The following is a 130,358-nucleotide window of genomic DNA, read 5'->3' as shown; positions in this document are numbered from 1 at the left end:
TTAATTGCAACTTCTTGTCATTTTACTGTCCATTTCATTACATGATTAATGGACTGTAGAAAAGAAGTCAGTATATGTCACTTGGCTTTCATGTGGAGTTGGCTGTTGGCCTCCTATGACTGTACTCTGAGGGGTATCCTACAGTTGCGAACTTTATAAGCAAACAAGAAGCTGATGCTGTTATGTTAATGCTATGTGCTGGTAAACTTGCCTCTTACATGCTTACTTCTAATACAATTCAGGTTCCATTTCAGAGCATATAGTAGCATTGGTTTGTTTGATTTTGATATGAGCGCTTAACCAGGAAAGGTAATACGTCCAGTTATGAGTTTGCCTGAAGGTCGTGTAGAGGAAACAGAGTGTTAGTTCAGCCTCTCACTAAGCAGTGTGTTAAAATTACGAAAAAATAAAAATGAGTTCTGTGGTGTTTTGACTTTGGCGGCTGGCTACACTGATTCATCGACCCCTCTCCCCCCCCATTCTTTTAATTCAAAGATCGCTTTGTCTTGAGTCCCCACCCAGTGTATCCAGCATGGTATGAGCTTGTATCAAATGACTTTTGCGGTAACAACTTTGAAAAGTTAACTCACTGCACGAAAGAGGCTCTTTCGAGAGTAAGGAAACTCTTGTGGAGACTCAAAGGAGGTAGTCACCATCTTAAAAAAAATCCTCTCAGTGTGCAGACAAAGCTCCAGTATCCTATCATTCCAAGGTGTTTGATTTTACTAATGATGGTTATCAAAGAAAAGGCAGACATTGGTTGTTTTCAGGTATCTTTCAAGTGGCCATGGGCTCCTAAGGGATCTTAGTGTCCTTGAGTCTATGGGTTTGGCTGCTGCCTTTTCTATGACGTGGACAATGCTTTTTAAAGAGGAATAATGAGGAATTTCTTTAGCAGTGACTAAGCCATGGATTGGTGAAGTAGTCAGGCTGGGGACAGTGAGAGCCCAGCCAACACGTATTGTTTTCAGTAATGTTGTGAGATGCGTCTCTATGAGCATGAAGTCATGAATGCCATACCAGTCTAACAGATTCTCTGACAGGAGCAGGGTTGTGCATGCTGCTTTCTAACCATGTGCCTGCATAGCCAGCTGTGATCCTTAGGTTGTGCATTTGGAATCTATCTTTGTCTGCAGAGATTGGATGCTCCAGGCTATTAGAGCTCTGCCACACTCGACAGAGTTCCATTACAGCAGGGAACAGCTTGTGAACAGACTTAAATTATCAAACCAGGGTCCTGTGACTGGGAAGGGGGGATGGGATTGGTTGTGGAGGTGGAGGGGTGATACAGTTATGTTAGATCCCCACTGTGGTTTACGTCTGGCTCTAAAGGAAATGTTGAGTCATTATTGCTATCAGTCCAGAGGCAATGTTGAATTTATCCTTGGATCATTATCATTAGGTCAGTCGCATTCACTACCTGCTCCATGGGCAACGCATTTCGCTTCAGTGTGTTCAATGTTATTACTGTTCATAATTTTACATACTGCTGTGCATAGATTTGAGGTCCCCTCCTCTGACCATTTGCATCAGGCTTTTACAGTGTGTTGCTTGTGGGAGAACAACAGTTATTTGGGAGACATGGCATGTTTGATACTATGTTCTGTAACTGAGAATCAAAAGGCAACTGAATGCCTTTCAGTTTCTCTTGGCACCACTATCACCCACACAAGCCATAGGCTGATCATTTATTTTCCATGTATGATGTGTATATATGTTATTCTATTGTCTCGCGGAAGTTCTGGTCAAGGGGCTAAGGGAGAGGAAAGCCTTAAAATGTGGATCCACCGGACACTCTTGATCAAAGTGGGAGGCATCACCTCTCCACGTTTCCGCTGCAATCCTTCTTCAGGGCAAGGGTCACTTCTGTACTGGTGGAGGCCCATTCTTGGCCTCTGAGAAGTGGATGTCTGCTCCACAAAGATAACAGAAGCCTGATATTCCACAAAGACCACAACTCTCATGCAGCTCTTTCATAGTCCCCCTCCCTCTCTTGACTCAGCGCCAGGAATGGAAATGTTCAGGTAAGAATAGAAAAGTGGAAAAAGGAGTGTCATAAAGAGGATGTACAGCTGATTTGTCCGCATTTGATCACTGTGTGAAATAACAGCTAAAGTTGTCCTCACTGCAGAAGTCACACAGTACAAAACTGCTAAACAGCTGAGGCTCCATAATCAGCATTGCCTGTAGTGGGAGGCTGAGAAAAAGAAGCTGACAAGAACAATTGGATGATGAACCTCTTCATCTCATACCTCAACTGCCAATTATCTGCACATAGGCCCGCAAGTCCTCAGACAGAGCACAGTCGCTCTACTTATCTGCCGGGGCTCCTTGCCTGTTGCTACGGGGATCTTGTTACAAGAAAAAAGGATTAATTACAGCAGCCCCTCTCTTACTCTCACTCTGTCTGTCTGTCTGTCTGTCTCTTGCTCTTTCTCTCCGCTTACAAAACTCCTGGCAGGGTCTCCTTTGACACCAGCCAATGGTGTGCACTGAGAAACATGCCTATCATTGGGAAGCAGAAGGCGGGAAACTTTTCACCACACACAGAAAATTGGCAAAGAGTTGACAACCTGCACGTGCCTTGGCACTGTTGCCCCCTTCAATGTGCTGTTACGTTCAATACAGTCTTTTCTCTCTCTCAATCCCTCTCACTGTCTTCCTGAGTAGTATTCCTTGCTTGCTTAAGTTTTTATTAATGAAATGCTCAATATCTAAACATACCATTTTTTGCTTCCCTTCAAGACAGAAGTTATTCAAAATCTGAGCACAAGTTAAAGACAAATTACAAACTGTGCAAATGTGGCTTGGATTTCTAATCAAGAGTTTGACAAGACAGTGAAAACAAAAAAGCCGAACTGGCTGAAAAATGAGCTGGCTGAAACACGGTATATAGTGATTTTTTATTTGGAAATTACCATCAGTTCTGTACCTAGATGGAGTGAAATAGGGTAATGTAACTTTGGGGTTACATAGAATAATTTATTCTGTTTTGTGGAAATGTCTACTACGGACTGACACCCTCATCCAGAGTACATGGGACCTACTCTGCGTGCACTACCATTGTCCTGCAATGCAGTAGGGACCAGAGAAACAAGAGAATGTATTTATCAATATAACAGCTGGGGATAAATTCCATTAAACTCATTATGTAATGGGACTTTTGTGTTGTTTCTTCCTGGAATTGAACTTCCAGGGAGTATCTGCTGAGCTTTGATAATGGCAGGAAGCCTATATTTTTCTGCCTCAAGCTGGAACACCGGCCCTGCTGTTTGTTTGGAAAAATGACATCACTTAATGATGTTGGAGTGGCCACTTGCTTGAGTTGTTTGAGAGTTCATGGTAGCTCTCAGGTGACTCTACATGTGACATGCCACTTCACCAACACCACACTGAAGCTATACACAATCCTTTTGACCCACTCTTAAACACTCACACCTCATGCCTGCCTTTCTCATGAACAGCCATCACATGGTTTCTGGTGGGATTCAGGTTTTCTTGGGTCACATGTGCACACACATTTGGCACTATGGTAAATTTATGTGACTCTACCTTTATCTACCTGTTTAAAGTACACCATGTGATCAGTGGGGAGGGACAACTGGGAAGCGAATGGCTGAGCTCCATGAGTCAGACACTCAGCACATTATTAATGTGTAACTAGGCAGCATAAAGCTAATGGCCTATCATTTCCATGCTAGGTACATCTATACCTACAGACCTAACACAGCCCGACAGCACCACTGTGGGATCTATCCATGACAACATAACAATTCCCTAATGCAACTGATGGTAGTAAGTAGCCCCTTGTCATTCATCAGAAAAGATCTGGATTTCTGATCTGACACAATCAGAATCTCCAGAAAGCTCCACAATCAAGGCGGCATGGATAACATTTTAACCAAAACAATAATATCCTGTTAAAACACTTTTTGTCAGCATAACTGATAACTGGTAGTGCCTTATTGAATTCCAAGTTATAGTGAAGCACAATTCTGACATGTGAAAGACTATGGCTCCCACATAGTTTCCCCCCAGTGAACACCAAATGCTTCTGTGAGGTGGCTACCCATCAGTGTCTCCTCTGCCGTTCTAAAGCAATTGGCTTATTTGTGATAATACCCTGACACCACACAAATAGGTACTTAATCATGTTGCCCAACAGCGTCACTCGTGGTAGAACTCCTGTAATCAAGTGCATTGGATATTTTTCTTGTATGTATTTGTTTAATTATTTTACAGTATAATATTCCTTCTAAATGTTGAATCTACTTGAAGCACCCTACATACTGTGCCTGTGACTAACATTAAGAGGCTTCAGCAGCCATCACGTGGTTGTGCAAGTATCTGTGAGGGTATGTACTGAACTTGTGAAAATGGTGTGTACACTGATGTGGAAACCATTTTTGGTGTGCCTGCTGGTGGTATTCTCTGAAGGCATAGCCCTGGACTTTATTTCCCATCAGCAGGATTGTGAAACACACATGTGTAACATCTGTTTGCAAATATTTGTGTGTCTGAACACACCATGGTTGCATACTGGGAGCAACAAAATTTAAACCATAACTTAATTACATCCTTATACAGCTCATGGGTCTCTCATCAAGTTTCCACTCCTGCTTTATCCAAACTGTTTTATTGTATTGTTTTATTTTACTGATGCCTGTTTCACATTATTATGGGCAACACAGCCAACGTACCCCACTCCAATGTGCTCCCACTGGCAGGCTCAGAAAGCAGCTGGAAAGCATAGTACATTGTGACCCTCCTAAGACCAGATCACGTATTTTGCCAGGGCAAATTTCATGTTTGTCTTTTGTGATAAATTGTAGCATCTATTCTGGGTGCATACTCCTGGAGTTCCTTTGTGGAAATAAAATATACCGTACGCTAATACACTGTAAAACATGAAATTTAAATGCTAAGCACAAAAGTTGATGTTTTTGGTTTTTATATTGTCTTTATTGTTGTTGCTATGATTCTTCTGTTTGTGGTTATTGTTGTTGTTGTTAGTAGTAGTAGCAGTGGCAGTAGTAGCAGCATCAGTGGCAATGGTAATGATAGTGATTTTCGGTAGGATAGTGTTTCAAGGGGGATGGCATGGTCCTAGACTAACAGTTACTTAGTCAACAAATACACCAATAGGTTCACCTTGAGCGTCTGTGCAAACATTTAAGATGAGATGCCAGTTAGAAAATTCTTGAAGAGAACCAAGTTAAGATGGAGGAAAGCTTTCAGCATTAACTGCATAACAACAATGAGAACATGAGAGTCTATAAGGGGCTATGGTGATATATTTTGAATTGAACAAAGTCATGAACTAAGGACTGTGGTACATCTATAGATATCCAGTGTGAAGATGGTGCCTCTACAAGACGAAATCATTGGGACAACCTACAGTGGGGGGGATGGGGGATGGGGGAGCAAAAATGGCAGAAATAGCAGAGCGATTAAGATCACAGGGGAGACACAGTATCACCGAGAGTCAATGAAAGGAGGACTAGAAACACTACTCAGTAGTGGAAAGTAGCCACTGTGAAAGTTGACACAGAAATACTGCATATGAAAAAGGAAGCAAAATTATCTCCAGTGAGCACTGACAGAAAAATGAAGAAGGTGCAATGAACAGATTCTGAACTGATTAATTACTTTCAGCCTGAGTCCAAGAAGAACGTATTATATATAGTTTATAACTTTTAGCAAAATGTAACATATAACGACATGTTCTATGATACATGGAAGTTTATAATACTAAAATATATACATTCAATGGCTTATACTCAAGTAGTAATAAATGATGAATATGCTACTGCATACATGTTTACAGGTCGTTCCATATGTTTTGGATTTTTTTTTTGATTTAACATACAGTGTATTAATTTGTCATGAAGGTTTCCTTACTGAAATGTTTTTAGATAATGCTTATGTTTGCCTATACACTGCAAACAAGGCTCATTAGCATGTTCCTTTCCATAAGAGCATTAAGAATTATCAACAGGATTTTCAGAATTGATAACTTCAGGTCTGCCCGTGTCTACCAGCATGAATACAAGGTTTAATTAACTTCTATCTCCTGTTATCAAAGGACCCTTAGTTTAAGGGCATCAGTGTAACTGTTATAAAGTTGAGAACTGTGGATGACTGGAGTTACATTTAGGCCAATGAAAGGCAGATGTTATTTATACCTGATTGGGCAATGATTAGCAAAATGTATTCCGTCAGCATATTCATACCTCTTTATTGCAGTGAGCAGACATGTCAGCAAATTCATACAGCAACTACACGCTCTTGGACTTCTTAAACAGGACAAGGTCAAATACAATCACATCCTCAAACTATAAGATCATGTCATCATCAGCCGCCTTACAGAACTCTCCCACAGTGTTGTGTAGTCTTAGGTGCATCTGGAAAATGTTCAGCAGAGCTAGTTTTCAGCAGTCACTGTCCTGCAGGAGTGCAGTCCAACTGCTCTTCACAGTCCCCTTAAAGGGTCCTACAGCTCATCTCTGAACATTGTTCTGTAGAATACCTTAAAATTCGTGTTTAATCTGTATGTTTGATTAGAACTATAGCTACTGTTACATTTTCTGGAATGAAAAATCAAAAAGCGTTTCCAAATGGCATCCGGAGAAGGCATTCAGTTGGGCATAGCAAGCGCAGACCATTTCTCCTATTACGCTTAGTGACTGCTAAGCTCAACCAACCATTTTCCTTATCTGTTCATTTTCTCCAAGAGCTGCTGCAGCTGCCCTCTGAACAGTAAACAGAATTAAGAATTCTTTTTCATATAACCATGCAGAAATTACATATAGTCATTGAGCACTAAGAATGAAGCAGATTTTGATGTTATGAATAAAGTAAGCAGGTTTTTTGTTGTCATTGTAATCACAAGTTAATGAACACACCAGTGTGTCTACATTGCTTTCACAGCTGTTAGTTATTTAAAGATGATGTTTCAGTGTGAGGTCACTCTTGGGTATGAAGCTAAGAATTTTTATGTGAAATCCATCAGGAGGGGGGAAACTGTATTCCAGTTCTAGTCATGTGGTTGATCTGGTGAATATGATATTATCATTCGGAAACCAAATATCCTCCTATAAAACATATTCCTTTTTGCTGAGTATTGCTCTTAGTGCTGTCACTGATATTGACACTTCAACCAGTCTTATCTTATTATTCTTATTAAAATGAAGATCTGAATGAATTTCAACAAACACTAAGAGCAGAAGCAGGGATTCTTCTCCTGATTATATTCACCTTCCCTTTAAGGCCATTTTATTTATTTAAGTGTAGTGGCAAGTTGTCTGATTACTGTGCTTTCACAGTCTTTTAAATTTGTTCCTTTTGTGGAACATGTATTGCAGAATCATATGAAGTGCATGCTATATAAATACTTATAAATTGGGTTACAGTATTTTTCCATGCAGGGAGAACAGCCAGGAAATGGGTAACAGGGTTAGCTTGGGGAGTGTCTGGCCCCTCTGGCCCCTGATGACTTCCTCCCATGGTTTGCTTGTCTGTTCATGTCTAAACAGGGCTGCCCAGTAAACCTAAAAAGTGTGACCTCAGCTCCACAGAACAGTAGCCTAATATTGAGTGTACCCAGACTTCCTTTACACAACAAGGTAGTCAATAAAGGTTGTCACTGTTGAGTCACTGACTGTCTTCCACCACAGTCTGTAAACTCAGCTCTTCAGACTGTATCTTCCCTGAACCCACACTCTGTTCTTGCCCAACAAAACCATCCATAACTCTACAGGTTGTTAGTCACTGATGCACTCTGCTGTTTTGACACTTTTAGTTTATGCTTGTTTTATGTCCTCCCCCTCACTGTGACACATGTACGTAGTGTGTTTACTGAAGCATTGTTTTATACCACGAGACCTTGTTTCATTTGCATTACAGACAATTTTTGTGTTTATGCTACTGTTCATCTAGTCATATCGTGTGCATTAATCTAAACAGTAAATCATTCAGGGTAAGAATGCCTGCCAAATGAAAAAAGTAAATCGACAGCAGGTTCTGGTGCTGCTCAGTGTAAGCTCAACAAATTGTTTGAATTTAACTGTCATCGCATCCACAGGGAGCTCAAGATTCTTCAGGAATGGTTCTCAGAAGCCCTGAGCAGGTAATACCTGAAATGTGCTACTTTTATTTACTTAGTCCCTTTTATTCAACTCCTCTGAATCTTTTCTCTCACACATGTACAGCTCCTCTCCTCTCTCTTACAGTCTCCCTTCTCTCTCAGTCTCTTTCTCATCTTGTCGAGCCCAGAGAGGACTGAAAGCGTTGTGCGTGGAGTGGCTGTCAGACCCTGAGCGAGTAATTGAAGATCCAGCCCCTGCCGGCAATGGTGTGCACAGCTTATCTCCGAGCTGCAACAGTAACAGTTGAGGCTCTGGGCAAGGGAGCGATCCTTCATTTGCCATTCTGATTGTCCCTATCTCTGGAAAACTGGTGAGCAGCGAGGAGACAGGAAGGTACAGTGGGAAGGAGGGAAGGACAGAAAGAGGGAGAGATACCATAAGGGATCGTGCTGCTGGGAACTTGCAAGGGGAAGGCTGCAGAAAGTGTGGGTTGGGTTAAACTGGCACTTAAAAAGGAGCTGGCTGTGGCGGATCAGCATTTGTGTGTGTGTGTAAGAGAGAGAGAGAGAGAGGCAGGAGGGACAGGCAGTTCAGCAGAGGGCCCACAGATCAAACAGCCCAGAGGAGGAGTACGCACCACAGCAGCTCTTTTTTCACTCTTCACTTTTCTCTTTTTTCACAGTTTTCCTTTTTCTTGCCATCCCAGTTGGACAGAGGAGGAAGAACATGCTTTGGGCAGTGGTGTTTTTGCCCTTCCTGGTAGTTTCCCATGCCATACCTTCCCACTGGTTGCCTGGGGATTTCAGCTCAAATGAGGATGGGGCAGAACTGTTTGTAAGCCAATACAACACCACTGCTGAAGAGGTCTTCTTTGCCAGCACCAGTGCCAGTTGGATTTACAACACCAACCTGACTGACTACAACTCCCAACAACAGGTAAGGCTACAATCTCCAATGCATCTGCACAATCTATTCACTGACTTGCAAAAATGAATACATGCTACAGTGTACGAAATCTATGCATATTCATTTAATGCAACTGACAGCTTAGGGTCTAACCCTGACCATTTCAGATACATTGCTGACTAGTTGTTTCAGTTAGATGTTGCTAGTACCTTGGCTTCTGTGCATGACAGGCTTTTCTTAAGCTGTCACTAAATCTGTTCTGCTGTCCTCCTGACAACTGTAGTGCAGCAGATTATGCACCTCTGTGCACTCATAACACCAATTCAGCCATTCAAAAGCTGGTGTGCTTCTAAAATAATCAGAAGATAAGGTAATGGGGTTTGAGGACAGGGGCTGTCATTGTTTCACACATACAGCGGTGAGGTACAGCCACTTCACTGAGACTAAAGTGTGAAATTACAGGCAGGCAGAATGACAATTACCTGGAAGTCACTGGCATCGCACAGGCTGCGCCTCTCTCCATGCAACGTTTCACTGTGCATCCCACTCCAATTCAGCTCGCGGCGAATGAATGTACACGGCGCATTAATACTTCCGTGCAATCCAGTTGACAGGGCAAAGCGAAACGAAAACACATGCCACAGTTAGCTGCACCCATATAAACTCCCAATGTGTGTGTGTGGGGGGATGGTAATCAACACAAGCCTCAACAGATGGGGTGAGAGAGGACTGCGGGGGTGCCAGGGAATGGGGAACAGGGAACTGGGAAGCCGACAAAAGTGTTACAGGAATCACCAAAACAGAGGAGATGCACATTGGTTTAATCCTGCGCCACCTGAGAGGAAACTGAATCTCTCACAGGAGGCACTGACCACCTCTGCAGTGGGCTCGTCACACCCGGCAGCTGTGACAACACTGCATTACAGAGCCAGCTCAGCTTACAAAGGAGAGACGTGGCCCATGACCTAATGACCGAAGGGAGTCCAAATGACATGTTGGACAGTGCAGGTGTGACCTCTGACTAATGTTGATTCAGTAGTAGAGACGTGGCTGTACACAGCAAATTGATTCAGTACTATGTGCAGCATGTAATGGACCGTCAAGCACCAGACATCGTTCATTATAAGCCATATAATGTCATAGCTGTACTGTTGTGGTTGGCAGACTTTCAAGTGTCTGTGGTCCTTTTTTATGGCTCTATGGTGTTTTGCAGTGTTGATTAAAATAATGCATCTTGGTTAGACTTAGTCTGAATCTCGGGGCAAATCATATACTCTATTCTGTTAAAACTTAGTCATGAGCCTGAGTTTGAAGTTCAAAGTCCTCATTTGTCTCTCTAACTGTAATTGCTCTGCACACATTTGCATCATGTGAAATTTAAAAGACTTAAATCTGATCAATCGCATAGCAGGCTCATTGTGAATATACAGCCACCTGGAACATCCTGGATAGTGGATGGAGGGAATTTAAGATTTAGGAGCTGAATATCTGGTCATAATAGAATATATATATATACAATACATACAATATACACACACACGCACACACACACACACACACGCGCGCACACACACACACACACACACAATTGCAATGTGACTACTAGAAAGAGAACTTCCAAATCAAATGTCATTACTGTTGAAAAGAGGGTTCCTGATTCCTGATGAGGATCTAAAAATAAAACCCTCAAAAAGCTGTGCTGGAAGCAACCAATCATCGGATCCTTTCAAACATTTACAGTACTCAAAAAGAGAGACCTTGGACCATAAAATGTGTGCTGTGATGGAGGTGAAGGACTAGTCTGAAACAGACTAGTGCCACAAAGAACATTCCTCCGACTTTGAAAAGATTTGTGTTGCTTTTATATTTGTCTGGGAATTCCTGAATGGCAAAGTTGTTTTGTAAGCTCATGTAGGTGATTCCTGAAGAACAAGTCCTCCAACCGAATGTCAAAATGGAGAATTTCCCTTTCCTTTTTTGATTTACAAATTAACTTCATTCTTTTTAGATGTGATCTTTAGATTAATGGTTATCAGTGGCACAGTGCACCATTGTGAACCATGTACATGTTGAGTCAAGTCTACCAAAATTAAACATTCACAATGAAGCAAGAACATGCACTCTGGCCCTGAGAGAAAGGAGTGATCACAGCCCTCTTATCTTTATCGTAGGCAGTATGGAGAAGTGTGCAAGCACTGGGTGTGTGACCACATGGGTGTGAGAGAGAGGTCATAGTTGATACCACAGCAGCATCACTGGCTTCCCTGTCTTCCCACATTTAATCAGAGGCTGTGGACAGCAGACAGATAAGACGCCCAGTAACACCAGTGTCCAGGAACTGCTGCTGCTGCTGTATCATGTCTAGTATCAACAGACATTGTTTTTGAGCTGCTCCTGAGTTATGTTGACAAGTGCTGCATTGAAAACCCAGTGCCCCTTGACAAAACACACAAGTCTGGCTCCTTAACAGGGCAGCACAGGGCCACCCAGTTGGAGCATTCTGTAAGGGATGCAGGATGGGAGAGCTGAAGCTGGAGGGCTGATTGAAGCCTGTGGCTTGGTTTCCAGGTGCTTGAATCTGTCCTAGCTCAGATTTCCAGGCACATACTTGCCTTACTTTTAACTTTGAAACCATAAACCATTTAACATAAACCATAGTGTTCCATGTGTCTTTTCTTTTTGAAACTATGATAGCAAATCTTAGTTCATTTAAATGTAGACAGGTAAACATGTAGACATAATAATGAACCATATATTTTGTTTTTCATATCTCCGTTAAAGGGCGTCTGAATATGAATCTGCTGACAGAGAGCAATATAGTAGTTGCTGGTGCATAGTCACATAAATGAGTGAATGTCATGAAAGGAGAAAAAGTTAAACATTGAAAGGTCTGTACAATTATGAACACTATATAAGAATAAACTGAGTTTTTGCCAGTCTTCTGTTACAGCTCCTGGAAGTCCAGAGTACTGCTGCCACCCACCCAATGTACTGTCACCCACATCTCTAGAAAGGATCACATTACACTTACTCTTTTTAATTTACATTAGTGACCTATGAAGTTCATTACTAACAACAAGCTCCTCATATCTACATGCAAGGGTGTTTGAGGTTCTACCCCATACTACTCTTGTCAACTATGTCATTAATACAAGCTGGTCCACACCTGGTCCTCTGTCTCAGGAAGGCTTGCCTACTACTCTTCTGTGCACCATGGGTGGTAGGGTCTTTGGTCTAGTAGTTCCCAAGGTGTGGAATTTCCTACCCATAGCCATAAAGTTGGATGACCTTCTTTCCTCTTAAATCTCTCCTGAACAGCAACATTTTCATGAACAAGCTTGTCTCACTCATCAGTCAGGGTATAGTAGCTGTGGGTAGCTGTGTTGCACTAGATGTGCATCTTGATTGGATCTTAATTGTAATTCTATGTTGTCACTCATAATTTAATTATTGAATATGTGCAATATTGTACCTGAATTCTTTCACCTTGTGTCTCACTTTATGTTTGCAGTCATAATTGTGGCGTTGTATTTTACATACAAACCTCCTCTAAATGCCTTAAATGCATTTAACACATTCTTATTATTATTATTATTACTATTATTATTGTTGTTGTTGTTTTGTTGTTATTATTATGTACAATAATAATAATAAGAAGAAGAATCAATGGTTTGCAGAGCCATCTGACAGAACAATCTCAAGTTCATTCAAAATACAGAGAACTTAACTCAGGGAAAAGGGCTGGGGTGGAGCAAAAAAATGTGCACTTTTTTGTCCTTGTACTGCAAAAAAGGTTGATGAATTACAATCAGAAGGGAATAGGAATGACTTTTTGCACTGTGTACATGCATTGCCCAAAAGTAAAGTAAAAGTAAATCCATTGTGGTGCCAGTACCAATGCATCCTAGCAATAATCTGCATGCTCGCCCCTTCCCCCAGGCCTGGGTCAGTAAGAGGAACAGAAGGCCTTCTACTCTCCATCCCTGAGCTCAGGGTCACACACGTTCATGGCGTGGTCTGTTTGTTATGCAGACTGCTGAAGGCACCACCACGGCAATGCACTCCTAACTGGATACAGGGCTCCTCCTTTGTTCTCCCCTCAGCTTCTATCTGACAGAGCCTGTCTGCTGCTGTGACAAGGAGGCGAAAAAGCACACCCATTGTTGTGATCATAACTGCCACACAGCATGCTGTGGTTTTTGGCTGTATATGTGATTTGTGTTGTCAGTTTGATGACAATATGTTTTTTTGGTCCAATTATAGGTGTGTGTGTGTATGTGTAAGGATGGCAAAAATCAGGCTTGCTGTATACGTGATTGACATATGACAGGCACAAGCAGTGGCTTTGCAAAATGCCCTCTTATGACGTATGCACCACAGGGGGTTTGGATCCTGTGGATAGTGTTGTAATTGGCAATATAGACCACATCCAGATGTGGCAACACATCACACCATCTCAAAAGGGAATGCTGTTCTTGCTGAAATGATGTGGCCATGATCTTTTATAAATCCCTACCTGTCTCTGCAGATAAAGGCCTCTCTGGATGAGCAGGCCTTTACAGAGGCCTGGGGAAAGAAAGGCAAGCAGCTCTTCAGTGAGACCTTAATGGACAGTTTCAATAACACTGACCTGAAGAAGATCATCAAGAAGATCACTGTCCTGGGAGCTGCCAACCTGCCCCAAGTGGAAAGAGAGAGGGTGAGTTTGCAACACTTGTGAACAGTTCTTATTACTGACCCACAATCTTTATATATTGACCCACTGTGTCTTACTCACAGTCTCTATATATTGGTCCACAGTCTATCCACACACAGTCTTTACTGTACTGTACTGACCTGTATCATGCAGTATTCATTCACCAGAGTCACTCCTCTACTGTTTGCTCTCTTTAATCATGGTCAGGTCATTAACTGCATGTAAGGAATATTATGGCATACCTTTTATATTTAGAAATGTGTTGCTTAGATCTATACCATGGAGTGTATAGCTTCAAGGCTTATGTTATGTATTCTACCCCATGATTGGGGTAACTAATTTGTTCTTGATTTCAGTACAACTCCATTCTCAGCCAAATGGACAGTATCTACTCTACTGCCAAAGTGTGCCCACCTGGAGTGACAGACAAATGCTGGTCTCTGGAGCCTGGTAAGTGTTCTTAGTTCTCCAGCACTGCTTATGTTTTGGTCGCTTGTAGTGTTGTAAAGTTGAAATTGCACACTAACTGGGTATTAGAGTAATCGCTGCTGCAATGTTTTAGCGACATAAACACTTCCAGCTAATTCTGTTCACCAGTTCACCATGTATCGCAAAAATTAAATTAATGTAAGCTGTTCAGGATCTGAGTATCCAGATTGAGAGAACAGTTTAATGATGTGTTGTTTCTTTTGCAGCTCTTTATCCCTTGTATCTTTGTAGCGTTGTTGCTATGTTGTCTTGTGTTTTATGTATTTATGCAACCAGTTGTTTTTTTAAGAAATGTGGCACTGAAAATTCACTGCTGAAAATTGGAAAGAACAAAAGAAAAACAGAAACTTTGGAGATGAGGGTTTGTAGGGGATGAGGGTTTGTAGGTCTTTAAATCATGATAACCTAGCAGGAAGATTGCACCAACTTCAAAAAGGAAAAAAACAGGAAAAGGTAAATTGCTGTGGAGAGGCCTCTAGAGAAAGTATTTCAAACATGAAGGACACAAGTAGCAAGCTAAAATGTCCAAGTGGCTTTCATTGAGTAGCAGAGTGCACCATGGTCATTCAACTCATCAAACACTCTCTGTAAATTGCATGTTTAATTTTGAAAACGCAATGGTTTGTGCTCTGTCTCTTATATGTGTCCCAACTAAATTGTAGCTACACCAATTCACAACAAAAGAATATTTTGAAACGCTATTGTGTAAAAACTTGTCATTATGATCTACTTAATAGTTAATTACATATTTTTTATGAACAATGTTAATACTGACTATTGTTGATTGTTATATTCCATGTTTGTAAATGTAATAATTACACACTTTAATCCCTCACATCATCCAAACCATTATTAAGTGGTCAACAGTATGCTGATTTACTGTATAAAGTCCATTGGTTTATACAGCCTGGGCAATAGCAAATTGTAATGACAGTTAAGATCCCCTTAGAGGGTTTACTTTCTTTCAAGCAGTGCCAACACAAACATTGGGTGGGATAGGGACACATTCTGCATTAGATTGTTCTGTGTAGTCATAACAAAGCATTCAAAATGATTATGATAGTAAACAACAAGAATCTTCAGGGGATACAGTCTCAATTATTGCATTATTGTCTCAGGAAAAAAAAAAAAACAACATAATGGTGTTTTCTCTGATTAGGGCAGAGGGAAGGGAAGTGAAGGACAGAAATGGTCCTATGTTGCCATACATGTTGAGGACTGTGCATGCAGGATACACAAGTCTCAGAGAGCCTGCAAGTTTTTTTTCTCATGAATGCTACTCTTCCAGTTTTCTAACATTGGAATTTTCTCCACAGAGCTGACTGACATCATGGCAACTTCTCGGAGCTACAAGAAGCTGCTGTATGCATGGGAGGGATGGCACAATAGTTCTGGCGTGCCCCTCAAAAAGGTCTACCCAGACTTTGTGGAGCTCAGCAACAAGGCCTCTCAAATGGACAGTAAGAACATTATACAATTCTGAACAGAATACCAGGATAGCACACAATGTGCACAAATACATTTGGAGTCATAACACATCACAGGATTGAAATTCAGGACAAAGCCAGCATATAAAAATAAACTTGCGATTAGATAGGACTAAAAACCTCGGAATTGTAGTTGTACAACTTGTGGCAAGAATACTGGGGTGGCTAATAGCTGTGTGATGCTAGTTGTAAAGTTGTAGTTGTCACAGTTGTGTAGTGTCAGTAGAAGAGTTAGTAGTGGTTAAGTGGCACTAACACCAGGTAATCAATGTGATGCAAATAGCCAGTAAATGGGAGAGAAATATATGGAACTACTGTCAGACCTCTACTTTTAATCTGATGCAGTGGGAAGTGTGTTCGTGGATAGGAATGCTCCCTTGTTATGTAAGATAGCTACCAACTATGTCAACTGTGAATTCACAACGTGGGCCTGTGAGATAGAGAAAGGGAAAGAGAGAGAGAAATGGGCCTGAAATTCCAGGGCTTGCATTTCATTGTTTTTCAAATGCATTCCTCAGACTTTGCTGACACTGGAGCCTACTGGCGTTCCTGGTACGACTCGCCCACCTTTGAGAATGACCTGGAAAACCTTTACAAGCAGCTGGAGCCCCTCTACTTGAACTTGCATGCCTTTGTGCGCCGCAAGCTCTACAATCACTATGGCCCCAAGTACATCAACCTCAGAGGACCAATCCCTGCCCACCTGCTGGGTAGGTCAGCTCAGTAGACCTCTATAGCAAGCCTGACCCATCATGCAATCCATCTGCTACTGCTTGTAATCCATATGTCTGTCAGTGAAATACATCATAATGTCCTAACAGGCACATTTTTATTACCACTATATGCCTTTGTACAGCAGTCATTTTAGTCCACTCTGCTGGGCCTTTTTCTAATTTTGTGTTTCACTTATTATTGATCCTCAGGAAACATGTGGGCACAAACCTGGAACAATATCTATGACATGATGATCCCCTTCCCTGGTAAACCCAATGTCGATGTAACAGATGCCATGGTGGCAAAAGTAAGTTTTTCCACTTCTATTATTATCTTATATCTTTGTCTCAGGAGTGCATACTATTACTACTCTGCAGGCCTCAGGCTCAGCCTGCTTTTGACAGTGTTGGGTCAGGTATGAGGGAGTTTGAGGAAACTGCTGAGATTTTCAGCAAGGTGCAGATTCTCAAGCATTCTCAAGCATTCACTTGAGCATTTTAAATGACTCCCTGAACACACATACACACACACACACACACATTGTGAACATGAAGCAGGAACTCCTCCTTGGTTTAGTTTGCTAAAGAGGTGAATGTGATTGCAGAATTGGAATGCCACTCACATGTTCCGGGTGTCAGAGGAGTTCTTCACCTCCCTTGGTCTGATTGAAATGCCCCAGAAATTCTGGGATAAGTCCATGCTTGAAAAGCCTACAGATGGTCGGGAGGTGGTGTGCCATGCCTCAGCCTGGGACTTCTACAACCGCCAGGACTTCAGGTGAGCTCTGGACTGACGCCTATAGCAAGGCAATGTGAAGTGATGTAAAATTAGCTGAGCAGTCAGGGCTAATCCAATTAAAATAAATTCTAGAATAACAGATAAAAATGTGTTCTTCATAGATAAAGGGAATGTGGGGCCAAACGTGTTTTGATTGGCCTTTTTTCTAATAAGAATGGAGGATGGGCTCTGGTTGCTCAGTTCTTTTTAGAAAATGCCCTGTGTTGAGAACCCTTTATTATGCCAGGCAGGGTAGGTTGATTATGGGGAGAGGTCTCCCAACAAGGCCCAGTTACTCTATCACCTGTAATTAAGCAAATGAGATCAGTACCATCAGTGATGCCAAGTGAATGTTACAGCACTATATGCATAAGTTGTGATATTGTTAGAGTCCTGTTATTAAAGGGGAAGCTACAAAGCAATTAAATATAATTTAATGTATCGGGGGATTGTGGGTCTGTAACTTGTATATTCTTCCCCTGCACACAGAATAAAACAGTGCACCACAGTGACTATGGAGCAGCTGTTCACTGTGCATCATGAGATGGGCCACATTGAGTACTACCTGCAATACAAAGACCAGCCCGTCAGCTTCCGTGGAGGTGCTAATCCTGGTTTCCATGAGGCAGTCGGTGACGTTCTGTCCCTCTCTGTCTCCACACCTAAGCACCTGCGTGAGATTGGACTGCTGGACAAAGTAACTGATGACAATGGTACAGAGACCAGTCTCAAATGTTATTCTGTTGGCCGTCATTTGTTTCTTTGGTTTCTATACCTGTCATTATTCTTCTTCCCTCCATTTCTGTGCATTATTCGTTGTTCCGTTAATCTAATTGTTTCCAGGTTTTTTAACCTGTACTTTTTCTCGGCAGAGAGTGACATCAACTACTTGTTGAAGATGGCCCTGGAGAAGATGGCCTTCCTGCCCTTTGGATACCTCATTGACCAGTGGCGATGGGGGGTGTTCAGTGGCCGCACACCCCCTGAAAACTACAATGCTGAGTGGTGGTACCTGAGGTGGGCCTTGAGGGAGTTTGTGTTTCTTTCAAAATCACTTGAGGAGACTTTGATAATGAGCATACCAGTAAATAGCTGTTTTAATTGAAATTTGGTAAACCACAGTAATTTGCCATAGGAGTTTCAATATATGTATCTGTTGGTAATTATCATGCCTGATTCTAGCTGATGGCTGGAGGAGGGTTATGTGAGGATTTTATTTTTATAATTTCTTCCTTGTAGAACCAAATATCAAGGGATATGTCCACCAACTAAACGGACAGAGGAGCACTTTGATGCTGGAGCCAAATACCACATACCTGGAAACACACCATACATCAGGTATAATTCCTGATCAAACCTCCCCACTTGCAGTATGACTAAGGATTTTCAGTAACTTTTTAAATTGTTCAGCTAAGCATTTTGAAAGCAACTTTCTATTTAATAAGGTAGTTGAAAACATTTCACTGTAAAGTGTGTCCACTATCTTGGGTTCAAATGGTGCATTTGCTGCAGTCATTGGTCTGCATACATCTCTGTTTCCTCACAGATACTTTGTGAGCTTCATCCTGCAGTTCCAATTCCATGAGAAACTGTGTGAGGCAGCCAAGCAAGAAGGACCTCTGCACAAATGTGATATCTACCGGTCTAAAGAAGCAGGAGCTATTCTTGCGTAGGTGGAAGGAACCCTAATTAAATGAGCCCACACCTCCTCCAAGAGATTCTTCAACTTCCCTTTTATAGTCAGAGTTTGGACTCCAACAAAACTCAGCTTTACCTCATTTAACTTTGCAATCAGCCAGAGTGATCTATTTGACTGGAATCAATTGCAAAAGCAGAATCTGGTTAACGCTGTAGATATATCGATTCCCCAAATGAAAGGAGTCGGAACCTTATATTTCTGTTATGTCTTTACTGAACTCACAATAATGTCTATTACAATTCACTGTGTGCTGAAGTGCAGTTTCTTGGCTGGGTTGATACAGGAAGGTCCTCAGTGCTGGCTCTTCAAAGCCCTGGCCGCAGGTGTTGCAGGAGGCCCTGGGTACCGACAAGATGAATGCCAGCTCCCTGATGAAGTATTTTGAACCCATAATAGTCTGGCTGAAAGAGCAAAACAAGAACGAGGTTCTGGGCTGGCCTGACTTCGAGTGGAGGCCCCCAGTGCCTGAAGGATATCCTGAGGACATTGGTAAGACAAAAGCACAAGTATTCTGACTGTCAGAGCTTACTGTTAGCCCATCTTAGGAAGTGTCTACCTGTTGTGTTGTGGGAACTAGTGGTGATTCAGTGGAAATGACCATGGGCAGTTTAGAAATCTCCTTGTCTTAACAGCAAACCCTTCAACAATCAATTGTGTCACCCTGTGGTTATTCTGGCTGAAAGTAACATGACTTTGTCATAGCCTCTTTGTGGACCACAGGACTCTATTTTCAAAGGTCCAGATAATGACTTTAGCAGTTTTAGAAATGTTTCCATATGGCATGAAAAGGTGGGTCTCCTAATAGATGATGTAGAATTTTAGTGCATGATAAATTCAAACAAGAACTCGCTCAACATGACTCTTTGAATTATTCTCATTTCCCTCCAGATAAGATTTCGGATGAGGTGAAGGCCAAAGAGTTCCTGGCAGAGTTCAACAGCACTGCAGAGAAGGTGTGGAATGCGTACACTGAGGCTTCCTGGGCCTACAACACCAATATCAATGATGAGAACAAGCAGATCATGGTAAGTACTGTCTCATCTGACTCAAAAGAGCCTCTCACGCACAGCTCTCTTTGATGACTCAGTGCTGCCAAGATGTCGGCATACTTATTCATTTGTGTATTGAAGTCATTAAATTTGTGTCCACATGGTTTACTTGAGGAATTATGATGGAGCAGTCCAGATGTGGCTTTTATAGCATAACATAAAGTGTCACTTGAGTAGGGATCTTGAGAAATAAGCATTTATTTTCAACAGAATGACTCCCCTTTCCACTTCACCCACTTAGTTTGACTTCCTTTTCCCCTACAGTTGCAGAAGAACCTGGAGATGTCCAACCACACAAACACATATGGGCTGGAAGCACGTAAGTTTGACCCCACAGACTTCCAGGATCCTTCAGTGAAGCGCATACTAAAGAAACTGAGTGACATTGAGCGGGCCGGGCTCCCAGAGGATGAGCTGAAGGAGGTAGGAGAACAATGTAGCTATATACACACAGCACTGATGTTTTCTCTCAAAAAATATTACAACAGGAAGCTGATTATTCCTCCATATGATACACAGGCTTAGAATATATTCATAGCCGTGATGCAACATACAGAGTTTATCTTTCTTGGAATTCCAGAAATTATAAAAAAAAAAAAAAATACTGTACTCTGAGAGTATTGTAGGCAAGAAAGCAATGTGTCTGAGACCAAATTGTGATCACTCTGTCATGAGTGCAGTCTGTGGGTTTGACTATAGAGAGGTTGTAAATGTCCACCTCTACCTTTTTTTCAGTACAACAACCTGTTAGCTACCATGGAGACTAAGTACAGTGTAGCAGAAGCATGCCGAGAGGATGGAAGGTGCCACCCTCTGGACCCAGGTGAGTTTCCCACACAACCAATGGACAGTTCTACTGTTGAACCCCTCAAGCGGACTATTTCACACCTCCAGATCAGTCAAAATTCACAGCGCCCATCACACCTTGGACACAGTCTTTGACCCCTTTGCCTTGTTTTAGGTGCTGACCTGCAATCTTTTGGTGAGAATGACCACATAACATGTGACAAAATCATTGTATTGTTTTTCAGTCAAAAGGCTGATCATTTATGCAGAAAGAAACTCTAGATGGGTTGTTAAACTACTGTGTCCACAAACATGAACCTACTTGATCTATGTGCCTTGTCAAGACCCATGATTTGTTCAGTGCTGATGGAGTATGGGTTTATTCTAATTCTATTCTAACGAAATGTGACGTAAATATGTTCATTCATTAACATCAAATGGCTTTTCTAGCTAAAACATAAAGCTTACAGTTTTTTGTCTGAAAGTTCACCCCAATTCTTTGCTACCCATAGCATCCTTATGAATAGGCTTAAGCCAATTTGTAGAGCTGAACACAGGATTTACTGCATATGGGCTCAGGACATTAAGGTTGTGGCTAGCAACTGTGCTCAAGTCATGATTTAGACAATTTATTTGACAATGTGTCACTCCGTAATGGCAGAGAATACAGACTGAATATGCCAAAACCAAGAAAAGATGTCTGTAGAATGACTGCTCAGCATGATGTATTGCAGATGACCTCACTTCCTCGCTGCAAAGTGGTTAATTTTTTAAGATTGCTCCTGTCTTACTGGGGTAGGATGGTGATGTGTAACAGATCCATCAGTATCATTTACCACTTTCCTTAATATTTATTATCAAACATTTTTCAGAAAGCCCAACATTTTAATTCTTTAATTACAGCCTGAATTAAGATCTCCTAACCTTGGTGTGCCCTGGACCTTTCTCTCCAGCCCAGCTTCCCTTATTTCAGCTTCCAAGCTTAAAAAGCTTCCAAGTCTTATTTCAATTATCCCAGCTGACTCTTTACATTGAGCTATATGTAATTTAGCTATACATGTTAACATAATATATACATATATATCACATATTTTTATATACATGTTTATATACATGTTTTCAGAGAACATGCCAGAGTACTCTTCAAGCAATGATAATGATGCTGTTGATGCTTACACTGTTCCTGCCTTGTGTTGCAGACCTCAACAAAATCATGGCAGAGTCAAGGGACTATGATGAGCTGCTGTTCGCCTGGCAGGGCTGGCGCAATGCCTCTGGCAGGATTCTTAGAAATGACTACAAGAGATATGTGCAGCTGGCCAACAAGGCTGCCATGCTTAATGGTAAGGATTTGAAAGGATTTATCTTGCCCCAGAAACCACCTTTCAGAAGCAACATAAGGGCCAGGGTGAATGAAAAGGGGAATGGCTAATGCTGATCACAGCTGTTGGGAAATTTTCAGATTTTTCCATCTACATAGCAGGATTTCCGCTTGGATTTTTTCTTGCTGATCTGGTGTCTGGAAAGAATTTATTTTATCGGACAAATTTGGAACTTACCAGTCACGTTTCAATAACAGTTACAAATGCAAATATAATGTACACCTAGGTTGATGAAAGAATGACAACGACCTGAAATCAGTTTGACTATTTAATGAACAGTAACGATTAAGCAACACGAGCAGTAACGATTGAGCAAAACCTCAACATTAGCCTTTAAAATGTAGGCTATTATGAAACATCTGTAACCTGTAACATCTGTATCCTGTTTAAAAAAAACTAGGCCTACATGGCGTCAAATGTAGCCTATAGGCTACCAAGTAACATTTTATTTTCTCCTTTTATTCATTGTGGCAAAGTCCTCTGCTGCCGACTTGAAATCAAACGTGTCCAATGTGTCTTTGTAGCTTGCAATGCACATAGTCTCTTCTCCTCCAGATGACTTCGCAGCACCATCTTAATTCGATTCTGCAGAGAGAAGCCCCTCTCTGCTGGCAGGCTTGACACGGGCAGAACACAGGCAATTTAGGGATAGCCTTCGTTATAGCTACGTTTTGTATGAGCATTATTACCGGACATTTTGACCGGCAAGTTTTTAATTTATGGGTTTTTTATAAATTTTACCGTGCAAAGACCAGTAATTACTGGCTAACATAGTTACCCTTATAAACTTTCCTGGTATGCTGCACATGATGTCATGACAATTCAAATGAAGTTAAATGGGTTTTTCAATTTTCCATTGTTACATATGGGCTTCTTCAATGCACATCCTGAGTGTTCACTCCATGTCATCCTGTCTGGCAGGTCACTCTGACAATGGGGCCTTCTGGCGCTCCCTGTATGAAACGCCCACATTTGAGCAGGACCTGGAAAAGCTCTGGAAGGAGCTTGAGCCCCTTTACCTCAATGTGCACGCCTATGTCCGCAGGGCCCTCTACAAGAAATACGGAGCCAGCCGTATTAACCTGAAGGGGCCAATCCCTGCCCACCTTTTGGGTAAGGCCAATTATAGTCTTAAGACTGTCAGACAGACACACCAACCTGGTTTTCTTGTTCTGAGCACTAGTGTCTTAAATCCTCAGAATTTGTTCTCCACCATGTCCATGAGTATTCTATGTGTGTCTGTCAGTGAGCTTGGGGTGCTTCAGAATGTAACAACCTTTAAAACAGGCCACTGTGACCGTCTAGCTGACAGTTCCACCACACGTCAAATGAAATATGTTGGAATTAATATCCTAGTGGAATAATGTCAACTCCCCCAGCACAGATATACAGGATATAAAATGCCATATCTCTTATTTTGCAGTGCCAGGTCACAAAATAAGGTCACATTTTTTCTTTTCCTATCAGGTAACATGTGGGCCCAGACCTGGTCTGGAATAATGGACCTGGTCATCCCTTACCCTGATGCCACACAAGTAGATGCCACTCCAGCTATGGTAGCCAAGGTAAATCAGCCCCCCCAGTGATCATCTGATGGTAACTGATGGCAGTGATGCTGATGTCACAAGCAAGTGAACTGTATGAACTTAACTATCTTTAGGGTTGGAATGCTAAGAAGATGTTTCAGGAATCAGACCGCTTCTTCACCTCCCTGGGCCTGCTGCCTATGCCCCCTGAGTTCTGGGACAAGTCTATGCTCGAGAAGCCCACGGATGGACGCAAGGTGGTGTGCCATGCCTCGGCATGGGACTTCTACAACCGCAAGGACTTCAGGTACAGTGGAGGGGGCACCTCTCCCACATTGTGTAGATGCTTGGGTGCACTCACCCTTGTCTGGAGCAGTGATGGACTATATTGATGGCCTTTATTCCACCAGGATAAAGCAGTGCACTGTGGTGACCATGGATGACCTCATCACCGTCCACCACGAGATGGGCCATGTGCAGTATTTCCTGCAGTATAAGGACCAGCCCATCTCCTTCCGGGATGGCGCCAACCCTGGCTTCCATGAGGCCATTGGTGATGTACTTGCCCTGTCAGTCTCTACCCCCAAGCACCTGCACAGCATCGGCCTGTTGGATAAGGTGGAAAACAACTATGGTGAGCTCAAGTGTCACCCTTACAGCAGTTTGTAATTTACTGGGGGATAGGTTTACATGCTGAATTTATCTGATGTACATAAGCTACTGCATGAATTGGCTATGAGCCATGAGACTTCATACCATATGTTGATTGTTGAAATTAACTGGGGAGAACCTCCTCACACAACAGGTTGTTCTCAGTCTGCAATTGCAAAGCGCCTTCCAAATATCCTGACAAAGGAACATAACATCCTCGTAATTATCATTGTGATTTTACCTTACTATATTACGTTTTAATGAAATTACCCTGCTTCTCAGAGTGAAGGCTGAGTAATGCAGGAGCCTTCCAATAAACTCAGTTTGTTTTCTTATATTGTACCCTGTTGGAAAATGGAACAACAATCAACAGAGCTTGAGATCTTATGTGCTTGGTCTCGAATGTTCAGTATCTGAACACCAGGCTCATCTTTAAGTGAGATTTTATTATTGCAAGTTCACAGGACAGGGCTAGAAAATATCACTAGTTGTAAGAAAATGAGCACAACTAGGGATACTGATAATATAGCTTGTTACAAAATAAGGATACAAAAGAGTTATAAAGGACAAACCTCTGTCTATAATACGGCTTTAGGGTAACATTATATGGGCCACAGTTTTACAACGATATTTGTAAAATCTTTGATATCTTAGGCATTTTCCACATGAAGTTCAAATCCCCTGTGGTGGTAAACTATTCAGCTCAATAATAACTTAGCATACAAGCAAGCTTTTTTATATAATGATTATATACTGTTATATAGTTTTGCACTGGAGGCTGGGACAGCCTAAATGGCTGAATCTGCTGAGCACTAATGCACTGATCCTTGAATCGTCTTGGTGGACCAGCCACAGTGACCGTAACTGTATCTGGTCCACAGAGAGTGACATTAACTACTTGATGAGTATTGCCTTGGACAAGATCGCCTTCCTACCTTTTGGGTACCTGATGGACCAATGGAGGTGGAAGGTGTTTGACGGACGGATCTCAGACAAGGAGTACAACAAGGAGTGGTGGAACCTCAGGTAAGACTCCAGCATGCATGTCATTCTGCCTCCTCTCTCCGTCTCCCTGTCTGTGCACCACCTCATGGCACTGTGCTGACTTGACAAAGCCAACTCTCTCTTTCAGACTGAAGTACCAAGGACTGTGCCCACCTGTGGCCCGTACAGAGGAGGACTTTGACCCAGGCGCCAAGTTCCACATCCCTGCCAACGTCCCTTATGTCAGGTAGAGTATAATACAAGGTGTCAGGTGCTCAGACAACTGAGCAGAGGCTGTCATTAAGCTAATGTGTGGATATATGATCTTAAGACATGATTATATTTAAATCTGCAAATCATACATACTTGCAGGATTTACAGCATATTCACTTTTTAGGAGTCTTCCGTTCTGTATAGGTTTGATAATTGGCCAAAAATGGCAACAGTTGTGCTGTTTGCATAACATTGTAATTCTTATAATTACACTTTGAAAGTAGAAATATTAAATAATAAGGATATGAGTGACGGAAAAGATTTTTTAAGCTGCCCTGTGTAATCGTCACAGTGTCCCTGGTGTCAGTGAAAAATAAATAACAGCAGGGCCTGCTCTCTGTCACTCAGGTACTTTGTCAGTTTTGTCATCCAGTTCCAGTTCCACCAGGCTCTGTGCAAGGCGGCCAATCATGAAGGCCCGCTCCACACCTGTGACATCTACCAGTCGAAGGCTGCTGGGAAGTTACTGGGGTGAGTACAGTACACTAAAAAAATCACCTAGCAACATACTGTCTTCATGATTCCCTCCTCATTTGGGTTTAAGTTGGTCACTTGGTGGTATTCAGAAATGTCAGTTTACCCCTGTGGTTGCAAAATAGGATTATTCTTTGTAGGAAAATATGTCCACTATTGATTATTTTGGGTTGTAATTTTGCATCAATGCGTGTAATTGCACCCTGTTTTTTCTGATAAAGTTAATGTTTATGGAGTGATCACATTTGCGTTTTACAATATTCACAGCAAGACTATAGAAATGAATAATTTAGAGCATACCCACACCATTCAGAAACCTCTGAACCCATTATATACTCCTGGTCACACAGGTGCACGTTTACACATGAGTGAGGTGAACATATGTATAAGCACGTCTGTGTGCGTGTGACATGTCTGTCCTCCAGGGATGTGATGAAGTTGGGATTCAGCAAGCCTTGGCCTGAGGCCATGGCCATGATCACTGGCCAGCCGCACATGTCTGCCCTGCCCCTGATTGAATACTTCAAACCTCTTATTGAATGGCTGGAGAAGGAAAATAACAAGAACCAGGACATCCTGGGATGGCCCGAATATGATTGGATACCAAAGAGTAAGTCTGAACCCCAGCAAATCACACCCTCTCAAGATTCAGATAGCGAGCCTGTTGCACACTGAATAATTGGATAATCTATTCACTTGGGCTGGCTGATGAGAATACAATTTTACTAGCTTTACAAGCAGCTTCTAGCTCTCCATCAACACATGAATGTGTGATATCACATGATCCATTATTATACACATGAAATATGGTTTCCTCCAGTCCATTTTCCTGCCTTGAGAGCTTGCAAAGGAGAAACTGGTACCTTGGTGTTGTTCTAAAACTTTCCCGACATCCCCTCCAGTCACAGAAACCACAGGAGATGGGAAGGTGGACTTCCTGGGGATGAGAGTGGACAACTCTGCTGCAGTAGCGGGATCCTGGGTCCTGCTTGTTCTGGGACTGTTGCTTTTGATCAGCACCATTTACCTGGGCTACAGCTACAAAAAATCTAAGAAACATGAAAGGTCCTCCTCCACAGTGGAACTGAAATAAACAGGTAAATTAGGGCCCTCCCCCCAATCCCTCCTCCTCCATCAGCGCTTGTGGATGTTTGTATTTGTCTGGATTCATGTCTCTCCATCTGCTTCATTGTTTTGTTTACTTTGTATATTTTTTTTATAAATCTGTGTAAAAAATTGTTTGACTATGCAAGGAAGCTAACAGTTTCTTAATTTATTTGTAATATTTCAATGGTGAGCAAAAAGGAATTTTAAATCCCTTGGTTGTAAAGACAGAAATTGTTTATGCATTTTTAATTATTTGATTCTTTTGATAAATGTACAAATGTTTTGTAGAATAAGGAGAAATAAAAGTAGAATGTCTCTTCTAAATTTGTTTGGTCAAAGATATGGACAGAGAGTCACACTTCCAGCGGTCAACACATTCATGTGTACAGTGAGGAAGCGGACTGCTCAACACTGATAGTTTTTGTCAAGTTATATATCAACATTGTAATACACAAAAAATGTATTAAAATGTATAAGAGATGAGTGTAAAAATCTAATCACCAATCTAATGGCCAGTCTGGTCTGTCACCCACATAAAGTACACCCATAGAAGTAAGAACGGGTACGTTGGTTAATATTAAGTAATGTTATAATGAAGGTAGTTATAATGAATAAATAATTAATTGATACATTTATAAAGCATAAACATGACTAATGTAAACTTGGTAAATTGTTCACAAAAACATAAAACATGAATACTAAGTGTTGATACAATATGTTCCAAAACTAGGTTGATGCTTTACACCATTATATGGCCATAGGTGCACAAAGAGGAAGAATTGATGATGAAGTACCATCAGTTCATGCATATCACAACAATTAACTGTCATCACACATTAGTTGGTCATTTGTAAAGGTGTAAATAACAACATATACATTTGTTCATGTTAACTAATAAGTGTTACCCACACAGGCTCCTCATAGGCAGTACTGGGTATTTTTTATCATGTTTTAAAACCAGGTGTCCAAAATGATTTGATAGAAAAAATTTCACCAATTGATCATATTTGTTATTATTTTAGCCCAAACACTTGCACTGACATTTTAATTGCAAGGGATCATAAAGAATGTGAAAGAAACAAACAAATATCCAACAATTGAATTTTTATCCATTTATGGTCATGAACACTCTTGGGGCCTCTTCTTCCCCTACAAATCCTGGCAAGCTACAGCATGCATGTGTATAACTCTCTTCCTAATGTTAATAGGAAAATTACCTTTAACTAGTTTCTACCAATGTCTTCCTGTTCTGCTGACACAACATATCTTAAAATAGCACGAGGCCACTTTTTCAAAATTTCAAAACCTCAAAAACTGATTGTAGTTTCTGCAGAGCCCATATCAAATCCTTGCTCAAACAGACAGACATGTACTTTATGTGAACTAAGGAATAGGCCAATGCACTATGATCTACAGATCTTCCTTACTTCACCGATTATGATGTCTGTCTGACATAGTGGCCTCATGTCTTCAGTACTTCTTGAGATTTGTCTTTCAAGAGACATTTGTTTCAGGACTAAGCCAGAGAGGAACAGTCAATAGGGCACACTTCTTTAAAAATATTTATTAACACTGGAATACCACAGCATGAAAAGAACAATATCAGCCATCTCATTACTTTTTTAAAAGAGGTGATCATGTGATTGAGTATATCCATACACATTCAACCTTCCCTTCCCACCCCCTCCCTCAAAACAAAACAAAAACAACCTCTTTTTACTGCAGTGTATTAGTTAAAGGGAGCCCTGTATGACAACATATTAAAGGAATGACACCCAAATGTAATTCCTCTATATTATCATCCATCTGTAGAGAAAGTTAAAGTCCACATGCAGTAGGTAGTGGTTGTATAAATGTCTGATTGTCACTCCAGAATGAAAGACCTGAATTAACATGAGACAACTTTACAGCAGCATGACTGAAACACGTCTGTAAAAATATCCAAAACACTCAAAAGACTGATCTACGTTTAGAGTGTCTCACTCACTCAGGAAATCTCTGGCAGATGTGAAACAGCTGATGAAACATTTGGCGCATAAATTTAGCTCAGTCCTAATCTTTTGAAAACTATACTCTATATGTCACATCCGCCTAGCCTGGTCACACAGCTTCAAAAATCGGCCATAATGACACAGAGCTCCCTTGAGCTAAAACCTGCTTCCAGTCCAGTGTTGAGACTGTGACTATAATGAGTATTGCAGGTCAAACCCACAGACATCCAACATAATTAATCAAACAGTACAGAGAAATAAATTACTAGGTCATAAAATGTGTTTCCCACTTGAAACTCCAGAGCAGTCCCCTTGTCAAAACAGTGCTCATATAGGCCTTTGATCATTCAATGCTGATCAATTTATATGGGCCTAGTTTCTTACATGATTGACTGTTTTACCAGTGATTCTCATATACAGTGAACACTGGGGCCAGCCTGCAGTGGATTTGAAGAGAATGTGGCCAGTAGGGATGATCTGTTTAATTAAAAACAGAGGATAGTACCAACTGTGACAGGATGACCACTGCCGTTTGCATCAACCTTTTGCTCGATGCTTCCCACAAACAAACTTACTGCAATTCCATAGAATGACTGCAATAATACACACCATGTAATAGCATGTAATAGTCTCTTATACTGTACACACCTGCTAACATGGAGACCTGTGAGGGCCCTAATGGCTATCCATGACAAACCGTGCATATTCGGATTTATCTGTTATTGTAAGTTTCTTGTGTTTGTAAAAGCATCAGATCAAAATCAAGCCACATATACAACAGACAGACCAGGGGCTGATTCACTCCATCTGCTTCCTTGTACCTGTCCACCCCTCGTCTTTGCATTAAGTTGCACTCAGGTGACAGACTGCACCCAAACTTGTTCTTAAAAAATCATACAGATGACAGTGACAATGAATGAGGGCTACTTGCACTTTAGAGCCATAAATTAAGCTCACTATAAGCACACAGTGCAACCAAATCCACAGCCTAAGGAAGGCTGTACCCTCTGTGATTCCTCACTAAGAGGCATGTACATATCACAGACACAAAACAGTACCAGGATTACTGATCAATATATCTAAGGCACATTGTTGATACTGGTCACAGATGAACATATGAACACATGAACATGATGTACAGAATAGTATAGGGATTTAAAGCAAAAAGGCTGACATCACAACTCCCTTTTTATATTGTAATAGCCATCAACTATTTCCCAAACCAATCTCCCCTCTTAAAATGACAATCATGCATTTCACATGCATTTCAGTCTTTGACTGGGTTTGGGACATTTAAGGTACAGGCATCACTTGGATCTACTGATCAGAATCAGTAAGTTTAAGGCTATCTGGCACTGCATGGTCTAAGTATAATATCTAAAGAGCACAAAAACTCTTTTTGCCAGCAACAAAAAATGCTCGCTTCACATGAGACATTTACTGACATAATGTACTTAATGCAATGTAATGTAATTAAAAACAAGGAAAAGAAAGATATTTCACATAAAATCAAAATTTTGCTACTGAAACCATCCTGGCCCCCTGATTAGAAACAATCAAATATTAAATCAGAACAGGTACGAAAACAAGAAGTTATACATTTGTCAAATGGAACAAAAACATACATGCACAGATCGCTCTTCCACGAAAGATACAACAGTAAGAAAATAAAGCACAACCAATTGGGATTGCTCTAAAACAGGTCTCGTAAGAGGAAATCACTTAAACCCCCTTCCAATTAACAACATTTATCTTTCCACACTGTGATTTTGAGTCTCCATTTACAACAAAACAGCTAAGATAATATTGCACTAGGAAAAAAAAAAGTCTTGAAGAAACCAGCAAGAGGACTCGCACACACAAAAGCAAATGTGGAATGTAATGTACACCACTGGTCAAAGTTCCTAGAATGATGCCACACAAGTCCAGTGTCCCCATCCAGCTCCATTTCGGGGAAAACTGCAGTGCTCCAATCACCACGGCTTATCGGGGAGGGTCATTGGGATCAGTAGTAATAATGCTGCATTTCTGTCCAGTTGGTGACCCAGTGTTTCCTTTTTGGGTCCTCTCTCAAGAACCCCTTGCTGAGCTTGTAGCGCTCCTCCTTGCGAATTTTCACACCATGGTACTTTGGCATTATCCTGTAGTAGCTGGCCCTCTTGAAGAAGCCGCACTGTCAGACAGGAGAGGACAAGAGAGCCTGCATTTTATTACCCATCAAGCACAAAACACTGCCACAATGTCTCTGTAATGTTGTGGAAATGGTCATGTTATGTTACGGGCATTATGAGATGTCTAATATGTCATAGACTTAATTGTCACATTCCTTTGGCATGATAGACTTTTTTGTGCTTTAATGCCAGGCCAAAATCCTCCTACAAGCTGCTTTTCTGTGAACAGAAAATTAAGAACTCCTAAAATTTTGCCTTAGTAAACCTTAACAAAGAAGGGTTTTAGCTTTTGGAGGTACACCTGGTAGTCAAATAGGAAATCTCAGAGAAGAGAAAGGCAGGTGAAGTGAAAAGAACTGCATTTCCCAAAATTCCCAAGGAAGGAAAAAAGTCAGATGAAGGAAGAGATGTTAATCAAACAGACAAAAGTACATATATAGGAACCTGTAAAAGAAGGATAAGTGAAACGTTAGAGTTGGGGAAGGAAAAGTAAAGTCAGCATTTTCAGAAAACAGGAGGCTGAAAACTTATAGCTGAAGTCATAGAGGAAAGCATTCATCTTTTGGGGGAGAAGCTGTCTGTTGGTGGGCATATTACCAAGGAGCCCTTGTGAGGTGTGCCATTGGCCCCCTGGGCCTCCCCACTCAGTAGTCCTCAGTCAGCCTCTCAGTCTCAGAAGGCTGTATCTTCATCTCAGCCTTCTGGGCCTTAGCCTCGTACATCTCCCTCCTGCTGGCCCGCCTGAAGAAGCCACACTGTTGGAGGGGGGGTGAGGGGTGTAGGACCATGATGCAGAGTTAGACAGAGCCAAGTACATAGGATGCAGCTGAGACCAGACTGGCAGCCAATCAGGTACTATATTTAGTTCTGGGGGTGGTGCTGATACGTTGACTCTATAATGTCTGCACATGTGTGTAGACATATGCTCTTTTTAGCTGCAACACAGCAGACTTAATAACAATATTGTCCCTAAGTCAATGACCTGCTGACTGACTGATGCTACAGGATGAAAAAGCCACAAAAAGCCTATGTAAAGACTGCCCCTTCAGTATCTGTTTTCAACTGGTACCACTATTAGCTGGTTAATGATATTCTCTGTCATTAACCATGCGAATCAAACTATACACTGTTTTTAAAAAGGAGGCTGTCAGCATCTCTATAATGACTCTTCTGAGCTGGCCTTGGTCTGGAGCACAGAGATCAAGGGTGGGAGAGTGCAGGGATTTTGAATTAGAGCTGCAGAATCTGTTGTTACTCAGCAGGACTCCATTACAAAAGATAATCAGTTTCCCAGCACTGACAGTGGCAGGGACAAATGTCACTGAGTTAACCAGAAAAAAAAAAAAACATTTATGCTAAGAGAATATGAAGAGTGATCTGGCCAGGATTTTTCCATAGGCCAGCACTACTGCATTGCTGGGAAGATCCACTCCTCCACAGCAGTGTTGGAAAGCTTTACTAGGGCCCCAGAAAAAATTGAAAATATGGAGTGATTTGGTGTATTTGGTCCAATAATAAAAGGAATTTTGGTAATATGTACCCCACCTTTCTCTTTCTCTTAAATGACATTTTTTTAAAAACATATATAAATCATCTTTATCTTCCTTGTGCTTACAGACCAGAAACTCTATCCATGCCATGATTTTTTTTTTTTTTTTTTTTTTTTTTAGCATTTTTCCTTTCAACAGCTCCATGCATGAACAAACTGAGGCAATTCTGTGCCTAAGAAAAATAGGGGTAAGGGTAGGTATTTAGGGAAAAATACGATTTTCGTATGCATTCTTAATAAAACATGAAAAATTAGTAACTGTGAATATTTTCCTGGAGGGAAGTGCTTTTGTGCTGTGTGGGGCTGAGCCAGGGATGTTCCATTGGGATGAATCTCTCACCTTCCACAGGATGAGGATAATTAACCCCAGCAGTAACACCCCAGCCACTCCAGCCAGGATTACAATCCACAGGGGTACTTCATAGGGTGTATCCTTGCCCAGTACTGGGTCAATGTCCAAGGAGAACTGGGGAGAGGGCAATGAAAAGGAGAAAATGGAATGAAAATCAGGATGACTGAAAAAAATACATTTAATTGTTTGGTTGACCATTTTATCCAGAGCAACCTACAGGGTTAGGGAATATTTCATTAATTGCACTCTACAGCAGCATCAATCACAAGTGAGGAAAGTACATGAGATGAATGAGAAACGTGAGCAGAAACTGCACTAAAATAAAAATATATCGATAAAAATTGTAGTGCAAAAATATACTGCAGTGAATCCCAAGCCAACCAATGAGTTAAACAAGCAACATTACCTTGAATAACAGAATTTAATGGTCTATAAAGGCAATGCTTGTTTGCATCATATTCCCAAACTTATGGTGACTAGAAATGATCCAAAGGACCTACATTACACTCTACAATTCACTGGACTGAGTTATCGCAAAGGTGCTGTGCATGGAACGTGTCCATGTGCTGGTTACCAAGGTGAGGTCTGAACAGGTATGCTTTTTGTCAGAATCACAGGAGAGAGCACAATTCTGCTTTCATCATCATTTTCACCATTTACATCAACATCACACTCACCCCTCTCGTCTCACTATTCATCTTGATGGTGGGTTTGTCGGTCACCAGTTTCAGTGTGGCCTGGCCTTTTACAGTCACACGCGAAGCATCAATGTAGTCCTGAGGGCACATATGCATCCAATCAGCTGCAGTTTATGAAAGCAATTAGTCAAGTCAAACGCCAGCTTTTCTGGGCCAACAGTGCCACTCAGACAAACACAGATTCCAGGCCATTACATGTACAAATATTCAAAGAACATACAGAGTATACAAAGTGCATTAACATGACACCTAGAGTCTGACTGCTCCTTGTGTAGATCAAAAATGACAGTATCGTAAAGGACACCTGGATAGAGCAACAGCACAAAACAGAACAACAACAAAAATTAATGAATCTCAAACATATTTCATAATACCTTTTTGATGTCCATGTTGCAAATTTTTTTGCACAGAATGACCCACCAGTGTTTTCGTTCAGAGGGCTTACCTCCAGCATGGTGCTGTTCCATACCCGCGCCCGCACAATCACCTTGGCATTGTTGGTCATGTTGTGGAGGGGGCAGGTGAACTTCACACAGCGGGCTGTGCCCCGTTCACAGTCCTACACAAAGCAACACAGATGGCAATGGCAGTCAGCATCCAGCAGGGGGCAGCAGAGCCATAGATTACCCAGGCTGGCTGAACACTACCTACAGCTCTGTACAGTGGCTATCCTCATCTCTAACCTGAGCCCCTATCGGTAAAGAGTACCATTCAGTGTCAACTGTTTCATGGTAGCTCTGTGTGCTGCGAAATCAGAAAGCTCACTTATTTGCGCTGTCATGGTCAGGGGATCTCAGTGAGACAGTAAACCATCCATGCCCTCAGCACTGCCATTCCTCACCAGCAAGTAGTACTCCTTATGGGATGTCTGAAGAGTGATGGCCGCCTGCGGCTGGATGCTCTGTGGCTCTGTGGCATCCACCTCTCGCCTCAGCCGACTGGATCTCTGGTCTGACAGCTGAGGATGGAAAAAAGAGGGAGTTGCAGTGATCCATTAGTGATGGGAAACCATAAACAACACAGCATTGCTTCTCAGATTGGACAGTTTGGACATAACTATCTATCATATTCATAGGAGTCTCCACCACAGAGAGAGAACTGTATCTGAATTAAAAAAAAAAACTATTCTGATGATGTCCTCTTTATACATCTCCATTTGCGATGAGATGAGTAGAACCCTATCTAATGCCCCTATTTTCTGTGGTCTCAGATTTCTGCCCTACCCACACCATTGTTAATGCTGCTGCAGGCGCTCTCCACTAACCGTGAGGTTCAGGAGGTTCACAACGTCCCCAGGGGGCACACAGTGGGTCTCAGATGTCCCTTTAGTTATGATCTCCGTCAGGTAAAGCAGCCACTTGCCATTGCGCACCTCATAAGGCCAGTCAAACTCCACCTCCAGGGTCCCCATTGTCCCAAGGGGCTCCCCCAGCACTGCCACCTGGCACAGGGTAGACTGGTCAACAGCAAAGCCAGCATCTTCTCCCCAGAAAAAGCTTAGCACGACAGTTCCACTGTAAGCATTTCATCACTGTCAGAGTGCACACGCTACATTATATTATAACTACAACGAGATATGGCTGACATTAAAGCTCACGTGTTTGTACCTTGTTACCATTTCCCTCAGACAAACACTTGCTGTGGCAGTACCTCAGCAAATTTGCTAGGTTGTGTTCATATTCATCAAATGCTACTTCTCAATGAGTTGTTCACCTTGAAGACATACTCCACAGGACTTCCCACATCATCGGTGGACTTCATGGCGGACTCACCCATCACCTTCCCACTGAATTGAGTCAGGCCTGTCTGCTTTTCTCTGGGGAAGGAGTGGGGAGTAAAGGAGGTGGGGTAATGCAAAGTGACAACAAACCCAGAAAGGATATTCACTGGCAATGGGACATCAACATAACAGCTCACACACTTACAAGGAGAAGGATGTTTGTATTGAAAACTCAATCACCAAGGACACAGCAGTGGGGTAGAGGTCATTCTGTTCACTCAACCTGAAGAGGAAAACACAGGTGCACATTTATTATTCCGTGACCCCACTGACTGCCTCCATGCCACCGTTAGATCAGCAGAGAGACCTTATGGATAAGCCAGAGGGGAGATGGAGCAGAAAACCTAACTATGGAGTCAGAGTCGAAAATGAAAAGGTGCCTTTCAGTTTGTTACATCCGACTACAATACGTTGCCCCTCACTCACGCCATATCTGATTCAAATATACACCGATGAGCCAAAACATTATGACCACCTGCCAAGGCATGGACTCTACAAGACCCCTGAAGGTGTCCTGTGGTATCTAGCACCAAAACATTAGCAGCAGATCCTTCAGGTCCTGTAAGTTGTGAGGTGGAGTCGCCGTGGATCGAACTTGTTGGTCCAGCACATCCCACAGATGCTCAATCGGATTGAGATCTGGAGAATTTGGAGGCCAGGGCAACACCTTGAACACTTCATCATATTCCTCAAACCATTCCCGAACAATGTGTGCAGTATGGCAGGGTGCATTATCCTGCTGAAAGAGGCCACTGCTATCAGGGAATACCACTGCCATGAAGCGGTGTACCTGGTGTGCAACAATGTTTAGGTAGGTAGCACGTGTCAAATTGATGTCCACATGAATGGCTGGACCCAGGGTTTCCCAGCAGAACATTGCACAGAGCATCACAGTCCCTCCACCGGCTTGCCATCTTCCCACAGCGCATCCTGGTGCCATCAGTTCCCCAGGTAAACGAAGCACATGTACATGGCCATCTATGTGATCTAAAAGAAAACGGGACTCATCGGACCAGACAACCTTCTTCCACTGCACCAAGGTCCAGATCCGACGCTCAGGTACCTATTGTGGACAGGGGTCATCATGGACACTCTGACCGGTCTGCAGCTATGCAGCCCCATACGCAGCAGGGTGCGATGCACTGTATGTTGTGACACATTCCTCCCTTAACAATCATTAAAATTTTCTGTGACTTGTAACACAGTAGTCCTTCTGTCGGTTTGGACCAGACAAGATAGCTTTCGTTGCCCTCGCACATCAATGAGCCTTGGGTGCCCAACACCCTGTCGCCGGGTTTTGGTTTGTCCCTTCTCTAACCACTGTCTGTTCGCTGACCATCTAATCTACCCAGATCTTGACATGTACCCTTGTTTGGAGATGACCAACATTATTCGGTTCACCTGTGAGTGGTCATAATGTTTTGGCTCATCGGTGTATATGGTCAGGTCCAGAATTATTGGCAACCTTGATAAAAATGAAGAAAATATAATAATATAATGCATATAATAACGAATAGATTATTATCTGTGTTGTTTATGTTCAAACATATGTGAGAACTATATACTTTTATTTCAATACATTTGAAAACCATCAAAATTATTGGCACCCCTAACAATTATTGTAAAGTTAAGTTAATCTTAGTCTAAAGCAACTATATTGTGTCATTTCATCACTTCCTGTTTCACTAGGGTATAAAAATGAGGTAAAACATGGAAAATCTCTTTGTCATCCATTACCATGGAAAAAGCCTGTCAATTCAAACAGATGGTGATTGACATTCACAAGTCTGGTAATGGTTACAAAAATACATAAATGGTTAAACATAGCACTGTAAGTGCAATAATAAAAAAATTAAACATATGGAATGGTTGCAAACTTGCCAAGGAAAGAACACAACTGCATGTTGTCCCCATAGATGGTGAGGAAGATGGTGAGGGAGGCAATAAAGAACCCAAGGATCACGGTTCAAGAATTGAATAGTTTGGTTGTATCTTGGGGTCACCACGTCTCAAAAACAACCATAAGATGCCACCTCCATACCGTCAAACCCTTTGGAAGGGTTGCACGAAGAAAGCCCTTACTGAGTACAACAAACAAAACCAAGCACCTGGAGTTTGCCAAAACATCATTGAAATTATGACTGGAAGAGAATGCTATGGTCAGATGAGTCCAAAATTTAAATTTTTACACACCACTGCATGTTTTGTGGCATGTTAAGTAAAAACAAAATCCATGCTGCAATGGCCATCTCAGTGTCCAGACTGAAATCCCATCAAAAACCTGTGGTCTGAACTGAAGAAGGCAGTCCATATGTACAAACCCAAGGATATCAATGACCTTGAAAAGTTCTGCATGGAGGAATGGTCAAAAATCCTTCCAAATGTGCTCTCTAACCTTACCACAAATTATAGGAAAAGACTCAAGGCTGTCATCTTTACCAGTGATGGTTGCACAAAGTATTAAACCATTAAGCTAATAATTGTGACACCTTTTTTTTTTTGGGGGGGGGGGGGGGGTAAATAAATAAAATAAATTTCCTATCTGAAAAATGTAAGACTTCGGTGGTTTCCACTGAATCATTAATAAAGCATTATTTTACACATGTTGGAAAATAAGGTTTATGTCAATAATGGTAAATGTTTATAGTTTACAGCATTTTTTGTGCATATTTATCAAGTGTGCCAATAATTCTGGACCTGGCAGTACTTGGTGTGGCCAATGTCACAATGTCACAATAAATGTTGTAAGAGCGGCCTGGAGCTTGTCCATGAAGTCTTTTAGGCTCTAGCCCATTGGTTCTCATTACTGTTCCTGAGGAATGATTACATATGCTGGTTTCCATTCAAGCTGAGCCCTAAATTGAGGGGGGCAAGTGTCTAGTGAAGCATGCAAAGGAACCTGCAACAATGTACGAAGGTGTAAATAAGTATTGCTGATATAATTAAGGTTGCTGAAGGTTAGTTGTGAAGTTGAGTACAGAAAACCCTGCAAATACTAATCATTTTGTAGATAGAAATTTTTTCTATATGTTTACATACAGAACCTTAAACACGTGCGACCTTTATGTCCCAGAGGCTGTAGAAGAGCACTGAAGCCAGGTGTATTAGATGTTTAAATTGAGGCCACCGAAGACCCTAAATATGGGCACTAAATGTGAGACAGATGATGACTTACGTGAACAGCTGCAACTGAGCCTCAATCTCATGCGTGTACAGACTGATCCCAGTGGTCTCAAATATGATCTGAAATTTCTTCTGTAAGAGAGGAGAGACAGAGAGTGACACCATTACCCACTGGAGTCACAGACTACAGAGCATACCAAGGGTCAAAAAGCACATGATGCCTGGATCGGGATTCAGGCTTGAAAAAATCTGGGGGAGTGGGGGGGGGGGGGTGCCCTACCGCTTCATTGCCACGGAAGGGGTTCCCCAGTTCACACAACAGTTCCCTATTCTCCTCTGCACGGCACTCAATATCCGGGTCATTCTGAAACAATAAGAGAGATCAGTATTAATAACAAAAGGCATGCGTTAGATGCTAAACATCAAGGACAATTTTGCCTCTAAAAATCCAGTATTAATCAGTCAGTTTACAATTCTTTACAGAAACGTCATAACATTTTTACCATCTTTGTCAGGGGTATACCTGGCTGCAGATTTTTGGTGCAAGGAAGCTCCTGTACCAGAAGTTTCCTGGTGGAACTCTTTATCTACAGATGTACACTAGCTCTCCATTCAGTAAGGTTTTCTATACCGCAAGTTGCACCATACAAGAGGAAAGACTTGCAATGTATAAGTAAACAACAAGAAGGAAGCTAGCAAATATTTCCATGTTTTAACTTGCTTTTGGATGCACTTGCTGTTATATCAAAACTGTCTGAACCTGGTGTTTATTGGTTTTGGGTTTGGGTTTTAAGTTTGGGTTTCCTGTTGTCATCACATTTGATGATCTTTATAGCATGAAAAACCTTGGAGAATGAGCAAGCAACTAGGAATTACAGTCAACTGATCTCCACCAGGAAAAAAAAATCTAATACAGACAGGGGTACTGGAGCTTCGGTAACAGTTCCATAGAGGATTTAAATGACAGAATGCATAAAAAAACAGTTTAGGCCTAGGGAAGAAGCTCACATCCCAGCTGCCAGGGGCCTCTAACTCAGCTCAGGAGGGTCATGTGAAAGAGTCCTCACCATAGTGCGTACGCCTGAGTAGCGAAGCGTGGGTGGGACACTGATATTAAGCATGGCCTGGTGGGCGTCCTCAGCCAGTTTCCCAGACTCTGGGAAATTTGTCACGTCCACCTTTAGCATGACCTTCTTCACACTGCTGCTGTACTCCAGGATCTGGTGGCCTTCTCGACTGTGCAAGCACATTCCGATACATTATACCAGATCACACAATGTTACCCAAAAGCACATGCCTTTATATCACATCATCACACAGCACTGTGTTAAAGTTACATTACATTGAAAGACACTATGTCACATTCAGAGCATGTTACTGTTACATCATGTTTGCTGAGGAAACATCCTGAGATACTGAACTGTCAGGTCCAGAATTATTGGCACCCTTGATAAAAATGAAGAAAACAGTTTGCATATAATAAACACAGATAATAATCTATATGTTATGTTCAAACATATGTGAGAACTATATACTTTTATTTCAATACATTTGAAAACCATAGGTGTCAAAATTATTGACACCCCTAACAATTAGTGTAAATAAAATCAAAGTTAAATTGGCAATAAAACTTTAGTTAAGTTAATCTTTGTCTAAAGGAACTATACTGTGTCATTTCATCACTTCCTGTTTCACTAGGGTATAAAAATGAGGTAACGCATGAAAAATCCCATTGTCACCCATCACCTTGGGAATAGCCAAAGAACAGTCAATTCAAAAGAGACAGATGGTAATTGACTTTCACAAGTCTGGTAATGGTTGCAAAAAATACATAAGTGAATAAACATACCACTGTAGGGGCATAAATGAGAAAATTTAAAAGATATGGAATGGTTGCAAACTTGCCAGAGAGAGAACAAAGCTGCACGTTGTCCCCATAGATGGTGAGGAAGATGGTGAGGTAGGCGATAAAGAACCCAAGGAACACGGTTCAAGAATTACAGAGCTTTGTCGCATCTTGGGGTGACGATGTTTCAAAAACAACCATAAGACGCCACCCCCATACCAACAAGCTCTTTGGAAGGGCTGCATGAAGAAAGCCCTTCCTTAGCACAAGAAATACAAAAAAAGTGTCTGGAGTTTGCCAAACATCATTGGAAGTATGACTGGAAGAGAGTACTATGTTCAGATGAGACCAAATCTGAACTTTTTACACACCATAGGCATGTTTGATGGCAAAAGAGGAATGCATACAAGGAGAAGCACCTCATAACTACTGTCAAATATGGGGGTGGGTTGTTCATGTTTTGGGGATGTTTTGCTGCTGTACATGGGCATAATTACACTGTCACACTTGGGAATGGACCCCATAACCACCTTGTCAGCATCTTACTACCTTCAAAATATCACACTAACACACAAATTCTATACTTCAGCAAACAACAGGATCCTGAAAGTTTCTGCCTCATCAGTGGACTCACCGGGGGAAAGGCTTCTGCTGCTCATTGGCAAACTCTGCCTTCAGCTGCAGGTTGCTAGTGCACTTGTTGTCTGCCCCACACTCCTTCTGGAAGTTAATCTGACAGGGAATAAAAGCTCACTAAAGCAACTCCAGATGCTAAATCAAACAGTATGAGACACTCTCTTAAAGTAAGGAGCCATGAATACATAACTGGGGGTCTACAGTATTGGTAAGGTACAACAGTTTATTTCAAGAGACCATTGTTCCCAGACAGACATGATCCTGCAGTTTTCATGCCGCCATAAATCATTACTCACCTATACGTAAGACAGCAACTGAACCAACTTACAAATACAAAAAGTACTGCTGTTGCCATAACTAGGGAGGGTCAACTTCAGGTGTTGAAAGTTATTACTGAGCTTAGGTAATACAGGTTTGTCTGACTAGCCTGGTTCACACAGAATTGACCCTGGATCAGAGGGAGTGTGGCGTACCTCAGCTTTTTCAGAGAGGCTCTGAGGCCCACTCAGCATTGGGAATGCATCCAGATTCTGCAGGGACCTCCGGGCCTTTGGCCTCTGCTCATGCAGAGACACGTTGAGGGAGAAGACTACAGGCTCTAGCTTGTCCCGTACAGGATCCTGTGGGGGGACAAAAGAGTTTCACTTTCACTAAACCCGATGGACACCGCACAGTGGCTTTACTCAATTTCAGCAGTGTAGCCCACAACAGTCTAATCCGCTTTCCATTTTAGCAGGCATCTAAAGTCACACTGACACATTTCAGAGTAACTACAAGTTGCGCTTGCAAGTCAAATAAATATTTCTAAACAAAGGATTTGTTTTAATCAGCATTCACTGAAAAGTGTCTATATGGATGTCTATCTTCTGATCTTTTTGTCTATCTATCTATCACAGTTTTATTTTGGCCTGGTACTTGAACACCAAAGGGATTAGGACTTTATGTTGCCATGTGAATCTAGATCTCAAAAGAAAGAGATGGGCTCATACCACCAGACTGAGCTCCAATTCCTGGCAAGTGGTGGAAGGCATGGACAGGAAACCTGTATAGATATCCTGCTTGTTGCTAAGGAAACGGACTCGGGAGCTGCGCCGATCCCGGTCAGCCTCGACAGTGTACTTCACAGCTAATGGGAAGAGGATGGACAAAATTGAGGAGACAACCAGCGAAAAAACTGGTGACAAACACTGGGTCTTACTGGATCATGTAGAGCCACTCACTGATGTTCTTCTTGAAGTCCTTGTTGCCTGTGCTGAGGGTGTATGAGAAACATACCTTCACTGTCACACTGCAAAACACAGTATTACAAATGAGTTAGGAAACAGGGATTTTGCTATAGCAAATCATTCATTATCTATTTGAAATGAAAAGAATGTATCTGACAAAGCATTTCAAAAGCAAAAGCAATCTGTCCATTTCAGTTAATATGAAAGTGCAGATGTAGAATAGTTATGTATAGTTATGAATAGTAGAATCAGTGTGTGTGATTTTTTTTTTTTCAGAACACACTTCTACTGTTACCCTTCTGGTGCCAACTACATATTTCAAGATCCTAATACTGAACAAGCCTATTACTAAGCATAAGTACATCTGAGTGTAAATCAAATCAAGCAAAGCTGCAACAGCACGTCCTCTGTATCTTCTGATGAAATCAGAGTTTTCTCACCAGGCCTTCTCACCAGGAGGGCAGGTACTGGGGTCCACTATCTTGGGCATCACAGTGAAGCTTTTGGAAAGATGAATGACTGGACGTGCCCTATAAACAGGTAGACCATCAAGTTGGAGGGTTCAATCCATAGTAAAGCCAAGGCTATCATACCGTGCACTTTAAGCATGCATAGATATTGGCTCAACAGACAAACAAGAGATAATGAAACAGTGAAAGATCACATTCAAACAGCAGTCTGGGGGTCAGCTGATACATTGCTATATAAGTTCCAGCACAGCCTCAAACACCCTGCTGTATTCTTTCACCATATGAGAACCTCCAATGTGCTCCAAAATCCCCCATTTCATTTTGTAGTGCTGGCAAAAATTTCTTCAAATAAGGTACAATAACATTATGAGAACATTATGGGTTTATTATCTCAGCAAGATTTGAATTATTATCTAACGCTGTATGGGTTTGAATTATTATTTATGAACACTTTAAGACTGATGATTAAGCCACCAAGGATAAAGGCTTTTACACCTACAGAAGGCTAGTATAGAGAGTCAGACAACAGATACACCCTTAAAAGTGGGAGGTGAAACACTGACATTTTCAGTATCTTTCATGTCATTATGTTCATTACTGTGGTTCTGTGGCTTCTCATCTCCACCTCACCACAGAGTTCAGACATAAACGAATTATTGTGACACCATGTACCCTCCGAACACTCTCACCTCAGCAGGACAATACTGTCATCCAGGGAGCCCACCAAGACATCTGGGTAGCTGTTGTCATCCATATCCATGCCACCATTAATGGAGTACCCAAACGTCTGGAACCTGCCTTTGCCCACCTCATTTCCCTCAATGACCTACCAAAACAAAGAGTACTCAAAACAGACATACAAACAGCCAGTTTCGTCATAGGTTTTATGGAACCAAACAGCAAATGCAGCTTTTTGTCCATTCAACAACTATGAGAAATGCCTGGCAGTGTGGGGGGATAGCTGACAAATTTCAGCTGATGACATCCCTGAAACAATGAAAAACAATCAAGCTAATACCTCCTTTGAGAATTGTCACTAATTTTCCAACTGGTTTATATGGAGGGAACATTACTAGGCAATGTCCACATAAAAACTTGCTGAGGGGTACAAATAAAGACATCTAACAGTCATACACTGTCACCCTGACACTGGTGATGTCTGTTACCTGACTGGGCTCTTGGGAGATGCCCTTCTTACTGCCCATCCAGATGAATACCTTCCCTGAGCCATGAAATGGGGCTCCTACTGCAAAGTCTGGGAATGAGACAGGACACAGGTGTCAGGCACAAGAAACACCTATGATGGACATGAGTCATTAACCATTAAATAAACCTTAATGTACCACCAAAATGAAGAAACTGTGGCTCAAAAAACAATGTCAGTAATTAGCGATAAGATGTTTTTTTTACTTCTCTGAGTCCTTGTAAACAAAACAGGAGGCAAAAGAGTAAAATCAGGGGGCAAATAGAGATGCATTATTCATGAACCTACATCGAATTGTCTACTGACACACAGCATATGTTGTCCATCGGTCTGTCTGTAGTGTAGAATTCACGCGTTAACTTGTATATAGTTCTTCCTCCATTCAAAAATAGTTTAACTCCACATGCAAAGTAAGCTTGCAGTGGCTTCAACTTATAGCACGTCACCTTTTTATGAGCTGCTGATACAACAGAAGCAGAAGTTTTCTACTTACAATGACCAAAAGCAACCATTTATCGTCAGGCAACAACATACTTATGCTAAGCTACATCCTCTTCTCATGAGTATTTTGTGGACTGTTTGGAAACAATGGTCAAGATTCACTATTTATGCATACAAATGATTTTGTGCACAGAGTGTGTGTACAATCAATCTGACAAACATCTGCAAGTTCATCATTTTGCTCTTAGCTGGAAAATATTCTTACCTAAATGAATCTTACAACCACTCTAGACCACCTGTACCACATACTGTACATACATAATTCACATAACTGCATGTACATGGAAGATTATGTGTTTTTTTGCTATTCTGATAAAATAGTACAACTACCAAATTTTTGTATTTGTTATAAACTTTTCAGTTTGGGTTATTTGTAGAAATCTTTAAATTTTAAGTAAAAGGTAAATGCATGCCAAAATTTAGCTGTAGAACTATAGGCAGCATTAATAAAACTTAAATTAAACTAAAAAGCAGTGTTTCATTGCCTTGATGAAGACATGTTGCAAGGGACTTCTCTTTAAATATAAGTATAAAAAGTATGTGCATTGCCCTTTTTCTTTGAATCTTGCAAGAAGAAAGATGACTCTAGCAATACTATGGCTGTAAAAAAGAACATCACTGTCATAGCTTTTACTTCAGCCTTCAGCACAGGGAGGGCTTCTCCAGAGCCTTCTGAAGACAAGACTCTTGAGACCTTGCCTCTTTGGACAAAGAAGAAAAATTCTAGTTCAGTGAGGAGGGCCTCCACAATGACAGGGACCATGAGGTGGTTTACCTTGGAAGCCATCTTGGTTGACATCCCCGATGGCGGCCACTGCCAAACCGAATGCTGAGCCCCTGAAGCCCTTAAGCACTAGGGTGGCAGTCTCCTGGAAGGACCCGTTCTCGTTCATGAACACATGAACTGCCCCACCCTCCTCCTTCTTGCGGTCGAAATAGAATGGGGCTCCCACAATCAGGTCATTCCAGCTGTGGCATAAACCATACACACGCACATACACAGACTGTTAGCGATTACTGTAAGCACTACATCTGCAATTAGAAAGGTCACAATGCTGTGGGTAATGGTGACTTACTCATCATTGTTGAGATCGGTGACAGCAAGACAGCTCCCGAAGTAGGAGCCCACCTGTTCCCCAGAGAGGGTGATGATAGACTTTAGGTCTGTGTCTCTTTTCTCTCCAATAGTGACAGAGCCTTTGGACTCCTCCCGGGGAGACCCTGTCACCACGGTGTAGTCATCCCTACTTAGGAGTTTCCTCTCCTCCAACACAGAGTAACCTGTGATGAGCAACACATGCTGTAACACTCAGTATAATGTTGTAACATGTCAGTTATTCGCTGTAGCACACAGGCTGTAACACACTCAGTAGAGCATGTGTCTTATGTCCCAATGTCTTATGGGCTCAACCACAGACAGCATTGCACGGTACATAATCAGTGTAATGCAGGTGCAATGTACCCATGTAGCTGTAACGTTTGTCCAGCTGGCCAAAGCTTTTGACATTGGAGTCCCAGGAATTTCCCGGGGTGGGATCCCTCCATGTGACATGGACATTGCCTGGGAACAAAAAAGAAATTGCGTTGGAAAACAACCTGAGATGCTCAGGATACCAGCCGTAACAATCAGAGCATCGGCACAGAATATTTATCGGGGCTGATCTGAGCTATGTTCCGATGTAGAGGCCTGCTCAGACCACTCACCTTGCCACACAAAGCTGCCTGGGGAGCCAGTGTAGACATCTGTCTCGGTCATGCCAGCTGACATGCCCATGTTGCACATCCCCTCCTGCTCCATGTCGAAGTTTGGGTTGCAGGCCTCGTAGCTGTAGGTTTGCCAGTCGTCATCGGAGTCATATGAAAGGTCGTTCCCCCGCACGTAGCACTTTCCGATCATCCGCCGCTGCTCCTCCGTGCCCCCCTTTACCACATAGCGGTGTCCACAGGCCTGGGTGACAAGGGGAGTGACAATACACTGAGTTAGCCACATGAACTCCATTACCACCCTGAACACCTCTGTCTGTGTGAGGCATCAGCGTCTACCTCAGACATGGGAGAAACACCTGATGTGCAAAAGTACGCTTTCAGCATCGGGAACAGCGTCACCATGCTCAAATATATGACCATTAAAACATTGCTGCAACTCTACAAGAATGTTTATTTAAATGTTGCCCAAGGCAATTCTCCCATAAAGCACAAACTGTATTATTCATCAGAGTGACATATAGACACCAGTAAGGGCTATTTGCAGTAATCATCACAACAAGTAACCACTGCACAGCCCAATCAGGGTATCAGAAAGGATAGAGGAAACTCACCAGAACCCGTCCCCCTGGCTGCTCTCTCTGACTGGCCACACTCACCCCAAGCCACATCCCTTCCACCATCTCATTGGACTCCACTACAGGGTGGGAGGGGACACAGTATATCACATGACCACAGTGCCACCAGTCACCGTTAAATGCACTTGGCCAAATGAAAATGGAAATCAATGCTGGATTACAGTGCAGTCTCATGTCAATAACAATGACACCAGAATAAATACACCGCTGCAGTCCCAACAAACAATTAAGTTAGCAATGGGAACATTAAAAATTAAACTTTTTAAACAGCAAAAACAGAACATCAAACTACCAAGAACAAAAAAATTAATGAGGTTGCTTTTGTTCTGCAAGATGGCTGACTATTCAAAGCATCTGTGTGTATGTGTTTTTGTGTGTGTGTGTGTGTGTGTGTGTGTGTGTGTACCAGCTTAGCTGATGACAAATTAGGTAAGGAAATTCAAAAAGAAAATTGACAAAAAGCATTTAGGTTGGCATCCAAACACTTATAATTTGGACCTCTACAGGCCATTGACCTGATGTTGGTGGGGGCACACTTTTTTATAAAAATAAACAAAACTCAAAATGATAATACTGTATATCATAATATAATACAACAAGATGCTCTAATTAATTTAAGTACATACTAAATGCTAAATACAATATTAATTACTGATACTGAGAACAGCACAATGTGTAATTCAATTTTGTGAGTGGTGGTGAAATGGCACTACTCTATTTGGTCTGTCATTTTATTGCAATTTTCTTTTATTGCATGGTCATATATATATATACATATATATATATATATATATATATATATATATATATATATATATATATATATATATATATATATATATACACACACACACACACACACACACACACACACATAACATATCAAGTCATATCTGTTTTTGAGAAACACATGAAATTCTACTCAGGCCTCAAAATGTGCAAACCTCAAAAATAAACTTAAATTAGACAATAACCCCACGTAGAAAAAAAAGAGGTCAGACTGACAGTCAGTGTCTTTGACTGGATTATATCCTGTTGCCTGCCTGAGGAAAGAAATCTATAGATTAGAGAGGGATACCTCAAGGCATCTCTTCCCAATAACATGTCCCTCTGAGATAATATTAAACTAAGACCTCCAGGGAACAACTAAACATGACTAAGCTGAGGGATGGATAAGGTAATCTTGTTGGGTCATGAGAGCTTCACAGATTGACGGACTCCAAGAATCTGCTGTTTAGGGTTTTTATGTGGCTTGCTGCCATTGCATTTGTGGGTGCACAAATATGCCACCTTTTATTAATCAATACACTTAGTGAATGGGAGAAATTAATATATTAAATTAAGGGTCATGGAGGGGCAAAGACATTTTAATTTTAAAGTTCCAAGTAATGGAAAGATGCTCTACTAAAGCAACTGGCCATTACTTAATTAGGTAGAACAGGCCTCTCATCAAGAAGCTTCACCTCATCGGCTTTGGACTGATAATACTGTACAGAAAACATGCTGACGCCAGCAAGTGTCTTGCAGTTGCAGTGCAATCAGATTCTTAGACACTATTTTGGAGAGCTTTTTACCTTACACAACTCTTAAAAAAACATCATAGACCCAACGTATTTGGCAAAGACCAACATGCGCATAGGGTAAGACTGCAGCAATCAAGTGACTGACTGCAACATTTTCATCATTTTCCATAGCTAACACAAACACATAGCCATAGGTAAAAGGGTTTCACAATGTTCACTGAAGCAAAGGTAAGATGGCTATAGCAAAGACAGGGTAATTTGTTATGTTTGTATGTTATGAGAAAACAATATATGTTATAGCTAAAGTTGCTTAAATGTTACCACTTGTGTGCTAGCTGGCTATATCAGGTACAATCAGCAAACACTATAAGCAAAGCAAGTGAGTCATTCTACTTTGGAAGATCTCTCACTACCTAGACTGAGAGTCACTGAGGACAGCCACAATAATCTTTTTGGTCTGCCATTTCGAACATCATTACAACATGATGTCATATACACACCGTCTTAAAGCCATGTGAGTAAGAATTTTAATTTCTGAGCCCAGGCAGATATAGTGGGAAGAGAGGGGATGCCTACTTGAGCTAACCAGGTCCATCCTGGTGCAGTCAGAGGGGTCAGTGGTGATTGGGCAGGAATAGACGGCTCCTGTCTCGTTAACCTGCAGTTGCGGCACTGCCTTCTCCTTAGGTGCTCCTGCCAGGATCCTGAAAATACAATGATACATTTACAGTTCAATTAAAATACAATTCATTGGTCATCTAAATCAAGGCCTTTATATCAAGGTGACTGTCTACAGTTTAACAGTAGTGACTCTGCTGGGCAGAGGGTGCAATGCTTTACCCAACATTTCCCACTAAGAAATTAATTTAAATATTGTAAAAAAAATAAATAAATAAATAAATAACAATAACAAAAGCAGAGTCACGTTATAAGTACAGGCCCTGCTTTTACAACCCATCTTCACAGAGACCCCTGAGGTGATATTTTAAAGACCCACCAGAATATGCTGGCCAGGGTAGACTAACCCCTAGATCAAATGTATAACTCCCTTACTGTCATTCAAAATTGGATCTGTGCTGTTGGTGTGCCCAGTGCAACTTTACAAAGTGACACGTTTTCAGTCAACAAAGCACTGGCAGAGAGATCAAGATTGAAGGTACTGCCACATATACTACAACAAATGTAGTCAATGATCAAATATCCATGGGGGTTTGTGTATATGGGCATTACCCACTGAAACCTTGGATTGAAGAGCATGGAAGTGACATGAAAAGTGGTGATTTCAAAAATTCAGTTGCTGCAAGTTTTTTCCTCAGAAAACATAACAGCTCTCCTTTGAGATATATTGGCATCGAACATGTGAGAACATGTGTAAAGGCCTCAGAGAGGCACTGTCACTCACACAGTCAGGGGGTAAATATTCTAGGTTATACACCTAAAGGCCTCAATGAGGAGTCTTTCTGTCACCCAGTGTCATAATTGGCATATTTTGAGTATATTATAACAAATACAGTTTTGTTCTTGACAAGAGATGTCACCTGTATATAGTCATTCAAATGTTCCAGTTGGACCAAAAACATCTATTTTTTATTAACATAAACAATTCAATGGGTATTGCATTTGTAATTAATTCAAAATTCTGTAAACAGTTAATTTAGTGTGTATACTATCTTTGTGCATATGTGCGAAATTTCAGTTGTGGCAAGTTTTTGTTTCTTTATTATTTTTTTAGGACAACTTTCTTCCAAACAACAAATCTTTTTGTGTTCTGTTTGATAGTAATGTTTTACAGACTTCTCTCATGGCTAGACCCTGTAGTTTCAAAATATTGAAGACTTTTGTGTATTTCCAATAATAATAATTATCCAAGATGAAACATGTGATAATCATTAATCATGTCATTTATTATAATATTTTAATGATTAGTTTCCAATTTCAAGTCTCATGTGTATGAACAATATCTATACAGGCAGCTCTGCCTTGGATGCATGCATCCAACATCTGGATGTGTGTGTGTGTTCTCTACTTGTCTACTTGGCTTCACATTAAGAACATGAATCAAATTGCTGTGACAAAACCACATTTCCTGCAACTAATGCTACTTTTTCCTGTACGCCAGACATTAACATGAGCGGCACAACGGACTAAAGTTTTCACCCTTCAAGCTAAAAATATTCTCGACTGTGATAGTTATAGGTGTAATAGGTGCTAGCTCAAGGCACTGTTTTTTGTATCTATGCAGCTGACACATACAGTATATCAATTGCAAAGAAATGAGTGACACTGAGTATGGGGGAGAGATAATGCGAAAAGGAGAAAAAGGGCACATACAACAGACCCAGGACTCATAACCCAAAGGTTGCCAGTTTGACTCCCAGGTGGGGTACTGTTTTTGTACCTTGGGCAAGGTGCTTTACCCAAATTGCCTCATTAATGATTCAGCTGGTTAAATGGATAACATGTAAAAACTGTAAGCGATGTAAGTTACTCTGGATAAGGAGGTACTAATGTAATAAAATGGAAAGGATAAAGCAGAAGGGAAAGCTGAAGCTGAGTCAGGCCATCAGTTACATTCTGGGTCTTACTTTCACCCCCTCCTCCCATCTCAACACCTCATCCACTCACATAACTTGCACAACTACCAATCAGGTTTGGGCTGAGCAGGAACGGGGAAGTGGAAAAGGTAAATGAGCCCTGATGTGTCTGGACTTGACAGCAGATGAAAGAGGAGCTGCAGAGTCCATGTTTCCCTTTCCCCTGCTCAACCTTTTTGTCAGCACCTCTGCGAAAAGCAGGCTTTGAAGTGCACAGGGAGCTCTGGAGGCAACCCCATTCCATACCACTGTCAGAGCAACATGGACGCCAGCTCGGATCAGTCAAGATTGAGATAACTACATCTCACTCTTTTTTTGCAGGAGGAAATCACAGGGTATAAAGGCTTTAAAGGTAAAAGTTGCTCATCTTGCCACATGGCCTGTGTTGGCTCAAACACGACAGACAGTAATTATAGGGCACGGCTGAGTGAACGCACTACTGATGGCATCATTCCACCAAGACAGGATGCTGCAGCACACTGCCCTGGGGCAGTGAAATACCTGGCTCCACGTGACAGCATGGTGGAGGCCAGGTAATATCACCAAAAAGAGCTAGACTGTTTTGGAGCCCTGGGGACAGGTGCTCTTGTAGCAGGTGTGACCTTCCACAGGAATGAGCCAGATAGGCATCCCAGTCTCACTGTAGACATGCAGGCAGACATGCCAATACCAGCTTCATATCTCACCTCACATTAAGTCAACATGGACCTGGGGAATGAGATGCAAGATAATCAGCTACAGATTACATTGAACACATTGTTTTGTCATAGACAAACTCCTATCTGTGCAAGGGCTCAGTAGCAGTTGAGTAGGTTTTTTTACTTAAATGCACTCCATACAGATCGGGTTGGTAAGCCTGGCTGAGGTTTCCTGGGAGATTCCAGTGCTATTTCCAGACCACTAGAGTTAAGGCAGATTTGAAAGACTGTATACACAACAGAGGCCCAGACTGTGTGCCTTGATACTGCTGGCACCAACACTCCACTGCAGGTGTTAATATTTATCCATATCATATTACCAAAGTTGAGATAGGTGTTGGGGAAGTGGGCTTTCTGTCACTTGGGGTAAGAACTAGCTATATCAGTCACAGGGCTAGGGCATTTGGTTAAATCCAACCATTTTATTTGCCTTACAAGGGCCTTGGGTAATATTCCAAGGTGGATTTTTAACATACAAAGTGATATGACTCATAATGTATTTATTACATAAATTAGATTTTGTGCTACATTAACACATTAACTAACTGAGTTTATAGAGAAAAGTCCTACTGAGAAAAAGAAAAAACACCTACTGGGAATGTGACTTTTAGCAGGAAAATTCCCATATTGCAGATACATGTAGTTAGCTGGAAAACTAGAAATGAGATTAGGTTTGGACTGATCGTAGATTCAAGTAAGTTTGTTTTATCCACAGAACCATGTGGAAATGTTTTAAAATAAAACTTTTCAAAATCCCAGTGCTCTCTGTACTTCACCATCAGCTGCATTTCTTCATTTCCCTAGAATGAGTTTACACACTGCATCAAATACACTTTGCCTGCAGAGCCGATATTGTCTATGGTTAAAAATGTGATACTGGCATTAAATGTTAAATGTTAAATTAGCCCTGCAAGATGAACATGCTTTCTTTTTTGAGGAGGACAGCACCAGGTGGTCTCTAAAAAAACAGGCTGACCACACATATGATTTTGGAGCATTCCCTGTCCAGAGGAAACAAAGAAACAAGGAGGAGTCAAAGGACACATTTCCACATGTTGTTTTGTAACTGTAAAGCAGGGCTGTGCTAATGCAGTGCATTGTGGGTCCTCTTCCTGGAGTGGGAGTTAGACTTCCCCAGGCATCACTACACTGGGGCCTGGCATATCACTACCCAAGAGGAGGAACCCAATATATTTCAGCCATGACTTCAGTACTCAAAACAGAGTGAGAAAGTTATTCCCCTGTCTCGCTGCACATTATCCTCAATTAATCAATTAATTCTCCAGAGTGTTGACCCAAAAGCAACAGGACTAAAAATGACCTTGAATACTCCTCACATAGCTCTTTGTCATATTGAAAAAAGCCACTGCCTCTGCAGAGAGGGACAGGAACCTTGGCCCCGATGAACACTGAGCACTGGGGAGTCAGAGAGACATAAGGAATGGAGAAGCTATGAAAGACTGATGAGACTTTAGAGCCCAGAACATACCTGAGAGAGCAATGGATGTGTGTGCATGTACATGTGTGTGCATGTACGTGCGTGTGTGTGTGTGTGTGTGTGTGTGTGTTGTGTGTGTGCATGTGGGTATGTGACAGAGAGAGAGTTATTTTTCACATGCTGTGGACTTTGATATATTGTATTTCTGCTTCTTATCAAGCGGGACTATCCTTATGGGTGTTGCTCTTGAAAGTCACCTGAAAATGCTATTAGTTTGTTGGCTAACTTGCATGGACAAACCAGTAATGATCAAGAATGCACCACATGCCACCACACAAATGCAAGCTATATTTGTGATGGTGAGCGTGTGATGGCTTGTGTTCAGATGACCTGACCTGAACACAAATCTCCGCTCAAGGACCAGGTCATGGGTTCATCAGTGAGGAGGCATACACTCTAGGATGACACCAAAGCCAGAGGCAACAGAACTATACTGTTAGGCCAAACATATGCACAAATAGCCAATTTGTGAGTGAGCTTTCGCAAAACAATATTCAAACAAATCACTGACATTGCACTGGTTTAACTGTCCAACTCAAAGCTTAGTTTCTCACTGGGGTAAAAGTCCAGTCAAAATGCCCTGTCAGCTGTAAGATACTTCAAGGCCCCCCCATCAGTCTTGTACTCCTTCATCTTGTTGTACTGTTGTACTGAAGAGGGTCTCTAAGGGTCTTGCCTCCACTCCTCTGTGACTACAACATCAGAATCGCACTTCTTCCGTGGCCTCCCTTGCATGTGCAATCCCATGGTAATGCTTTTCCACTCTGGGCAAAAGATGGGAAACGACTGGACGGGAGCATGATGACATGATGGAAGATGGAGACAAGCTCAGTCTGACCCACAATGTAATAGGTCTCCCGACATCTGAAATATTTCATAGAACGTTAAAAGCAGTGCCAGTATTGCAAGGCTCCCAGGTGGCTCAGACAGTAAGGCTCTTGTTCCAAATGCAAGCTGACCCTATAGTCTGGGTTCAAAGTTATCAGCACCTAATGACGTGTTTTAGGACTTTACTCAGGTAAAATTAGGGAAGTGTGCGCCTATCTTACTGTTTGCCTCCTGGTACACTATTGGACTCGTAATGTGGAAAAAGTTGGGGTAGACGTGTGTGTGTTGGAGGACTGAATTCACCTTGCCCCAGGCTCCTACACAGGTTCCAGGAAAAAATCTAATGCACAAGTGGAGAGTAGAAAAGTCTGATGAGAAAGGAGAAAAATGGAAAAAGAAGCAGTACTACAAGTCTGCTCTGACCTCATGGTTCAGAGCTTTAATGATATAATGGATGAAAAAGGACATCATGGCTATTTTTCATAATCGTAAGGGAGAACTACCAAATTGTCACTTGTAACTTCTGGACCCAAGAGGTATTTCATTACAGAGAACATCTCTTTAGGGGGAGTCTCTTCTTTTCATGCTTCTTAAATTCAAAAACCTGAGGGGAACTTGTTTCAACCACTGAGAAGGCAACCATGTCTGCATTCATAATCAAAAAGAGCCAAAATGTTTGGCTCATTCTAATTCAAGTTGCAATGAAGGACAGAAACAGGACAGAAAAAGCACAGCTAGGTTTATTTAGGGCATTTGGATAAAGTAAAAGAGACCACAAATTAAACTAGCTTTGTAATTGCTGCGCAAAACTGTGTGGAATCAGGGCAGGGTGCCCAGCACTAATTTGGGAACCAGGAACCAAGCTCCCCAGGCTCAACATAACAATGCTGTCCCCAAATCACTAATAGGCCAACCCCTCAATATTCCTGCATTACCCACAAAGTCCATTTGTGCCAGGGTGGGAGCTGGACTTTGTGCCCATGTTGGAAATCATACTGCATTTATGGCAAGTAGCATGTCAACACATACCCTCCCCTGCAAATGACAGCTACACAAAACTGTTGGAATTCAGAGCAGGACACAATGTTAAACAGACCAACATGAATCAAAACTACGACATAAACTACGAATCAGCATGAATGCTTGAATATTATGGGTTCAGTGTGTGGCAATATGTTTACAAAACAGCAGAATCCATGATTTTTAATGCTCAGCATTAAAAATCATTTAAAATCAGCCTTGCAAAAACACCAGCCCAATGTATACAAACCATTCACTAGCACAGTTCTTTGAAATTGAAACATAAAAATACTGTTAAACTGCAGAGTGGACCCAGGCTGTTAACTGCAGATGTTGTCAGGGTGTTAAAGCATTAGTAAAAAATGCAGTTTCATTGTTCTCATTTGTAAATCAGATCTGGCATTGCGTCAGAATTCAAAGCCACCAGCTGAGTTCTAGCAGAGTCACTGTGACTGTGGCATGGTCGTGTTGTGAAAATAAGTCCCTGCAAATAATTTTGTAAGAACTACTGCTAGGGTCATTTTGAAAAATAAAGAAGGGGTTTGCATGAAAGGCACAAATAAAGCATTGAGATACTGATCTTGTAAACAAGTGATTTATCCATGCAAAATGCTGGCCATACAGACACACAATTAGGGAATTTGAAGACTCAGTTGACAATCCCCACAGACTATGGATCACATATGTAAAACGGTCATTCCTTGTTGTAGATGTGCTAATCATATTCTACTTTCAGTTAAAGTAAGAATAAACTTCAGTATTGAAGGACTTAAGTCAACACCTTACTTCAGGTAATGTGTCCTAGCCTGGCAATCTTTGACTTAATTTTCTGAGTGCAATAATTAACATATTAATGTATTTTGGATAGACTTCCCAACAATTTCATACCCAAGCATAGCCTTCCTTTTAGTCAGTCAATTTTTAAAATGAGAACTGATGTTTCAAGTTGCTTTCTTGATATATGCTGTTATTTAAAACTTCATTTACTACTTACTTATTATGTTTTTTATGTTCTGACTACTCAAGCACTAGTTTTCTTAATTTTACCATTTTGCACCACAAATGCTCAAAATGTTGATCTCGAACACACACACACAGACACACACACACTCACAGACACACACACTCACACAAACACACAAACACACACACACACAAACACACACACACACACTGAAACAGAGTGACAACAGTCTGCATGGTAAAATAAAGTTTATGTTAACAATAATGGCCAACAATGTAATGCTTGTTCTCACTGCTATAAATGCCAGTCTGAACACCTCTTGCATTGTAAGTATCATTTGTGAGTACTTGCTGGGTGGAAGGGGAATGCAGGGAGTCTGGTGTGGGAGTTTCTTAAGCTGCAGAGCCACCTTTTTCTGGGCATGCTGAAATCTGCCTGTCTGAAGACTGTTTCCATTATACCATCATTATGAAATATCTGAGACAGACCTTAGGAATTTGGGTGAATAAGACCCTCCCAGTAAGTGACCTATGAATGTTCTTTCAGAAACACTGAAGACCCAAGCACTTGTTTTTGAGGAGGTACCTTACAAGGTCAGTGACTGCATGATCCTTGTCTTATTCAATAGAATTGCAAATGGCAGGAATGCAGAGATCACACCATACCAAGATTTTCCATCTTTTTACCTCATTGTACAATCTCCTGACCATCAGGATCAGGGTGAAATCTGGATGTTGCCGCTCAGGATGAGAGGTTTGAGAACATCAAGGTAATTGTTTTTGCAAGCCCCCAATCATTCCAGGACATCCCAACAAATTTGACATGTCAGATATATTCTGTCCATAGGCTACTTTACTGTAATGTGTGTGAGGTGCTATCAGGTAATCTCATAATGAGCAATCACAACAGTCTATGGAAACTGAGGAAAGATGATAAGCTAAACAAGACAAACGAGGAGGAGGAAGGTGGTTGGACCTCACAGTATACTGACCCCTGCAGAATCTCGAATCTATGGAGGGGGAACCTTCCGGGCATAACTACACTTGACACCAGTGCTGAAATATATTGTGACTCTAAGGAGAAGCTGCTTAGGAACTTAATTGTGTGTTTGGATTTATCCCTTTTTTTTATTTCACCCAGGAAATTTAAACTCAAACCTATGATCTGGAATCAAAAGATGTTCGATATTGTGGGATATACTCTCCCATGTTGCACAAGCTATTGTAACAAAAATCTTCGACCTACTAGCCACAGCTCTTCTCCATCAGTGCCAGTGAACAGGAATTGATTTACAATGGACATATGAACTTGTAAGCACTTACCTAACCTAAGCCAAACCAATCACTTTCAACAAATACAGAAATGATTATGAAGTCAAGTGAAAATTTCTGTTTTTGCAAAACACAGGCCCATCTGCAAGTTATGAATTACATATGAGTGCATCACGGGCCTCCCACAGAGAGGACCAGCTGTTAACATGGGCTCTGCTCAGCAAATCTGATTTATGTCAATAGATTCTTATGACCTTAGTCACCTTGCTGCAGATCTGAAAATCCTGTCTCCTTACTCTTAAAACAGTCAGCCCCACAACAGGAATCCAACCTGTCAACCTCTGAGAGGAAGGAAAAAAAGGCTGACTTCCCCTGCACATTCCTTTCATTAGCATGATCAGAATAAATACACAAATACTAAATATTGTTAGTATGTACACCTGAAGTTGTGTCATGTGCTGAAGAACAAACTGAAAAACACAGTCTCCATTTAACTAGTGTAATTTACAATTATCCATTTTTTAAATGCCTTTTTTAAATGCCTTTATAGTCACATTTAACATAGGAGAGACACAGACACATACAGCAGTTGTTACGTTTGTGCACTGTCTCAGAGATACAATTGCGGCAAACAGGCTGTGGTGTTCCCTAACAATACCCTTCTGACTCATCACACCACTCAAATCACACACAGGAAACACTAGAAGTGACAAAAGACAAATAGCACTTTCACTTGCCGCCGCGAGTGCTCTGTGTGCATGTGTGACAGTGTGTGTGTGTGTGTGCACGCGCACTTGTTTAGAAGCAACTCAAAAAGATCAGTGGTCACAGGGAAGAGAGTTTGGACAACACAGCATATCCAAAGTATCTGATTCTAATTTACTGTAAGGTGCTGGGTATCAGTTATGTTATAATTTATCCCTGGAGAGTACCGCACAGAAGAGAGCATCTGAAGTAGAAAGCCGCACAGAACTTATGTTTTTTCACAACATTTTCCATTGGGTGCAGAATGACAATACAACAACACTGCAAACTCAGAGAGAGAAAGAGAGTGACTTCTAGTTGTGCTGTGCTGTAACTGTGCCGTGCTGTTCCACTGAAAGACAGTCAAGATAGACAAATGAAGGCAGAATGAAAGCATGTGGCAGACATAACAAAACAGCGGATTTTGGAGACTAACAATCATCTGCACACCCAGGCCTACAGGTACTGCAGAGTTTAATGTCACACATTATCACTTTATCAAAGACCTTTGTTAAGAATAAATACCAACCCAGGACACTATAAACACATTTGATCCCCCTCAGACCTTAAAGTCGGTCCACCTTTTGAATGGGATATGGGACCAAATGACACCAAGACTAGAAATAATATGTGATTTTACAATAACACATAGATTTATTTCCATTTTATGTTTTATTACATGACGAATGTGATGTATTGGTTTGCCAGAGCATGAAAATAATGAAATTAATGCATGACACACAGTCATTATTTTTGCACAAGTAAAGGAAAATAATCAAAAATCCTAACATAATCAACCCTGTACATGTTTTCTTTCACTGAGAAGCAGCTATGTTGTCCTTTATAAGGCAAAGGCACTTCTTCGCTGGGATTTATGTGCATTCCTCTTGATAGAATTTCTCCATTGCCTCCAAATTTGCTGCTTTGCTGATCTGTAATCACACCTTTTCAAACCAGTTGAAATACGGGGACTGTGGTTGTCTACAAAAGTGATTTGTTGTCCCTTAACAATACCTTTATCAAAAAGGACATTACAGCATGGTAATGATCCACAACATATATCCAGATTTACAAAAGGCCTGTTCAGAAGTTCATAATTCATGTTTTCAAATACTGAAGCACAAAAACATAGCGTTACAGTAACCAGTGGAATGCTGAAAAGCACTACTATATCAACAAAATGTCAGTAACAATTTTAATCAGAGCTATAATATGGTAAAATTGCATGAATCTAATATGTTGCAACAACAGGGGAACCAAAACGCAGTCTGAAAAGGTTGGGCTTCAGTCTGCATTGGATGTTTGGTCAGAGACATTGCTGACCTGACTGCTGTGGGAAGCCCATTCCAATACATGGGGGCCAGAACAGACTGGAGACTTGACCAAGATGTGTGACCCTGCAGGGGGGTTGGGGGACGGCCACACATCCAAAGGCTGGCAAGTAAAGTGGACTGGGGACCTGGGCAGTGTGTAAGGTCTGATAACTGTTTTACATACAGGGAAGCCATTCCCTGCTCAATAAGCCTGCACCAGTATTTTCAAAGAGATTGGACCATAAACCACAGCCAATGGGGGGATATAAGCAGAGAAAAGATGTGGGAATATTTCAGGAGGTCAGAGACCCGTCAATTAGCAGCACTCAAGATGTGCTGCAGAGATCTGCTGCAGAGCACAGGCAGGGACACCAGAGAGGAGAAAGTAGTGCAGGAACAAGAGCACCAGGGCCTAGAGCAGGGGTAAAATGGTACAGAAGGTATAACATTCCTCAGATGTTGCAGACGAAGAGTCTGCAGGTCCAGCTCACCACTGTCTGGGAGGCAGACACCATGCTGTTGTCGTGCACGATGGAGGACTTAAACCGTGATGGCAGTCACACGTGCAGTATTTACGCACTTCACAATTTGCTAACATGTAATGACGACAGCAGGGAGGATGACGAGGTGCACTTCTTGAAGAAATTTAGCATCAGTATTGAAGCCCTGTTGATCTACAGTTGCTCTGTTAGATTTTTAGAATCATTTATCTGCTTCCCTTAACTTTCGAACAGTAAATGCTGAAAGTGCTGCCTCTCCCCCTCCTGCTCTCTCACTGGCTCAGCAGAAAAAATCAGTTCATCAACAGACACTTACAATTCCACATGTAGAGCTATGGATAGGATAGACTACATCCTTTTCCAAATGAATCGCTGATGTCCATAAGCATTTGTCTGGTTACCTGTAACCAGCCCTGTCTCTGCTGGCTGTAAAGTTCCAGAGGTCTCAATTAACTTCCAGACAACAAAAACCTCATGGAGGATAACATTTACAATATCTTATTTTAAGTAAATTACAAGGTATGAATAATTTAAATTCTAGGTCTTTCTGAATACTATACAGTGCTGGCCAAAAGTATTGGCACCCCTGCAATTCTGTCAGATAATGCTCAATTTCTCCCAGAAAATGATTGCAATTACAAATGTTTTGGTAGTAATATCTTCATTTATTTTGCTTGCAATGAAAAAACACAAAAGACAATGAAAAAAAAATTAAATCAATTATCATTTTACACAAAACTCCAAAAATGGACCGGACAAAAGTATTGGCACCCTCAGCCTAATACTTGGTAGCACAACCTTTGGACAAAATAACTGCGAACAACCGCTTCCGGTATCCATCAATGAGTTTCTTACAATGCTCTGCTGGAATTTTAGACCATTCTTCTTTGGCAAACTGCTCCAGCTCCCTGAGATTTGAAGGGTGCCTTCTCCAAACTGCCATTTTCAGATCTCTCCACAAGTGTTCTATGGGATTCAGGTCTGGACTCATTGCTGGCCACTTTAGAAGTCTCCAGTGCTTTCCCTCAAACCATTTTCTAGTGCTTTTTGAAGTGTGCTTTGGGTCATTGTCCTGCTGGAAGACCCATGACCTCTGAGGGAGACCCAGCTTTCTCACACTGGGCCCTACATTACGCTGCAAAATTTGTTGGTAGTCTTCAGACTTCATAATACCATGCACACGGTCAAGCAGTCCAGTGCCAGAGGCAGCAAAGCAACCCCAAAACATCAGGGAACCTCCGCCATGTTTGACTGTGGGGACCGTGTTCTTTTCTTTGAAGGCCTCGTTTTTTTTCCTGTAAACTCTATGTTGATGCCTTTTCCCAAAAAGCTCTACTTTTGTCTCATCTGACCAGAGAACATTCTTCCAAAATGTTTTTGGCTTTCTCAGGTAAGTTTTAGCAAACTCCAGCCTGGCTTTTTTATGTCTCTGGGTCAGAAGTGGAGTCTTCCTGGGTATCCTACCATAGAGTCCCTTTTCATTCAGACACCGACGGATAGTACGGGTTGACACTGTTGTACCCTCGGACTGCAGGACAGCTTGAACTTGTCTGGATGTTAGTCGAGGTTCTTTATCCACCATCCGCACAATCTTTCGTTGAAATCTCTTGTCAATTTTTCTTTTCCGTCCACATCTAGGGAGGTTAGCCACAGTGCCATGGGCTTTAAACCTATTGATGACACTGCGCACGGTAGACACAGGAACATTCAGGTCTTTGGAGATGGACTTGTAGCCTTGAGATTGCCCATGCTTCCTCACAATTTTGCTTCTCAAGTCCTCAGACAGTTCTTTGGTCTTCTTTCTTTTCTCCATACTCAATGTGGTACACACAAGGACACAGGACAGAGGTTGAGTCAACTTTAATCCATTTTAACTGGCTGCAAGTGTGATTTAGTGATTGCCACCACCTGTTATGTGTCACAGGTAAGTAACAGGGGCTGTTAATTACACAAATTAGAGAAGCATCACATGATTTTTCAAAGGGTGCCAATACTTTTGTCCGGCCCATTTTTGGAGTTTTGTGTAAATTGATACTTGATTTGACTTTTTTTTCTTTCTCTTTTGTGTTTTTTTATTGCAAGCAAAATAAATGAAGATATTACTACCAAAACATTTGTAATTGCAATCATTTTCTGGGAGAAATTGAGCATTATCTGACAGAATTGCAGGGGTGCCAATACTTTTGGCCAGCACTGTACGTACTGCTTGTTTGGATTTCTTCTCTTAAATCATCTTTTTGTTAGTTTATGAAGAGTAAGATGGCATTTGGAACGTGAGTGCGAGCGTGCACACACACACACACACACACACACACACACACACCCAACCAAGCATTTGCTCATACTGCATATCTACAGTGATTTAGTCTTACACGCTGGTGAGGAAGTAATGCAGCCTCTTATGTTCGGTGGCTGAAATACGGGACTGTTCCGCTTTGCTGTGTGTGAACAGAGAGGAACTGGGTCACGGAGTGCAGTGGAGCAGGTCTTCAAAAGGGACTGTCAGGGCGTGCCAGGGGAGGGGAGCTCAGGGCTAAACAGAACTCTGATAAGCAGCGCAATGCAAACACAGCCCACTGTTCCCTTCCAGAGAGGAGGTCATTTATGAATGAGCACAGACAGGGTGGTGATGGCATAAACAACTGTAAGACATAATGGGGAGACACATAATGTCAACACAGCGTATTAGAGAGTGGCTCCCTTATGGCCCACACTTTGGAAAAGTCATTAAGATGCTGAGTACTATAACAGAGGGTCAAGGGTTAACACCCTGGGTAAAACAGAACTGTACCTAAACAAGGTACATAATCTGAAGCATACATACACAATCCTAGATCTGTAAAGGTGTTTGAGAATGAATGCCAGAGGTCCATCTGAAATACACCTTGCATTGGGCAAATACACATTCAAATAACAGATTACAAATAATAAATCATAAGAGGAGTTGTAATCTATCAGAAAAAAAATTATGAACCCCAAGTCACTACAAAATACAAAGTGTGATGGTAATCAGACTTGAAATGTGTGGGTCAAAGAGTAAAAACCTTTGCCCACCAAGTCCATATTTTTCGTATGCGTTTTTTAATCCGTCATCCGATAAAAATTGTTACGCACAGAAACCTTGCACACTGAGTCCGATGCGTTTTATTATTCTATTTGTTGCGACAATTTGCAGTACGAGACAAAATGAAGTCGTCAAGCAGTGAGGATGATTTTGTGGTCCTTTCACTTCTTCAAAGTAGAAAAAGAAAAAGAAAATGTTGGGTCCATCCAATCCTAAGAATGTGTCAAGAGGAAGGAGAGTTTCACCTGCTGATAAAGGAGCTGCAGAATTATCCCGATCGTTTCCAGGTCTATTTCAGGATGTCAGTGGTCCACTTTGATACGCTGCTAGCAATACTGGAACCACACATTAAAAAGAAGACCACCAATTTCCGTGGACCAATTGATCCTGAACAGCGGCTGGCGGTAGGGACACAGACACAGATACACAGATACACAGATACACATACACACACACACACATACACACACACACACACACACTTCATGAGTTTAACAGGCAATCCAAATTGTGCCATCGGAAAAGTGCACGCTAGGTGATCAGCCTTTCGACTGGATCCGCAGATATTCAGGGCACAGCCTCAAAACGCTGCAACATGCAATATCACGGTCAAAAGTGTGATAAACAGACTGTGACCAGTCTGTTTATCACACTTTTCTGCCAGAGCTGATAGTATTTGTGTTTCGAGGCTGTGCCGGAGATCCCAGATCCAGTCGTGTGTAATGGCTGAGCTGCCTCATTGCCTAGCTCGTGCATGCACAGTGTTTACACCCTCTTGAGATTCCTTTAAATTGTTACATCTATTTATAAAGCTTGTTGCAAACATACACACACACACACACACACACACACACACACACACCTTTGTTCACTAATAAATTCATTTGCTATAACAATCTTTGTATGATTTTAGATATCTCAGCACTAGGGACTCATTTACCACCATTGCCAGCAGTTTCAGGTTGGGCATCAGCACTGTGGGGAAGATTGTGAGGGAGACTTGTGACCAAATCTGTCTGCAACAGAGGAGATCCGGATGTACACGACATGGAGGTTCAATGAGAGATGGAACTTCCCTAATTGCTCTGAGTGGTCAAACAACTCTCTAAAGGCTTTTGACAAATGCGGAAAAATGCAGAAAATCGAATCTGTTCCGAAAACTTTAATGACGGACGAAAGTTTCGGAGTCGGTGTGTTAACGTGACCAACACAACGTGAGGTCATATTTATTTTTAAATATGCGACAATTTCAGACGAAAAATATGGATTTGGTGTGCAAAGGCCTTAACACACATAATTTACCAAAAAACCCCACCATTCTTCATTTTATGATTTTTAAAGTCTGGCATGCAAGGCGTAAGCATGACCATTGCCACTTTCCTCATCAGAATCAGTTACACCCTTTGCCCTTCCTGTGGGGCAGAACTGACACCTCATTCGTAGTGCATCAGATGTCTCTCCTGTTAGTTGGCAAAAGGCATGTACATGCACAGCCCTCTTGAAAACATGTCTGAAAGACAAACATCATGTCAACACGCCATTATTGGGCCATCTGCCTGTAATGTAACCAGAGCAGCCAGGCGCATACTCTCATTGAATCTTTCATTCATCACTGCTTGGAACACCTACACAGGCAGGTTGAAAGGGGTGATTGGAAATGGGGGGAGGGCTGTCGCATTTTAATGCCAAGCTTGTCACCAGAAATAATATTCTAAAGGGAACAATGACAGCAGCTTTCTACCTGCACAGGCAAGTCAGTAGTGGGCCATAAAATGGTTTGTCAGTGTGGTGCAGTATCTTTGAAGTATCTCAGGTCGTGCACAGAAACCATTACACTTAACATTGTTGAGCTGTACACATGAGCCCACAAAAGGAAAGAATCAGGAAGGACATCTGAGACTTATTCTGTCATGTTACAATTAAAGCACTACTAGCACACGAGGTGAGGAACGGCTTATTATCCTCCGTTTACCATATGTTTTAGAATGTACTGCAGCACTGGAAAATGGGGTCACCCAGAACCTCTATAATGCAGCTTTGATCCTCCTCTTCATCACCTTACTGATCATATCCACTGTGCTGTCTTTGTCTTAATTAGGCATGTGTAGCAACACCCATTTTTCTTGCCATATTCTTTGTAACTGGATTGCAATTTCCCAAATGATACTTCATTCATTTACATATGCTGAATATGAGGTTAAGCATTTATGCACTTTTTAAATCTGTACACAAACAGCTGTGTGGTGCACAGAGGAGCACAGAAAAGGTTCATTAGCTCATCATATTGTAAAGTCAAGTGGATTTAAAAGACACTTCAAACAGATGGAGACAGGGGCTGGCTGTTGCAATTGAATCTAGAACTAGAGTTGAACTTTCCATTTCCACGCAAGTGAATTTTCCACTGCACATTAGCTTCATTGTGATGAATGGCCACACTGTAGCACAGAGAATGGTCAGTTTAATTTGCGGGAGCTGCAGCATGAATGCACATTTTCTGTCTAACAAGCTAAACTTGCTCAGGAAAAAAATACCTTGTCATTACATTATTTGTGTCTCGTTTCTACCTTCCTCTATGTGAACATATTCTTGCTAAACTCTGAGTAAGCAGCATGCTTTCCTCTCTGTCTAGGGGTGTCTGGCTATATAGACAGTCTCTGGGAAAGGGCTGAACAGTCTCTCAACAGCTGAACAGTGGAGCAACCATGGGGCTGTCTACGGTGATGCTGCTGTCCGTGTGGTCCACTGTTGTCTCTGCCTCAGTGCCACGTGAGCCAGAGCGGTGACAGAAAGCAGTGACAGGCAGAGTATAAATGTATTCAGGATCCCGAGCATTGCGACCGCCTACACAGCAGGGCTTCACTGTGCGGCCTTCAAGATGGAGGTCTCAAAGAAAAACAAACTATCGCATGGGAACTCGTTTTACAGTTACCCAAGGAACTCTGGCCTTTTACAAAGGCCACAAAATCAGCAGCACGTAGCAAAGCAAAACAAGACAGGACACTTACAGTCCACTGTGTGTCATAATCTGGGGAATTAACCACAAAAATGCCTGGGATTACCCATGATGACAAGGGCACTGGTGAGAGGGCTCACAGGAACAGCAGACTGCCAGAAACCATGTTTGCCATATTTAACAAACATACTATGTATCTGCCAAAGCAATCAGTCTCACTCCCTGAAGAACATGGTACTGCACACCAGAATGGACTGCTGCACAGGAAAGTGGCTATTTCTGTACAGATCAACAACCTTATCATTCATTCTGAAGACAGAACCAATCAACTGATTTCAGAGGGTGTGCTTTAAGCTCTGAACTTTGCAATAAACAAACAACAACAACAAAAATTAAGTTATGACCAGTTCACCTTATTGAGAGAGTGAAAATTAGACCTTTGTGGTGAATGAAAGAAGATAAAAGGGCCTTTAGTAAGTGCAAAGACAAATGCAAACTCATTCAGACGTCTGAATATCAAATTACGAAAGGAGTGGAAAACTGACAAAGAAAGAAAGAAATCGTTCTGTCCCTAAGCAACCATATTCAACCAACCCCAAGCACCTTTTGTCCAGTCTGTACAAAATAAAGCCTACAAAGCCTTTCCTTATTTCATACAGTACATACACATCTCTTTTCTCCACTTCCAGCAGGTATTTCCAGTTGAATAAATCTCCCTGCAGCAGGTCTCCAGAGCACCTCAGCTCCAATGTTCTTCACTCCATCATACCATTAGAACCTTTTACGATAACGTTGTGGTGGAATTTTTTACTTGATCCAGTTATGTTCAAAAACAGTTAACACCAGAAACAGTAAACTTTTTGGATCACTTAAATGGGTTACATGGTAGTCGGTTGATGGTAATTTTACGTGGTAGTCAGTTGATGGCAATTTTCCCCAGCAGTTAAATACTCCAGACAACACATGATGAGCCATTTTGTATGCTGAACACAACAGAATGAACAATAATGTTCCATCGGAGACATATAAGATAATGACTTAGTCTGGCTTGATTAAAAAAAGTGATTTAAACAAGCCAATTATTTCTTGGTGAGGCTGACTGAAGATAGGAAGACAAATTAGTACATAAATGTTGACCCATTATATTTTATTAGTGCCATTTAATAAGAAATTTCACCAAAAGGCAGGGTTTCTATTATGGGCTATGGACTAAAGCCTTCTTCTCCCCCCCACATCCTATCCAATTCACGCAGATGAAGCATTTCTTTTGTTGACAAGCAATAAATAATGAACATGCTCTTGATTCTCAGATCCTCTTTAACTCATCTAGGCGATCCCAGGAATGATAAAGATAATCAACTTACTAAATTGCCATTAATTTAGAGATGTGAAGTTTTACACTTGGAAGGCTATTATACTCATCCATAATATTAAACAAGTGGTACCTCTCAGTACATTTCCCTCACTATATTTCCAGCAATAATGCCTACTTTAATACACCAAATTAGGGAAGACACAGATGTTTCTGTGACACAGATGTATGAACAGAAGACACAGATGTATGAGCAGCCTTCATTTAGTAATGCATTTAATAATGAAAACAAAACCAGCCCCAAAGGCCCCAAAGTTAGGAAATTCAAAGCTATTAATGTCTCAGAAAGCAGTTATCACTGGCTTCTTGCAGCTTGAATGAAGCACGTATGATCAGAGATGGGCCCATCTGGAGTCCTGATACTGCCATGATGTGCTCTGAAGAAGCCAGAATTCACTGGCTATACTTCACAAGTTCTTATCACAGCAAAATGAAGCCATTGCTTTGAAAAGGACTCGATCGAAGGCAAACTCTTTCATGGTCAGCCTCAAAAAAAAAAAAAAAAAAAAAAACACCAGAACACAGTGAAAGGATTTGAGGCTATCCTAACATTGTATGCCTCCTTTGAACTTGACATTATAGACACATTCATTTTTTAACATCAACAATCTCTGGTCGGTACTTTCTGTTGTAATGGTGGTGTTGGACGGTGCATTACAGCTCTTAAGTCTTGGCAGAAATTCCAGGAGGAAAAAAAACTGCCTCAGAAACTCTGACATTCTGCTGTGCAATAATGAATGTGCAATTTATTATCATATTTTGTTTTCATAAATAGAGAGTGAGGATAAGAAAAGGAGGAATATGGACTGTGAATAAAAGACCAAAGGGGCAAATATAGGAGACAAGTGAGTGATGGAGAAACAGGAATATTTCAATCCAGGTGACAAATGGCAGGCAAGTTTGTTTGGCTGATTGCTATAGTAAGAATGTGAGGGGCCATCAGTATTCATAAGAAATACAGCTCAGGATCACATAGGCTATCCATGCACATATTGTCACAAGTCATGGATATCCTCCTGATTAGGATTATACACTGTGTGCCAAAGTGCAGCCAGACCCTATGTACTGACCAGTATTGGATACACCAATACAAAGTGTCCTGTAAGTCCAGTCTCATAGGGAAATATATCTTAAACACTTTTTTGTTGCAATTAAGATGAACATTCACTGAGTAACATGGATGAGAGTGGCAAAGTGAAAACTTCAAGCTTCCAGCAAAAACGACATCATAAGAAAATCCCCCATAATGCCTCAATAAAACCTCAGTGCCCACATCACATCATACACTATGGCAGATATATTTTTAAGTCTGGAACATTATATCAACTTATGTGAAGGTCTAGATGGACCTCAACTTGAATATTTGATTGATCTTATATTTTAACTTTGTAAATTTACCTGAAACCAAACTGAAGGAACAACTTATTAGGTCTGCGCCAAGAATCTAGCACCAAAAAGACTTTGCATCTGCACAATAAACTCTGGAATGCAACTGAATAGCTGAGTTAAGAGAAAACTCATCGAATCAAATAGGTGAGTCTCAAGGCTGCAGGCCACAGGCTTAAGAGAATAGCGGTGAGCTGGCTGGGCGGGGTTTCCCTTGCTTAATTAAATGTGCATTTGAGTCAGGCAGGGGTGCTATTGATTGGCCTTTTCAGAGAGAACACAGTGCTGAAGTTAATAAGCTACCTTGTCACTTCGCTGTGTCTACTGAGGAGTGATGGGCGTGCGTGGGGGGAGTCTGGTTTCCCCACTCAGCACTCCCAGTCCTGTCCCAACCTGCAGCCCGGCAGACCAAGCACAGTGAGGAGGGTGAGGCATTCCACACATTCCTCAGGCTCAGAGGAGTGGAGGGACCAATCACTGCGAGCCTGACACCCTGTTTTCCCCTCCTTCAAGGCAGAAAAAACCTCTCCACAAAGTAGGCCCTGGAGGCAGGAGGAGGAGGAGAAGGAGGGTGGTGGCTGTGGAAGGGGGGTGGAGGAGTATTTGGGGATTGGTTGCGGGTGGCAAGGGATTAGCAATTGCAAACAGGCATCAGAAGAGAGTGAACACAAAAGGTGCTACACTGTCCAGGCCTCCAAGCATCTGCAGGGCACATTCCTCTCTGGCAGTTAGCCCTGGTCTGCAGGACTCACACAGCACTCCCTAATGGAGCTAGAAGTGTACAATCAGTTGCTTTATTGCTCTCTGCATAAATCTCAGCTCTTCATAATCCTTTGGATAAATGTAGGATTGCCTTCCTTCATAACAATTTTATCTATCATTCACACACCTCTCACCTGGTTGCAGAAAATAACCTCTGGTGTATCTCTATTATATTTTCTGTGCAACCTATGATGGGATTAACCTGCTCTCTTTAGCCCCCTCCTGCATGTCTCAAATACACTGTGTAAATACACCTCTAAACACAAACAAATAGGCTCAGAAGCAGTGTACTACACTGGTGATATCAGACCTGATGTAACAATAAAATACATACAACAATGTAAGGAAAGAAAACAAAATCATGTACAAGAATCACAATCACATACAATCACAAGAACTTATAAAAACCAGACACAGGTAATACATTCTTCTGTTTTTTTGTTACCACGAGTTAAGCTTGGCATACACTCAAAACAATTTTTTTTTAAAAAGCACAGAATCCCCTCTGCTTGGAACATTATAATATGCACCATCTAATCTCAATGGCTGATCTTATTAAGACTATATATTATACATATACTTTGCGTATGTTATGAAAGTATTTTCACTATGTACTGTTTAAAGTCCTAAGATGTTATGAAGACTCTAGACAAGCACGAGCCATATAGAGGACTTTCTTGAGTCTTTCAAGAGTTTTTTATGATGTGATATGATTGTCTGTCGTGTACTCAGTGCAATTGTCAAAACGTCTTTTACAATAGGCAAGCATTTTTGCATGGCACATATCTACCCCACTTCCTGTCTCACAATACACGGACAGCCCACTACTACAGATGGGCCTGTCTTGGTAATTGCCCCCCACCATACTGGTCCTCGTCTCCTAGGGGCCAGAAGCCCCATTTCCCCGGCCATGTAGTCTGCCCTCTTGGGTTGCAGCCACTGGACAGCAGCCATCTGTGTCCTCCCTTGAGACTGTGAGTCATGTAGTCAGTCTCAGACAGATCCTCCTATGCAAAGAGGCATCCAAGAAGACTCTTATCAAACCTCTGTTCACTGCAGGCACCATGAGGACAGCAACAGAAGCAGAGTTTGATATGAGATTAACTCCTTGGTTACTCTAGAGCAGAAACCCACCACAGTCCCTAGAGACCTGACAGCAGAGCAAGCTGTTACATTGAACACATACACAACATGGATTACTGACTCGACCTTAACATCTCTTAAGGAAGGTTCTCATACATGATTCACACAAGTTCCATCGCCCAGAATCCATGACGTAAACAGGGACACAGTGTCTCTGGCAGATGGAGGAAAAGGTCATTCAGAATAACAAGAGACCATCCATCTATCATTTATTTAACAGTGGCAACAGTGTATCATACAGCCCAATACAATGCAACCCAGATGTTTCACTGCTCTTGACAGCAGAAGGAAATGGAGGGAATCAGAGCTGGGGTAATTCAGTCTTCTCATACAGCACAGACACAGACCTCACATTCTTGCCCACATTATCATGAGAATGTGGCCCCTCGATACTTTGTACAGATCATGGGGACATGCTACAGTCTAGCATGGCTCAAACTGAACTGTGAACCACCATTTGCATTGAAGCAAATTGCCTTACTCTGCCTTAAACACAGAACTTTTATGAGTTTTGAGGACACAAGATCAGCTGAAATCCCCTTCAAAGCAAATCTGCAAATGTGAACATCATCTTACAGAAAAGCACCCACAAACCCAACTGCAATAATGAAACTTGCTGCATGAAGACATATAAAAGTGGGGTTGTACTTTAGGGTCTGTAATTTAGGATAACTGTTTTTCTGATCGAAATACCATAAAATGACAGTGTATACAAATTACTACTGACCAGTAACTTGTGAACAGTTACATTCCTGTATTGGAAAACATGGCCAGTGTCAATAGATTGCAAAAGCCTGAAGAGGTAAGGGAGGACTTAACATTAAACCACATTACTATGAGTGTAAGAGAAAATGGCTCTGTCACATCTGCTAGAAAGACCTGGAACAACAGAAAATCTTCATTCCCACACTATAGAGCCTTTGTTTGGACCACAGACACAACACTTACAATTCGGAAAGAGAAAAACGTTTTTATTCATGGTCTGTGCATTCCTTAATAATAACAAAAACAATAACAATAATATTTTTTGTCCTCACAAATAAGGTATCTATTACTCTTATTTTAGGAGCTCTGACGTCCATCTCTGAAGAATATTTTGAAAAGTCTTGCTGCTCTTTAAAAGCATACGCTAAATTACAAAGTTAGTACCACATGAAGCTCAAATAACATGAACTGCTCTTCACAATGATATTATATGTTAATTGAGCATATGATGCTTTAAGGAAGAATACACTGTGGTGCTGGTAAAGACAATTATCCTGGCATTCTCTATTCTCCATGTTCACAGCCTTTAAATATTATTTCAGATAATAGTTTCAGGGGCCCTGACTCCTCTTTGCACACATCCAACACTCATCATCACCGCACTGAAATGGCTTACCTGGTGCACCTGTTTGACCTCAGGCCATGATCTAGCCCACCAAGTAATGACCATAAAAAAAGCTTTCAATCCATGTCCCTCCACGACTGGTTCTCTGCCTTTTGATGACTCTCTGTGGTTGTAATGCAATGTAAAGGCATTGGGGGCAGAGCCCTTCAATGTCTCAGTGAATCTGATGAAAGGCAGCTGTTCATATCCTGAAACTCTTTGTGGCAAGGGAGAAACTGAGACATGGTCTCTTTTCATTGTGCAGGGAATAAGCCTACATGGACCCATGCTGGCTACACAGACAGGCCAAATAAGTCCTGTAACCTTTAGCAGTTCAGCAGAACAGCAGCCTGGATTCACTTTCCTATTAACTCAGAGAAATAGGTGTCCATGGCTTCATCATGCTGAGCATCATGTAACGTGTTGTCACACTTGGTTGTAAAGGATGCTCACAGATCACACAGGCCTATCTTCATCCAAACATGGAAACCATGCATGCTCTTTTTCCCCATGTCATGTCCCATTTAACCACAATTACAAAAGAAATAACAGTAAAGTCTGCTACGCACATCTATAAAGCAAGGAATCACAAATACATTTATTTCAGGACAGGGTGATCCAATAGAGCCTACAGTCAATCACACAGGCTTTCAATGGTACTCTATATGAGAGGCTAATACAACTAATTTTGCTGTATACAGGTATGTGCAGGAAGTAAACATAGCATTATAGTATCTGTCATCTATCTGGTCATCGCATTTTCACATGCACAAAAAGAGAGTACTGACTTAACGTATGACAGTCAGAGGATCACACAAAATGCCTGTTTGATTTCAATTATTCTTGTATAGCCTATCTGTATGGATTATAATATTCTACCAGTCAATCATGTAGAGCAAGCAGTTCAAAGAAAGTAAGCAAAGCAATAAACAGCTATCTTAGAACATACATTGCACACCATACAACAACCTTGAAGATATGCCAGGCTAAAAATAATGTAAATATTCCGAACGTAATTCCCAAATGTTATTATATAAGGGCCAGTTAATAAACTTCATCGCTACTTTTTATGTCATTTTGCAGACCTGAAAAAGTGCACTGAGTGCAAGGCCCAGCACACTTTAACAAGCATCAACACGTTTTTAGATACCCCCACTTTTGCTCGCACTTATGATTAAAGACCTCACTTCACCCGTCTGGTAACATAAAAGAGTGCCACAAATAACTAATTTCAGCAACACGGCATTGCTGATGTGTACATTTCTATTTCACAGTGTGCACGGGTATTTGGAGGTAAATTCGTCGTGCCAGAAAAAAACAATACACAACTAACAAGGCACGCGTACGTTGAATGTTGACTGCATGAAGGCAATAGATTATTTTACTAGTAATGCCGCTGATTTTACTATATAGTTTACCACGTTTAGAGTATTAGTATTATTATGGTGTGAATAAATTATCGTACTCAAGGTTTCTAATTTTATGGTATCCACGCGACTTCGTTTCCCATTCAGACCTTGCACGGACATGGGGCAAGGCTATAATAAACATGCATTAAGTGGCTGTGGTCTTCCAGCCAGGTTACGGTAAAGTGGGTGAACTGTTAGGAGGTCAGGTATAGGCATTGGAAAATGTTTACTTTATACCAAATTATAGTAATTTCATGTGGTTACATTCTGAAGACTAAATGTACATTTTGATCGCTTCGTGAAAGCTGATGTTGCAGTCAAAGCGAGGACAGGTAACAGGAATGTGCTGTAGTTAAAAGGCCGTTCTTATATTCTTGCTGAAATTATATACATCAGACAAGAGTTTCCTCTAATTTCTGTCCGAGTCAAGGGCAGGTGTTGCTTACCCTACACAAAACGGTGGAAAGGTGGAATGCTTTGTGCGAGATCTCTCACCTAGCAATCTGCATTACATGCTACTATTAGGCGCACTTAAATCCGCAACCTAAACTTTGAACAAAAAAAAAACAACTGGGACAAGAGGGCAGCAATATTCAGTGCCTAATCAATGGCATCATTCAGAATAATATTATGAATTTACGACCGATTGTTATTCATGTGTGTCGTTCTTTTTGCTACGTTTTTCATGAATGCAAACGCTTCAAATGCTACCTATAGCGACACTGCATTAACATCGTATTCGCTTGGGTGTACCCACGGGACCGCACTTTTCCAAATAGGAAATATATCATTGACGATACTTACAGGTATCTTTTCGCTCCTTCCGTTTGTCTGTGCATCGCCACCGAAAATCCGAAGAAACTGCCCTTGGTCTTCCCTTCTTTGATAACTGGAAACCGCACATCTAAATTAAATCCAAGGCAGGTCTGTGTACGGTAAAATAAGGCTAATAACAAGAGGCAAAAATCCAGGGAGATCAAGTGCAATGGCATAGGAGCCATTTTTATTCCCTGCGACGGAGTCTGCTTGTGATCCTGCGTCCAATGCAAGAGTGAAAAGGATTTCGCCACCTTACTCGAATGAGCTTTAAAGCGCGCACACCAGTTAGAAGTGTCTTTTCAAACTCGCCAAGATGTTGCTCTCCCTCTTTCACCTCCTCCCTTTCGCTCGCGCTTCCACACCCGTTTATACGGAATAAACTCAAACCGGCCCACTGAGCCTATTAGCCTGTCCTTCCGGGGTGTAGAGCCAGCGTAAATGAAATCACTGTGTTGGTACTGAGACAAAACAGAACACAGCTACGATGAGAATAGTAATACATTATTTAACCGTACGTGATTGATTTGCTTGTGCAACAATTTGTTTGCTTTTGCAACTAACAGAAACGCCGACAGAGGCGTTAGGTCTTTAGTGGAAAGTAACGACCGTATTAGTTGATTTTTTATTTGAAGATGATAGCATTATATAAAGACAGGAAAGTGTCGTGACAGGCTTCCATAAATTGCTGCTCATATGTGAATCCACCTGTTGAATCTGGGCAGACAAATTTGAATAAAGCATTACATACAAGAAAAAAAAAATACTGGAAGCTTTTTTTGGTCTTTGGGTCTTTGGCCCTACAGCAATTCTGAACTGAGACCTCTTCAGTGTGTACAGCATAAAGTATGAGGCACATAAAGAATGAGGCTTATGGAATTTAGTTTTTTTGAGAAGCTAAATGACCTTTGTTAAGTTTAGTAGTGTTGTATCTTTGATAGCTGCAAGGGTATAGTAGTAAAGAGCAGGGGTTTTTTTAACTCAAAAGTTATTGATTTGATTCCTGTACCCTTGGGCAGGATGCTTAACTCAGATAGCCTGAGTAAATATCCAGCTGTATAAATGGATAACATGTAAACTATGTATATCACTCCAGATAATCATGTTTATTAATCAAATGTAATGTCTGTCTGCAGATACATTTAGTTTCAATAAGATATAAGAATAAAAATTAAAATAACTGTGTCATCACTGAGAAAGTATACCTCATACTGACAACAAGGGATATTGACCAAAAACTGCTGGTCTACTCTTCAGGTATTATAGCAAATATACACTTATGAACAGCATGCGCACCAATGTGATAAAGAACAGAGAGGAACAATACACACACACACACAGTAAGTATCCTATATTTCAAAAGAGGGTAACTAAATTGGCATGTAAAGCCATAGACAGCAGCATGTCTGTTTGTGGACTCTATAGTGCCATACTCACAAAGCAGTATTGTTTTGTCAGATGGGGACAAGAGGATTTTTTCAAGCAGAGGTAGCAGCCAGTAAATTAATTTGGTTTGGGAGTAATGAATGTTTGTCGGACCTCCACGAGACAGTTTCCCAGTCTGTAGGGTCTCCTGACTCTTCCAGACAGGCACAAAGCAGCCTGCACATGAGTGCCCAGATCAGCAGTCAGTCAATCTGGTCCTGTGAGAGCACCAGAAGGGGGGACACTTGACAGTGGAGTCTCCTTTCCTCTGCTTCCTCTCTTCCCCTGGAACCCTGAAAGAGCCCTTTCCCATCCCCTCCCTGTGTCTGAATCGGCCTTCTCTATGACTGGACTTTGCTTTCTGTTCTGTGTTGTGTCATTGACCCAAACTATCCGGCTCCTACATTGGCTTTGCTCTCTGATACTCACTGACCTTTGTGGTAATCTCTTGTTTCCAATGAAATTATATCTTCGAGATAGTAATTAGGGCACAGTTCAAAAGGTCATTTGGGCATGGTAATATGCTTCTAAAGCTCACAGGAGGAGAAGGTCAATAATACATTTAAAACATCTTAGTTGGTTAAATAGTTGATCAGATGTGAAGCCTTTGGTTTTGTGCTTATTTTTTGTATTCCTGTTTTAACTGTTTTCCTAGTATAAAAGGGTGGTGAGTTCCATCCACAGCCCCAAGGTTTCTGTAAGAAATGAATTATTTACCTATTTAAATACTGTAACATTTGCACTGACTGAGACCAGCTATGATGAGTAAACACTCTGATTGAATTTGTGGGAAACTACAGCATTCCAGGACCAGGGTTTTACAATATTCTGCTTCACTGTCATCCTGAAAACACTTCCTGAGACACACATGTCACATACCAATTGTTCATTAGCAGTTAGCCACAACACGATTATGCTCAGCTAACATGTCATTTTCTCACAGCGTTTCCATATCATTAAAGCTGCATTCCTATGACAGGGGACTGTTCACTATTTTAAAGAAAAGTGTTTTCATGTACTGACATTTGAAGACATACCGCATTGATGTGGAAGACACATCCATAGGAAAAATGAATTGAGTCCATATAACAGTAACCAAAATTTGTAGTGATTTAAAGCTCGACATCCTGAATGTTTGGGTCATTGTTTTCTGCAGCCCACAGTATGACTCATTTCCCTCTTTAAAGCAAAAAAAGGATGTCTTTCAAACATAAATCACTTGCAACAGCAAGCAGCTCGAAAAGTCATATCATCCCCTTTGATATGGACATGGACTCAGAGAGAAAGAAAACAACACATGGACATCATGGCTGAATGCTGTGAACAGTTTGCGAACCCCTTACTTGTGAATCTTGGCAGTGGAAGGGACATGTGTTCATCCTATATTAGATTTGGATCAATTCAATTTTCCCCACTTTCTAAATCACCATTAAGTTATTTCATATTATTTACACTGTGCCTAAGCTACTAGGGATTTCTGTTTTGAGGCTGTGAGACTATGTCCTCTACAGGTGGACCTCACAACACATAGGTACTTTTTAAGGCCACATAAACGTGATCTGTGATTTATTTAATCTAGGCTGCTTGTGATAAACCCTGATGTGTTGTTTACTGACATTATAGAAACTGATATGTTCTGCCATCATGTTTTTCCTGCTTTCCAACTCTGCATCAAGTGGACTGTAGCAAACTGCATCAAGTTGACTGTAGCAAACAAAAATAGTTGTATGCGTATAATATGTATGTAATATGTGTGTCACCAAAATTAAATCAAGTGACACTGTGCAAATAGCTGAAGTTCCTGTGTGTATTTGTTTGTATTACATCCGCCCCCTCTTATCTGCTTGCCCCAGCTGGGCACTTTCCCTCCTTGTCTCCCTCTCCATCACACTGATGACATATAGTAAGGAACAGGAAACAGGAAGTTTACTGAGTCCCATATTAGAGGGAGTCAGCTGTATGTCACTGCATAAGTCTCGAACCTATGCCCTCCTCACCCCCCTGACCATTCACTGCACTGGTGCCCTTTGACCTCAAATAGGCTCTGAGATGAAGTGTTCCTTTGGGTGTGTCAGCTATGAAGAACGTCATTGTGTTAGTAGCCTGGATTCTGCAAGCTCATTAATAATGGTTCCGGAACAAATCAAATGTAACTATAGTTTTAGATGATCTGCAATTATGGTTCTTTGCGTAACGAGTAAATATAAGCAGAGAGTATATTCCACTCTCTCTGATGGATGTTTGTTCAGAAGTTAAGCAAAGAAGTTATTTGTAATGCTAAGAAGGTTGTGTCCAGGTCATGATTCAGAATCTTTCAACAGGAGTTTTCCTTCTCTGTTCTGGTTCTCTTACAGCTCAACTGTGGAGCAGATTCTACAGAGAGAAAAAGGCTGTAATTTCAGATTGCATAAGTTTGTCTCATCAGGTAATGGTCATAACATTAATTTGATCATTGATATTTGCTGTTTTAAAGTCACAAGAAGACTGGCAGTAGAAGGCTGTATGTTTCATTACAAACCACGAGAGCCAAGGTGATGGAGCAGCAGGAACATGAGTTTAGTTTTAGACTTGTAGAATATTTCGCATTGAATTTAAGTTTATTAACCACAAGGTGCCTGAAAGCATCAACATATCAGCAGGGTGGTATTCAAAACTTGGGCAATTCACTCTTGAGTTTTACAGACAGATTCTTTATCCAATTGCAGAGATTCCACAGATGTCTTTGTTCTGAAGGACTCCAGTCTACACCCCCAACCTTTGTGACAGGAACGTTTCTGTATGAAAGGCTGACAGTAAGGGCACAACAAGCCTCTGTGTTTGCAGTCAACATTGCCACAAGAATGCTAGCACAATGTTATCGAGAGAACATCTTAACTGTGGCATAGCAGCTCTCTTATCTGGCCTATATTGTGTGGCTCTTTATAATACTCATAACTTAGAGACAATTTCCTTATACACAAACAACAGTAAAAGTGCAGAAAAGGTCATGACAGAGGGAGTACTCGGTCAGGCCATGGAAGATAACCAGGAGCACAGTGAGTGAGTGGTACCGTATCCTTAATTGTATTGTATTCAAGCCACAGACAAGGGGGGGTGACCTTCCCCCCTCAGCCTGTGCTATCTGATACTTAGTACTGAATGTATCAGAAAGGTGAGAATTACCTACTGCCAGGTTCTCAAATACTACTCCCCCCACCCCAGCCCCTCCTCCAGTGCACCTGCTGTCTGCTCTGACACCCCTTTCTGCATGTCTACATTATCACCTATCAAGACCGACAGCAGATCCACTGCACTGTCTCACTCCAGCAGCCCGAATACTTGTCACGCACAGACACTGGTACCATAGTCATGGTGCATGCTTACATGCATCTGCCAGGTAATTTAACTGTAACTATACAGAAATATATATTCATCTGGACATGCACATAAGTGCTCAAACACACACAAAGAGTGGCACACATATCATATATACAAACATACACATACAGTACATGTAGCTTGGAAGGTAGGCAAGGCAGGTGATTTTACAAAATACAGTAAGATTAGTGCAGGTCCAATGCAAGCTCCCCTGACTTGCTGTAAACTAACACCAGCCACCATTCCTTCAGAACAAAAGCTCTAATGCAACTGCCACCCCCCAAGAGACCTGCCCTCCCCATCAGAACTGACACATGAAATGTAATCAGCAAGTTTTCACTCTCTTCGTTCTTTTCTTTCGCTCTCCTCTCCTCCTCAACCCTTTTCCCAATTTCCTCCTCACATCTTCTCTTTTTCTCTGTCCTTCAGCTCACATCTCTCTGGTGGAAGGAGCTGACCTTTCCCACTTTCTGTTTATTCTTGGTGTAAACTTTGCATATGCCTTGGTCCCATAAAGCTCCAGCAGTCCCCTGAGCATCACCATTTCAAAGGGGCCAGAGGGAGATGGCGGGATACTGTGAATTCCTGATCTGGACAGAAGATCTTAGAAATGGTCTGGTTATCTGAGATGGTTTGGCTGGGAGTGAGGCAGTTGTGCAAATTGAAGGATTTCCAGTCAATAATGCCATATTGAAGTCTCTGTCTGCCTCCTTAATTGGTTATATCCCTGCTGTAATGACCTCAGTCCTTGTTGTTTGGAAATTTGAGTAGAACTGAAGTGAATAAGTAGGAGGCTGCATTTGTTTTTAAGGGGCAGTTAGGCTTGTTATTGATAATTCAGCTAGAAGCTCTTGTTTAACATGTATTTCTAACTGAAGCTTAAAAGCAGTTTTAGGTTTTATGGGATCAGTTATGAAATATCTGAAATTAAATCAGGAAATGGTATGCGGTAAGTCAATGAATTTAACAAGGCTGATTTTTAAATGTCTAATATGTCAAACTGAACATTTTTCCTGACATGTAATACTTAGACCTAGACTCACATAGATCAACAAAAAAGTACAATTTGGACTATCAGGAAGGTGAATAACAAAAAAGGTGATTTTTTTGCAAGTAGAGTGTCACAACAACATTAACACAGAAATTAAAAATGGGAAGAAGTTACTGTGACCCTAGAGTTAACAACATTTACAATGACACTTCAGTTAGAAACAGCTTGCCTGAAACAAAATGAGCAGTTATGAAGCAGGAATATATCTGAAAATCAGACTATGGGATGAAAAAGCTGGCAGGTGTGATTAGAAAAATAGAAAGCACTCCAGAATATTCTCCTTCAAGTGGGCCTTGCACCCTCTCCCTGCTCAGCACCTTGTTGAGTGCACATTCCGTTGCCATGGAGCTTGCAGTTGCTATGTACCCCATGCCTTCTGAATTCTGTTCCCCGGCACTGTGGAGAGGCAGACACTGTGGTCTTTTCAGACCCCTGCCAAGTTTTAGGATCAAGCTTTTAATAACTCACTCTTATATTGGGAGTGCTCGCGAATCCTTGAGCCAGGGGCCACAGGGTCACCCTGTAAGTCTGAACACCACTGAAACATGCAATCAGTTGAGGCTGTCATTGCCTCTTTCAGATCTGATTTGTCTGCTGAACAAGAGCTGAAAACAGAAGATAAATATTCCACTACGTATGTGAGAAGACAGTTCAGGCCACATACAGCCAGACCAACCCAAAATTGTCCTATGACAACTCCATGGAAGTGATGTCCCTAACAGTGTTTTGCTATGTATTTTGATTTCGTTTTAGTCTCTGTCTTTTGACAAAAATACATATTAGTCACAGTCACATTTTAGTCATTTCTCCCTTCTTAGTTTTAGCTGGTGAAATCTCAGGACACTTTAGTTTTAGTCAGATCTTGTGACATTTTAGTCTTGTTTTATTTGTTTTTTCATTACATCATTACAAACCTTAACCTTTCATTGAACATGCATGGATGGACATACACAATATCATATATCTTTAATTGCTAAGCCAACAAAACAGCAACCATCACAACCATCTGATTCTAAAATAAGGGTCAGGGAATCCCAGCTGTATGTGATGTATTCTGCCACCACTAGCAAACCTATTTAAGCTTGAATCGGGCACGCTAGTACTTGAAGAGATCTAACATATAGAATGATTCAACTGTTACATGATTTCATGAATTCAGGAAAACAGAATGGATGTATCATTCAGCATTCTAATTTAAAAATGTATCAACTTATCAAACATCTGTTAGTGCATCAAGAATATTTGTCATCATGGTTTCGTCAAAAAGACAATTAGTTTTTTTTAAGCTGTTTAAAGATGTTTTTTTCTAGTTTCCCTCAATCTTTATCATAGGAAAAAGGTCGTTGACAAATAGTTGTTGTCACCGTTTTCACTGACGAGATTAACACTGGTCCCTAAACCCAAGCCTAACCCTACCTGAGGCTGTTGAATGCAAGAAGGAATCATTTCATCAGGCTTCCCTTTATGAATAGATCTTCCTCTGGCTTCCGCAGCAAGCACCTATTGTATGCATGCCCTATACTACACAAAATAACATTCAATAGCCTACACTGCTTAGGATTCTAGAAACAACTAAGGAGTCACATCATGACTATTAATACAAACTGGAAATTCATACATAATATAACACATAGTAGAGGGAAAGCTCTTCTGCCTTTGTTTAAAAAAAGTTAAAGATGCAAGTTGACATTTTATAAAAGCTGTAAAGTGAGATTTCAAAAAGCAGGACAGTCTTTAAGTGAGGGTAATGATTCATACCCATGGTGATGTAGTAAGTTCACATCAATACTCTGATGTCATGACAGCTCTCTTACAGCCAGTGGATTAATGTGATGGTTAAACAGGTATTTTCTTTTACAAGCCTTCATGTGTTTTTATTCTACTGCTTTTTTCTTTTTCCCCAAGGAGTGTCTTTTTCCCGAGTCAATCAATAGTTTTCCACTTTTTTCCTCAACTGGCTCTGGGTTTTCTGGACCCTGTGGAGTTGTATTCCCTGGAAATCATGCTATGTCCAGTACTTTGCAATTATGCAATTGTAAAATTTGCTAAAACAAATATAGTTTGATGGTTGATTGAAAAGCTAACTCTCATGAGTTATAAATGACCACTCATCTCTTTTAGGCCATCTACACATCAGGCTGATGGCCCCTGATGTTTGTGTCCTCTCCAATTTTGCACAACCAGTAGGTCATGTGACTGCCCAGGCTGGCTGTAGGGCATGCATGCACCTGAGGGCCAGTACTGACATGTTCCCCTGGGTCCTGGCAAACAGGGTGGAACCATGGAGGTGCACAGCCCTCAGGCACATCTGCAGTGGTTCATTGGGAAAAGGAAGAATGAATGCTCCTAGGAAGAGGCTCCTATTGATACACAATATCTGACATACTACACAAACATACAGAGAAAGAGAGGGAGAGAGAGGAGCAGGTCGGTGCCCCAAGGACTGGCACTCAATGCAGACATGTCACTTACAAATAAAAGTCGTCAGCCATTCACATATATGCAGGGGCAGCGCTTTAGCAAACAATACCTTTTGAGCAGCTCACTCAGTGAGCCCACAGCCGCATAATCATATTTTCCAAAGTGCAACCGTAAGCAGTTCTCCACTTTGATATTTTAGTTTTATAGAAAAAAACACTCAGCCTAAATGATTTGCTCTTCAGAAGATTGTGCAGAGAACAGCACATGTGAGTGATGATCAAGAGTTCTCAAGTTCACTTCTTCTAGCACCTTTGACCCAATCAATTTCAGTTAGTTGGCATCAAAAAAGAAAACTTAAACATAATTTATGTCACAAAAACTATTATCTGGAAATAAGGCATTATGCTAGAAACAGTGAAATATGTGAAACTGGAACATATCTCTGTTATCTTTTGTTAGCTGAAAGCATTTTTACTAGATGAGACAGAGCACTTTCATCCAAAACAGTTATAATGATGTGGTTCAGCTTTCACACCCTTCCTCCTTCCCCTTAATTAAGGAACGAAGGTACATTTTTAATAAAATGTGTCTCCTATAAGGCAATTTTAAGAGCCTAGGTCCCTTCTCTTGGTGCTTTTAAAAGTAAGATGAAATGCATTTTCTTTACAGATTAGTCAAAATGGTGAAACAGCACCTCTCACTCATGATAATTTAGTTTTACTGAGAATGTCACTCAGCCCTGTGTATGTGAAAGGGTCTTTCGTGAGCGGTAGCTGCTGCGACCTGGCAGTGTTTCCACACATGAGTCACTTCACTCCTGTTGCTCTGTCGATGCTTTGCAATATTTACTTAGCAGCCGGTGAGAATTCTCGCCCCTGACTCTCAGGCGCTGAAGCATTGGGTGGGAATGTGAGGCCTTGTCCAAGCATGCCAGTCACCCAGCCTTCCCTGAGCAAAGCAATCTTTGAATAGCTGCAAAAAAAAAGCAGAAGTTCAAAGATGCTCTAATGTCACCTTTGATGTGTCTTTTTGCCTGTTGGTTTTGTGTCTAGTGCAACAATGGTCTGATTGGATCAAGCATCAGACATCCCCATTTAATAAGCATTCTTTTAATTGCCTTGCGGTGCACTTTAGCTTTAGCTGGAGTTACATTTACCTTTTAGCATCTTTCATAGTAGACTTGAAGTGAAGACTGAATATCCATAGCTAACAACAGGGTCTACCATAATCCATAGACATACGGTATATCTCAAGCTATGTTGTCATTATAAGAATAATTTGTTTTATATATCTCTTTAGTATTTTCTTCAAGCTTTTCTCCCATTTTCCACCCTTTTAGAATGACCAACCGTACACATTAATTTTCCCTCCTCTCAACAGCTTCTATTTTAATCCTTTGATACACTTGCACTCACAGCTTACTAATGCGAAGCAAACACTGACTGGAGGATAGGCATATCTCCACTGATATCATGGCTTGCAGGTGCCTTGCGAGCCACTAGAGGGAGAAAATAGTGGTGAGATAAGGGGGACCACGGCCAATGAAATCCATCCTACCCTCTATGGAGCAAAGGTACTTTTGTTCTGCCACTGCAGACATGTAGTGATTGTCAGCTAATGACAAGGTCTAGCCAAAGGCTCAAACAGTAATGTGCAATCAAGAGAAAAAGTAACAGTTGCTTAATTTTATTATATAAACTTTAGGGCAAAGCTAAGTGCATCTCAGTGTAATCTGGACCTCTGTGTAAGTGTCCTCATTGACTTACTTTCAAAGGAAAAAAAAATAAAACCTGCTCATTCTATTTGGAATCCCATACAAAATGATTTGCATAGTGGCAGCTTGTCACACCATGCCAAAATCAGGCCTTGATTGATGACAGTATTGTTTTCTCATTGAGTGGAAGTGCTTGTGTTGATCATGATCTTGATTTTATACTGTAGTGTCCCGCAGTGCAGTTTCTAGCTGAAGTGCATCAGTCAGCAGTAAGAATCTGCTATTGGACTCCCACTGCTTTCTGCCTACAGTGGGGAGCTGTGAAGCAGAATGAAAATGGTGAACTATGCAGACTACACTTAAGTAGGCTGTATTACATTGCAATTAACTGGGGTTGCAATTGGTAAGAAGAAAAATTCTTGTTTACCCACCTAACTCAGTTGAATATATAGATAAAATCAATGGGACTTCTGACTCTTCTCAAGAACAATCAAGTCTAATCTGACATACAGCTTGTTGAACCATTACCAAACAGCTGATGACATATTCATATATTATTCATGGCATGTTCTGCATGTAAAATAGTGTTGCTACATTTTCAGGCTGTCCTCTGCACAGGCTCTCAAACACAGTCTCTCTTCTGGAACAATGGACTGTTCTCCGTCATTTCAGGGTTTTAAATCAAGACCCAAAATGTAAGAGACAGATGGTGCCTACTTGTTGCTGTGCTGTGGACTGGCACAACAGTAAGGCTGATGTATTGTCACAGCATTAGAGCAAACATGATTGCCCAGAGACTCCAGTGAACAATGATGGAATTAAAGGGGAGGAGGCAGTTTATCACAGTGGATAGGAGCAGAGTGCTACAGCACAGTACTAGCCAGTCCCTCCATTATTGTAAATTGGTATAAATCACTAGTTCACCCCGAACCCACCACCTCCTCTATAAGAGTACCTCTGGCTGCTCTTCAATCTAAGTGGACATCGATATACCTGCTCTGGGAACCAGGAGCATACCTCCTCCATCCAATTTCTTGAAATACTGGATAAAAACTGCACAGCTTGCAGCACATGGGCCACATGCAGCTTGCTAGCTGCTTTTCCACAGCCCACAGAACCTTGACAGGAATATGAATACAAAATGGCAAGAGTTGTGGGGATCACACAAATGAAATGGATTTGGTATTTCAAATAATACCAATTCCCTCATAACATACATAAGTATTCTGAGGGAAAGACTCTTGGTCTCGACATCTTACTCTCTTGTATTGGAAAAATTACCACGGCCATAACAAATTCTGAATATGATGAGCACGTTACCAAATAAACCTTCAGAATGTGATGTGATACATGTGTCCTGTAATACTCAGCTGAATCATACAAAAGCACTTCACAGCTATTGGATTAACATTTTGTCTTCTGTTAAGCATTCAGGGAATGCTTGCAACGGGTTATGATGTCCCTATGAAGGGTACAGTACCGAACAAACTTGTGTTGTAATGAAACAGCGGGTGGAAAACCATGCTAGTCTTCCCCAGGACCGGGGGGCAGGCATTGTGCATATGAGCCTGGGGCTGGAGTCTCTCTGACCTGAGTATACACACACATCCTTTGTGCCTCACAGCAACAGAAATGCTTTGTGGCCCCGTACTTCTTCCACTCAATTGATTTGCTCTTTTAGATCATTAAATGTCCATCCACTTCAACAGGAGGTCACACTCCATGACTCAGCACAAAGACAAACAAAGAGACCCCATCGTCTGCCTTTCTGCCATCACTTTTATAAGATTCACCATTATTATCACTGCACTGTAGTCATCATTGTGATTATAATATGGCTCTGGTTCTGCTGCCAAGAAGTTTTTTTTCCCCCATAGCCTGGAACCCAGTAGTTTTTAGAGCTGTACTTTGATTGAATCTTCTCAAAAAGAATCCACTGTGTTTTATTCACAGCAGTCAGGCTGTCTCTGAACTGTCCCCAACTGCAACACAGAGGATGCCCAAAAAGACTTAAGAAGATCTGGGTCTCTTTTTGCACGCATTTGAATCCATGCATTGAAATGCATTTTTCTATTACTTTGATATAATACACTCCACTTAGTTAAAAGGTCTCCAGGGCTCTTCTCTGAAACATTATCCATACGTATTGTCCATAAGTATTTCAAAATGTTCAGTTTGATGTACCATGGACAGTGTAAGCGAATTCTTTTACACGGATGATTTACAAATGTTAATTATTACATTAAATTACATCACATGCATTTAGCAGACACTCTTATCCAGGGCGACTTCCAGCACAATAGAACATAAGTGTATCCATCCAAGTTAAATTAGCAACAGTGTCAGACCAGGCTAACAACACTCACAGACCAGTGAGTGTGAGTATAACACCATTCAAACCCTACCACAAGTTAACTTGTGAAATTTTAAGAAACCATACAATATGGTTTCTTAAAATTTTATATGTAAATTTAAGCAATCCTTCTCTTCAGGCACAGTTTGTATCACTCAAACATTGCCCATGAGGCAGTCGGATGGAACTCTACTCCCAGTAGATGCTGTGGGAACATGTAGCCTCGCAGTCAAGGTGGAGATGCAGAGCATTCTCGGGCCTCCTTTTTGACATGTTAATAGCTTGGTGGCATGGCTAGAACACCATAATAATAATATGGAAACGGTTTATGCTAGCTGGTGAGTCACACCCTGACTGAGCGCTGCTGTTAGAGTCTGTATGAAAGGAGAAGGAGAGTTACTGTAGATTCACAGCAAATGCCTTCCCTGGGTCTAGGAGTTTCACCAGCAGCTTTCTATCTCCACCACTTTTGATTTCAGGAAGGTGAACATCATCCCTAGCTGATGATTCATTACTAAACAGTGATCTTACGCCTTATAACCAACCACCCAGAGTGCTTTCATTACAAATACAGCTGAGCAGAAACAACATATTGAATGCTGGTGTGAAGATGCTTACTGGATCAGATTCTGAGCCAACTTTCACAGACAAAGAAACACTTTGCACCAAAACACTGACCACACACATTTGATGGTAAAGCAAGGATATATTTAACCTCTTAAACTGGTGAATGATTAAATGGCATAAAGAACTGACATAAAAAAAAAACTTTATTAGGGTTTTTGGCAAGGACACCAGATAACCCTCTTCTTTGAGATGGGTGCCACAGAAGTTGAGTTAACAAAAATGGTCTCTTCTATGGTACAGTGTCCCCATCGCTGCTTGGGGTCATTGTTTCTTCCATCTAATCCAGAAACAAAACTGCTCCTACCTGAGAAGCATATTTCATCGGTTGTGGAATGTGTCCGATGTTTTACTAGATCAGGTTAGTTTCACTGTCAATAGCCAATTAATGTTAACAACATTATTTTAACCCCGGGAGACTTCCTTGAGGAACTGGATCTTCTCCTCAGCTCTTTCCCAGAGGATGCAACCATATTGGGGGTCTTCAGTGTTCACCCTGAGACCCCTCAAGCTTCTGGATTCCTGCCCCTGCTGCACTCCTTTGAATTCACCTTAATGTAGTCTCCTCCCACACACAAGGCAGGCAAACAGCTAGATCTGAGCTTCCTGAGGGACTGCTCCACTTCAGATTTGAAAGTCTCTCTCCTTCCCTTTCTGTCCAAACACTTGAACATGCTGTGGCTAATGAACAATCCTCCTGTCTGTCCTGGAACAACTTTCTTGACCCTTTTCAGTGAGCCCTATTCTCCCTCACTGAGGTTCTTCAGTCAGCCAGAGCATCCTTCCACTCCTCAGTCCTAATTCTTCTGGACCTTTCTGCAGCTTTTGATACAGTGTATCACACTCTATTTCTGTCTATCTAATTATTTGCTCTTCTTTGGGTTGAATCCTACCTCTCTGGAGGCTCTTGGCTCTTGGGTGTCCTGGAACGGTGGGTTGTCTAGAACCCACAGCCTGCCTACAAATGTCCCTCAAGGCTCTGTACTTGGTCACCTCCTCTTATCTTTTTACACTCAATCTCTTGGTTCTGTCTCTTGACTCAGCCAAGCGGGACCCCACCTCAAAGCGGGGTCAGGCGTGGGAAGGGCCAGAGTGGGGGCACCAGGAGTGGTTAATAGCACGTGTGGGAAAAGACCCGAGCGGTCTGAGCGGTGTGTGCGTGGTGTGCTGTGTGGGGGTCGCCCATCCTTGCGGGTCGTCTCCGGGCTGGGGTGGAGGGGTCCTAGGAGGGGAGAGCAGGTTGGGGAGGGGAGCGAACCAGGCCGGGGTGGGAATAGCGAGAGCCTTGGTGTCCCTGTTCGTATGCATTGTTTTTAAATGATTTGTTAATAAAGTCTCACTCTTCTTTTATTTACCCTGTCCTGGCGTCCTTTGTGGTGGGTGGATCCCAGGGAGTAAAGAACCAGTTGGGGTTCAGGGGTGAGTTGTTGCCACTCCTGACATTAGCACTTACTTTATAGGCTGTCTAGTCAGGTTGCACACATTAACTTGCTGTAGGGCTTAATACTGTTATGTTTACACTAACTGGTCTGGGAGTGTTGTTAGCCTGGTCTGACACTGTTGCTCGTCCAACTTGAATGGATACACTTATGTTCTTTTGTGCTGGAACTCACTCTGGATAAGAACCTGCGCTAAATAAATGTAATGTAACTGTCCCACTAACACCATTCCAGGCACCATGCAGCTATAACCATCAGACAGGTGAAGGCTACAGCAAAGTATAATTACTTCTGACTGCTAATGCTAAGTGAGGGGAAATAGGAGGAACAGAAAGAAAGCAGCTCATAGGATATATTTGTAGATGTTAAAGGCCCAAGAAAGACTCTTTATGGACAATCCCCTCTTTCACTATAGTGTAATAAAGTGCATTTACCCACTGAAGGCTGTAAATCCAGAGCCTGAAGAGTAATAATGGTTTGAAAGTTAAGAAATTAACGGGCACATATACAGTATGGTAGCACAGTATACTGCACTTTTTCTCAGCTTTCAAATATGTCTTTGCCAGCATACCAGTGTGTTCACTCAAAGTTTCAGTTACATTTTCAGGCTTAGTCTAAAATCTCTGAATGATTACTTGTAATTGGTTAATTTACATCAATTACTAGATAACTGATTACTGTAATCAGTGAGCCTTATGTTTTCTACCTTTTGGTGGAGTACTTGTTCAAGGGCAGTGTCTACGCATGTAGACTTAATATCTTATTAACTGAAGGTCCAGCCCCTAATCACAATTTTCATAATACTGCTACACCAGTAATACGTAATACAATATTGCTACTATACACACCAATAGCACTTAATACATTTTGCATCACATTATATCTTGATGAGATGACATACATGCTAAATAGCACCCAAAGACGCATCCAGACATGCCCATCGTTGTTATTCAACGCTGCTGGAGTGAGTCAAATTACTGTAAAAGCATAGTTTATTCTGCCCAACAGTCAGTTCTAAAGTGGCTATTACCCACATTGATAAAGATACAGTCAGAATAACATTTATTGTAATTATTGACACATTCCAACATTCAGGCATAATCTGTGATTATGCCCTGACATGTAAAGGATTAAATGTAAAACAACGTTTTTGAGCTTTGTCTTTTGAGTGGGATTGTTTTTTTTTTCCTTTGCCGACTGTGTAAAATGAAGTTTACTGATGGCGTCACTGTCACTATCATGGCCTCCCTCAAGACGTTTCCATGTTAAGTTCTCATGTTTCTGAGCCTCTCTCTATCAGTGGAGTGCATAGCTGTAGAGGGTCTGATCTCATTACATGTCAATCGTTGATTTAAATCCCAGGATGGAGAATGCAGGTGTCCAATTAAAGCAATTTAAATTATATAATGTGAGTGGCCAAGGATGGGGAAACCTAGAAAGGAAATCAATGTAATATGTAACATGTAACCGGTCATTACTGAACCTTGAAAGGTCTGTGGGGGGATATTTGGGTGTGTTTTAACAATCATAGAGAAATGTCATTAGAACTCCATCCATCTCCTAGAAGGCAGTGCTTCTTTGCAGTTTGCCCTACTGTGTGTGTGTGTGTGTGTGTTTTTGTGTGTGTTTTTGTGTTTGTGTGTTCACGAGTGGAAGGCGGGGTGGGGTCAGTGGCTAGTATAGGGCTTCCAAACAGCTGGAAACAGCTGGCGGACATTTAGGCCTTTGGCTTCTGCTGCAGCTGTTTTCCCCTGAGAGTCCATTAGCCAGACCAGAGTGAGAAGCTTGCATACCCGCTCTCCAAATGCTGTATCACTTCCATGCCACCCCTGCATTACAGAGAGAGGGAAAAAGCCCTCCATGGGGCCCCTAACAAAGAGCAAAATTTCATAAAATAATGACTCCCATCATGAAATTTATTCAAAACAGGTTTCCTTGTTATTGGAAGGCTAACTGAGCCTTAAAATGTCCAGTTCTATATTGGGGTTTCAAGTGTGAGTGTTACTATGCTGACACCCGGCTGTAAAGGTACCAAAGCCACAATATACCCTTTTTGTGGATAAATGAACTGGGTGGGATATATTTCAGCTGATTGTTTTAAACAAATAACAAATGGTGGTTGTTTATATAATAGGCTAATTTATGAAAGAGGGACTCCCCAAACAGCTCTGTAGTTTTGTGTGCTCCTCTCTCGTGTAAGCTGAGTTGTGCAGCTGGGGTTCGATACCCTCATGCCATCAGTTGACGATGACCAGGAGCCCGCACCATCAAAATAAATAGGCCTAATTCCACTGTGGAAAAGGATGGGAATGTTCACAAATGTTGCTTGTCTCACTGCTCTTAGGTACCCTGCAAGTTGTCAGGCACTTGCAAGTTGTTCAGAGGACATCAGTGAAGCCATGACCATCATCCAATAGGCACCTAGCTTACTGGAATGTGCTGGGGAATCTGCAATGTGAAAAACAATAGTTGTTGGGATTCAAGTGTACCAAAGGATTGCCTTCACTATACCCCAGCACTTTGTGTGCATGTGTAGTTCATCTTGTGGTGAGATGAACCTAATTTCCAGCCGACAATGCCAAAAATGGCTGCTTCAAATGGAAAAAGGCATGGAAGAAACGTACAAAAGATGTGCTTGTTCTTCTTAACATGTGGTGTAATTACAGATGTCCATGATGATTTATGAACATAGACGGAACACTCAGGAGGAACTGAGTTGTGTGAAAGTGTAAGTTGTGGGCCCTACACCTCTCAACTCACCACTTTCACTGCCTGCTTGCACCCATCTGCCTCGATGTAGTGATAGTAGGCAGCAGGAGAGCACCAGTGGCCGAATATTGCACCTTAAACTTTGCCTCAGCATGGGAGGTGTCAGTGGAGGAATCCAGAAGAGGAAAATGAAATGCATCCAGTCTCACCCGGGGATTGCCATGAGCTGGAGGTTAATTAGTCCCAGGCTTTCATCTCTCATCGAGTTCCCAAAGCCTCCCAAAGCTTATCTGAACATCTTCCTGTTAATAAGCTGGATTCTCCAACATCTACTCCCACCCACTGCTTCCTCCTCCAGCTCTCCCATTCCTTCTCTCAAAAGGATCCACTAAAAGGTCAGAAGGACAAATTATAGGAAAACTGCCTTTTTTAATGTTCTGGGGTTTTGTGAATAGTAGGTCAATGTTTGGACTCAACATGGGCCTTAATCTTAAATATAGCTCCCACAGCAGCATAGTGCATAAAACTAAAGTATCTGTAAATGCATCTCACACACACACACACACACACACACACACACACATACTGTCTCTCTCTCCCTCTCCCCCCCCCCCCCCTCTCTCTCTCTTTCTCTCTTTTTCTCTCTCTGTAAATCACACACATGCAAACATGTGCACAAGTCCTTACATAGCCATGCTCTTTGACATGCTTACTTTATGCACAAGGCATACTTACACCATGTATAAACACAGATTGACTGTGCTGGTGTGGTGAGCTCAGATTTATCCACCATAATGTGAGCATTTCCTAAGGGCTGGGGGTGGGGAGAGTCTAACAGGTCTAAAGACAGCCAAGGATGAAAGCCTGGACACCCTTTATTCCTGGTTGGTCTGTGCTATCTTTCCCAGGGTGAGCAACGAGGACGTTCCTCTCCTTCTCAGCAGTGACTCACCCAACCCCGACCACTGCACCTTGAACCTTAGTATTATCGGTGAAGGAGCAAAGCAGCCTTTATGCTTCGTTATCGGAAGTGCTAGCCTTGAAGATTGTGAAAGAAAATTAAACTCCTTTCATGAAGAATGACTAATGATGAGCAGGTTGTTGTTTTTTTATGGCCCATAGTTAAATTTAGTACACATTTAACTCAAAGATCTGTGTGTGTGTGTGTGTGTGTGTGTGTGTGTGTGTGTGTGTGTGTGTGTGTGTGTGTGTGTGTGTGTGTGTGTGTCTGAGCCAATGTATTTGATACCCAATAATGCTTTACAAACTGGCAATGCCAAAACAATGACCCATCAGTAGATCAGTACTTATAACATCACACAGTTTGAAAATGTTCACATCCTTCATGTTATAATAAATGGTAACAACCTGAAAAACATAAGTTCCACACCTCCCTTAAACCTCTGGGCAAACAGACCCATACACTCAGCTAATCGAATTGTAGCAGAGTGGTTTGGAGGCTGCAAAAATTGGAGAGTCTCCCTCTGAGGACAAAATGCAGGCCGGGAGATAAAACATTCTTTGACTAAATGAGTGACCAGTCTGAACTTGATTGTGGTGAGCTCCTGTTCTTTACTTAGAGCAGAGAGAGGGAGGGAGGAGCAGAGAGATAAATCAAATAGCTCAGCACAAAAACAACACGGCACTGACTCTCAAACCTTTTCTCAGCAGTTTTCCCCTTCATGGTTCCGTGCCTCCTGAGTAGAGCCAAGCCCAAGAAGCCAACTGTTCTCAGTGATTGCCCAGACAGATCAGATCAATATGGCTAGGGGTGGTGCCAAGTTGTCAGGGAAGCTGTGGACAACCAGTCCTTTTCTGATCAGAGTGGTCATTGATGCCAGTATCATGGAGCTGGTGGGTGGAGGGGGGGGGGCTTTGGCTTCCATTCATGAATTAGTACTCAGTTTCCTCTGCCATCATGAGGCTTTCCCACAGAAATCCAGAATCACAGCCTGATGCACAAAAACACAGGCAACGTGGTACAATAAGCATGAGAATTTGGTTCTGAATAAAGCTAACAGCACCTTGCTGTGTTTTATCTCATGATTCTTTAATATTTTGATTATTAGTAGAACAGTTGTAATGTTTGCTTTGGGTTTATAGCTGTTGTTACCTTGCATTTGTCACCTCATTCCAGAAACATGAAGGGTATTACAGTAATGTGTCCATGTATCTATTTGAAAAGAAAACATTAGTTTGGCCATCAAATTCCAACAAAATTAAAGAAGCACTAAAGCACCAAGCCAGACTGAATCTCAGAACTAAGAACAAGTGAAGTTTCCTGTAAATAAATGAAACACACAGTGATGTTCACCAGCATTTATCTGTTTGTTTTCTTCTGGGATCTTCTAGGCAAGGTATACTTACCCACACAGGCATTGTCTTTAGCTTTCTAAAAGCATTTTGAAAGCTCATGCATGCAACAGTGAGGAGTAATAGTAACAGTCATCGCTCTTGTGATGTGGGAAGGCCTCTAGACTTCTGGCCAGAGGGTGGAATCAATCACAGCCCAACCATTGCACTGCCGCCCTGTTGGTTCAAAGGTTGTTGTAGTGCTGCCCTGACACATTAACATGTGAGGAAGGTGTAGTATGTTCAAATGTTGTTTAATCTCTTTGCTCAAGAGACCTTGAACAGTTTCCATTCAAACAGAGGCTTCAGCTTGGATAGGATAGGGATGCATTCCATGAACTAGAAGAGAGATATTATAAGAGAGGGAGAGAAAGAGGCAGCAAAGGAGAGACAGAGAGACAGGCAGAATGACAGTGCATTCACACTGGGTCAAACACAAGTCTGACGAATTTTCTACTACTACAGTTTGTATTTAAATGCTTTTGGCTGCCCAGCGCAAGTTTTGGGGCAACCAGGTTTTCTGAGTGTCTTGGCAAGCCAGGAGGGAGACTGAAGAGCTGAAAGAAAAATTTTAATGGTTTCTTGTGAAATATGACTGTAGTTGGATCTGTGTGATGATTGGTACATCAAAAACATCAGGGCTGTTCCTGAAACAGTTGTTTATCTTCCAATGATCATTTTTCACATAATTTGATTTGTTTTGGGAATTAATTATATACTTTATCAAATAGGTCATTGAGAATTTCCAATGACCTAGGGGAAGTCTCTAGTTGGACATACAAAATATTCTCCAGGCCAAAGACCCCTATAATGCAGGTAGCTAAATATTCTCATCTAATTTTATTCATTATTATCCTCAATGAATTACCTCAGGTGGCAAATATTTAGCATTCAGGGGGATGGAGAAACATAAAACATAGATTAGAATATAATCCACAATTTACAACATTTCATTAGTGGGTACAATGGTGGTGCACAGTCTGTTCAGGAAATTAATTGAAATTCAATGCATTGGCTGAAAAATGTTTTTATAAAATGATGACTGATGCTCATTTTGTTTACTAAATATTGTTGAGTGTGGACCTGAATGAGAATGGTAGTTGAGCCCTGGATGGTATCATCATACCTCTCTGATCTTCTCAATCACTACTTGCACACACCAGGAAACAGCATCAGGCCCTTTTGAGGCCTGATATTAATGGGCCCCTCCAGCAGCACAAAGTGCTTTGTGTGCCTGTTTGCCCAGTGCCATGAACAGCCTTTCTATGTGAGAAAATGAACAGCTGCAATTGCAAGATGTTTGAGCACATTGCAAACATTTCTCTGTACTCAGTTTTATTTGTAAAGATGAAGATTCACACATTTTGGTATGCTACCTTCATCTTCTATTAATGAATTAACTGAGATGAATTTGATCTAAGCACCTCTGTTTTTTACATATCGGCTGAAATATGATAGCAGTTTGTTACTATTAAAATCAAGCTGTGAACAGTCAGACGGCATGTGAAGTGGCAGCGTTTGCTAAAGCAAATGTAACCTGGAATGCATGTGTGGTGTGGTTTTGGTGCCATCTGCTGGACACAGCATTGCTGAAAATTCCATCCTATTTGTTGCACTTCAACCCAAGGCCTAAAGTGAACTATTCCACTGCCTGGGTGTCAAATGGGCCCTTTGATCACTGAGAAACAAAAAACGTATTCTCTTAAAACACATCCAAAATAGCAAACTACTTGGAACTCCAATGTAATATTATGTCCAGCACACTGATGCCATCAAAGTTGGGGTCAATTTCATTTCAGTTTAGACTTCAGGAAATTAATTGAAATTCAATTCATTAGCTAAAAAAATGTTTATTGAAAATGATGACTGGTACTCATTTTGTTTACTAAATATTGTTGATTGTGGACCTGAATTAATAGGGCTTTCAGTGTTTTTATGTGTTTCATAAACATTTTCCTGTCCTGAATTTGTAATTTATCACAGAAGAAACAAATTCGTGGGAATAATGGTGCTTTGCTCTGACACATAACAGCACGTTTTAAGAGTATGTATACCTTGTTTATACACACATATAGAGCTGTTTGTACATTGCTTTATCAATAATTCATAGAAAAGATTTGGCCTGCCAGCACCATCACTTTTTAAATCTGGCCTCTGGGAATACGTAGGAGCCTTGTCCAAAAGAATTACAGCATCTGCTGGCTCTCACCTCAGTAAGACACATGTTGGTCTGATTTATCTGATCAAAGCTGTAACTGTGCCAGTGTCTATTCCATCCATATTTAAGAAGGTTTTTTTGTGGCATAAAGGTCACAAGAAAGCCTCTTGGGTCTCAACAACCCCTCTTTTCACTCTTTTTTATCATACAATCTGCATTATAGGCCTGTTGCTGTATTTTAAAATGTTCTGTTTTTCTATAAAATATCATATTCCCCAAATCACCATTATAATAAATCCTAATGCATTGTCGAGTTGATGGTGTTTTTTTGTTTGTTTGTTTTGGGGGGGTGGGATTAATGTACATTAACTTGTGCATTTTGTTATTTGGTTCTTCAGAATAAAGACACAGCTGTAAAAAAAAAAAAAGACAGATTGCAAATGCATAGAGACAGCAACATTCCCTCTCAGTCAGGGCCAGCGCTATGGGGGTGCACGCCCAGATGGACCTCAGTGCACCCCCAGTATATCTTGATGTCTACATAATATTTATTATGTTTTATTTTTTAGATATGACGTTTTGTGCCCCCCCAACCCCTACTAAAGAAGGGAAATGGAACTATTGCATATGTTCCTTTCGAGCTTTTTTGGGCGATGCGTCGTTTACCTACTCATAACCACAAGGTGGCGACAAACCCACTTCATGAACTCTGCAAATGCGTGTCATGTCCGTATAAAAGAAGCGACAGCGGCTGACTCTGAATCAGCTGTAAGATTCTTTCTTTCCTCATACAATGTGGGATACGTAGGGTTGGCGCGGGTTGAACTGATCCTAGGTCTGCTGCTAGAGAAATGTATCTTTATTGTCAATTTGCAGTGTTTGATTAACACTACATCGTCAATGTTTCTACCAAAGTAATAATTTAGCCTACTTTGCGTATTTACAGTTGTGGTTGATTCACATGGACTCTGATTTGAGACGACAGACGTAAGCATGAGTATGACGGAGGAGGAAATTCTGTTACTTCAATTGTTTTGTACATCAGCACCATTTGTGACACAGGACGGCGCTGTTGCACCATAAACTGTTGAATGGGAACCCACATGTGCGGTTAACCTACACTCCAAGAGAGTTCCTATTATATGTTCAAATGACAAGATAAAAGATTTTTTTTTCCATCTGATGATGTAAGTGGGTATGACAATGCAAAACTGACTGACTGATGAAAACTATCTGCGTAACTGCCTTTGCGTCCCTATCTCATAGAAGATCTCAACTGAAGGCTTTCTTGTCAGAAGTAAGAAACGTGCACGCACAGCATGAATTTAAGAAGACACCAAGCACGCAGTGATGGACTGTTGCTGACGCTCTCCTGGAGCGAAAGTGCATCTTAATTAAGTAATATAGGTTCAACCAAACCACAGTGAGACGTGGCTATCAGCGGTGTACCTGTCTGCTTCTCTGGCGGACGTTATTATGACGAGTTAATTACTTGTTCGTGTTCAACTAAGAACAGTGTGGACACTTAAAGAGGGATTTACATGATAAACAAATATCAATCGTTTTAGTAAATCGGGGGAGTGACTGGCACTGGCAGGAGAAATTTGAACTTCTATCTCATATATTATAGCTGTTCTTTGACACATTATGTTGTCATTTAAACGGACATATTGTCTCGAATCCTAACAAGATTCTGCATCAGACAGAAGTTTCGCATGAATATATATCAAGTCGATCAATACTAAAAATAATAACATTGCAATTGCCATTTTCTCATTGTTTACAGGCCAGTTGTTTGGGTGTAAAAGAGAACAGGCACCACGCCCAGTCACGCTGCAGACAAGACAAAAGCACCTCCGAAGACGGTCTTTGAAACGATTTTCTTATGGAATCAATCTCTCTCATCCTTAACGCCTCAAAACATTTCTGCATTAAGATGCACGTGCGCCGGTGATTATGCACTCAAATCTGGTAGCAAGCAAAACTGCACTCGACTGAATTATCTTTTTTTTTTTTTTAGCTCAAAACGAAAAGCAGATTTTTACCTGTTTCTGAATTAGCAGAAAATGCAACCATTCACATACTGAATAATAGGGACATCAAAATCAAAAATGCACTACTAACAAATAACTAGATGTGGGTCGGATATCAATGTTACATGTTAATTTAAAATATTTTAAAACAGACTTGAATTGGCCCCGTCGACGGAAACGAAATAGTTTCATAAATTAAACTGATATGCACATATTTCATACTAAGGAAGTTTGGTATGTAGAATGGAGGGGAGGGGAGAAAAGCTGCTTGACTCAGTTTAGCCTTCGGGGCAAGTAAGGAAAAAGGTTCTCTGGAACCAATAGGAACGCAGCATCCACCCTAGTGCTCTGTAATTAAGAGTTTAACTGGGCTGGGTACTGCCACAGTGGAAGCAGTCCTGCCGAGGGAATTCGATGAGAGAAGATCCTCAAAGGATTTGTACTACGTGCTCATCTCTAGTTCACTTTTATATTTCGATTTCCAGCGATTTTCCAAGGACGAGAGTGTATTTGGACGTCCTGCTTCCAGGGGGTGGCGACGCATGATGAGCGGACCGAGTTTTGAGAAGAAGATATCGAACATTTTAACCGATCTTCCAGGCTCTATGAGCTGCCATCCGGCATCTAAAGACTCTCCAACTCTGCCAGAGAGCTCTGCTACAGACATGGGTTACTACAGTGGACAGACGCCGCACGGCCCAAACGAATACTACCAGAGCCAGTCGTATTCACAGCCTATGAATCCGTATTCGTATCATCAGTTCAATTTAAACGGGATGGGGGGTGCAGGGGCTTATGCCACCAAATCCGAATACCCCTACTCCAACTCCTATAGACAATATGGGCATTACAACAGGGATCTGCAGACGCCTCCTCAGGACATAGGTAAGACTGAGCATATTTGAACGAACAGCTAAAATATAGCGCTATAATTTAATACTTACCATCTACCCACTTGTTTCGTTCAAAACTGAGTGACTTCGAAGCCAGGTCTAAGATATTACTACGTATGTGTGGGTTTAAAACGGCAGTTATCCAAACAGTACGTGCAACTCAAATATTTGATTAAATGTGTTTCCAATATACCAAATTCTTATCATTTAAAAGTGTGTACCAACCAACCCGACTATTACCTTCCGTTTTTTTCTTTTATTATTATGACTCGCGGAAAAGGGATATAAATGTAATTGTATGCATATATGGGGTAGGCTATAATCTGTTAACCACTGGAAAATACAGCTTCGGTGCTCAATTCCTGCAATAAACTGGCGGAGTACAACACATTTAATTTTGTTTGTTGGGAACGTTTTTGCGCAAATGTAGTAGATTGCTGAGGGAGATTTGAGTAAAATCAGGAATTCTGCGGACAGCGTCTATCACCAACTTACAGAGCGAACTCAAGTGGCTCAATTTATGCGCTGTGAATCGACTACCATGAATAATTGCAATTCGAAACATTATCTTACTTTCAGGTTTAAAACACACATTCCGTACGCATGTCTTTTGTTTGAACTTTTGGGATTTATATGGGAATTGCTCTTAGTGTTTAGCATTCTGGCATTTTCTATTAAGATAATGTGTGTTATCGTCATGATGGAAAAGAATATCTCAGGTCGTTGCAGACAGTGCTAAGAAGACTCGAATTACTTTTTTGGTTAAATATCTAATCAAAAATCAAAACGGCACCGAGTAAAAGGGTCGGTAAAGTAAAAAGATGATATAAGTAATAATAACGTTTCTTAAATGGGATCCAGATGGCCATGGTGGTGTTTTACTGGAAATATGCAACATTTTCTATTAATTGACACCGTTTCGCATTACAGTTGTCATTTTTTCCACATCGAGCGATATTGAGTTTGTGTAAATATCCAGCAAACCATAAGCTTGTATAGGCCATGGCTACTATGAAAGAAACGGTGTCATTACCATAAAATGTTTTCATATAATTAAATTAAACAAAAAATGACCAATGATAGGCGATATCATTGTGCACAAGAAGCAGAGACCCTTAGATTGTCTTTTCGTTGTTTTTGGCCTTTGAAATTGTTTTGCAGTCAATACAACAACTACAATAGAGGTAATAATAATATAATAATAATACATCAATAATGTTTTGCATGATTGAACTTGTGGCCAATGAGGTGGCGCATTACAGGAAGGAACTTCTGTTGCCTTGGGGGTGTATACTGAATCAACTCGGCTCATCACCAGCTGTCACGACGAGAGTCACATCACCTGGAAATAATGCACGCATAATGACGCGTCGCGAAGTCGCGTTTAACCCTGTTTTCGACTTATTCGAGTGGACCATGTGAACCGCCAAGAAACAAATTAACTACGGGAAGAGGGAAAAGTGCGAAGTCAGTTAAACACATATTTAACTTAGCTCGATGACATTGATCCTGTCGGAAATATGTTTCCATATTTGAGTTTATAAAATATCGCCACAGTGTAGGAGTATGCTATATGAGGGTGATTAAAGGAGTGATTAAAAACGAACTATGGTTAACAGAAGGATTATAAACTGGAGTGTGCTTTTTTATACGTCGCAAACAACCTCTGTAACTCAGGGAATGTTTCTGTTTTAATTACAGTTAAAGAAGAACCAGAGACTGAAGTACGTATGGTGAATGGGAAGCCGAAAAAAATTCGGAAGCCGCGCACCATATACTCCAGCTATCAGCTTGCGGCTTTGCAGCGGCGGTTTCAGAAGGCGCAGTACCTCGCATTGCCTGAGAGAGCCGAGCTCGCTGCTCAGCTTGGCTTGACGCAGACACAGGTAACTATGAAATAAGAAAATGAAAATCTGATGTGTTTAAAAATGAAGATACCTTCTGGTCGGATATCAGTAATGGAATTAGACCTAAAGTGTATTAGCGGCTTCAACTTAAGGCAGTGTTTTGTTTTTTTTTAACCAAATGGTGGGCTCGCAAACATTTAATCTTAAACACTCATATTAAGTCTAACAACTAGAGATATGTGTGTCTTCGGAGTTTTCTAAACCAGAAGTGCGTTAAAACCATTTTCACGGTGTTCCACTTACTGGACATCTGAGTAAAATCGGCTTGGCAATGCTTCTTATTAAACGTACATATGTCGATGCTTATTTACGATTTGGGCGAATTGGTGCTGGGTCCAAATTATTTCTACAGAGCAATTTTTTAGTAAGAATATGTTCTTTGTAGATGACAGACGGGTGAATGATAATACACAATTAGTGTGAGACACACAAGAAACCATTTAAACTCTTACTTCAACTGTGTATTTTAAGGGCACAATACTTAAGTGCACTTACAACGATGAAAGAACGTTCCTCACATGTCTCTCAAATGACAAAAGTAAAAGGAATTTGGTTACCTACGCAGATTCGAAATGTTTTATTTCTTGCAAGCAGAGTAATGGAGTACATGCATAGAGAGGCGACCTTATTTTCGAAATCAGACATTTGTTTCTTTTCGTTGTTTGGATGCTTTTTCGTTTACTAATTTATAATCAATCAATAGTCGACAATCATTCAGTATTGTTGCGCTGGGTAGGGATTCCCTGATGTATTTATTTATAAAAGTCTAATATAGATACGTTGGTTTCAAATAAGCCCAAAGACCCGTTTCAAAACGAAGTATACAGACATTAATTGTTGAGAACAATATCCTAATCTTACCTATTCTGAAGTAATACGGACTTCTTTTTCTCCATCAACAGGTAAAAATTTGGTTTCAGAACCGGCGATCCAAATTCAAGAAGCTGTACAAGAACGGAGAAGTGCCGCTCGATCATAGCCCCAACGCCAGCGACTCTATGGCCTGCAACTCCCCCCCATCTCCGGCTGTCTGGGAAAATAATTCTCACACCAACCCCGCCAATAGGGGGCAGCTCCCGCAGCCAGCCCTCAGCTCTTCGCCGTCATATATGGAAGATTACAGCAATCACTGGTACCAACAGGGATCGCATTTACAGCATACGGGCTCCGTACATCACACCCCACCGCCGCAGAGTGTTGGGGCTGTATATTAATAGACTGGTCTATAATTTATAAAAGAAAAAGACTTTTAAATGCAAAGGATTTTTTCCATTTTAATTTTTTTACATTGTCGATTAAAAAAATAAGCTGACCACCACGGAAGTACAATTAGTGCAACTGCATTTTTGTTGGCGCTTTGGAGTTGAACGCTTGAAAACAAGATTAAAAAGTCAGGGAGACCAGTTACTGTATCACGTGAACGCTCTAAGCAGTCGATCCGTTTAAATTCACATGCACAAACTTGTTGCATCACTTCACTTTCTCACAATATTTAAACAAAGTACAGAGTGCTTTTAAGTTATTAATAATATTTAGTTTTGAGGTTCTCGTTTTTTGCTTTTATTTGTAAAACGAAAACGCAATTTCATGCAAAAATAATAAATGCAGAACGTCTAAATCCACAACCCAAACTCTACAGCTGACCTGCATTTAACACATGAATGTGGGTTGAAACCATCACTTGCTTTAAAATCTCAGGTCATTATTTATATATTTTGTACAAAAATGTCTAAAACTGTACATAGGTCTTTGTTTATAGAAAATAGAACCACTAAATCATATTTTGTTTTTGAAATACAATAACTGCATTGCAGTGCCTGAAACCTTTGAAAAAACCCTCTAATTATTACATGTAACTGTTATCATTGTTCTGTCAGAGTCAATAAATATGATTTAGAATTAAACACAGTGTGTGTATGCATCATTAAATATTTCAGAAGGTTGCCAGATAACATTGGCAAGGAATGATTAACATTCTCAATTTATTACTTCAGTCATTCACTTGTCAAAGATGTATAATGGACCATCTGTTGTCTGAATGGAACACAATGAGCTAATATATTCACGTCTATTAAACTGTGTCAGGTTTGTATTTATAGAGTGGCATTATAATGAAAATCTTGTGTGACCAATAACAACAGTTATGAAAACATGTTGACTGAACTACTTTTTGTCATTTGCCTCTTTGCAAAAGTTGGCCTTGGACTGCTCTGTTTAGGACTGTTAAGCCTCAAAAAATGAGAACACCATTGCTCCATTGTTATTTTTAATACCAAAATCATTTTATGTACAGTGCATGTACAAGTAGATTTTTCAATGGTGTGGTGATTGCTCTAACCATTCTTCAAGGTAACACAAATGGCAGTGTGAAATGATGTGTAGATTGTGGATTATTGCAACATTCACAGTAATTCAAAGTTTTGCAAAAGTATGATGAAGATGACAGTTGGGGCTTTTCAGCAGCGCTGGCAAAGAAAGAGTTAAGTGAAGCTCATGGGCCTGAGTGCAGGCAGGAGCAGCTCGGTATGGTTAGAAGGCTGCGTGTAAAGAGGCTGTAGGAGGCGACAGGCGAGCAGACATGGTGGAGACTTTGGATTTTATTAGTATTCTGTTGCCAGATAACAAGAGAGAATACAGCTGAGAGAGGCAGAGCAAGAGAGAGAGAGAAAAAAGAGGGGAAAAAAGACTGCTGCAGTGGTTCTCTTGCCCGAGGACACTTGCATGTGCCTAGCACACATACCAAACAGGGTCATCAAGAAAGAAGACAGGAAGTAGAAGAAAAAAGGTGCAATTGTAAAGCTGACAGGTTTTCAGCGGTACCAGGCTGTAATTTAACCCATCGCACACTGGAGCAGTTCAGGGAGAAAGTGGCATTGAGGGCACGGAGGAACAGAACAGAATGGGACCGTTTCATGGCCGCGGCACTAGCATGAGTGAGTCAGCTTCCTTCACCGGCCTGGTATGAGACTGTAAATAAAGCTGCGGATCTTATGCCAAAAGGCGCCGCAGCGTGCACGTTGCAGACTGGCCCCCTTTGGAATGACACGACCCGGCTTTGGACTCTTGAGCCGTGCAGTGCATCCGGTCATTTCTGAGCCATTACAGGCTGGCACAGAAAGTTGTGTAGGAAGGGTGGAGTCCCTTTTTTCCACAAATTGATTGAAAGCACTGCAGAATAATAATATAATCACTGTGGTGCTTTGTCCATGACTTTGAGTGACAAATGTAATCAAGGGTTACATTTATTTTTAATTCCTAAACGTCATCACCAGTTTGGCATGACTGAAATGACTGAAAATTGTTGTATATGAATCTAAAACACACTTGCTTCAGTTTGTTATTATTATATTTACAGATAAAAGCTCCACAGCAGTTAAATTGAAAGCCTCCTTTATCTGATGTTTAATTAAACATTGGCTTCTGATACAAGACTAGCCAAATTGCACCTAGGCCACTTGAGGACTTTCCTTGGAAGCATTGCCTCACAGTTAACTGCATCAGGCATTTCTGGGTCTCTCATAAAAGCACTAGGACTGTTGAGCTGTTCAGATGTGATCCTATTACCCTAGACCATTTACCTCTGGTGTAACCCTCCCTCACTCCAAGAAGTGCTTTAGTAAAAAAGCTGTGGCATTCTCCTGCATTTTATCATTAAAGAGAATGTATATTGCAGTTACCTGCTACTTGTCCGACAGGATCGTTTACACAGATATGCCAAATTGAATTGTGTCCTTTCAAAGCACACATATACTGCATCTCCAGCAATGCAGATCAATAACAGGGAATTTAAATAAGAGCATGTGGGTGAGACTCTGATTGTATTATTATGATGCTCAACATGCTCATTCTGCTTGATGTGCAGAGTCCTTTGCAACAGTGTATTGAGAGCATAAACCTTACCAACCACAATCCGTTCAGCTCTGCGTAAGCATTTTCTTGTTGTTAATATATTACTGGATTCATTATCCAAATGTCATTATTAAATAAGAGTAAGATCAGCAGTATTAGCAACATCTTACAATTATGTGTGACTGCTGTCTGGACTGTGCCCTTTAAAAAATCTCTTTACAACTCCACATGTTTTAGTTACGTTATGAAGATATTTTTGTGGTGTTTCAACACAACGGCCAATCTCAAAACAGTCATGCCCCTTTGGGACTTGTCTTTGCCTGAGAACTGCCCATTACTGGCAAAGCGGTGGCTTTGCGTTTACCAGTATCAGATGTTTTCCTGCAGATATTACTTCACGTACCTCCTACTGAAGCTCAAGTGTTATTGATGTTCACCCACATAAACGAATGGCAAAGCTACAACCAACATTGCAAAATGATTATATGTATATTAGGTGCGAAATGAGTAGTCGGTGACATAACACAATAAAAGTGATTTTCTCATGTAAAAAATAAATAATTTGACAGACTCCACGCTTGTTAAATCAAAAACAGCAAAGCGTAGTTATTTTAATATGTCAAGTTTGCCACCCAATGTGAGTAAGCTTCAATATTAGGTCATCCCTGTACAGCTCCTTAGGCCTTCTGCTTTCAACTAAATGTGTTACTGGATTTTGGTGATTGCCAAATTTCACAGAAGCCGTATTTCTACTGGGTAAAAGCTGAAGGTCGCTGTACAGCAATGACCAAAGAGGCTGCAGACCATATTAATCTTAAACGTGTGGACTAATTTCAACAAGACAATGCTGTTGTATACGAACCACATGCATGGTGGATTTTTTTCTGTTGTGCTTTCCCAGGGTAGGCTTGTATGATAAATGAAAGGGAAGGCCTATTTTTGCTGTTTTTCAATACACTGTCAAATGAATAACTGGCACCAGGTAAATATGTGAAAGGATGTCGTTCTGGCTGGTCACATAAATGAAGACAGGATTATACAGACATGCAGGTATTTCTGCAAAAATACCCAATAGCTGCAAGCTTTTGAATTATTACCTAGTCTTTCTCCACTTTTTATTGTATAATATTTTTATGCCTAGAAATTCTTTGGACCATAAGTACACAAATGATATTCAGGCTTAGAATGAGAATTATGAAAACAACACCCATTTGTTGAGCTTTATCCAGTCATATATTATGCAATGTTGTGCTTGGATCTGCTTTTTTCTGTTGTTACAGGTAATACTGATACTGACTTTCAATTTTTCAATTTCAATTATGACAATTTCTGCTACTGTCTACATTATTTGCACATATTGAATTTTGTTTTAATCATTGATGCCAGTAGCCTATAAACAGACAAATATGTTTATAGAGGCATAGACTAGTTTTTTATCTCTAAGAAAGAAATGCTAATGCATAGTATATTTTAACTGTGGTTTAAATGTTATAATTGCTTTTGTGAGTTTACCACAATTCTTAGAAAAATTCAGCACATGTATGCTGAAGTGTCCCCCTGTTTAACACTTTTGATTGTGTAGTGCTTGAGCTGAGTGGATTGCCAAGAAGACTTGACTTTTTTTGTGAATTCTGGTTTAATGTTGGGTTTCACAAACAGTGAGGGACTGCCAACAGCCAATGAAAAATAACCATTTAATAACATGATGTGTCAACAAAAAACAGCTGTTGTCTGTAAGCTGTTAGTGTTTCCTATAGAACCACAGAAAAACTCAGTGGGAGGGCTCTGGCATAAGGATGATAAAATGCATGCAAAAGATGTGAGCGCCAAGCTGAAAACGAATGTTTTCTGAAAGCTGAAAGCGAAGCTGAAAACGAAATATTTTACAAAGGTTGAAGCATAAGACGGGGATGAGTGACCAGTGGGCAGCCATTATAGTGTATATCATGTTCATCCACAGTACACACATGAGTGTAATGATCAAGACAGCTTTGTTGGTTTTGCTAAAGAAATATATAACCAATATAAGGTTGTAGAAGGTTATAATCTCAACTAGTAACATTTATCTGTAAAACAGTTGTCCTGAGATAATTATCTCAAAGGTTTTATAATATTACAAGGTGATTTGATGCAAGTTCAGTCTGTATTCCATTTGATTCAGTATGTTCACAAACATTTCACAAAAGCACTTTTGTAAAATGCACATGTGCATCCTGTGGAGCTTTTGATATCAAAATATGGAATATGAGAAAGAGGACGATGGTAATAATGTATAACAAAGCTATTACATTTTGTTTCCATTTGTCAGCACCTGGATGTTGTACATTAGTCCCTTTTTGCCATTTAAGGTTTATACTGGTGGAATGAATTACTGTATGATTGCAGTTAAAAACCACAATGGAACTGTAATTCCCTTGTGGGAATAGATGCTGTACATAGCATTACAGTAAGTTCTACAGTTTCCACAAAAAGGTGTAGTGAAGTCTTGCTTTCTCTCTACAAATGCCAGCCTTAGTAATATTACTCATGGGCTTCACTGATCAATATCCCAGGGCATAGGTCAAGCTGTATCGTTTGCATTTGGGATGAGTGAGAATATTACACAAAAAGGGTTTATGTCTGATGCAATGTGTTAGTTAAATGCATCGTATGATTTCTATTTTAGATGCTAGTCTTAATAATAATGTTATTTAGACTTTGTATTGCTTTTTCTAGCTGTGAAGAGATTTAGTGATGAAAGGTCATAAATTGTATACATTCGCAAACTCAGCATTAAACAATATTATATGAAAAGAAGACAAGACACCATTACAATGTAGCTTTTGTTTTCTCTGTTTCCAGAACTGACTATGACTTCTTTGTTGCTCGTGAAATTTCTCAGGTGTTGATGGATGCTGCTCCAAGGTTAAGACGTGCTTTGTTTCTCTCTGTGTTCCACCACTTTCCATAATGATTGCTGAGATGCTATGGTAAATAACAGCATTGTCAGAGAGAGGAGCTGACATTGTCCTGTGGGAAGTTGTGTTTACCACTGTTCCCGTGGACAGACAGGAGAGCTGAAGCAGTGTGGGAATATGGTGAGGATCTCCCATGTGATTTCACTGAAAACAATGTTTGCCTTCAGTGCATTTGCACTGAATACATTCAAGTACACTAAATACCACAATGTTTGCCCAACACTGAATTCAGTATCCATGCAAGGTTGGTGGGAGCTGGAGCCCGCAGGTTAAGACAATTCCAGCATCCCAGAAGACTGTTTTCTGAAAACCACTCAAAGGAAACATAGCAATTTTACAGCATTTACAGAATGGTGGTGATTACAGATATTAGACACAGAAGCTTTATAGAAACCTGCACTTATCAGCTTAAATGAATTATAAATTGCATGGCCATGTTTATGAGATATGCTTTATAAGCCCCTGAAACCAGTTACTCTTGACAATGTAGAACATGCGTGGCTGATTTGATAAGCATAAACAGCAGACATTTTCCAGGAAAGAAATGGCAAACAGAGAACAATGGTGAATGACATACTAGCCCTGCAGATGTCAGTTACTGACCCTGGGGTAGATGGACACAGTACACCCACCCATTTCCTCAGTTCAACTAGCCAGGTGAATAAAGAGGATGGACATAACCTCAGTGCCACTTGGCAGTTGCTATTTCACTATTTTTGTCACAAGTGGCTCCAAATCCTGTGTAAATGTCATACCTTTTGAAAACAAGTGAATCTGAGCAGTATAACCTGGGGCATACACTAAGGTGATATGATTTTCAACATGAGAAATGCATGCAATTTCCCCCATTATGTCCCCAGTACACTTATATTAAATTCTCAGACACCTTCTTTAATTAATAACTTAATAATGACAATTTCTTTGACTACTTCTGTATTATTCTCAATTGACATCAGCATACTATTTTGAAGCTTAGCCTGAGGATAGCCTTCAGTACAGATTCTACATATATATAATATGATGTTCTTGCTCCCTCTTGCTCCTTCTAGGCGCCTGAGCATACCTCTAGATGGTACGCTCAGTACTGTTGAAAGTTACTGTACTGTAAAGCTACTGTACATCTGCTTCCCTCAGCAGAAATGAGAGGCACAACCTTCTTCCACTGCTCTGAAATTTGGCATCTTTTTTTTTGGTGCAGCTGCTTTAGCATTGTAGCATTGTAATTTGGCAGTCCTGACTAACGCCTTGAAGGTGGCAGAGGACTACACTTACCTTCTGATCATGTGAAAAGCAACAGGATTCTGGATTGGCAGCCTCCGGGCTGATGGCAGATAGCTGAGTGATGATGTCATGCGAGCAAGGAATCAGAAAGCAGTGTGGTGAGAGCGCCCCTCAAAGCAGATTTACCCACCACAGGGGGCATGCTTCTTAAGGAAGGACTGTTACCGTGAAAGGATTATCCTAAAAAACTGGGTTTCCTTTGCCTTCTGCAGTTGAATCCAGATTAGATTCATGATCACAAATTGGCCAAGGCAAGTCTCTTAATCCTAGTCCTGGGGTCCCACGTGCTGTTGCGTGTGTTGGTTTTCACTCTGATACAGCTCCCAATGATCCAGGTTTCATTAATGAACCTAAATACCTGCATGCTGATCTGAATTGGGCATCGCTTGACAAATATTGGCTGTTGCTGTTTGTCAGACTTAGAGGTCGTTGAAAATATTCCTTATATCATAAAAAACATGTTTTCAACTTCACAGATTCAGGATGTTCAATGGTTGTTCAAAGTGATGCAGAACAATTAAATGAACAATTAATTCATTTCAATTAATACTGTTTTGCCTGCACTTATTCATTTATAAGGAAAACCATATAAACACATACAACAGCACATTTCTTTCACAAAGACTACATGGTAGCTTTAATTTAAAGATGCCAAGTAAAGATGCACATTCAGACAACAACTCAGTCCAGAATATGCTGTTGGTACCCAGGACCAGTTTGATTGACTGAATATTGGGGGTATAGTCACTGATTTTACCTTTGCTGTCTCTCATTTGGCTTTTTGTAATACAGCTATCAAGGACTATCAAGAGACACTTTTATTTTAATCCTGGAATCCAGTTTTAATACTGGAAATTTGTTTTCTTTCCGATGCTTGAGAGAGAAGGAGGAGAAAAAAGTCAGTTCTATGAGCTGACTGCAAAAAAAAAAGTCCATATAACGTTCACTTCAGAAACAGCTTGCATTCACAGTATCTTGGGAAATCATTAAACACGTTGTGACTTAACATGGAATGAAGAGATAACTCACACACCATTATTTCTTCCAAAGTGTTCTTTGACATACAATAATAGTGGAAAGACAGAATGAGGGCAGCTCTTTCTAGTAGATTTTCTTCACATCCTAATTTTTGTAATGCACATTCTGTTCACTTTTATGAAATATAATGTAGCACATGCTATTTGTTCACAGTGCTATAAAATCGTATGATCAGAAAAACTTATGATCACCAAAAAACAAGCATCAAAAAACTACCACATACTTCTGCCTTGATAATTAAATTACTCATAGAGATACATATTACTATCCCAGGTAAAATGTCAGTTTTCACACTTATTTGATAAAATTCAAATAGTTTACAAGAGGGATGGGGCCAGATATGTCATATGAAATATGTGAAATGACTTAGCAGTTGGATGCTTGTTAATTCAGAAAAATTGTTGTTTTATTCTTTCTCATCAACTGATAAAGGATGGCCAAAGAGCCCACCATAAATTAATTTATTGATTATTAATGTGATCACAGACCTCTTTGAAGAGTCATTATTTACATATAGTTTCTTACAATGAAAAGGAGAAGAAAGTGATAATCTTTGGCTCCCAGTATCACATAAAGATTTATTTTATATATGATTATTCACAGTGCAAATATTATTTGTACTATAGATCATTTTGTTGCACAGCTTTCATGCCTTTTTTGTAAAAAATACAAAAAGACATATCTGTTATTTTCATGTTTCCTAACAATAAATCCTTCTTTTATTTATTAATTTCATTCATGTAAATATTACAATAAATTGTACTTTTTTCATTTTAGCTTTGGAAATGAGCAGAATCTAGCTTCCTGGTCTTTTGTGAATACCAAGTTCCAGGATTGCAGGTTCCCAACCAACACCTTGGAACCATTTTGGAAAATAGGTGTCAGTTTTGAAATATGATATTTAGCTTGGGCTGTGATTTGCTTGAATGATGTCAATATGGAAAAGTCAATTATACAGAATGGGTCATCATATTTATTTCATCTCTAAAGCAATGGCTCTGGGTTTAACTTCCCAAGTTAACATGATCTTTTGCCAAAAATGTGCCAGTGCTTCAAAATGGCTGGTGTAAAGAACACATAAATAATTGAATGAAGAGTGCTGGCAACAGGATCGCTGGAGGAGACCTGACTGAGTTCCAGTGCACTGCACGCAAGCAGGGAGATCAATTTCCACCAGCAGCTCTGTTAGAGTACCTTTTTTTTATCTGAATGAAAACCTTTAATAGCTAATAAAATCAGCATCCTGTGGACCTTGACCCCTTTTAGGGAAAAGGAGAACAACAAACTCCCCTTAGGGATGTGTTCAAATTAATATATTTAGCTTCATATTTGGACTTAACCCCCCACACCGTGATTCATCCACCTGCCATGATGTTGTACATGAAGCATCATGTACAGATGCATTCAGGCCTTTGTTGGCAGGCTGCCTCTGCCACCATGTGTGGCCCGCACCATGCCTGCTGGTCCACCACTGTAGTCAGGGGACACATTGCTCTGAGAGACAAATGTACTGATTATGGCCTGGTCTGGTGTGTGGGCCATGGGGTTTATGCAGAGCTCAACAGAGCCACTTAGCACATTAGCGAGTTTACTTATTCAGGCTGGCTTGAACTGTTGAACTTGAATGTGATACTGTGCAGTACAGCATCTGAAAACCCTAAAAAGGAATACATAGGGGGATAGGGGCCCCTCCCTTTGGGTGACTCATTGGGAGCCAAAAAAAAGCTGGTGGCATTGAGGGAGGTTTTTTGGGGTAGTGGTAACTAGAGGTCAGACAGGAGGCAGAGTTGCAAATGTAGCCATGGAAAGACAGTGCACAGCTGCTCAATGCCAGAGCAAGATATGATTTCACCCCCTGCGTGCGGATCACTCACTGCAATCATTTGGGTACGAAAGCAAACAAAAGTAAGAGTGGCATTACTGACAGCTGAGGACCAATGAACCCTGATTCACCCCAGAGCCAGTGCTCGATGAGGAGAACGCTCTCAAAGCTCCCTCCCCAGCATGGCTGCTGACCTTGCAGAATGGCTAGTGGGTTATACGTTCTCACCTCTGGAAGACCACCTCTGCATTCCCGACATTGTTTCATACCTACCGGTTTTCTTCTGGGTGTCATGCCTTATAGCCAAGGTCTCATTTAGGCCCATGGCTCTGCGGTAAGTGTGCAAATGAAAGCGTTGTGACAGCAAGTCACACAAGCCCCATATTAACCGAGATCGCCATGTTCGCGTACACAAACGGGAAGTTGAGCACAATTAGACCAGTTATCTGATCATTCATGATAATAACAATAATCATGGTGATTTGAGGTTGCTCCTTGCTTCCACAGCTGGGATTTTTGGGTAATAACACCCCATCTTTCCCCCTCCTCAGTATCCTGCAATTAAATTTCATCAGACACCTTGGATACAAAAAGCTCAGCCTCGTTAAAAGCAGCTTCTTTTATCTGCATCTTTCCCCTCTCCCACCTTCCCCTCCTCTGTCCCCGTCTGTCTCTTCCACACTCTCTTGAGTTCCCTAAACCCCTTTTTTTCACCATAATTGCGCTGTTTGGAAGGCACTGTGTTGCCTGTCCAAATTGAGCTCCAATTATTCTAATCTTGAGATGTAAAATTGCCTATAATTTGCTGCGATGACTTGCCACTCCATTCAATAACACTTCTTTTCTCTTCCCCTGGACCTCGAGTAAACAAGGCGCTGCAAACGAGGCAAGGGAAGGCATATATAAAGGAGGCAGGGAGTCGCCAAATTAATCAACATACTGTCCCTTTATGTAGGACTTTACCCACTACAACAGCAAAAACAGGGACACTTTGGCTCTCAACTTTTTCTGCATTATGGGCTGCCCCTTCCCTCTCCCACCCAGCTCCAGGAGGCCTCCAGCGGGGGGTAAGTCCACATGCACCTGCGACAGCAAATCCACCGTTAGCTTTTCAGGAGCTGGACACCTTTGTGTCCGGTCATCTGCACGGAGTGAGCGGAGCGATTTTGGTTCTAGAAGGATCTCAGGTCAGTGTGGCAAGAGTTTTGGATTTTGGAGGAATTAAACAAAGCCCAAGTGGTGGAGGGGAGAGTGCAGGTGGCATGTGTTTCAATCCAATGGACACGCTGATTTCTTCACAAGATAATAGTGCAAAGTGCTACATGGTGCCGCACGGCATTGTACTGTGAACAAATGTTTTACAATTAAAATGTTCACATTTTGGTATGTGGGCCAGAGATACACTGAACTAAAAAGAGACAGGGTTCTTCAGTGTAGTGTGCTTTGCTTATAACCTTGAGTAACAAATGCAAGCAAACACAGTGGGGTTTTCCCCACAGTTTCTCACAAATTGTTTCATTAATTTCAAAAATAACCTTGATGCAGTGCAAGTTTGAAGAAAAGATAAAATCTCCTTAAATCCTCTATTCAAATTTATGGACAAAGCATTAAATTGAATTGAGGCCATAGTGTTTAATGGTGGTGGTGGGCCGGGTGGGGGGCTTCTAGGGGTTATAAGAAGATAATAATGCATCGTTCAGAACAGTCATAAGAGAGGGCTGTTATGTGCATTGCTATTACCATAGGACACATATTGTACAAAAAGAGTATCTCAGAGAAGAAGAGCAGCGAGGAAGCAACAAAGGCGATATAGAGGACATTTGTACTGATAGACGGTACTGTGCTACAGATGAACACATCACACACTCCACACTGGTCTCTCCCCCCATACAACCTAACACACAGCCCACTGGATACGGTTTCTCCCCAGTCAGCAGGGCTCCTTCTCTCTATCTTTCTGGTACATGGGCCAAGGAGCTCCAACCCAACACAAAACAGTAAAGCATACCTGAGGTAATGTTCAGATAGTGAGGGTTTTTTTTTCTGGTTAAATAAATATATTGTGATTATATTCAATAAGATGGGTGTTGGTGAGCGGTTTCCCTCATGCTGTGGGTTTAACCCCAATAGCTCGGAGGAGGAGAGGTGTGGCTTGTGGGTCTTTGCAAGCCCTACCTTACTGTGCCCCCTGACAGAGGCTGCTTGACATATCACACAAGACTGGTTGTATTGCTGAGGACGATGGGGTTACTGCATCTTGTACGTGAGCGAGTTATTTGTGCAAATGTATTAATGTGTTTATTTATTTAGAAACTTACCGATGAATTCATTTTCATAATGTTGCTCACTGGAAAAGCATGTGTACTTGAGGCATGCCCTGCCTTATGCCCCTATATCAAGAGAAGAAGCCCCCTTTACATTGCATGTCATATTGTCATTGGCTGGGTACGTTTTAATGTTTTTTTTTTTTCCATGGCGTAATTGTAAAGTGTACTCGTATTACTAATGCTGATCATGATCAATATAAAAAGTGCAATATCAGTGCACAATATAAGACGACCAAAACAATACATTTGCTTGATGTGGATATTCTTACCTGACGGCTTTGCATTACGCCGCGAGCTTCCATATATGACCGACTCACACGAGGCGAAAAGAAATTCACCTGGAATCTCTCAAACCCCAGATCATTTGCGGGTGTGATTAGTGAAGTAGGTCTCGAGATTGAGGACTACCACATGGATGCAAAGCACTCTTGTATGTGTGCTGCACACTACAAATTGCACAAAACATATAATAAAGCCTAAAATATACCCGAGGCGTCCACCTGCGTGTTCTGATGATACCACTTGATTCCTGATCCGTGATTCTGACTAAAGACGTGTCATTGTAGCTATCAATGAGGTAACGGAGCCAGTTGTTCTCGATCAGAATCATATAAGTACCCCTCTCGTATATGACTATAAAAGTTGAAACCTTCTTCAGCTGAACATTTTCTAAACTCCACTTCAAATCAGTAGCATTGCCGCACATTACATTATCTTTGAAACGTGCATCTCTTTAACGCAGCTCTAGCCAAAGTAGACTGCTGTGCTCAGCGTAAAAAAAATTCACATTAGATCGTTTTTTTTCGTCACGTGCGAAACGGCTGAAAACCAATGAGGTATTTAGTGGCAGCTGTAGAAAGAACAAAGCGCTACACCGATGTGGTCTGCTTTAGCGTGAAAAGCTTTTTCTTTGATTTTGAAGCCCCCCCCCCATTTCAGATTATGTAAATAAAACCCACAAACTGTTATTCTATCCTATAACCATATTTCATAATCGCCAAACAAAATAGTGCATAAAAAATTTAAGCGTTAAAGCGTTATATATATATATATATATATATATATATATATATATATATGTGTGTAGAGTGCCTTGAAAAAAGTGTTCAGCCCCCAACCCTTTTTTCACACAAATAATTCCCACAATCATTTAACTAATTAATCATTTTTATTATTTGTGAATCACTCAACTCTGCAACAGTGCAGCACAAAAAGAAATAAAATTATAAATTAGGCCTATTAAAGACTAAAAAAAATCAAGAACTGAAATGTCAATGAATAAGTATTCATCCCTCTTCTTTAGTACTTGGTGCCAATTTCACACATGATGCAGCAATATTAGTCGATTCCTACTTGCAAAATTGCTCAAGCTGTACTAGCTTAGTTTGGGAGCAGCGGTGCCACAGTGGAGGGTGGACAGCAATTTTGAGGTCACAGACGTTCGATAGGGTTAAGGTCAGAACTCTGACTGGGCCACTCAAGATCATCAATTTTCTTCTTTTTAGGCCAATCCAGTGTTGCCCTGGCATTGTGCTATGGGTCATTGTCCTGCTGAAACCCAAACCTCCTCCCTAGTTTACACTTTCTGACAGAGGGAAATAGTTTTTTTATCCTGAGTCTCCATGTATTGTGCAGCATTTAGCTTCCCATCAATCTTGACCAAATTGCCAGTCCCTGCTGCTCGAAAGCACCCCCATAACATGTTGCTACCACCAGCATATTTCACTGTGGGGATGGTGTTTCCTGGCTGATGCCCAGTGTTAGCTTTACGCCACACGTACTGCTAAGTGTTTGACCCAAAAAAGTTCCACTTTAGTCTCATCAGACCACAAGACCTCCTGCCATAACTTTGTAGTATCTTCCAAGTGACGTTTTGCAAAGTCTTTACAAGCAAGCATGTGTTTTTTTTTCAGCAAGGGCTTCTTCCTTGCCACTCTTCCATAAAGGCCCTTTTTGTGCAATCGCTTGGATATTATTGACCCATGACCATCATTTTCAGTTGTAGCCACTGACTTCTGTAGCTGGGTTAGAGTGACAGTTCAGTGAGTAAGCTCAGGGGGCGGCCTGCTCTAGGCAGTGTGGCTGTAGCTCCATATTTTTTCCACTTCTGTATGATGGACTGCACTGAGCTCCAAGGTATGTTCACTGTCTTTGAAATGTATCCTTCCCCCGATTTGTGCTTCTCCACAGTCATATCCCTCACTTGTTTTGAATGCTCTTTTCTCTTCATTTTGGTTTGTTCAATGGAAAATCCAACCATACAGTTTGACCTCATAGAGAGGGAAGGTATTCATGGTGATGAAATAATTCAAAACGGGTGATCCGCAAATTTCCTACACAGGTGGAGACCATCAACAAATTGGATGAGTTTATAAGACAATATATTGTACTTGAGCAGGGTTATCTTATCTAAATTTCAAATTTTTTTTCTAAAATTTTGAAAGGTTTTGGATGTTTCCTTTGATGATGTACAATACTGTGTAGACCAACTGGGAAAAAATCTTACTTCGATATATTTTAAATCTGAGACAATAAATTGTGAAAACAGGGCTGAATACTTTTTCAAGTATATATATATATATGTGTGTGTGTGTGTGTGTGTGTAAGTATATAAGTTTTATGCGGATTTAATGGAATATTATGAAACGCCTATGAATTTCGAAGACGCAGGGTTTTAACTGGAAGTAGTTAAAAATAATCAAGTACATACATTTTGATTAAGCACCCAACTTTATTTGTCGCAGTGTAGTAAAGTGATGAAATGCAAATACTCTCTGTTCTTTTTGAAAATACATTTAATTTATCATTGATCTGTCTCGCAGTTTATACTACATTGAATCTGTATCATCTCGAAGCGGTTCTATTTAAAAGCAAATATCTCGGTCTTCATGATTAAACTTCAGACAGTACTTCGCGGTTGAATATTGTAGTAATTTATTACTTTATTATGGCGAGTGGAAGTGGAAATACCTTTTGGCTAAGATTTCACCAGACTCGACGCTAGCGCCTTTTAATCAAACAAGAAATAATACAATCAAATCATCTAATCAAATTGATAAACATTTTATATATTAATACATTTTATTCTACTTTATAATTAATAAAATATAATTTTTAAAAGTATCCTAATTGAAGCATCTTCTCTAACTTCAGCTGTAGGCCTACATCAGGCACGAACTAATCATAATTCATTCTTTCTGTTTGTATCGACAGTATAAAATAAAAGTCAGCTGTATTTTTCAGTTGGGAGGAATGTTACCAAGTTGTAACGGTTATTCATACAATATTCTTATAATTTTAGAGAATTCACAGATGCTGCCGAAGAGCAGTCTTAAAAAAAAACAACAACAACATTGCATTGTGCTAATTCACCGACGTATCCTTGTGTATCTGGCAGTGTTTCACACATTTCCTACTCACTTCTTGCCGTTCTTTGTGTATTACACCTGCAAGTAATTTAGTCTAATTGGACCGATCGATCTGGGTAGATGCACCATGTCTTCTCTGTGTCTGTATTCCAATATGGCTGCACAGACTTCTTTCAAACTTATATTAAGAAAGACATTTTGTAGGCTGTAAATTACTTGTAAATATTTAGCTGGAATGAACGCATTATTTAATAAACTATGGTCGAAATTGCCTTAATTGGTGAGCCCATTTCATAAAGAATTCAAGATTCTTAAAATACTGTCTCTTTGCATGTCCAGGTTTTAGGGATAGTGGATCTGACCTCTTCACAGTGAATTTGACCATTGTTCTGCACTTTGCACCTCAAAGGGAAAATTCAACAGCTTCTCTGCCCAGCTTTTAACTGCTGTAACAGATCGTCGTGATGGTATATTCGATCATCTCTCTGTTATAACTGAGGCCGAGAGATTGGCAATAAAAGGGCACTGAGGCGTTGTTTTGTGTTTTTGGAACTAATTCCGCTCGTAAACAATATCTGATCGGCATGTTTTCTTCTGCGAATCCATCATTAATAAACATATGTTTGGGGAAAAACTGTGGGTGACTTTCGGTGGAATTTCCGTTCGCTGTCCTATCGTCTTGATTGTTTACAGGGTACGATTGTCTATTCTGTCCACTAGGTGCTAAATTATTTTAAGATAATGTTTTTAAAGGTAATATTTAGCAATAAGTCAGGGGTTTATCGAATATATTTACAACGATGATTGGGATCATTATGATGACGATGACTGTGTTATTCCTTAAATGTAAAGGATTAGTAATTACAGTAGGATAAAAACATCAAAAAGTTGACTACTGTGTTCTTAAATACGGACTTATATTGCAGGGAAAGACGAGCATGAACGAGCAGGCTAATCAACGGATAAAACACATATAATATTAATGAATATTAGTACTGATAATCGTTAATAAGTAATCATTGTGTATTATTATTATTGTTATTATTATTATTATTTTTATTATTATTAGGCTATTATTATTATTAGTAGTAGGCCTAGTATAAGGAGCCGCAAGGATAATAAAAATTGTAATACTGTCGACTTGATTGATAACGTTTGAGATACTAGTCTACATGTAAATGGACTACAGGATCGTAAAGAGGAAAAAATAATAATAATGCAGAGCTCATCCAGCGAAACATTTTACGCGAATATATTTAATATAGCAATACTCGTTGTATGTCATCAATAGTTTAATCATTGTATGTTAATTGACGGATAAAAAATCTGATCAAATAATTCCAATTCAAAACAAGTTTAAAAATTCATTCTGAAATCTGGTTCTGTGCAAAAATAAAATGAGTTCATGATTATATATTGGTTTTACATAAATAACATTTCCGTCTACGCCTATGATAAAAATGCAACAATATCCTTCAAATGTGATCGTTTGTGAGACGATACATACACAATTTACACGTACACCTGCTTATTTCCTGTCCAACAACAGCCTGACATAACTGGCCAAGGAATGAGTTTTACTAATTGTTCGGCGCTGACGTGCTTTTTCTCGAATGAATTGTCAAGCAGGCTGTTTTAAATGGTGACCTTGCTCTAAATGACAAGGACATTTGCTGGGCGACTTCTTTATCTCGTTATTATCTTATTTTCTTATTCAGTTTTGTGCATGCATACTCTCACTATAGTAATAGCACCATGTCTATTAATATCTAGTAGTGTAGCTGTCGCATTAGCAATTCGTAAAGATACAATCACAGAAAGACCATACGGGAATCAGGCTATGAGACTGATATTTTGCGTGCGATTGGGAGACGTGTGCGTGTTTTCCACATTGGCACATAAACTCACTGAACAAGAAAATTCATTTCCCTTACATTACATCAAGAGTGTTTTAAACGTGCGAGCATGAGAATAACCTGGTAATTTTCCTATCTACGGCGGATTAAGCATGAAATAGTCGTGCAATATTTATGACTACATATACAGCTGGATATTTTGTGTTTAGTTTGAATTTTATATGTTGTAATGTGTTTGAAGAATTGACTTTGTTTTCTGGTGTTTATTAGTTGTTACTTAACCAAATATAATGGGAAACAAACAGACATTCTGATCAATATTGGTTGAAATGACGACAATGAAGATTCTGCATTCAAATGAATAAGTAATGGCGGAGACCCCCACCTCTCCAGAATATAACAGCCTTAGACTAAGTATTAGGTCCAAAAACAAAGCTTAATTGAACTAATAACAGCTTCTGAAATAACGATCGAAGACATATTTTCAAACAATTCGTGTGTTTATTTGCTAAATCAGTTTTTTGCTTAATCATCGTATTTTTCAGATTATCACACGACAAAAGACTTCATATTTCCCGAAAATCTGCAGGAGGGTGATCACACAACTGCAGTTGAAATAACAGCCGAAAATGCCCCGCCATTCGAAATCCGCGGTAGGGTTAACACAATATATGCCTTTGGAGTCTCTTTTCCTACCCGAGTATGTCATTTAAAGCAACAACAAAATAGTCCTATACATTTCAAACAAAAAACAAAAACATTTACTCAACATTTACACGAAACGTGTCTCTTTTAATGATACGCCGCATTAAAAGGCACATTTTACTCACAACTATGAAAGAAAAAATCGATTAAAATTTGTACACGTAGCCTATACCTTTTGAAACAGTTCTAAAGCAAGGGAGGAAAGGATGAAAGGTATAGTGCGTGGTCTGAGTCCGAAGTCGGTGGATGGACGTCTGCACTGTTAAAACTGACATGATACTATCACATCATCTGAGGTCTCGACATCGTATCCTGGTGATGGGTGGGGTACCAGTGTCCGAAATTGTTCATGTAGCCGCTTGAGTGCATGGGTGCTCCTTTGTTAGCCATTGACACGTCCCATAGTTGCGGCAGTCCTGGCGAACAAGGCGAGATGGACGAGGTGGTGTGCAGAAGCTCTCCTTCCGGACCGCTTGTGCCGTGCTTCATTATCTTCTTGTACTTGGAGCGCTTGTTTTGAAACCATATCTTCACCTTAATCAAAAAATGTGGACCAAAAAGTCAATGCTGTAGACAACTAAGAATAAGCCCAGCAGCCAAATAATAACATTAATCAATTAATCATCTATTAATATTTATCATAAATATTTTTATTTTTAAATTAACAAAAATGAAGAATAATGTATATCCTGTGTTATATTTGTTTCATTTTCTCTTAAACAGCAATCAGTCATAGATACTATTGACCATAACACAATTTCAAAGGAAATTCTAGGCCTGCACTTCAAAGGTCCCTGTATGATATTGTTCCAATTAAAGCAAACTTTCTCACGGTTGGATTACTCCTATACCACCTACAACATCCTATTCTGTTACTGAATTTTGAGACACTTTCATAAACAGGTCTCGTCGGGACTGAAGGTGTGTGCCAGGTTTGTGGGTTCAGCCTTATTGTGCACACAGCCATTGTTTTATTCCACATTTTTCACTGGGGCAATGATGCATGGGTCTCACAACAACAATCAGATCGTAAAATACTGCAGAATAAATAAGTCTCCAGCAGCTTGCCAAGAAACAATGCTGTAAACAAGACTGAAGGCCAGATTGATTTGGTTTCATTTGTGGGCGTTCTCTGTACTCAAAACAATAGGAAAAATGTAAATATATTTTAATATGAAGTGCACTTAAGTAACTGCAGAGCCCAAACCAATAAAAAATATTCTAAAATGATATCTAGATGAAGGCATTGTGCAGAGCTTTCATCTTGAAAAGTCAAATTGTGTGGCATTATAACAGGTTTCCAAACATTTTCACACATAGGCTAACTACTAAAACAGACGATGACAGAATTCCAAAAAAGTTACTCCTCTCATATATTTTTATGACAAATATCACTGGCAATTAAAATACTAATTAACTTTTTCTGAATATATGAGTTATAACAACCCCTTTTCTTTCATTTCATCTTCATTCTGCTGACGCAGTGCCTTTGTGGAGTGGAGTAATCACTCTAAACTTCTCCATATAAAATAAAGGAACACTTTTGTGGTTGAGACCCACTGATGGTCCCTTTTCTGATTATGAGACATGTGGGGAGAGTCTCGGCAAAAGCATCTGTCGTGTGCCACTTGTTTATTAGGCCTTCATTTGCATTTATAGGTCCATGGATGGAAAATGCTTGCCTTGTTTAATATTGTCCTATTTTTCCTATCATTTGAACTGGGATTTTTTTTTTCTGGTATGATTCCTTCTTAGAGGAAGATGTCATATGCTGTAATATGTTTGTAGGATCGACTTTGTTTTTTGTGTTTATTAGCTGTTAGTTAGGCATATGTAATGGGAAACCAAGAGACATTCTGATCAATATTGGTTGAAATAACATTTCTATGACTAACCATGAAAGAAAAAATCGGTTAAAATTTGTACATGTATACCTTTTGAAACAGTTCTAAAGCAAGGGAGGAAAGGATGAAACACATAGTGTGTGGAATGGAATCTGAACTCGGCGGATGGACATTTGTATTCTTCAAACTGACACCATCACATCATCTGGGGTGTAAAATTAAATCTGAGTAAAAGAAAAACAAACATGCACATGCATCTTTTTCAATAACGTGCTTTAGTCGGCTGTAATTATCGGTTTTGGTAGCAAGGCCAAAATCATACTTTAAGAGGACACCTCCAGGAAATATATGCAATCACCATTGGTTAAAAAAAGTTTTCTAATCTGAGGCAGGCAATGTCCTCTGTGTAACAACTGCTGTAGAGAGACGGGCCAATATCATCCTATCTCTGCAGTCCTCTGCATTTTCTTGGAGGTCAAGCCTAATTGGAAGTATGATGGGACCTGAAGGTGGAGGTGACAAAACACTGCCTTTGCTTCCACAAAATAAACACAGCTATCAGCCTTGGAACATCTAACCGGGAATTTGAATTTGAAATTCCATCATTTCAATTTCTGAGAAACTGAAAAAGAGACAGGGGCTACGTGCAGTTTGACTGGTGCGTGTCTGAGATCCTTGGAAACAGCAGATACACTTTTTTTTCGTGAGAATAACGGTACATTGAGCACCCCATGTACACTTCGGTCACAACTGTGCAGTGTTTGAGCTCACAAACAGAGGGGTGGTTATTTTGCTTACGGCACTGACTGTTCCCTTCAGTTTCTAGGCTTCTGGGCCAAACCTTGACTTCCCTGCAATTCAGCGTCAGAATCATGGGCCTCAAATATGAATGTTGAAAAAGTTCTTCTGGATTCCTCATTTTTTCATATAGGTGTAAAACATATATGGACATGAGCTAAACTGGAGCCAGTGGGTCATCTGAAGTAGCTGTTGTATTGGATCACATGGTAAATTTGGAAACGTACAAAGTGTCTAGAGGTCTAATTCTACCTCGCTGAACATTGTATGACAAAAAGTCTTTATACAAGTGTTACTTTTCACAGTGTTTACACAATATTTTTGTCAATTACATTGATAAAAAACTCATAATGCAAGTTTAAGAAAACATCCTCTTCAATTTGTTATTCATGGCTAAAGGGCAAACTTAAAAATGCTGTAGGACTGGATACAAACTGAAATGTTACCTTTGCAATTCACTATAATTACAAAATAACTGAATGCATTTCCTTTGCGCACCATCCATAACATTTTTCCACTTTAGAATGTAGTGTACAGAACTGCATTTGTTATTGATGTCATCTGACATGAAATGCAAAATATCTAAAATGCAAATTTTCCTTTATAAATTCCAAACAAGGCCTGTTGAGCAATAATATCTTACACAACACTAAATTAAAAATAATCAACAAACCCACTTTTATCTGCAAAAGACCATGACTATTGATTGCATGGCACCCAAGATGGGAACAGTATTCATTTGTCTAAATCTGTGAAATATGTGAAAATCCATATTGCCACAAATACAGCAATTAAATGCACTGTAAGCAATCTTACCGCAAATATAACATGCAGATTGCAATAAATGGGTTTTGTTCTTATGTGGAATCATGTTTTAAAAGTATAAGGGTTCAGCTTGTCATTGAAATGTTGCGTAAGAATAATAAAAAAGGTATTTGCTGAAATGTATTACTAAAAGTCTCTTGTTACTAAAATTTTGTCCATTAAGGCATTTCAAAGGCTGTTTATAAAGTACTGGTGCACTTTCACTTGGTTTTATTTTCTCATAGTAGTTACTGCCTGGTATTTTTTTAAAGTCCCCTAAAAGTAAACCAGAAAATGGGATCTAGAGGCACAGAACATGCAAGTCATCAATGGATTGCCTTTTTACACATATAAGGCAGCCCAGCCAAGCATTAGCAGCATGTTACATCAAATCCATACATTAAAAGGTGTAAGTAAGGAAAAACAATGCACAGCATTGTGCGTGTCAAAATGGATAGGTTCTATGAAGGTTTAAGTCACAACTTAGGTACTGCACTGGTAGATCTACGGTGTAGACGGCTGTAGATGGATTTTGCTGGTCATTTTGAGGGTGAGGTGAACACAGTGGCACATGGAAAGAGCTGTGCTTTTCTCATCCCTCATTTGGAGGAACAGACTGACCTACAACCACAGGCATGGCATGAAGCAAGTGAGTGCATATGTGTTTCCTGTCTGCGTGCACATTTGCTAGCATGTTGTTTGTGTGCTTCTTCTCTGTTAATGACTGGCAAACTTGAAATAATGCAACTCTGAATGGGTGTTTGTGCATGAGGACAAGGGTGTGCATGTGCGTACTTAGATTGTGTGTGTGTGTGTGTGTGTGTGTGTGTGTGCGTGTGCATGTGTTCAGCACAAAATTTTAAGGATTCGAAAAAAGTTTGTGATGCGCCACCATATTGCTCCACCACTTGGTATGACCACGAATGACCATGAATCCCCTTTGACAAGATGCCACTGGTTTCAAAAAGTGCTTTAAAACAACCAAAACAGTGCCTTAAATCGAACAGAACAAGGCCATAAAGGGACCAGAGAACACTGCTGTCTCAGTAAGCCACACACATAATTCCATAGAAATCCTAGACTAGCAGCAATATGCACTCAATCTCTCGCCTCTGCCATGCAGCCAGAAAACCATGAATACTTTTTAAACACTTGCCACAATGTGAATGTAACACAGTAGTAACAGTGTAGGAAAACATAAGACCAAATCACAATTGTATAGAGTAAAATGTCTGTAGTGAAACCTCACATTCACCACAAGCAATACTTCACTCCACCTCGATTAAGAGGCAGCTGTTTATTGATGACTGCCACTTGCCCCAGAGCTGGTGTTAAGTTAAAACAAAATTTTCAAATGCCTTTTGATGAGGGAAAGTCAACTTTATAAGCACTCTCAGCAAGAGATTTTCATCAATTTAAGATCTGTTGTTACTAAACAATGTAGCTATTAAATTAGCTGTTGTATTACGTGAGACCAATTTACCAACATATAAAGCCTTATAAAAAACACAATCTTCAATAAAGCAAAAAACAATGCTGAATAATAGTAGTTTCCCAAGTGCAATCGCTGGCTATTGAAATTTAACGGTACTCTTCTTAATTGCTGAATATCAGATTTATGAATTTAGGTATTCGGTAAGTACAGTACAGCCTCATACAAGCAGGTGGAGGTGGGTGGGTAAGCATTTAGTGAGTGTCATCTACAGTGCTGCATCAGTGTGCCATGAGCTAATCATTCAGCAAATGGCACCTTACAGGAACTGCCAACATTCTTCCCCTTGAATTTTTATTGCCTGTACAGTATCTAAAAAGAGTGAGCTGTATTCCACATCTACAGTGTGACAAAGTCTATATAAGGACTGGAGATAGAGTTCAAATGAATAAAAGTAAAAAAAAACTCTGAGATACACTGCCTCAGCACTGGAAAGGGGTGATAGAGAGCAACACGTCTCTTCTTTGTACTGTTTTTTTTTCTGCTCATCATCCCTGTTTAAGATGGAGACCCCATTCCTTCAGCCCCATTTCAAAGATAGAGTTGTACAATCGACTGGCACTGGGAGTACTTTTCTGGCCCAAACAAGGCGATGGTGGGGCCTTTGTAGCAAAATCTCCCTGTTCACACTGTTCAGAGGTCATTGCGCTAATGTCCATTTGTTTTAATTAATCCTACATCATGCACCATATTCCCACCACACTACCAAAAGTGTTTCTTCGTTAGCCAATTCATTAAATTTTTGACATGAGTACTCAGGCTGTGTGAAAAAAATGGTTCTCAGTGAACTCACTGAGTGAAATAAGTCAATACAATATATAATATGAAAAAGTTAAAAAAAGAATACTCAAAGAAGCTATCTGTCTTGCTGAAAATATTTTGAGGTGAGCGCTGAAGTGCTTCTTAAAATGTTGACATGACTTGTCACCAACATTTGCAATGGTAATACACAATAAAGATGGCTGATGTAGTTACTCCACGCTTGCTGTCGGTAACTTGGGAGATACAGACATGACTGTGCTTAAGTGAAAGAGTGAATCAATTAAGCCCAAATTCCCCTGGAACACAGCTTAAAAGCTTAGGAAACAAGAGCAGTCACTTGAGGAGTTTACCTTAATGATGCTGAAACATCATTAAGGTAAACAGGCAAACAGCATTGAGTAAATAATTAGGAGATAAGACAAGCTGAATAGAGAACCTGTAATACAGTATGGTATTACACTCTATACTCTTGTTTCACTGCCAAGAGAGATATAACACACCATTCCACCAAATCACATACTGCTCACCATCAAATATTAACAAAAGTGCATTATATATAGACCATGTGGTAGAATTGTATTAATGATTATGGACTGACATCAGACATTCCACTTTTAAAAGTTATCTATTTTTGTTTTGTGTTTAAATGTATGGACTGATTTTAAAAGCCAATCTGTAAATCTTTCACAAGCAGACAAGACATGCCACAAATTCCAATAGAAATGTGTAGAAAATGACAATATCGTGAAGGTGGGTTTGAGTGAATTAACACACAGACACTGACATCAAGGCATACAATTTTTAATCACTAAAACTAAATTACATGGTAGCGTTGCCCACTCATGTCTTTCTCCTTTCTCACAAAAAGTGAAAATTATATATGTTGTGTTTTGAAAAACACAACATCATGTCCACAAAATTCTTGTCCCCAAAATGATTGAAAAAACCCAGTCTTATAGTTTATATAGTTCACGTGGTGCAGACTGCCTTTTCATTTAATCAAATTCCAACAAGTTTATCAAATTTTATTAAACTCAAGGAAATGTCATCTGGATCTCTGAGAAAAACAGTTTACATCTATTTCTTTTGTCTTGGTAGGCTGCGCGGTTATAAATTGCAGACCCAGAAGAACACTTATTAATTCAAACGCATAGGAGCACATGGAAAGGTCGTTTATTTTGTGGCACTGTGATATCGTTTTTGGCATTGTGAACACAATGCACTGGGAAATATGTGCCTTTATGGCTATATGTCAAAATGTTTTAGTTATTTTGACATGGAGGAATAAACATTTAGCAAACCGTAGTTAAAAGTTCAACTGTCACGAATTCGCATTTTAACATCCTTTTGAACTCTTTTTCGAGTGTTCAAGTGAAATCAAGGGCATCTACAAAACCATCGTTAACATAGCACTAGAAAATGAAGAAAATCGTTTACCATAGTATCCAACCAATTTTCACATGACAGTAGGCCACAGCTGACGAAAACGGCTTAATATTTACCTGTGTTTGGGTCAGGCCTAGTTTAGCCGCCAAGTCTGCGCGCTCAGGCAGCGCGAGGTACTGGGTTTGCTGGAACCTCTGGTTCAGGGCCTGCAGCTGTAAACTAGAATAGATGGTTCGGGGTTTTCGGATCTTCTTGCCTTTGCCGTTCAACCGTATTTCTCCATTCTCAATGACTGTTGGCTTCTCGTGATCTTCAAAACAGGAACATGAGACACGTTATGACAATCAGTCCTAAAAATAATAACACTCCTGGAAAAAAAAAAAAACGGTTCACATCGGTTTTGGTTACATTGTACGTTGGCGAGTCCAACATTATATATATGGTCTTCGGTAAAATCACCACAAGATAGTCCGTATCGCAATAAAACAGGGAACATTTGTGCCCTGTTAAAGAGCCACATGATATGTGGCCACATTTTATCATAGCATATTTTTCTAGGCGAAAATACATCAACGGTAACAGCTGCTGTGTTTTATTCTTCGATTCAATTGGGTTTAGCCAAATTAAATTACATTACAGTACATTAAATTATTTGCCACACCCTTCAAAGTATCCTTGTAAATGAGTGATCTATTTTACAGGTTTTCTATTTTAGATAATTCAAAGGTCGTCAAACATTCAAACATCGTCAAAACGTTACGTCTCATATCATACAACGTTTTAAATTACTCAGCATATAGCAAATCAATTTTTCTTCCTTGTATGTGGTCTGTTTTTGTACTTTCACGATTTTAAGTCTGACATGGCTTGGTTTGCATGCAGACACTAGAGCAGAAGTTGTTTACATCAGGAGGATTCACCCTGTAATCACTCTTAATAATGACTTACTTTGAAAAGCAAATTGTGTGATAACACCTACATGAACTAACTGAAATTACATCAACAACAATAACACTAATTACTACTACCCTTACTACTACTGCTACTACTACACAAATCATTATTATTATTATTATTATTATTATTATTATTATTATTATTATTATTATTATTGCAATCCGCGTTGTATTTGGCAAATATACTACATCACGTTGTTGTTTTTTGCTTTTCCACAGCTTAGCCTAAATGTACTAAAATTAAGAGGCTGAAGTTCAAGACGAAATGGTTGCTGCGCAAGAGAAGCCTGTTATTCATACTTTGTACGAACACCCCAGACGTGGCTTCAAACAACTGTCAAACTTCTTCCTCTCTCATCATAATGGTAATATACACAGAGATAAACATAGGGTATACATAAAATAATGTCCCGTGATAAACACTAAATAAGCGTGCCTTGTATTCTTAAGCAATGCAATTACACTGAATACAAATACAAAAATTATTTTTGTATTCAAGCCTTTTTATATATTTTACTTCGTCACAGACCCGAAACCTTAAAAGTTACCAGATACCTGCCGTCCACCAGAACCTACTGCGTGTCCTTATCAAAGCAGGTACAATAGCCGACTCTCCAACAAATGTCTCTATTGTTCATTAAGATTTGTGCAGAAGTAAAGGGCACAATGGCTCCCTTTCTACTCGACACGGGGGATTAATGCTTTGCGCTTTGCAGGTGATTGAGAATCGCATAATGACAAAGTAAGAGTTTTCAACTGAGTTAAGACCTAACAGTATCAACAAAATCACTCCCTTTGCCTTAACTGATACCACTGGTGGTGAGTGTCATCATCATCATCATCATCATCATCATCTTGCTACTACTACTACTACTACTACTAATAATAATAATAATAATAATAATAATCTTCATCATCAAAATCATATACGGTCACATAATTGTGGTAGGCCTTGATTCTGGCCCATTTGTTTTGATTATTATTTGCTTTGCTTGATATTATTTTTCGCAGTTTCGTCTAAGCACTGCAATAGTACACATTATTATCGGCAATATCGACTCAATTATCTCTATATAATTCACTGAACCAGTTTCTAATAAAATATCACAGTAAAATATTTTATCTTGTAAATATTGCGTAAATTAAATTTGATATGTGGTTTTTAGTTTGTATGATTTTATATGGCCCTGCTTTTTGCGGGAAACCAGTCAAAACCTTGAATACTCAGATGAGCTAATATGTGGCTCGGTTCCCTCGCCTCAGAAGTTCATGTGCATATTTTAAGAACCCACACTTGAGTAGTAACTGTAGGGCTTTTCAGCTGCTGACCCACACCGCTGCAGTTAGAAGCACGACCAGTTCTACCAGAGGACACGCCTCAACTCCACCACTCAGTATTTATCAACGTTGCTTTTAAATTCAAATTGTAAGATGTACATTTCGTAAATAAATGGCACATATAAAACAATAAAACAGGAAAGTCCAAATGTAGCCGGCAGTTCTCTTAACATCCAACACTAAAAAAAAAACAATTGTTTTGTCATGGGCGCTCGCATTAACAAAAAACATAGAAATAATAATCAATGCCAAAAGCTTCAGAAGAAAAATGTCTTCACTGCTTTAACTGACTATACGCTATATTTAAATGACGTGTATGTTGTAATCGCGACGTTTTATATTGGTTTTATGGTTAGGAGACTTATTAAACGTTTTATAAATGCAATACAATCAATGCCATGTAACTACTCATTTGTTTTGTAAAAATAAATTTCACTGTCGGGGTACAAGTAAAGAAACACGCATAAAGGATTTAGCGTTGTTGCGGGGTAAAATCCTTTAAAAGAAGGTCCCCAGAATTTGCATTTTTAAATTGAAATTTATAATTCAGTTTCTATAAACAAAGTTTGTGGATTATGTCATTCGTATTACATATTTATCTTACATGGTTACGCGGTTAAAGACACTTTTGAAAATCTGCTGTTATTTTCATTTGGTGCGGTAGTGATTTACGTGACAAAAAACAAAATCCTGCAATAAATGTCATGCTTTCGTGTTATTGTCTGCGACCATTAATGAACGATCGGTGATCATTAATGAATACTGTTTCTAAAATTAATATACCAATCCTAAGTGCAAACAGAAGATTTTAACCAGTGAAAGCAAAACGGTAAAGTGTTACTTTTCCAGTTTAAGTTCTTAGTGTTGATTACAATTACATGAGGTAACGTTACCACTGCTGAGGAAGATATAGCCCATTTTAATGCAACATATTAACCCCTTCAAATGCATGAGACATACCTGTGTCCTCTATTCTTGTATGTCCGAAAGTGCTGCTGTGGCTATTGTGCTGGTAGGACAGGTAGGCACTCGGGTGGGGAGTGCTTACCGTGCTTGAGTAGGGGTACCCCAGCGAGCGCCCGTACGAGGACGCCGACGAAGAGAAGGGGTTGTCGTGCTGCGAGTGTCCGCCAGTA

The 130,358-nt window shown here is 40.6% G+C and overlaps 4 protein-coding genes across 5 annotated transcripts in view; 2 read left to right on the top strand and 2 right to left on the bottom strand.

Annotated features, from left to right (window-relative positions):
* The first annotated feature begins 8,780 nt into the window (after window positions 1-8,780).
* Window positions 8,781-27,114, top strand: ace (angiotensin I converting enzyme (peptidyl-dipeptidase A) 1). The gene is made up of 25 exons (XM_036537986.1): window positions 8,781-9,023; window positions 13,522-13,692; window positions 14,046-14,139; window positions 15,495-15,638; window positions 16,184-16,375; window positions 16,589-16,686; window positions 16,984-17,156; window positions 17,646-17,869; window positions 18,029-18,173; window positions 18,396-18,494; window positions 18,703-18,825; window positions 19,139-19,344; window positions 19,744-19,880; window positions 20,169-20,327; window positions 20,640-20,727; window positions 21,890-22,033; window positions 22,994-23,185; window positions 23,540-23,637; window positions 23,733-23,905; window positions 24,009-24,232; window positions 25,131-25,275; window positions 25,382-25,480; window positions 25,855-25,977; window positions 26,406-26,590; window positions 26,883-27,114. The coding sequence occupies exons 1-25, from the start codon at window positions 8,814-8,816 to the stop codon at window positions 27,071-27,073; spliced, it is 3,837 nt and encodes a 1,278-aa protein (XP_036393879.1). The 5' UTR covers window positions 8,781-8,813; the 3' UTR covers window positions 27,074-27,114.
* A 3,503-nt stretch (window positions 27,115-30,617) lies between these two features.
* Window positions 30,618-74,587, bottom strand: itga3b (integrin, alpha 3b). Of its 2 annotated transcripts, XM_036550978.1 has the most exons (26): window positions 74,192-74,587; window positions 49,076-49,203; window positions 46,953-47,035; window positions 46,339-46,582; window positions 46,097-46,195; window positions 45,711-45,915; window positions 45,410-45,603; window positions 44,096-44,184; window positions 43,619-43,755; window positions 42,900-42,989; window positions 42,454-42,521; window positions 42,223-42,359; window positions 41,707-41,853; window positions 41,232-41,329; window positions 39,819-39,987; window positions 39,032-39,115; window positions 38,804-38,883; window positions 35,774-35,851; window positions 35,562-35,664; window positions 35,113-35,289; window positions 34,690-34,806; window positions 34,294-34,407; window positions 33,828-33,926; window positions 33,139-33,264; window positions 31,847-32,004; window positions 31,174-31,251 (listed from the first exon to the last, which is right to left on the bottom strand). In XM_036550978.1, exons 1-25 carry the CDS (start codon window positions 74,386-74,388, stop codon window positions 31,894-31,896), a joined length of 3,174 nt encoding a protein of 1,057 aa, XP_036406871.1. In that variant the 5' UTR covers window positions 74,389-74,587; the 3' UTR covers window positions 31,174-31,251; window positions 31,847-31,893. The 2 variants fall into 2 exon arrangements, with proteins under 2 accessions (XP_036406864.1, XP_036406871.1); XM_036550971.1 differs by lacking the exon at window positions 31,847-32,004 and having other exon boundaries at window positions 30,618-31,251.
* A 23,653-nt stretch (window positions 74,588-98,240) lies between these two features.
* Window positions 98,241-102,187, top strand: LOC118786531 (homeobox protein Dlx3b-like). Its single transcript, XM_036541630.1, has 3 exons — window positions 98,241-98,724; window positions 100,434-100,618; window positions 101,542-102,187. Exons 1-3 carry the CDS (start codon window positions 98,382-98,384, stop codon window positions 101,851-101,853), a joined length of 840 nt encoding a protein of 279 aa, XP_036397523.1. The 5' UTR covers window positions 98,241-98,381; the 3' UTR covers window positions 101,854-102,187.
* A 17,478-nt stretch (window positions 102,188-119,665) lies between these two features.
* Window positions 119,666-130,358, bottom strand: part of LOC118779894 (homeobox protein Dlx4b-like) — an 11,079-nt gene continuing 386 nt past the window's right edge. The window contains exons 1-3 of the mRNA XM_036536101.1: window positions 130,183-130,358; window positions 127,045-127,238; window positions 119,666-120,376 (exon numbers count right to left, since the gene is read on the bottom strand). The exon at window positions 130,183-130,358 is cut by the window's right edge and continues 386 nt beyond it. Coding sequence (XP_036391994.1) covers window positions 120,125-120,376; window positions 127,045-127,238; window positions 130,183-130,358 — 622 coding nt within the window. The 3' untranslated portion in view covers window positions 119,666-120,124. The remainder of the gene's footprint in view (window positions 120,377-127,044; window positions 127,239-130,182) is intronic.

This window comes from Megalops cyprinoides, chromosome 1 (assembly GCF_013368585.1).
Source record: "Megalops cyprinoides isolate fMegCyp1 chromosome 1, fMegCyp1.pri, whole genome shotgun sequence".
In the NCBI taxonomy this organism is placed as follows: domain Eukaryota; kingdom Metazoa; phylum Chordata; class Actinopteri; order Elopiformes; family Megalopidae; genus Megalops; species Megalops cyprinoides.
The sequence above is the reverse complement of the archived record's forward strand: the minus strand, read 5'-3'. Positions and strand labels throughout refer to the sequence as shown.

Bases quoted from the DNA above. Each gene is read 5' to 3' on its own strand.
- ace (XM_036537986.1), top strand. From the start codon at position 8,814: ATGCTTTGGGCAGTGGTGTTTTTGCCCTTCCTGGTAGTTTCCCATGCC. The intron at 18,174-18,395 runs GTGGGCCTTGAG...TCTTCCTTGTAG, and splicing joins GCTGAGTGGTGGTACCTGAG to AACCAAATATCAAGGGATAT. The intron at 19,345-19,743 runs GTAAGACAAAAG...ATTTCCCTCCAG, and splicing joins AGGATATCCTGAGGACATTG to ATAAGATTTCGGATGAGGTG.
- itga3b (XM_036550971.1), bottom strand. From the start codon at position 74,388: ATGGCTCCTATGCCATTGCACTTGATCTCCCTGGATTTTTGCCTCTTG. The intron at 46,583-46,952 runs GTGAGTTTCCTC...CTTGTCACCCAG, and splicing joins AGCCAGGGGGACGGGTTCTG to GCCTGTGGACACCGCTATGT. The intron at 45,916-46,096 runs GTACATTGCACC...TGCTCATCACAG, and splicing joins CAAACGTTACAGCTACATGG to GTTACTCTGTGTTGGAGGAG.
- LOC118786531 (XM_036541630.1), top strand. From the start codon at position 98,382: ATGATGAGCGGACCGAGTTTTGAGAAGAAGATATCGAACATTTTAACC. The intron at 98,725-100,433 runs GTAAGACTGAGC...TTTTAATTACAG, and splicing joins GACGCCTCCTCAGGACATAG to TTAAAGAAGAACCAGAGACT. The intron at 100,619-101,541 runs GTAACTATGAAA...CTCCATCAACAG, and splicing joins TTGGCTTGACGCAGACACAG to GTAAAAATTTGGTTTCAGAA.